At 38.8% G+C, this 144,179-nt stretch overlaps 1 protein-coding gene and 1 pseudogene across 3 annotated transcripts; one reads left to right on the forward strand and one right to left on the reverse strand.

The window, feature by feature from the left end:
- Positions 1-8,828: 8,828 nt before the first annotated feature.
- Positions 8,829-80,753, reverse strand: GPRIN3 (GPRIN family member 3). 3 transcript variants are annotated; one of them, XM_045820177.1, is made up of 3 exons: positions 80,441-80,753; positions 66,300-66,552; positions 8,829-19,662 (listed from the first exon to the last, which is right to left on the reverse strand). In XM_045820177.1, exon 3 carries the CDS (start codon positions 19,543-19,545, stop codon positions 17,197-17,199), a length of 2,349 nt encoding a protein of 782 aa, XP_045676133.1. In that variant the 5' UTR covers positions 19,546-19,662; positions 66,300-66,552; positions 80,441-80,753; the 3' UTR covers positions 8,829-17,196. The 3 variants fall into 3 exon arrangements, with proteins under 3 accessions (XP_045676133.1, XP_045676135.1, XP_045676134.1); XM_045820179.1 differs by lacking the exon at positions 66,300-66,552 and having other exon boundaries at positions 80,451-80,753; XM_045820178.1 differs by lacking the exon at positions 66,300-66,552.
- A 56,830-nt stretch (positions 80,754-137,583) lies between these two features.
- LOC123806899 lies at positions 137,584-138,861 on the forward strand (annotated as a pseudogene).
- Positions 138,862-144,179: the final 5,318 nt, after the last annotated feature.

A 144,179-nucleotide genomic window follows, 5' to 3' on the forward strand; every position in this document is an offset into this window, starting at 1 on the left:
ATATGTCTCATGACAAATAATTTGGGACATTATAATACAAGATAATACAAATACACAGGAGTGCAAATATACACCCTGGTAGTCTCTGAACTGTGTTTTCTGAATTCAATTATTTATCTTCTTGCTTGAATTCAAGATGCAGGGGTCAGTGCTTCATCCTTTGGGTTCCATTTTTAAAAATACATTTTATTGATTATGTTATTATAGGTGTCCTGTTTTTTTCTCCCCTTTATTCCCTTCCACCCTGCATCCCCTTCTCACCAGCATCCCTCCCCTTTAGTTCATGCTCATGGGTTGTACATACAAGTTCTTCGGCTTCTACATTTCCTATACTATTCTTAACCTCCCTCTGTCTATTTTCTACCTACCATTTGTGCTAGTTGTTCTCTGTACCTTTCCCCCAATACCCTCCCTCCACCTCCCCGCCTCCATATGATCTCCATTTCTGTGATTCTGTTTCTGTTCTCATTGTTTGCTTAATTTGTTTTTGTTTTTTTAGGTTCAGTTGTTAATAGTTGTGACTTTGCTGTCATTTTACTGTTCATAGTTTTGATTATCTTCTTTTTCTTAGATAAGTCCTTTTACCATTTCATATAATGAGGGCTTGGTGATGACGAATTCTTTTAACTTGACCTTATCTTGGAAGCACTTTATGTGCCTTTCCAGTCTAAATGATAGCTTTGCTGGATACAGTAATCTTGGATGAAGGTCCTTGCCTTTCATGACTTTGAATACTTCTTTCCAGCCCCTTCTTGCCTGTAAGGTTTCTTTTGAGAAATCTTACAGGCAAGAAGCTGATAGTCTAATGTGAACTCCTTTGTAGGTAACTGTCTCCTTTTCTCTTGCTGCTTTTAAGATTCTCTCCTTATGTTTAATCTTGGATAATGTAGCTATGATGTGCCTTTGTGTATGCTTCCCTGGGTCCAGTTTCTTTGGGACTTTCTGAGTTTCCTGGACTTCCTAGAAGTCTATTTCCTTTGCCAGATTGGGGAAGTTCTTCTTCATTATGTTTTCAAATAAGTTTTCAGTTTCTTGCTCTTCCTTTTCTCCTTCTGTCACCTCTGTGATTTGGATGTTGGAATGTTTCAATTGTCCCCGAGATTCCTAAGCCTCTCTTCATTTTTTTCAATTCTTGTTTCTTCATTTTGTTCTGGTTCAATGTTTATTTCTTCCCTCTGCTCCAGATCGATCATCGGTTTGAGTCCTAGTTTCCTTTTCCTTCACTGTTGGTTCCCTGTATATTTTTCTTTATTTCACTTTTCATAGCTTTTACTTTTCCCTCTATTTTGCAATCATACTCAACCAATACTGTCAGCATCCTGATTACCAGTGTTTTGAACTCTTCATCTGATAGGTTGGCTATCTCTTTATCACTTAGTTCTATTTTTGGAGTTTTGATCTGTTCTTTCATTTGGGCTACATATTTCTGATACAGCTATTATATTGTAAGGGGCAGGGCCTTAGGTATTTTCCAGGGTGGGGAAACCCACTTTCCTACATTGTGATGCTGTATGTGGGGTAGGGGTCAGAGAGGAAACAATGCTGCTTGTTTGGCTCTTGGTGGGCTTTCAGTCACTTCCCCTGCTACCCACAAGCAAACTGGGCCCTTCTGGTTCTGATTCCTGGGGAGGTAGATTTGTGTACATTCAGGACACTGTGAGTCTCTCTAGGTAACTCTCCTGTGAGGCTCGGAGTTTCTTCCACCACCACAACACCCAGAGGTTTTTAACAGCCAGAGGTTTTGAGGCTTTCTTTCCCTGTGCTGGAAACCTGGGTTGTGCCATCTGTCTCCCTAGTTATTCTCCCTGATTTATCCACATGTAAATGTGGGACTGCCCAGTCCTCCAGCTGCTGCCTTGCCATGTGTCCTCTCTACCCTGGCTGCCAGACTCTGTCCCTTCAACCATTTGAATGCATATTTCTTCTTTAACTCCTTGGTTGTTGGACTTCCATACAGTTAGTTTTTCTGGCAGTTCTGTTTTTTTTTTGTTTTTGTTTTTAATTTTGTTGTTGTCCTTTCTTTTGGTTGTGTGAGGAGACAAAGTGTTTCTATCCATCTATAACTCCATCTTCACTGGGAGGTTTGGGGTTCCTATTGTAACAGATAATTCCTCTATTATGGCTCTTTTGATATTTCTGTTTTGTGGTTTACATATCCTGAAACCTCTGAAGTATAAGCGCTATGGGTCCTTCATATGTTGAATACCTGTGTGTCATGCCTGTGCTTGGTACAGGTTTACTTTAGGATGGTTCTTTTAAAGAATGGTTCAATTACAATTAAAGAATGGTTCTTTTGATGTCATTTTGCTTAAGTCTATTTTGGGTTCTTAGAATAAGGTTGTGATTGACATTAGACCTAGTTTAGAAAAATTCTCCCAATTATAGGTGAAGCTAGTTATTACACACTGGAAAGTTCTTAGAAGGAGATGTGATCTACTTCTGCTTTTTCAAATTTGAGAATTTATCTGTCAAACCATCTGAGTCTATGCTTATTGCTTAAGTATTTTTAATATTTTTCTCAGACAAGAAGTATTAACACACAGTATTGATGTCTTTCTTTCCTTCTTTATCCACATCAAATTTGTTTGATGATTCCTGTTCTGTTGCAATATAACTCCTTGGAAATAAATAAAAAACCTTGTGAAATTGAAATGGTTATATCACTTATGAATTCATAGTGACTTCCTGGGCATTGGTTCATAATTTGGCCAATGTTGTTGAGGTTGGAATGTTCAGATGAGCATTTTACCTTCCAGGGAATAAACAAGTTGCATTGGGCCTTGGTTCTTTCATAATGAAGCTGCAATGAAAAACTGATACCTTTTAATAATCTTATTACTTATTTGAAAATATACTCAAGGCTTGTTCACATATTTTATGAGTTACATTCATAAAGTTTATAAAAATTTAATTTAATGAATTATTAAAACACTGTGGGAGTAGAAAACAATCGCAATAGTGATAGACAAAAAGTACTTTGAGTCAATTTGTGCAACTGTACTTCAGAACTGCACATAAAATAAAGCTTTCATACACCCAGATTGTTTTTTCCTTTTCCCTAGAAAAGGGCAAGTAATTTTATGTAGTTTCGGTAAGTTTTCCCCTACTTTTTGCAGTTTTTGCATAAAATTGATTGTTATCGTGAATATGAAATTTGCATAGAGTATGAGTGGATATTTCAATATTGTCATCTGTTTATTTTTTACTTCCATTATACACACTATTTAGATAAAATATATTTGAATGAACTTCATTTTCTTGTATAAGTATTTGTTCCCTTTTTTATATTCCATTCTTGATTTGTGAAGATTTGTTACTTTATTAGTGATGCATCAAATAATACTCTAGTAGCCTGAGTTAATAAAACTTTGTAAGGGCTCAGACAAGAATAAGATAGGTCATAAGGAGAATATCACTAGGTTTTAGTGAGGTAGTATCTGCCATCCTGATAACCCCCTTTTTTTTCTCATTAGCATTTCTTATGCAGTAAGGCAGCCCTATGAGCTAGTTAGGTAAGTAGGTGACACCAGGCTTGAGTGGGTTTGAGTGTTGGTGCCACCACTAACTAGCTGTATGCACTTAACCTCTCTGCATTTCAGTTTTCATGTGCAAAATGGGCAGGATAATAATAATATATGATAGGATTTCTGTGAAATGTAATAAAATAATGTATAAAGAAATTTAGAATAATAACTAGTATGTACTAAACATTCAAGTACCTTTGTTATTATTATTAATAGTAACAGTCTGGAAAAAATACTAATGTACTTAATTCATATATAAATTTAATTGTGAGCAAGGGACAAATAATACCAATTGCCTCATTTTGTAAAAGGGAGAAATAGAGGCATATAATTTCATTAGCTATTTATCCCAAGAACCATGAGATAAGCACTATACCTGAAGATACCCTTAACAACCTAGTGCCTTATTCACACCAGAAGGTTTTTCCTTCACTGAAAATGACATGATCATATAGTAAAGAAATTTTATGTGCATGTTATCTACATAATTCACACCAACAAATCATGTCTAAATTGTATGCAGCATGATCCCTAAAGGCAGGTGGGAATAATAAACTAATGACACTGGAAGGTAGAGTGGCATAGCTGGAAGAAGCCAGCCAGATGGGAGAAATCTACCTTAAGTCTCATGTTTTTCATTTTATGATGGTAAATTTGTCTTTGATGCATCTATCAGTCAGATTCTTGTAGGAAACCATTGGCATTTTCAAACTTGGTAGTTGAGAATTCTATAAAGAGATGACTTACAAGGGTGTAGGCAGGCTTTAAGACAATCACAAAGTAGCAGTACAACACCATGGTTCTAGTGACAGGTTGGGGCAAAGCAAATCACTCTGAGGGGTGGTTTCTGGCTTTGCTGAGCATGACACAGCCAGCACAAGCTACCCTGATGGGGGATCCAGAAATAAATGCCCCAGACTCACTTGCCTGCTGGCCACCGATCTCCACTAGCACCTCTGATTGTCTGGAAGCAATTGGTATTGGCCTGGCAAGGGGACCTGTGGACCTGTGTGTACAAGTCAGCCTCCAAGTGTACACAGGGCAGAATGAGGAAGAGTGGACAGACAAGAGCAAGTGGAATATGTCCAGCACGAATGCATAAATATATGTTTGCTTCAATATTAAAGGAACTTAAGTACCTTAAGTACATTAAAACTACCATCAGATATTTTGGGAGAATGAGTACTTCAGGATGGAAGGGTTCCTGTGTCCTCCTGGTTTGGGCAGCTTAGAAAAACAAGTCCTTGACAGAAGAATTGATCTTTGGTTATTCAAATCCCTTAATGAATATGGAATTAGTTTTCCATTGCTATGGTAGTTTTCTATTGCTATATAACAAATTACCAGAAACTTAGCAAATTAAAACAGAACAAATTTATTTTGCAATTTCTGTAGATCAGAAGTATGAGTCCAGTGTGTCTGGATTGTCTGCTCTGAGTGCTGAGTGGCTAAAATCAAGGTGTTGGTCAGGGCTTCATTTCTCACCTGACTTTGGGGCTCTTCCTCCAAGCTCACTGGTTGTTGGCAGGATTCATTTCCTTGAGGTTGCAGGGCTGAGTTGCTGTGTTTCTTTTAGTTATCAGTTGGAGAGTTCTCTCAGTTCCTACAGGGTGTGTGCAATTCCTTTTGCCCCCATTTACAGTTCACAACCTGGATGCTTGCTTTCTTCCAGCCTGGTTGGGGCATGTCTCTCAGACTTCTTCTGGGACCAGCTGGAGAAAACTAGCTTTTGAAGGGCTCACACGAATTGCATCTCGCTCATGCAGATAATCTCTCTGTTTTGAGGTTAACCGATTTGGGACCCGGATGACTACACCTGCAAAATCACCTCATACCAGTGGTTGGTAGAATAACTGGTAGAAGGTGTGTGCACATCAGGGATCTGGAATCTTGAGGGTCAGCTTAGAATTCTGCTCACTGTGGGCCAGAATGACTCCAAGTGGAATTGCCTGGGACTTTCCCTTCACAACTCCTGCAAGGTCTGGTGCTGCTGACCTCTAAAACCCAAAGTAACTTTGTGGCCTAGCAGGAGCTGCAAATGCAGAAGGCTTCAGGAGGCAGAGCAGATAGCACAGATCAGGCTCATGAGCTTCCAGTATTTTCTGTTGATATAAATCTTTATGTTAGGTGGCAAGGTCATCATTAGTGACATTGTCTAGCTCAGTCTGAGGACCTCCCCTGGATTCAGTAGGCACAGGTCATTCAAAATTGCAAACTCTGTCTCATTATGTCAAACGTAAAATGCCTAATTACATGTGATAATCATTATTCAATTAGTCATAATAGAAAGTTCCTTCCTTATCTGCCCCACAGATCCACATGGGTAGGGGGCTAGTATTTATGCAGATCTATAAAGAGTTTAGTAACTGGAAGTAAATGTCAAAATGCCATTTCCAGAGTCCAGAGGGACTCTGGCAGTTGTTTACATATAACCTGCTTCTTTGGGCTTTCTGTGGATTCTTTGGAGAACACTCTTCTTACAATTTTTCCTTCTCCCTTAGATATGAGTGTGTGCTGCTCATGGACATGTGTGCAGGTGTTCTCACACACACACACACACACACACACAAAGTGCCCCTCTCTTCCTCACATATGCCCCATGCCAGGGATCTCCAACCTGCATACCTCTTAATGCAAGTGAAATTCTCTCTTCCAGTTCTTGGACGTAAAGCTCCTAACTCAGCCCCCATGAATCTGGACAGTCTTCTCCAATCACGTCAGCTGTGGGGGACAGAGACTTGTGACTGAAATTGTGCATGTTTTTGTACATTTATGATGCTTGCTTACACAGTTTGACAAATCTCTGTTATATTGTTCATCTTTCTGTAACTGATTTGTAGGTGTTCTTTCTAGTTTTCTAGTTTATAATATTTTGGCAGTTATAAGACTTCCATCTGCATATTCAATCTTCTATTATTTCTAAATTTTAAATGTTAGTGTAAAGTTACCAATTGTTTCCTTTTGAATTGATAATTTTATTGGCTTTAACCATATATTGTAAAAATCATATTTCATGTGACAAAGAAAGCTTAATCAAAATTATTTAATTCTTGAAGATCTGACAACTGTAAATGCTTGAATGTGTTATCCTTATGCTTTAAACAAAAAGGGAAATATATTTAAAATAATAATTTATGTATATTTTTATATTTAAAACCTTTCTTGGTATTTACCTAGATTTACAAAAAGTTTACTAAATGGAAGAAAATGACAGAATGCCAGTCTGTTTACAATAGAGCAATAAAGTTCAAGTAAGTAAGAAAGCAAAACTCAGAGGAGTAGTGGAAGAAACTGACATTTGTTTTGCCTGTCATTCAGTCACACAATTTTGCAAAGTATGTATTGTTGTCCACAATTTACAGATGAATACACTGAACCTCAAAAATATTAAATGACTTGGCCAAGGAATTTAGCTTTAAAGTGGAAATCTGAACTTAGGGTTCTTTGGTTGTAAGACTGACTATTTACCAGTATATATCTTTGAATATCCAATTCATATGTCTCAAATGCCTACCACTAAAAAAGAACTGACCAAAAAACAATTTGCATTTATATACAATGCCTGCCAAGGTTGAGACATATGTGGAAGGGCTCAGCAGAATGCCTGGCACATAGCCATTATTCTTTGTACTGACCTTGGGTAAAAAGAACATAGATGACGAGCAAATACTTTCCAGTCCTTTAAGAAATCTTATCTTGCTTTTAAACACCCATAATATCTTTGACGATGACATTCTGCTTAGTTTTTCTTTTTTTTCTTTTTTTGAATAGCAGGCCAAAGTTCCTTTTCAGTTTGATTGAGAGTTGTCAAGTGGGAGTAAAAATAGATGGAAGGAAATATCATCCCTGAGATGCTGATACGCCCATCAGAAACCTCTTTGAGCACTTTTAGCTGCCTGACAATTTGAATTTTGACTGTTAGTCCTCTGTGATATATTTAGAAAAACTGGTTGCAGAACATTTAGCTCATTCTGAGGGTCTAAAGATTTTAGAACTCTCTAATTCAGCTCACTAACAGTCATGAATGATGTTGAGGGAAATTAAAGAATGTATTCTCGAGTTCATTATGGATGTGTGGCAGTCTAAGATCCTATATGGTTTACAAAAGGCAGACTCTTCATGAGAAACAAGAGGTACTTTGAGTTCACAGTAAGTCCAGTGAAGCCTGACCATGCCAAGAAGGCTTCCCTTGTGTTTACTACTTGACGTGAAAGACGTGGATGTGTGAGAACAATTAGCTGGAAGTGGCACCTGGTAGGAAAAACAGCTATTGGCGAGACATAAACATCCACTGGCATAAGAAAAATAATCTCAGCCCTACTGAGGACTCTTGTGTGATCTAACTTATCCATGAATGGCATTTATACCCTTGGAAATACATGAGGTTTGATTCTGCCAAGAATGAATGTCTAAGTATACAAGTTACATAATGGCAGCACTTAGGATACCATTTTAGTTCAAAACAGTGTACATTTGTACATATAGGGTAGCTGAGGGACAGTATGGCCCTTGGAAGTTTTGAAACCTCTTTGGGTGGGTGGGCTGGATTGGGAGTAAAAGGGAGAAAACTGTACTTGAACAATGATTAAAAGGAAAAAAAAGAAAAAAAGAAACCCCTTTGAAAGTTCATTAAATCATTTTTTGAGATTTAAGGTTCATAAATCTTGTACCCTTCCTACTCTATAATACCTTGATGAATTGAAGTCAGATTCAAGGAGGCAAAAAGAAATCCAGTTTATGGAATTAGTTTTACTAGTGGTTAAGCGGTATTAGAAGACGGGACTTTCTATCTCCTGGAATCTTGACTGCAGGATCCTGACTTCACCCAGGAGTAGGCAGACAGGCTGGAACTCCACTGCACACACCTAAATGTTCCTGGAAAAGAGGCAGCTAAGCCCAGACATGGGACAATGTAAGCTGGAATATAGGTGGTTCATGCCCCACAAGAGCTGATGGCCCCATCCCCTCATGCCTTCCTGTATTTTTCATGCACACCAAGCTCTCATCACTCTCACCAAGCAAGAGCAGAAGCATGTACACAAACACACATGCACACTGCTCTGCCATCAAGAGCAGGAAAAACCATTGTTTCTGATGACCTACAGGTACTGTTACTTCTTTGGAAGTTCTACTTTCATTGTAAAATACTATCAGCTCCACTGCAGATTCCTAGCAGAAATGTGCCACCCTGAAAATCAACTGATTCTAAACATCTAGAGCTAAAAGAACAATTACAACAATGGCAAAAGCAATAACAATAACAACAAAAAACAAAGACAAATTTTTAATCTATATTATGTTTATTATGAAAGTGAAATGCAAAAATCATGTTTAAAATTTTTTCAAGGGTAAAGCATAATTGAATTTTGTTCATTCATCCATATAATTCCAAAGTCTTGATCTATCCTTATATAAATCATAACATTTCATCTATTTTCTAGGAAATAGAATTTAATTGGTAGGTCAATTTCTGGAAGATTGGGGACTTTCTTGAATAAACCATTTTATGACCATTGTATGTAGACATTGTGAAGACATAATTTTACATTCTAATATTGATATATTCATAAATGGAACTTCATTGTGGTATTACTATTTCTTCAGTAATTTAAGTTCCACTACACTTTTTGTCTTTCTCTGCTGAGTATTTACAAAGATAAGTGACTCTCACATTGACAGCTATAACTTTCTGGGGGGGAGACTTAAGTTAACACACATTGTGCAAAATAATTATATAAATTTATTTTGTAAGCAACAGTAAATATTGACAAACATCAAGATTTCAGGTATGCTGCCTTATAAACAAGTATGTGTTTGTAGTTAAAAGACATGGTCAGCTATGATTGTTAACTGTAGTGTTCCTGTGGTTGGTTAACCTTTCATTTTTATCGAAGACATAAAGATGGCCCATTCATTCTCTAAAACATGAATATATATTAAATAGTATCATAAACTTTCTACTGAGAAGTGGTTATATTTGCACTTTACCATACAGAATTCCCTATTAATGGGAAATTCTGGTATTTCCATTCATATCTTCAACCTAATAACCAGCCAACATATGTTTGTGTCAAGGAATTGGGGTCAAATCATATTAGGTTAGGAACCAGATCAGACTTAATTCTAATAGTGCATTTCCTTTCAGAAGAAATGAGAAAAACTCAAACAATATCAATTCGCAGATTGAAATCATGATAAGTTGAAAAATGTTGTCCAGTGTCGATCTTTTGCTGGCTAATGACTCTGATCTTGTTATTGAGTCCACACGGTATCACCTGTTGTCAATAATAGTAGTTTATTTGAGTCCACCTAAGGTACTCATATTTGCTTATATTCCATTATCCTACCAACATCATCTGTAATTAAAGCAAGTTTTTTACTCTAGATTTCTCTTTGGTATGGCTAAACACTGTTTTGCTGATCTCAAGAGAAAAATGTCTACAATCATTTTTCATTTCATGTGATTAAATGTTCTTGAAATTTAGGGATATACCTCTAAAAAATATAGGGCTTTTATCAGCCTGTGCAAATAAACACACTAATAAATGTACAAATAGGATCTACAAAACCTAATTGGTTTCTTCAGTGTTTGTCATTTTTACATATAAAATTAGGTGCTTAAAGAAACATTAACCATTTGGGTACAGTATGTGCTCCAGTAAGATGCTAACTATGATCTTTGTGGACCAGCCAAGACTTCCTGATTTTTCAAATCAGCTACCAGGGAATAACACCATTTAATGGAGAGCCTCTGACCCAATACTAATATGTGTGAAGCAGAACAGTCATAGAAAAATGCAGTTTTTGATTGGTTGTCTTATGATTTACTTAAATATACCAGTATGAATAAAATGCATTTGTGTGCATGTATATGTGGATAAGCTATTTACAGTATGTTATGTGTACATTTTTATGTGTAGAAAATGAAAATACACATTGATTAGCCCTTTTGAGGCTTTTGAATAACTGTTTCTTCTTCCTGCTTTCCTATAGTTGCTTTGAGGATTGAGAAAATTCATACGAGGTATGTACACAATCACACCCATAGTATGTACATCCTAGTCACACACTTAATACAGAGAAGATGTGTGAGGAATGTAAATCATCCCAGTGGTCAAAGAACTGACCTTACCTGTGACTAATGGCATGGTTAATTAGCCCTGGCATATTTAGTAACATGCCAATGTACAGATTACTATATTCAGCCTTTGTGATAATTAAGTTATCTACTCTTGAAGAGGATTAAAAAAACCCAACAGCCCTTTCTGACCTTCAAAAAGAAAAGGACTGTTACTGAATACACATGCACACTTTTTCTGGCTTTATTCACTTTTGTACATGTGCCTTTATGACAGAACTTGGCCTTAAAATGGAATACAGCATGTTATTTTTCTACACATAAAAATAGAAAACCAACCACTCACAGACTGTACACACAGAATGTATTGACATACCACAACCAGCTACAGTATTATGCACAACATATTGTTCACAACATAGTACTACAGCAGAGATAAATACATTTAGAAATTTCGTAATTGTTAGAATATTTCTTTCTTGAGTTTTCAGGCCCCATTGACCTTTCTTAACCTCAGTAAAGATATTTCAAGATGCCCTTAAAACAAGAATTAGTCTCCCTTCTCCTCTAGGGATTCAGGAGCATGACTACAATACTGCAATCTCCTGGTTTACCAACATCATTTTAAGATATGATGGAAAACAATATAAAAAATAGTTTCCTCAAAGATGCAGTTAAAATGAATGTTAGGGAATCTAATCTAAAGTCGTTAAAAGATACTGATAAACCTGGGCAAGCTCTTCTACACATTCAATATAGTTTGCTCTGTACATAGCCTTTATATAATATTAAAAGCAGTGATATGAATCAGAAAAAAATTGTGTAACTGCTTATAAGTTTTTCTGAAGAATAGACAATTTAATTTTTAAAGTAACAAATAGTAATGCTAACAGCAATGTCAAAAAGCAAGCTACAATTTTCACCCCAGAAATAAGTGGATGACATTCCCACATCTTAAGAAATAAAAAAAGAAGTTGGCATTTCTCTCCCATTTAATTCTCTTTAACACACTTACATTACTTGGGTATCTCTCACCATAATAATTAGCATGCTGGATGATCATCAGTACCTTTTTCTGAAGTGCAGATTATGTGACTTTTATTCCTACTGTTTTGCAGCCAGTAGACTTTGAGTTTGAACCCGAAAAGATACTTGATGAAGAATTGGTGTTTAGGAATGCCCATCTAGAGCATCATTTTCTTTCTGTAAGGCATTTTATGAGGCCTCTTTTGCTACAAGTACTCATGTTTTAGTTATTTTACATTTGGGAATCCACTTTTTCATGGCTGAGGCTGGTAATCCTCCAGGCAGATTTCATTGCTTTTCTACATGCAAGCGTCCAGGAAGAGTAATGGCCATATGTTTAACTTCTCCAGTTCAACAAACTTTCTGGTTGGAGCTGTCTCGAGTGTTAAGCTAGTGAGATTTTGGACTCCTTTTCTGTCTTGGCTGTTAGCCACATCCCTAATAATGCTCACTAGTGCTGAGCATCTCTATGAAGCTTGTAAACAAGCTTTTCCAGCAAAGAAGGAGAAATGATGCCTTTACTTATTTTAACCTGTGGGTTCCAGTCAGTGTTCATGGAGCAGACCATAATTATGCAATGGTGTGCCCATAGTAGATGCACTTGCTGGTATAACTGCCTCTTTTGGCACATTATTGCTTGGCTTTGATTTCATATTCAACAGTCTTTATTCTGGTGATTACTATCTGAGATAGCTGGAACTTAAACAAAACAAAACAACCCCCCCACCCCAAAATTTGTAAATAACATCTTGTTGCACCATTCTGGCCTCCACAGTCATTTTACCAAGGCCCATGGTTACTTAAATGTCCTTTAAAATTATCATCACCGTGATTACCTAAGACCCAACAGTAATTTTTCAGGATAGTTTGTTATTCTATTGACATACATATACAGATGTATTGGATTTACTCAGAGAGGTTATCTGGTTGTGGCAAGTGAGTAGGTTAGCTGGTGAATGTTCACAGTTGAAAGTAGTTGTAATGACCTCTGACAGATGTCACTGATTACTTGTGAGACAGAATTTTTCCACCTTCATCCATTTCATTTATGTCCTTGGTCACTGCAAATCAAGTTTATTTGATTTCTGTAGCCAAGGAGAATTTTTTTCCAGGACTGGGATAAAGTTCATGGAAATCTGTTTCAATATTTACAAGACTATTTTTTACCCTTTTGCAAAAATGTCTAAAATTTTGTAGACATCCTTAAGTTTATGTGTCTGCACAGATGACATTTATAATTACTCAGCCAGTTTCAGAAGGAGGGACAGGAGATTCGGCGTATCACTTGTTACATGCCAAGTGGCAGCAGCTGACTGACAGTTGGAGAGATTCAACCAAAGTGGCCAAGCACAAGGAACATTGCTTACAAGAAACAAATGCTCATAAATGATTATAACATAGTAAAATCTTTTTCATAAATACTTCTGATTTACTGAATAGACAAAACAAGGGTGGGGCCAAGATGGTCAACTCATTTATCCGATATGTTGCTGAGTTCACTGTATTTTTATCACAAAGGGAAATTCACAGGCCTCATCTCTCAAATACCATTTAGGACAAAGCAGGAGAGAGTGGGCAGCATCTTCTCCATGGCAGCATTGTAGATGTTTAGTAAATCAGGCAGGTAGAGGCCTCCAGAAGACTGCAAGTGCCCAATTTTTGGTAAAAACATATTCATATATATTTGAACCTTATTCTAATGCACTGTTTTTCTTTATACTGATTCTTAAAAAGTAGACCAGAGATATAGTGAATTATATGGTACTAGAAATGGACAAATTTAAAAATACTTGCACAATATGTTGGAGGAAGTGAAGACAATTTCTTACATTTAGGCAGTAAAACAGTAACAGAGTGGATACAGCAAAGATCCAACAATTTACATTAATAGCATACTCACACATATTTTCTGTAAACAAATTTTAAAGTCACATCATAGTATATTCTTCACGTGGTATGTACAAGTATTCCCAGAATGATAGGGACTCCTCTTCTGCTTTCTATTTTAAGATGTCAAGCTTAACCCTATTAATGATTTGGTTCCAAAATTCAAGCTCTCAGGTATATGTTACACATGCATATTCAATCCAATTTATTTAAATTTCAATATTTAACCTATAGCATGGAGAACACTGGTATCTGAAATAATGAGTATTGGGTAATACTAAAGATTAAACACCATAAAAATCAAATAATATTCAATATGGCTGAATTTGTCAAAGTAGGAAATCATAGTCATATATTTTATTACTATTTCATTTTAGACACAAACGAAAAGGTTTCTAGTTAATTTTGACCTAACAAAATGTTCAACTTATGCCACTGGTCCAAAACACACAGAGGTTAACTAGGATCTTACTGTATGTATAGTAGCTGGTGTTTGCATTAAACCCAATAATCCAGAAAGACATACTTAGAAAAGCACTGAAGATAAACATGTGACAGCTGAAGGGATAACATTTTCTTGTCATCATAAAAATAGAAAAATCAATATTTAAATTAAAAATTCTAGTATTCACTGGGTAAGCTGGACAGTATCTTAACATTTTGAATGTTTTATTATCTTCCAGACACTATGTTCTAACTCATCTCCCTTTTATAGTTAATATTTAATATTTATTTAATTAACGAAACATTTCCTTCATTTATTTCAACAACTAAAATGCACTAAAAAGAACTAAAACATACCCAAAATAATTTAAGGACAAAAACAGACAACTTTCAACCCAATGTGTACCATGCAGGAGGATAGCCGAACAAGTTTGAAGAGCCCGTCACTGACACTGTTTTGCAGCCCCACCTGAGAGAGCCTAAGGCGTCCTGAATCGTGTCCTGAATGTCTGCACTGTGTCATGGAGCAAAGTGGGGGTGGATTTTCAAATCCAGGTGTTTTATGAGAGTACTTAGGGAATTGTGATGTAAAACCATGGTTGTCTTGAACAGGCTCCTATCTTATCCATTTTAGAATCTATTTCTGTAACTGTTTTTAAAAGCCTTTCTTCTATAAGATCCAATAAGAAACAAAATGAGAGAGCTTTTGTAATATTTTGTGACAATCTCTAGAGCATTGCAGAAGTAAAAATTAAAAAATTAAGAAGTAAAGGTTAGTTCCAGCACCCCCGCCAAAAAAAAACCCAACCAACCAAACAAACAAACCCCATTTAAATTTACCACCTCAAACATTAAATTTTACTATGAGAGGGAAAACTAAAACATGAAATTTAGTTTTAATTAATTTAATTTTAAATTCATTTAATGTGCAACAGATGCCTACGACTCTTTTAGGCCTTTGCCTCATTTAACTATTTATAAATCATGTGAGTACTACAAGTAACTCATGAAAATAAATATTACCAGATGCTAAATTCTTCCTTTTCTCTTATTTTAATGCAGGAACAGCCTGTTCTAGCTACTTCGCAGCAGAGGATCACCTGGGGCCCACCCAGCTTGAGTGGGTACTGTTGACAGCTGCCGCTGTGTACACAGGGTGTTCTCTGTGTGCACACAGCGCGTATGCCAACGCGTGAGGGAGCACAGCCAGCGAGTGAGATTACATCCTGGAAAAGGCGTTTCTGAAGGAAGTGAAATGAACATTACTATAAATGGATATTTAAGGCCAAAAGAGAGGTTTAGACCAAATCTCTAATCATTAATAGTAATTTGATTTCTAATTTGATGGTAATTTTTACTTTAGACAGCATTCTTAACAGAGGCCAATTGGTGAGAAACTGAAAGATGTATCACTGGAAAATTCATCATAAGCTCCAGTAGAACCACTGCTAAGCACCCTTCCCAGGCTCTGAGAATGCTGTGACCATGGCCAACTCAGGTAGCTCTAATGAACAGGCCAATCGCTTTGAAGGAAATCAATGGCTATTTCTAATTTATTTAGGTTTGCCCCGTGTAGCTTGTGGTGGTAAAGTTCAGGTATGATTTCCCCCCATGTGTTCAGCATCTGCAAAAGAGAATTAAAATAGAAAAAAAAAGCCGGAACAGAAATTTCCCATTTTCATGTAAAAATGGCATTTATGAGTCTCCGGGAGAGAGGCTACATGGCCATCTGTCTCATCTAGGGGAATGAGTTTAGAGAAGGCAATCTGATTTTCTGAGTGCAAGGTGGTGAGCAGTGTTCTCCCTACAACGAATCCAGGAGGGGAAGGCTTTCCTGGGCCCTAGCTCATTCCCCTCTTTCACACTACGCCAATTCTCAAGCCACTGCTGGTCATCCTACCCCAGTGCCCTTGCAAGACACTTGTGGGTCCTATGGACAGGGTCGATTTCTGCAGACATGTGAGGGCTGAGCTCAGACAGGTGCCTATGTTCTCAAGGACCAAAGCTCAAACTGTGTTTTAGTAAAGGCCTCTCTTTTACTGGGTTTGAAGGATGAGATATGGTGGTATTTCTCTTAAAGTCAGTAAGTTTGCAGAGGTTACCTTTTTGCTAAAGGTTAAAAACCTAAACATTTACATGGTACTAATCTAACTTACAAAAACTGTAAGGAAGCTTGTGTTCTATTTGCTGTTGACTACATTTTCTATTAGAAGCCACTGAACCAAATCAAAAGAAAAACACAAACTGCATCCTGTTTACAGGAGTCTAAATTAAACATATTGTTTTTGTTACTCAGGAAACTTTCCTTTCTTTAACACAGAAGGAAGAGCATCTGTCAGTTAATACTGCCAGTAGAATGTTTTGGAGAACACCTGTACAACATAAACTTTAGTATTACCAATAACTTGATGACTCTTTTCAAGAATTCGGTGACATGTGCTTCCTCTAGGGTCAGGAATTATGAATTTAATCTGGTCAGAATCACAGAGATGCCTCGTGCCTTCAGTGCGGGAAAATCTCTCTCTGTCAATTCATGTTTTATGTGGGCAGTGTTAATATTCAACAGCATAGCTAATTTCCCTAATATAACTTTCTTAAATTTATTTAGAGGAATAACAAGGTTTATAAAAATGATTTTCTGTAGATGCTTATAAATATAAATTCATATTTGGTATTTTATGGATTTAAATGCTTTTACTTAATGTCATCTGGCCTAGGAATGAGTCAAATTTGTTTCAATTGTTTACATCATAGTTCTTATCAGCTACTTAAATTTTGTGTGGTAACAGCATTCTTATTGCGGTAGGACTAGGAAGTACAGCCAGCAGTTTTGCTAATAGTGTTTTTGGTATTTTTAACACAAAGCAAGGGTTGTGATGGAAATACCATAGTGTGATAAATTGAGCCAGTACTGCAAAATGACACATGTATAACGATACTGCTGATTTTATAAGCAACAGCATATTAAAAAAAATCCAGTGAATCTATTTCCTCTTAATTAAGGTCATAAAATTTCAGTGAAGCTTGCTTTTCTCTTGTTCTTTCTGTCACATCAAAATGATATTTTAGTTTATGAATCTCTAATCAAAGGGCCCAACAATTCTTAACAGTAATTTCCTATAATTAATACTCGCTTTCTTTTCTGGGTCTTTTAGGAAAAAGCTAAGTAAGCCTTGACATAGACGGACACTTATGATGACCCTCAGCGCCTTGGAGGGTTCCCACACTCATTCCCTTTCAGTCTAACACCGCGGAAGGAGCAGGACGCACGCAGCAGTTGGGGCGTCGGAAGTTCTGCAGCATGGACTGGAGAACGCTGTGCTGCCTGCCTTTGAGCTTTTTATTTGAAGAAGTATCTGAGGAAATGGATCTCCGGGTCTGGCTGCTCTGCGCTTTGGCTGATTTCTCGTGTTCCCGGATTTGTCTCTGTAAATGGTTCTGGATGGCGACACCCAGGGACTCCGGGTCCAGGGAAGCGCCGTATACCTCCCAGGTCATGCCCTGCTCGTCCCACACCACGTCTCTGACGCGCTTGGACTGTTTCAAGTGCAGCTTGGAGTCAGCGCTAAGCTGCTTCTTCTTCTCTCCCGGAGTGAGGCCCACCTGCGCGGCAGCCGCTGTCACGTTTAACTTTTGCTCCTTGAGAAACTCGCTGACCCGGCTGCCCCGACGTGGGCTGGCTTTGACTGAGCGAGAAGGGGTCCTCTTGCCCGAGCTAGGACTCGAGTCACCCATGGAATCAGACGGCAGGCTCAGGCTGGTGGCTGTCTTGGTCTGTCTATTTTCTTCTAGGGTGCCCTCCTGGTTATTTCTAACTGGGGAGGGCGTGGGATGCGCAGCTGACTCTGCGCCTTCACTTTCTTGAGATTTAGGATTGAGCAGTAGGGTTTTGTTGTCTGCCTCTGCCTTCCCATCTAAAATACCCGAGCCCCTAGATTCTGGTTGTTTTGCTATCTGAAGAGATGCAGGCTTCTTCTCTCTTGCATCTCCTTTATTAGTGGGATCCGAGCTTCCTAACTGCTCAGTTTTGATGGCAGGGCCGCAGGAGTCAGAGAGTTTGCAATCTGGGGCTGTTTTGTGATCATTTGTGGTTTTCCTGACAAGCTCAGATGACTTAGTTTCAAATTTTCCAAATCCATGACTGGTTTCATCTTGATTTCCTGCATGGATAGAAATCTGGTCAATAAGGCTAGCTTTCAGGGAGCTAGAATTAGTACCTGAAAGCTGTTTAGAGGTGGGCTCTGCCCTCGCTGGGGTCATTCCTGTTGACCTCCCATCTTCTATGCAGGTATCCTGAGCATTACTGGATGCCACAGTGATTGCTGAGGTATTGAGGACCTCACCTGGTAGGCTCACCAATTTACTATCCTTTTGGAAAGCTGTGGAAACAGCTGTGGCTGCCTGGATGTGCACCTCTGGCATAATGCCAAAGTGCTGCCCCGACTCCTGGGGGCCTAGGATGTTGACTGACAGCTCCAATGTGTTGCTCCCGCTGCTGTGGCAAATGACCTGCAGCTGCTCTTGTTCCAAACACTCAGGAGCAGGTGTTTCCTTTAAGAATGCAGAGAGGATGCTGGGGCTGGTGGAGACGGATCTGCTCTCGACACTCACCACTGCCTGCACCTCAGCATCTTGCTGAGCCCTGTTGGGAACTTCTTTGATCTCATCTTCAGCTTGGTTGGTCATCGTACTTGCTTCTTTGAACCTTGACACCAGATGCTGTGCTGGTGGAGGCATCTTCTCTGAATCTAGAGGAAACGTTGAATCTTTGCTAGTGAGGTGGGTTGGTTGAGGTGCCACAGAAGTCAAGGCCTGGGTGTCTGAGGTGGTGGCAGAGGGTTGTTTGTTCCATGAACATCCATCTCCTCTTGGAGATTCCCAGGACCTTGTCTGGGAAGAGTCGTAAATGGCTCCCTGACTTTCCCCTTTAGGCCCGCCTATAGGAGAGGAAGCATGACTGAACACGCTGGCTGCTGGATTTGCAGTTTGTACCATTCTCTGGATTGGTTCTTGAGGGGGAAAATCACAGGGCTCTTGATCTTTGCTGCTGCTACAAGTGCCTCCCACAGGACACCTTGACTTCTCAGGCTGCTCCCCATCCAAGGTTCTCTGTGATTTCCCCAGTGTATCTTCAGATCCTGATGGGGCGCTGGCATTGGGCTGCTCACCTGGGATGACCTGGTGGGTGTGCTGACTGGCTGGCATTGTAAATGCTGCGTGTATAAGATCTTTAACTTCTGTAGAACATGGGGCTGTTGCTGTGGGCTTGCTGTTTCCTGGCAGCTGGGTATTGCCAGGGGAGTTGAGTGTGGAAGATGCTTTCTCTACCTCATTGAAGATGCCAGGAGAAGACATGTTTGGCTGGGTGGTCTCATGCTCACAGGCCTGCATCAGGGCCCCAGAAGCTGCTCTGGGACTGAGGTCGGGTTCCGTAGGCTTGCTGGGAAGGCCATTGGTGTTCTTACACAGGAGGGCTGGTTGCAGTTGAGGTGAGGCAGCCTGCACCTCTCCTAGACCCTCTTCTTTTCCAGAAGCTGTGATCAGGGAAGTTTTAGCTGATCTTAGAGGGTCAGGTACAGTCCCCATGGAATTTCTCGTCAGGAAACCTCAGAGCACTCCGCTGAGCAGTGCTACCACTGGGAAGCTGTCGGAGCTCAGAGCAAAGACACAGTCAGGGATGGGTGATTCCTCCGAAGGACCGATCTGCGAGTCAAGGAAACAGCAGCATTAATACGGTACAGCATTTAACAATGGAAAACACACCTGTCATTTGTAGATCTCACAAACGCATTAAATCTTTTCTCCCCAAATTTGTTCATTTAAAAATATAGAGATCTTGGAAAGTAAGTTTTGGAAAAATATTTTAAGTATACAGGTATTATTTTGATATATCAGCTTCTTTTTGCATCTCACTGCTGTCCGGCAAATAGGTTTTTAATTGTTTACCTAAGCATTCATAACTACCTTACAAGTCATTTGTGTAATCTGATTAACCAGATTCAGAAAATCCTGTAAAGCTACTGTGATCAAATCAATAAGCATTAAAATAGGCCTAAATAGACATGTGAAATAGAATATTGAGAAATAGATCCACATATAAATGAGTATTTGATATGTAACAGGAGAGGCATTTCAATTTAGTGGCAAAAGGATGGATTACTTAATGTAAAGGACTGGCAAACTGTTTATTCATTTGGAAGAAAATGAAATCTTTATCCTACACTAATTCCAAATATAAACCCTAGATGGATTTAGATGGATTAGAGGTTAAAATATAAATAAATAGAAAACAAAAAGATACATAAATAAATAAATAACATCTGTAAGAGAACCTAGGAACCATACATATAATATAGGGGCAGGGAGGGTAAGCTTCCTTTGGAAAGGTAGAAAATAGAGAAACTGTAAGAAAAACGTAACCATGTATGTCTAAATAAAATTTAAAATCTTACATGGCAAAAGATACTATACACAAAAACAATAGGTTTGGGAAAAAAGTTTGCAACTTTAGAAGAGAAGCAAAAATATAACACAGCAGAAGCTTTTAAAAATGTACAAGGAGACAAAATGTCTCATTGCAAAAATGGATAAAGAACATGAAAATGCAATCTGCAAGATAGGAATCAACATACTCTATAAACTTATAAAAGATGTTCAAATTCATTTGTAGTCAAAGAAATGCAAACATGTAACAATTAGATTTTACTTTATAACCAATTGCACTTGGAAAAACTTTTTAAAGTCCTAACATTATAGCCTGGGGAGACCTAGCTAAAGAAAGCATTTTTACAAATTGTAGGTATAAATATGTGTTGTTATAGCTTTCTCCCAGTGAAGCAGTTCAGTTTTTAAAACTAAAAATACACATATTCTTGACCCCGTGATCCCAAGTAGAAAAGACATACCAGAAAATATATATACACACACATCCTCATATATATATATATATATATATATATGTATATATCTATGTTTATTGAGATACTATTTGTAGAAGCACAAACCGAAAACAAACTGATCTCCATGAATAGGGAAATGGTAGAAAAAATCATGACATATCTCTATTGTAGAGCATTATGCAACCATTAAAGGAAACCATTCATTAGGGTGTAACTTTTCCCTTGAGAGAGATTTCCCCAAGGAGTGGTTAAATGAGAAAAGCAAGGTACAGAAAAGAGTATATATGTTTTTATTTTTTAAAGCAATGACTTAAAACATTACATATGTATATGTTGTGTGTGTGTACAGACATGTTTGTATATGATTATATAAATTCTAAAAATATTTGGAAGAAGACATATTAGGTATTAAATGGAGGGAGTGTGATGAGTTGGAGACAGGGAAAGAGGCATGGAGGGACCCAAAGTTGGGAAAATACTGAGTTTAAAAAAGCGTATCTAAAAATTTATTTCTGTGCCTTTATGTATAAACATTTTTAAGAGAAAAAATCAGTGAATGACTGTGTTTTGGTATTACCTCTATTTCTCATAGACACTGTGACCTCATGCTAATCATTTAATCTTTCTGGACCCTTAACTAACTTATTGGCAAAATGAAATATATAATTTCAAAGGACCCTTCTTTTTCCATGTAAGGATCTTACGTATTTGCATGGGATGGATAAGAAATCAAATAGCACAGTCTTAACTCAGGCAATAAAGGGTCAAAATAAGGTAAAGGCAAATTTGGTTGGGCCCAGATTTTGAAAATACATAGTTTTATCTTTTGGTTCAATGTTATTTGGCTGATCTACAGTCACATGAAATATCACAATGAATCCAACTTATTTTCTCCCCCAAGTCAGCTTTTCCCTCTAATTTCATTATTAATGATAATTGGTTTGAATAGTTTCCCATCTTTGGTTTTGATGACGTTCTGCTCATTCAGACCACTTCCCCAGGTATGCATTCCTTCTCTTCCTTACTGGAATTCTCTGTTGTATTCACATTCTCCTTCTTTTATAACTGTCTTTCTAATTCTTTTCCTCTCACTCTCTGCCCTCCTCATCCTGAAAAAGTTTATTCATTCTTCATGGTCCCACTTAAACTCCATTTACTTTCTGAAGGTCTCTGAAAATTTCAAGTCATAAAAAAAATGACTCTCTCTTAAAAATCCTGCAGCTATGGTCATCTGTGTCCTTTGTATTATGCTTTTTATGCAGTTTCTGTATTGTCGTACCTTGTATAAATAGCTCATTTATCCAAAACTACTTCAAGCCCTAGGAGGGAAGGAGGCAAGCTTTTGATTCTTTTCTGTTTACAGGACATAGTGAAGGATCTTGTGCATGAAAAGGTATTAATTGATCCCTTTTCCCTCCAAAATGGCCACTATTAATGCCCTACCAAACTTCAAAATAATAGGAAATTTAAACCTATGGCATGAAATATAAATGAAAACACAATAAAAAAGAGTGCTATGTTTGGAAGTAAAAAATTGTTGTATGTTAATTATCAAACTTTACGTTTCTGTAATTTGGGTTTAGACCAGGGGTGTCAAACTTATTTTCACCAGGGACCACATCAGCCTCGAGGTTGCCTTCAAAGGGCTGAATGTGATTTTAGGGCTGTGTAAATGTAACTACTCCTTCACTAGGAGCAAGGAGTTTGGCACTGTCGAGGGTAGAAACAAGGTGCCAGGCCAGATCAAACAAGGTGGAGGCCCTTGTGTTTGCCACCTGTGGTGTAGACAATTAAAAATAAGTATACTGGACACCTGCTACCAAAAGCTGGAAGGTCTCGTAAAGCCAGGAATACAGAATGCCTCCTATGTCATATGCCTGGAGCCAAGAAACCTGGTTTGCTAAAAGGGCTATAAGTTTTGAATAGTTCAAATGCCAACCAGAGGCCATTAATAAGATTTAGCCTCTAAGTTTTTCATGTTCAAAGTTCAGCAACTGGAAGTTGAAAGACTTAGAAGAAGATGAGGGGTTCTTAGTACCTGCATGCACTTCCCTTTCCCACAGAGAGCTAATTGTACTATTTATCTTTGAAATGGCATCTTCCTCTGTTTGCTTTGTTAAAAGAGGTTACATTACCCACCGATTGAAGAATCAAAAAGAAAAGCCCAGATTGCTTGGCTAATACCTGTAATTAAAAATCTCTTGACTTATGAATAGATAGGAAGTCCACACCACTGGGTAACATACTTGCTAATTTAATTGTCACAGCCTCTCCATGCGCCCAGGAGAGACTGCCTAAGTCCTGAGACAGTAGTGCCTCCACTTCCTTGCCCCCACCCTGAGACTTTTCCCCTCCTCTCACCAAGTGAATAACAGAAATCTTTAGCCTCCAATAGGTTAGACATATCAAATATTAAAAAGTATAATTACTTGGTGGTTTAGAGTGAGAATATGTCTTTAAAGTCAACCAGAGTAAAAAAATACCAACCAGAGGCCATTAATAAGATTTAACCTCTAAGTTTTTAGAGGCTGCAAACAGGTGGTCCACATCCAGATGAATCCCTCCTCCAGGTGGGGTGTGTGTGTATATGAATGTGTCCTGCATGGTTTCCCTTCCCTCTCTTCTCTTCCCCTTTCTTTTCTTTCTTTGCCTTTTTGAATAGAAGAGAATGTTCATAAAAATCAGATTTCTCTCGTTTCTCTTTAAAAACTTGGAACGTATGCATTTCCAGGAAGCAACACTAGATGGCGCAGGTAAGGACTGTTTCCCTTCATGGCAGGACCCTCCATCCAGGTGGCCCATGCCCCACCTTTGTTTCACTCCTTCACATGACTTATCTGGCCTCCTGTGGGCAGCTGAGTTTGAGAGCTTTGATCTAAAAATACTGATAGAGTAGAATTCCCAACCTAATTTTTTGTCCTCTGAAGGCAATTTGGCATTGTGTTTAATTAAGTACATGGAAGCAGGGGCCAGAATCCTGGATTAGAGTATCCTTGCTTTTCTGTACTTGGGCAGATAACCTCTCAGAGCCCCACCTGAAGCTATAAATTGAGGATAACAGTAACAGGATTGCCTCAGTGGGAGGCTGTAAGAAGCAGATTTAGCATTTAGAACAAACAGCATCTTAGCATATTTTAAGCACCTTGTGTTAGCTTTTTAAAAAACTTTAATATTTCAGCATTGATCTTTGTTAAAGAAAAATTATCGTGACATTTGTTAGAATGGTAAGAAAGACTATGTCAGGTGTCAAGATGGCCTCAGGAGGTGAATATGTTCAGTATTTCACTTTATGGCAGACTTTATTCTTTAATCTTCCATTTTGGCATTTAGGTTACTGTTAAATTTTCATGACTTTATATTCTCATAATAAACTGTTGTACTAAGGTATATTTATTTCTTTTTGACGAGAAATTTATCAGATATTTTAACCATTTTGAATAGTATGTCAAAGAGGTCTATAAACTCCCATGTTCAGTGCAGCACTATTCACAGTAGCCATGATATAGAGCCAACCTAAGTGCCCAGCGACAGATGAATGGATAAAAAATGTTATAAATACACACAATAGAATATTATTCAGCTATGGAAAGGAAGGAAATACTGCCATTTGTGACAGCTTGGTGGGCCCTGAGGACATTATACTAAGTGAAATAAGTCAAACAAATACTAATACTGTATAATATCACTTATATGTGGAATCTAAAAACCTCAAACTCATAAAAACAGTAAAATAGTAGCCACAGGGGGATGGATGCATGGGGAGATAGAACAGATGATGTTTACTTGCAACAAGAAGTCCTGGATATCTAATGCAGTATAATAAAATTAGACAATATTGTATTATAATCACCAAACTTGCTAAGAGACTAGAATTATTCCAACCACTAAAAAGAAGTGATAATTATGTGATGTTATAGAGGTGCTAATTATAGCTACAACAGAAATTATATTACAATATATCAAATTAATATGATATGTATCTTAAATTTATATGTTACATGTCAAGTATATTTCAATTAAAAATTGAAAAACAAAAGACTCTCACAGGAAGGGACAAAGATCAGGCTTCACTCCAAACACAGCAAGAACCAGTGGGGGTTTACAACTAAGGAGCAGGTTCCGGTGTGGGGGCAGGCGGGGTCAATGGGTGGAAAACCACTAAGAGGAGACATAGAGGGTAGGGAATTCTTGCTGAACCACTGTTGGGAACCGCCCTGACTGGTATCAGAAGCTGAAACCCCCGCCTAGCTAAGGCTAAGGGAACGCCCTTGGAACCGTAAGCCAGCAAGGAGACAAAAGCTTATCTCCCTGGCAGGAATGCTGCTTCTGCTGCTGAGCCCCAAAAAGCTTGGTCGGTTAGCCAAAGACGGGTAAGATTCCCCACGGGGGGAATGACCTAAGACAGGCACGATCACTTTGGGAGGCCCCACCAAAAGAAGGACTTGGGGGGCTGCAGCAAAAGCGGGTGATGGACCCTCGCTCCTCGGCTTTGACATAGCCTGAGTTCTCAGCGTCTGGGAGAAAATCTCCTTATCTCTTGGTTGCCTTAGTTCCCTTGCTCCACCTAAGCCTGAAACAATGACAGGGTGGTGCAGCTTGGTACTGAGAAGTGCGGATTCCCCGGGGGTGATCAGGCCTAAGAAAGAACATGTAAATTACTGTGAAACCTTCTTTGTTTAGAATGCTCTCAGTTGAATGAGAAGGGTCTTAGGAGGAAGTTAGTTTGTTCCTCAGTCTTACAGCTCTTTGACCCCCAACTCAATAGACCGGCAGAGTTCTTTGTTTTCTGTGGTTCCTTACTTCCCCTAATGAGTACTGTACTTTACCTAAATTATTATGCAGCATGAGCCCAATAAAAGCAGGTATGGACTGTAAATCGGCGCGCTCCCCACTAGGGGGGGTGGCCATTTCGTCCCTACTTCCCCACAGAAACTAGCTTGTCTCTGTGCATGTGGTGTTTTTTCTCGCATGTTTATCGTTGAGCCATCCACAGCATTCCGTGGTCACTGCTGGCCGGAGACCCACGCGCAACAGCTGGCGCCCAACGTGGGGCAGCGATTCGGGACCACAGAGGTGGGACCCCGTTCGAGACCACTTGGAACCAGCGCCTACGAGCCGTCGCTGTGGACAACGCATCAACTTCGGGTGGATTTGCGCACTAACAGCCCAGGTAAGGGCCGACGACCCCGTACTCTCTCTCGGGCATGTCGTAGGATGCGTTGAATTTTCAGGGAAGTAGGTCTTTCCTTTCTAGGTCGTTTCTCTCTTCGCGACCGCCTATAATTGGGTAAATAGTAATTTAATTCTCAAGTTTGGAAAAACAAATGATTTGCCTTGAAAAAAGTAATCAGGTGATTTATTTTGGCCAATTAAAAGTAAATAAAAGTAAGCTTTTTCTTTAAAAAAAAGGGGAAGGAAGGTAAACATGGGTTGTAACTTATCTAAAGGGCAGAAATCTTTTCTGCGTATATTACAACAAGTTCTTAAAGAAGCAAAATATAAGGTGAAAGAAAAGCATCTGGTTCAGCTTTTGCAATCTATAAGAAAATATTGTCCTTCATTTCCTGATAGAGGGACGTTAGACATTGATGTTTGGGAAAAAGTGGGTGAAAGGTTGAAATCTTTGCAAAACAGTGGTATATCTATTGGTGTACACACCTTTGTAACCTGGAGGCTTGTCAGGGATTCTCTCGAGTTCATTTGGGCAAAGAAAACAGAGCTAGATGATGAGGAATCTGATTCTGACAGTGAAACGGTGTGCAAATTGAGTGAGCAGATCACGGAGGCCCCCACCTTCACCCGCCCACAGAGAAGGATGGATTTTGCTCTGTATCTGCTCTGAAAAGGAAATTGAGGATTCCAGGGAAGGTTGAAACTTCACACTCTAGGAATGTAAATGGGAAACTGTAAAGATAAATGGAAAAGTAAATGTTTTAGGAAAGAAGTTATGTGATGTTAGTTAATAATTGAAGGTATAAGGCATGGAAATGCAATCTTGGTGAATATCAGAAGAGGTATGAAAGAAAGATTAGAAGGTTTGTGAATGTTGCAGAAAGTCTGTGGAAGTAAACGTTTTAAGAAAGAATTATGTGGTGTGTGTTAGTAATGGAAGGTATAAGGCATGAAGATGCAATCTTGGTGGATATCAGAAAGTGTATGAAAAAGAATAGAGAGTTTGTGAATGTTGCAGAAGGTCTGTGGAAGTGAAAGTTTTAAGGAGCCTGGTAGATATCAGAAGGAAAAGGATTTTCCTTCACACTTTATATTTTTCTCCCTACCTGATCCCTCCAGAATTTGGCATTCTAAAGGAGTGAATGATGACATAAGGTTTCTTTGCATAAATCTAACAAGACCAGTCGTTAATAGTGGTTATGATTTAATTGTGCCTTCCAACTCTTTCCAAATCTGTTATCTCCAGAATATGACCAGAAAATGAATGAATTCAAATGGCATTATAACATTTAATAATAAATTGTCCCTCCTTACGAGTCCGACAGTTTGTTAACACCTGGTTGCACTTATTGTTTAATCAATGCTACTTTAGAATTAGTCCAACAGGCCCAAATAGATCAGGAGATCCTGACCCGCCTTTCTGCAGTTGAATCAGCACTGGACTGGATTGGCGAACGCCAGGGACGCTCTCGTGACTCGTCAACACTTAACCTGTGACCCTGGTTTCTCCAGACTGTGTGTCACACCGCTACAGTGGAATTCCAGCCAACATACTTGGACTGATATACAACATCGCTTGAGGGGAGCTTTCTCCACTAACTTAAAAGGACAAATTGATAAATTGCAGTTGGAGTTACATCAGCAGCTGCAGGACATTCAATGTTTAACCAAACAGGACATTTTTCGAGCTCTTAATGAAAATATTAATTGGCTAAATCCTAAAACATGGTTTGATGGAATTAATTTGAGAATTTGGGTTTTTGGAGCTGCTGGTTGTTTAGTGATTGTAATATTGATTTGTGTACTTTGGTGTATTTGCAAATTGTTTTCCCAGGGTCGTATCAGAGACCAGCAGGTAGCCACCTTTATGGAACCCTTAGCAGTCCTAACTGAAAACAAGGGAGAAGGTATGAAAAACCACTCTGGCAGGCGTAAAATTAAAACTCAACACCCATGTAAGAAAGTAGGTGATGAGTCGGTGCATAGAACTGCACCTGTTAAGAAATCCTCTCGTAAAAAGTCAAGCTTGCATTATGCTCAAACTGCCATGTGATTTGCCTTTCCTGATATCTATGTAATTTCTCTCAAAGATTGAAATGTAATCAGACCTATTACTTTTGTTTTTCCCTTAATATGTTTTCTTGCACTGAATTTAGAAATTTAGGTATTCACAACCCATAGAATTTAGTTTCTGCTTTATATTTCTATTATTGCCTTATGATGTATGTAGATGTTGCTTTTCTCCTGATTTGCATTCGAAAACAGCAAAAGTAGGTTTCACAGGCTTAACAACCACAATTGATTTTAAAAACTAAAAAAGGGGGATATGTTGGGAACCGCCCTGACTGGTATCAGAAGCTGAAACCCCTGCCTAGCTAAGGCTAAGGGAACGCCCTTGGAACCGTAAGCCAGCAAGGAGACAAAAGCTTATCTCCCTGGCAGGAATGCTGCTTCTGCTGCTGAGCCCCAAAAAGCTTGGTTGGTTAGCCAAAGACGGGTAAGATTCCCCACGGGGGGAACGACCTAAGCCAGGCACGATCACTTTGGGAGGCCCCCCAAAAGAAGGACTTGGGGGGGGGGCTGCAGCAAAAGGGGGGTGATGGACCCTCGCTCCTCGGCTTTGACATAGCCTGAGTTCTCAGCGTCTGGGAGAAAATCTCCTTATCTCTTGGTTGCCTTAGTTCCCTTGCTCCACCTAAGCCTGAAACAATGACAGGGTGGTGCAGCTTGGTACTGAGAAGTGCGGATTCCCCAGGGGGTGATCAGGCCTAAGAAAGAACATGTAAATTACTGTGAAACCTTCTTTGTTTAGAATGCTCTCAGTTGAATGAGAAGGGTCTTAGGAGGAAGTTAGTTTGTTCCTCAGTCTTACAGCTCTTTGACCCCCAACTCAATAGACCGGCAGAGTTCTTTGTTTTCTGTGGTTTCTTACTTCCCCCTAATGAGTACTGTACTTTACCTGAATTATTATGCAGCATGAGCCCAATAAAAGCAGGTATGGACTGTAAATCGGCGCGCTCCCCACTAGGGGGGGTGGCCATTTCGTCCCTGCTTCCCCACAGAAACTAGCTTGTCTCTGTGCATGTGGTGTTTTTTCTCGCGTGTTTATCGTTGAGCCATCCACAGCGTTCCGTGGTCACTGCTGGCCGGAGACCCACGCGCAACAAACCACTTAACAGGTTTCTTCCTGAAGGCTGGCCAGGTGGTAACTGTTACCTGAGGTTTGGTGGGGGAATTTAATTGCCTATTGAGAATGATCAGATATCAAGGGTGAGAGGAGTCTCTCTCACTGGCTTAGCAGGATTCTTGCCAAAACTGGATGCTACAAGGACAGACATGGAAGCCCAAGATTATGGTCTAGTGCAGAGGACAGCTCAGAAGAGACTGACTAAATTTTTATCCAATGGGGGTCTGTCATCTGCACTAGTGAACAGGGATTTCCTTATAGGAATGGCTATAGCATTATGAATTCTTTCTGAACTGGTCACAAAGTGAGTTTGTCTTTAAGTCTGGTGGCAACTGGACTCTGGATAGCAGGTCCCTTTGGTGCATCTGCCCTTAAAATCATGAACAAAGATTTAAAGCCTTGTTCTGGCAATGCAGCAAACTTTCAAGGTAAACACACGCCCCTTTTACAAGGAAGGAAACTGAAGCCCAGATGTCAACTAACCTACTCAAGGCTGAATACCTATAATTCCCATTGAACAGAATTCTAATGAATGTAAACGCCCAGCTCTCTCTGTGATTATTTCTTTCATCTGGAAAGAAAATGGAAAGGAATAAACATTTTAAAAGTACAGGTGTTGACAAAGTAGGTTTACATCTGTGAGTATGCAACACAGTTTATATTATTTATTAATAATTGTGTTATTTCCCATTAGAACAACTGTAAACCTACTTTTGCCCATCCTGGAAATATACGTGTCACCAGAGGAGAGGGAGCTTTCTTTTGGCAGGAGGTTGAAACTTGGGGGCAGCATGGAAGGCATTAACACTGACTACAATGACATTCACAACTGGTCACTGTATGAAAAGGCCTGGCTTGCTGAAGGCTGACACCACCATGGCTCTTTCTGAAAACAGTGGGTTCTACTACTATGCCACACTGCCTACTTTCATAACAGACACCCACGCTATTTAATAAGAAAGGCAGCAGGGAATCTTATTCCTTTGTGACTTGTACCAAAGCTTCTTTAGTGGGAAGAGCATTAGATAGAAGGACCAGAGAGGCTTGGCATTCCTGGACACAAGGGGGCCTAAATCCTGCTGGTCATGGTGCCAATCCTCTGGGCAGCAATTACCTTTGCCCACTTCCGGACTGTGCCTTGCCAGAACAAGGGCTGCAGGGTGTCACTGTACCTCTTCAGTGACATTGCACGAGTGTTACAGGGACCTAGGTGAATAGCCCTGTCTCCAGCCATCCTGCAGCTGCTTTTAGCCCTCAGATGGATGGTGCAAAGACACTTAGAGAACAGGGAGGCAAGGGGTAACAGACTATGGAAAAATGTCATCTATTGCCCTGGCTGGTGTGGTTCAGTGGTTGGCCATCGTCTGCAAATCAAAAGGTTGCTGATTTGATTCCCCATCAGGGCATATGCCTGGTTGCAGGTTTGGCCTGGATGGGGTGCATAAGAGGCAACTGATGTTTCTCACTCACATTGATACTTCTCTCCCTCCCTGTCTCCCTCCCTTCCCCTCTCTCCAAAAATAAATAAAATGTTTTTAAAGGCGTCGTCTTCTGTACTATGCTATTGCATTTGATCTGCTCCCTTTAACTGGGAGCCTTTTTCTAGATCACTTGCATTCTGGGCCCGCCAGGCCCCACCAGTGCACAGTTTTAAGGAGAGGTGATTCAATCCCAGGAAACACCCAAAGGCTACGAACAGCCTTTCTTTGAAAAAGTCACACCCTCTCACTAATAGCTGCCTCAAATGCACTTTTTGAAGATGTTAGCAGAGAAATCAGTTCTTCCCTCCCACTGTGTCCAAAGCAAATCAGACTGGCTGAAGAGAAAAGAAGTCTGCTTTGCCTAATGCCACTAACAGCATCTTGTGGACTTTCACTTGTAATGGCTACTTTAAAAAAGGCTCATGAGAAATGAGAGGCATCCCTTCTTCCTATCCAGTTCTTCTTTGGTTCAACACTGTTCTAGAAACATGAATGTGGGCGGGGCTTGTTATCTCATTGAATTCCATTGTAAGCAGGACTGGAAAAAAAACAAAGAAGTAAAAGGGGGCTTTAACAAGCATGAAGACACCAAATAGATCCTCCCTCTTTTATCCAGTGCAATTGGAAAACATGGCTTCTAAATTCACAACAGACTGGCACCATGTGGTGCAGTAAGCACTTATTTATTGCTTCCTCTATTCCAGATACTGTTCACTGTGTGGACGTTATTTAGTCCTCAGATTAACTCTTTGAACATACACCTAATATGAGTTCCACTTTGCAGATCTGGAAACCAAGGAAAGGTCACACAGCATTAAGTGGTAGAGACCAGATTTAAGTCTAGTTACTCTGGCTCCAGAGTCCACTCAGTTAACCGGCTTTGCACAAGGAAGAGATAGGGGCATTTTGGGGGCGAGGCAAACGCAATGCCCTGAGCAATAAGCCTAATCAGACAATAGGAAAACAATAGAAAACTCAAAAAACATAACCTTGCCTTTACTAATTCAAACTAATAGAGGTAATCTAGGTAGACTTAAATGTACCTGCTTTAAAATATTATAAAGCTTAAATGAAATAAGTTTGATTGTTAGCATGGTGTTTGGAAGATAACAAATACACAATCATGAATTATTATTACTTTGACATGGCTACCTAAGAAGGCAGGACCTGTGTGTATGTTTTACAGACAGCCCACTTTAAATGGCCCAACACTTAAATAAGTTTGTGTTCTCTCACACCCACCTGGAGACTGTCACTTAGACCCAGGGGTGTCCAACCTACGCCTGAGGGCTGCATGTGGCCCAGGATGGCTGTGAATGTGGCCCAACACAAAATCATAAATTTACTTAAAACATTATGAGATTTTTTTGTGATTACCTGTCACAATGTATTTAATGTGTGGCCCAAGACAACTCTTCTTCTTCCAGTGTGGCCCAGAGTCACCAAAATTTGGACACCCCTGGTAGAAGGAGAATCTTGTAGCTAACTTGAAGATTAACACAATAATGAGCTCTATGTGTCTTAGATCATTTGGGAGACTGTTTTTTTTTTCTCAGCAAAATCAGGACATATGTTTTAATAATCATAAAAGTTAACCCTTCAGTAGCTCCAGTTGCCTGTCTGTGGAGATAATTCATAGCTAAATATCAAAGTTGCTGTTTAAATTTTCCTAAATAGGTTTTTTTTTAAAAAAATCGAACTCTTCTAAAGAGGAAATGATTAAAATACACAGTCGTTTTGTTATTTTCAACCTTCTCTAATCAAGCTGGCTCTTATCATTTACTTGGTTTGCCTGACATATTAGAATGTTTTGCTTCTTTTGCAACTCAGCTTTGAAGGACTTTGACTGCAAGCCTATTCTAATTGCAAAGAAATGCACAAGGACCTCAGGGCTAACTTGCGGTTAAACAAGCCATTAGAAATAAACCAAGCAATTCTGCATTTGCATATTTTTTGCATTTGCATTTTAAAATACTGTGTTAACTATGATGAAATTTGCCCTGTATCCCAATTTTCTGCAGGATATATTTAGCACCACTCAGCCTTACAAAAAGTATCCTTGCTTCATTCCTCCCTGACCTTGCTAATCTGCTGCCCATTTCCCTGGCTGTCCCACTTACCCCGACACCATGGGGTCCTCATTAAACCCAGGCCTCCACTCCACCTGCTTTCTTTCTGGCAAAGGTGGCTTTGAAGTGCAGAGGTTGGCACCTAAGCAGAGACCCTGCTACCTGGCTTCAGGCTGAAAGCTTGTTAGCGATTTCTGCTTTTAGCTCAGGTCAGACACCAGCCGAGAGTCTCTTCTGTTCCCACACTTGGGTCCTTAATCATGTTGAATGATGGGAGAGTGTCTGGTGGTAGCACTTGCAGTGATGGATATGGATGTGAACAGGGAGCTGTGCACAGAGCTGGTCAGTTGTGGCTGTTCTACTCTGAGAGGACTAGGGGAAATGGAGGGAAGGCGACCTCTGCAAGGTTGACCTATTGCTCTTTGTAAGGAGGACCTACGAGTCTGAGAGAAACAGTGGGGGTGGGGCACTCTGCTCTTGAGAATGAATGGTTTCCATGCTGAAGCCCAGCCCTTCTTTGGGTTTGGTCTCTGAGTTGTGATTTAAATAAAAAAAAAGAAGAGAGAGAACCAAACAACCTGTCACTCTCCTTGCTTTATAGCCTGTGAATCATTAACTTAGGCATCAGAAAGTACTTAAAAGTTTTGATTTTTGCCTTTTAGGAGATTTCAATCCATTTGAAGAGACTAGACAAATTCAGTCAAAAGTGATATGTGAGCAATATAGTATATAATTAAGTGGCTGCTGCTGTGTAATAAACTACATTTTATAGAAGTTCAAATACTTCCTATTCAATTGGGATTGCCTGGTACAATTCTTTTTTTAGCAAGAAAAAATTGCCTGTGCAAGTCTAAATAAAAATGGACATTTTAAATTAAGAGAAAAGAAAAGCAAGAAACATAAAAAGAATGGTCTTTGATTTTAAAAAATCCATTAAGTCACAGTAGGATAATTAGAAAAGACTGTTAACATCCATTCATTCAATGATTGAGTGCCTTCTTTGTGCCATACATTCAGGATACAAACAGAAATAAGATACATTCATGTTTTTGAGGAGCTCACAGCCCCTGCAAAACATGAATTTCAATACAATGTGAGTGTTGTAAAGGAAACAAAACACAAATGTCCTGTGGAAACACAGAGAGAGGACATGTTATTTTACTCGGCATAGATTTTAGGTTAATGAGGGTGGAGAATCTTAAGCTTTGTAATATGTTATTTAAGGTGATGAGAAGAGGCAGATGTTTATCTAGAAGAGATTTTCTCACCTCCACACTACTGACATTTTGGACCAGGTAATTCTTTTGGGGAGAGAGAAGCAGGGGTGTAGTGTCCTGTGAGTTGTAGGATGTTTCACAGCACTCATGCAGCTTCCCACCAGTGCCCACAGCACCTCCACACCCGGGCTCTGACAATGAAAAATGTCTGTGGACACTGCCGAGTATCTTCCGGGAGACAAAACCACCCCCAGTTGAGGGCCACTGAACTAGGAGATGAGTATATTCACCTCTGAAAGAAGGAAAAGCCCTGATAATGACAACCTGTGAGTTGATGTAAGAGAGTTTGAACTCACTCCACCTAGATAAGAATTAAGGATACAGTTTTCTCCTTTCAAGTCAGAGATAGTGCTCTGCCTACTCCACACGTGAGGATGCAGATTAGTATAGCTTCTAGCAGCGTTCCTCAACCTTTTTGGCACCAGGGACTGGTTTTGTGGAAGACTATTTTTCCATGGACAGGGGTGGAGAGGGCAGTTTCAGGATGATTCAAGCACATTACACTTAAGCTCACCCCTTGCCATGGGGTCTGGTTCCTAATAGGCCCAGACAGGCACCAGTCAGCAGCCCGGAGGATGGGGGCCCCTGCATAGAGAACAATTTGGCAACATCTGCCAAAGATACATAGTCACATACATTTTGACTCAGCAATTCTACTTTAGGTACAAACCTTATAGGTAAATAAAGGTGCTAATTGATATATGTACAAGGTATACATTGCATAAAATAACAAAAGATTAGAAGCAATCTTAATGTCTATTAATAGGTTTAGGGAAGGAGTTAGTTACAAAAATTAGGGTATTACTTGCATATCATGGTATACTAAGCAACCGTATTTAATAATGAGGCAACTCTTTATGTATTGATATGGAATAGTCTCTAAAATATATTAAGGAAAACAATTAATACAAAAGAAAAGCCCAATGATAATAATAAAAAACCCAAAGATACAAATTAGCATGTTTAATATGCTGCCATTTGCATTAAAAAGGGAAAAATGAATATCTTTTTCTTGTATATACATAAACTATCTCTGGGAGGGTAACTAAGAAATTGCTATCTGAGGAGGGGAACTGGGTGTGTGGAGGATAGGCCACATGGAAGTCTTTTTACTCTATATCTTTTAGTACTTTTTGAATTTTAAACAGTATGAATCTATCACCTACTCAAAAATAATAAAAAATTTAAAAGCTGGTGGTCGTCACTTAGGTGAAACCAAACATGTGTGCACCCTGAAGCTGTTCTGTCGGTGACGGTGGGTTTCATACTGGTCTCTCCTTCCACACTCTTTCCATCTGCTCTGAGCTCTGCAAGGCGGCTAGCCTGGTCATTCAACTAGTAAAAGGAAACCATAATTTCCTTATCCATCGGGGTTATCTACAAGCTAAAGGCTAGGCAATGCAATTATTTTTCAAAGTCAACAGCTGAGAAATTCTTTTTAAAGTGATGTCTGTTGGGCCACAAAATAAAGTTTACTTAAGTTTCTTTTCCCAGACTCTCTGACTCCTATTTCTCAGTTGATTTCTTCCCCTACCCCCTTTTCTATTCTTGGTAGCTCCAGCAAGCAGTTGTTCCTCAAATCATACATCCCTCAAGCAGTAAATCTAAGGAAAAGCCAAATACTATGAAATTGGGTCAAAACATCAATAAAAGTGATTAAGAGGAATTTATTTATTTTTGTCTATATTTTGAGAATTGACTAAATATGTAGATATAAAGTTTAGAAAACATTTTCAGTGCCAGTTATCAAATCCACGGTTTCCGTCCCTATCAGGCTTCACCGAATGGCTCGGATCCCCCAGCACTGCAGCATCGTGCCTCTCGGTCTCACGCTGCCAATTCTGAAGACTTGCAGCTAACGTTACTTTTCTAAAACATACAATTATGCCCCTTCTCCGTGCAAAATCATTCTAATAGCTCTGCATTACCTGCAAAATAAGGTACATTCTCCTTAGCATGACCTAAAAAAGGTCCTTCACTGTATCGGATCCATTTTTCTTTGAAGACTGATATCCTCTCTCATTATCATTTGCCAGCCCTTGTATGTTATTTATTTTTCTTACAACAAGCTTCAAAGATGAATCACTGTCTTGTTTTACAGATGAGAAGACTGTCTCAAAGAAATCCAGCTTGCCAAAGGTATACCTTTAGTAAGTGGTAGAGTTGAAATTCAAAACTAGGTGGGTCTGATTCCCAAACTCGACTGCCTCCAAGAGGACAAAATGGGAGGTAGAAATGAACCCATGGTATACGCAGGTAAAAGAGAACAACAGCAAGTGGAGTAAACTTGAAAAGCACTTTTAAAAGATAATTTCTCCCTAGGCCTTTTCTGATTCCATCAACCAAACGTAATTGTCCCATCTCTTATCTCCTGTAGCAGTTTGTTGTTTTACCAACCTTAGGGCACTTCTCACATTTTGCCTTATCCTCTGTTCTCCAGGCAGAGGGCACAGCTAGAGCAAAGGCAGGAACTTGTGAGCAAGAGCACAGAGTTCAGCCCTGGCTGGTGTGGCTCCAATGGTTGGGCATTGTCCCACGAACCGAAAGATTGTGGGTTCGATTCCAGGTCAGGATCTGTGCCTGGGTTGCAGGGTTGGTCCCCAGTTGGGGTACCTGCAGGAGGCAGTCTATCGAAGTTTCTCTCTCACATCAATGTTTCTTCTCTACCTTTCTTCCTCCTTCCTGTCTCCTCTCTCTGGAATCAATAAAAATGAAAGATCAATTTTTGGAAAAGAATGAAGTGTTCAGCATGGCAGCAGGAGCTGAACAATGGGGGAGGGCAGAGAAATAAGGCAGAGGGCTCACACAAGGCTTCTTCAGTTCTTTGCTCCTGTGTCACTCTCTCAATGAGGTCCCTCCAGGTTGGGCTAGTATTAAGTTGCAAGTCCTCTGACTTCACTCTCTATCACTCCTGAAGCCTTACTGTGCTCACTTACTATATATTTTTTTCCCATATCATGAATGACCTTCTAAAATACAAAAACCATTTACCCACTTACTGTGACTATTGCATACTGATGGTCATCCCCTACTGGAAATGCAGACTCCAAGAGGCAACATTTGTCTACTTTTGTTCATGTATGTACCCGAAGGGCCTAGATCAGTGAATAGCTCACAATAAGCTCTTGGCAGCAGCACGTGCTGAATATTGCCTCGTTCATTTTAGCCTGCCTTCATAGTATGCCATGGTTTCTAGGGTTTTATTTAGCTTTTACTGATTGCATTTAAGGACAGGATTTTGACTTGAGGACTTATCTAGGCTAGGTATCCATATGGATATTTTGAGGATAATTATAGTTCAAAATACTAAGTTATATTGCCATTAAGAATACCATAAGTATTTTTATATTTTCTTCAATTTAAGATATGGTCTTAAGAATATATATCTATATGTGATATATATACCTACACACACATATATATTCTTCAGTGTTCTTTTTATCACTGGGCTAATTTAGAAAATAAATGCTATGCCTCTAAAGACATCTGCTATGTACGGAGACAGACCATTTCTAATCCAATCTTAGGTGGGATATGTCTCATTTGGAGGCTTGTAAGTAACTGATTATAATGCCTTTTTTTTTTTGCTTAAAATACTTAGGAAAAATTTAATTATCTAAATAATTTTATTGAAAAAGACTAAAAATTAAACAATATCCTTCCAGATTTGTCTTTCCAACCTACGAAATACTTATATCTATATTTGATCCTAATATCTTTTTTGTAACATTTAAAAGTTTGTGGTGAATTACCAAAGGTAATATTGGCTGGGAACTTGTACGGAGACTATAGTTCCAGCATACTATGATTTTATATAAGGCAAAGCATTAAAATGTTTGATTTCCAATAATGCTTATTTTCTATACTATTGTTGGACATTCTTTGCTTTCTTCCTGTCCTCTTTTCCTTTTTTCCTTCTCCTCTCTCCCTTCTCACTTATTTTTGTTGGTATAGGCCTAATATAATTTATTTACTAATATTTATCAATGCTATTTTTATTACTTATATTGCAGTAATGTAATCTACTTTGTAGCTAAAATTATAAGATGCAAAAATTTTTAAGAATCTTCCCAGGTGAAGCTGACAAGCCTGCAGAATTGAGAACCACTATATTACATAATACCATATTCAGGTAAATTAACACAAGCCATCATATTTTGCTTATTTAATTGGCAAAAATTAAAAATAATGTTTAGTGGTTACATGGGTGGGTGAATATGGCATTCTCAGTCTTGCTTATGGGAGTATAAATTGATGAACTGTTCTAGAACATTACAAACATCTATAGTCTTTGAACCAATAATTCTACTTCTGGGAATTGAGCCTAAGGAAGTAAACAAATAACTGGTAGGTTTATGAACAATGAAATTCATTGTAGGGTTATATAGTAGAAGTTCTCTAAATAACCCAGCTAATGAGCTTTCCATTCCAGATAAAAGACTTACTGATGAAGCCCAGGACTTGGCAGCTCAGAGACCCCTCTCAGGTGGGCCTGCCCAGGTCTGCCCCTCTCACGCATGTTGTGCGGAGACCATGAGTCACTGGCTCTTCCTGGACTCGTCCATGCCAGTTGTCCTTATTCTTGTTACCATATAATTTGACAACTATATTACACAAAAAGGGTGAAATCAGGGAGAAGTGATTTTGTTTCTTGAAACTAAGTTGAATGCTTCAGTAAAACTTAACCAAGATGGGCTACTAAAAAATGTAGTTATTGAATTAAGAGTGAGACAGTGGTAGATGAGGAAAATAATTATAAACAATTGACAGTTTAATTCTTAACTAGGAATGCTTTGTTTCACTGGAATAAAATAAGTAGAAAAAATTGAGAGTCCATTATGAGTTTATGAAAGGAGGATATAAAACTTCAATGAGTGTTTTTTTTTTCTCAAGGAAACATCTTCCATGTATTAAAAGGCTAGTGAATAATGTGAATGCAAATATTTTAAGTTGAAAGAAGAATCTTAGGAATATATGTATTATTTTATAATTTCTCAGTTTTTCCTAATTTTTAATCAATTGTATCAATGAGTTTTGATGCCATGGGCTGAAGGAAATATATATTTTAAAAAATATGTAGAGAAAATACATATTTTAAAAAATTAGAAGTGAGTATACTAAACTATTAGTGGGTTAATATATGGTAGAATTATGAGTGATTCTTTATTCTTTTTTATTTTTAAAGCCCAGTAAACACAGTTTTATTTCAACTGTGTAAAATGCACCAAAAAATGTAAAGAAGAGTAAGAACAAAGAAACTATTCCTACAAAATTAAACCTCAGAGCCCTGAAGTTTCTCATTTTATAGTCCATGTTAAAACCATGGTGAGTGTTTCCCACTGCTAAGAATATACATGCTGCAAGAATGGGAAGGGTATTCCTCCCTAAAGTTGCACTTTTAGATCATGTTTCATCTAGATGCACATTCTGGGTTTTTGGATATTATATTAGCTTTTTACTTTGTCTAAACCAGTTCTGCACATGAGTCCCAAGCATATAATTAGACTTCACTAGATATCTGGGAAGAAATCTGGGCTTAATCCTGCCCAGCCAAGGTATTCTTATAAGTTGCTGCTCTGGAGTACTTAACTAGCTTTAGGAGGCTTATTACTACCTTGAGTTTGAGGCACTCAATAGCTCTGATTCAAGACCATTCACATAACTTTTCTAGGACTTACTTATCATTGCTTCTCATTGGTCCTGGAAATTTTTCCCTATAGTCAGTCTCTGGCTTCTGCTTTGAGCCATTTAAATGCCAGTCATTTCTTTTTTACTTCTAGTTTTAAGAAGCATTATATCCTCTTTCTGTTTTTTTTTCAATGTCTGTAAGTACTACATGCATTTGAGCCCAACTTTGAATATTAGGAATGATTTCAAATATACAGGAGGAGGAATTCAGTGGAATCCACACTGGGGGTGGTGGTGGGACACGGCATCTATTCAAGGAAGGTGGATTGTCCTAAAAATTTAAACATAGTATACTCATCAGCATTAAAAATATTTGAAAATTAAATCATTAGAAATAATTATCAGCTAGTACACATCTGGATGTGCCAGACTTTTCAGATTAGATGCTATTTGGACAATAATTGATACTGGCATGTAGTTACATAAAAGCAGCTCTTGGGAGCTAAAAGCTGAGATGTTAGACTGAGTGACACTGGAAAGCCTCAATGGCTTTGTTATAAATTTGGGCCATTTTGGTAGTCAGTAAGAAGCTACTAGAGGTTTGCCAATGGGCCAACAAAATAATTAGGAAGTTTATTGTACAAAAGAAGTAGATTTCCAGTATCACTGACTAGCAGGGAAGAATGCATAGGTGGGGAGATCAACTACAAGCTCATTGCCACGTAAGAGGCAGGGAGGAATTCTTCAATGTTGCTAGCGTAAAGAATATAAAGAGAGCCCTGGTTGGTGTGGCTCAGTGGATTGAGCACTGGCCTTTGGACCAAAGGGTCACTGGTTCGATTCCTAGTCAGGGCACATGCCTGGGTTGCAGTCCTGGTCCCTGGTTGGGGGTGCACAAGAGGCAACCAAAAATTGATGCTTCTCTTCTTCTCTTTCTCCCTCCCTCCCTTCCCCTTCCCCTTTCTCTAAAAATAAATAAGTAAAATCTTTAAAAATATATGAAGAGAAAAGAGATATGAAAACCATGGCAGTGGTGGCACTGGCAGTGTTTAATGACTAGTGGCATACTGGAACCAAGGCTAGGGAAGGAATCAAGGATGATTCTAAGATTTCAAATCAGAGTAATTAAAAGGATGTTGGGAAAATGGCCAAAATGATCCAAGAACAAGGAACAAGGTGGGACTAGAAGATTTCTAATGGGTGGCTATGCCAAGGGTGACTGACTGGCATGGATGGGGGAGCTTCAGCTACTCTTATCACTGCCATCTCTGTCCATGCCCCCTAATTGACTCCAAATAAACATAATCAAATCAAATAAAAGCAGTGCAGTTAATATGTAGCCTTCCTTTCCAGTTAGGTTGGTCCTGAAATTCCCTTTTATATAAAAATTCTGGAGCCACTATTAAGGAACATATGAGGTGAAAGACAGGGAATAGTATGCTTATAACCAGTAGTCTGCTGGAGCTGGCTCACACAGCTGATTATGTTCTTTCCATCTCTGTGATCAGTAACATCGGATAGACAACTTGCAACTGGCCAGGGTGGAAATATTTATACCACAGAAATTGGCACACTCAGATGTTGTTCTTCCAGAGCATCAGTTGTTAAACATTTATACCTCTTTTGAAAAATTGACTGTGAATGTAAGAAAAATAAAGAAGTTGTATAAGCCCTTAAATGATTAAGGTAAACTTTAAAACTGTCACTTGGAAGGAGCACATACAATTTTGAGGCAGCCTTGACGTATGCAGCCATCAAGGTTCCCTGAGAGTGTAACCACAGGGTTTATCCCCACCTCGAAGGGATGCCGAAACATTTCTAGGTTAGTCATTGGTTCCTTGAGGGAAACTTTTTTTCTGAGTTTTAAAACAACAGTGGATACTATGGTACAAGTTATGTTTTTCAAAGATGACGATTGTAGAAGGTTCCTGTTTCTCATTCCCTGGTTACGATAGTTCCACAGGATTTCCTCTACAAATCAGATGAATACTTCCACTGAACAACAGTGATTTTTTCAGCAGGCTAGCGTGACTTAGTGTGTGAGGCAGTTATTAGAGAGATGGAAAGCACCTCAATAGTACATCACTAGAAATGTGCCCTATTTCAGGGCACATTTCTAGAACTAGGTCTGTGTTAAAATGTCCACCCCACCCCACTACAACCCATCTGCCTGGTCTTTCTTCCTCCCCCAAAAGGCTAGTGTGATTTGTATTCATTCTTTTCATAGTGAATCATTTCTAGGGCTTAATCTCTCAACTGTGAAATATATTACAGAAATTGTTAACCAGAGCAGGAAGGATACAAGAGATGATTATGCTTAAATGACATTTTAGTTGCATTAAGGTTAATATACCCACTATTTAGAAGCATATTCTTCCATCAAGAACAAAATACAATTCTTCAAGCCTACTCAAGTATTGAAAACAAACAAAGAAACACTATGAGTTGTTTAACAGGGATTCTCATTTTTAAAAAAGATTTTATTTATTTATTTTTTAGAGAGGGGAAGGGAGGGAGAGAGGAAAACATCAATGTGTGGTTGCCTCTCATGCACCCCCCACTGGGGACCTGGCCCACAACCCAGGCATGTGGCCTGACTGGGAATAGAACCTGCAACCCTTTGATTCGCAAGCTGGCACTCAATCACTGAGCCACACCAGACAGGGCACAGGGATTCTCATTTTATTCTCAAGAAAATTATTGGGCATTACAGAGGAATCCAGTCTCTCACTATGTAGTTTGATACATAATTGGTACTCAAAAATATTTATAGAAAGACAGGAATATGTTTCTGTAGCAGTAGTTTCCAAATTGCACTCAGCTTTCAACCAAATATTTGAGGAATTAAGGGAATACATGTCCCTTTCACTTAAAATGTTGTTTTTAGAAATGTTGGATTAATTTAATCAATAGCATGTAAATCTTGAGTATCCATTCTCTTAGGCTGAATAACTTTAATTCTCTTTTATGTAGAAAATATTGCACAGCATGTGTAAAATGGAATACAGTGAGAAAAAGTAAACAGGAAGTGAGGAGAGAAATGGGGTCAATTTATTCACCTAAAACGGAGAAAAGGAGTGAGGAAAAAAATAAAGATAAATTTAGGCTCCTGTTTATCTGGTGGTAGTCGTATAGCTCCCCAGGCATGAAGAAGGTGGACTGATATTGATGACTCTGAGGTCTGCATAAGTCCAGTTACTAAGTGTCTCCCTGCAATTTGCTTTTATGCTAATTGTAAGCCAGTATACACATTTATTTCCAGCAGTTTATCTAGCCCACTAAAATAAAATGTTACTAAAAACAATACTTATCTTCTGATATTTTTATTCAATTTCATTCCATTTAAAAATGCTGACTAAAACACACCAAACTGATATCCATAGTGACCCACAGATTGAAAAACAGGGAGCTTATCTCGTAGCTCTGTATATGAGGTAATCATGTATTCACCTTGGGCTCTCTGGTGCCCAGAATCTAGCACATAGAGCTTGGGAAATGTTGAAAACAAGAAAGAGGGAGGAAATCACACCTTTTGGTAGATCATTTATTTTTCTTAATTGAAGACCAATTCAGTAAAATTATTATGTGGCAATCACACTGAGTTTTCACCATCTGCCAACGTAGTAAATTTGTTCCCAAGTCCCAAATTCAAGTTAATGGATAATCCAAATTATGGTATTAATCCAGTAATCACTATAAATTTGGCTTCAAATCTTCAGAAGGTCATGTTAATATCTAATCAGAATATTATGGTGTTTTAGAGAATTTTAACAAGCTATAAGAAAAATTAATTCAGAGTAAAATAGATGTACAGCAACAGAGCTGTAATTGCTAGAATATAAAGTAACTAAAAAATGTGCCTAGTGATTACGGAAGCACTTTTTCACAACCCCCATTCTTTTTGCATATTACACTGAAGCACGTTTATTTTTGCTGTTGATGCTATTCTTATTACGGTGTGGGATAGCAGCTAGGAAGCTGACTGAATATTTCAGAGGCTTTCCCAGGATAGTCTGTGGGAGTCTCTCTCTAAGGAGCTGTGAGGTCCGAACGCCATAACAGCACTAAGAAGTTACTTGCCTTTTTGGTTATGCTGATATTTGCACTTATGGCACAAAAGGATAATTATTTGATAGTAACCATGTTGAATTTCATAGTGTCCTTGAAGACATTTTCTAAAGGAAGTTTGGAGGAATGTGTCATGGGGCACTAGAAAGAACACTGTTATTTAGAAGATACGAGAATTGATTTTTTTTCTTTTAGAGCCTCAGTATTATCATATGGGAAATGAGAGGGTTGGCCTAGATTAGTGTATCCCAAATCTAACTGGGCATTAGAATGATCTGGAAAGCTTTAAAGAAATTACAGCTTGTTCTGCTCCCCTCAGCTCTACAGAATCAATCTATGTGTTAATTAGGAACAGCTCCATATAAAAGCCGCCCAAGATAGAGAGGGTGTTCACTTCCTATTATGAAGTATCAGAAGGCCTTGATGAGCCCTTTGCCTGGGTAGCAGACCATTTTATCCGCCAAAGGGACTTCCACTCATATGGTCCAAATTTTCTTGAGAGAACTATTATGGCTCTGCTCCATAATGTTCTAGACCACAAAGCTTGGCTATAAAAATTTTTAGGTGGGTATTATCAAACACCCACTGCAGATACAATCTCAGTAAAACACACATGGAAAATCTAGTCTCATGTAGCTCCTTGGTGAGCACAGCCCCAGTAACTCAGCGAGTTGGCTTCCTGTAGTAGAGGGACCTTGAAGGAACATATTTCCTGAGTGCTGCCTCCCTCTCCCACCTGCCAAACAGTCCAGACCAGAACTCCTCAATCCCTCCTCAATCCCTCATGCAACCACCGGCACAGTTTGTTGCATGGATGGAAATTGGAGAGTGGGCATGGGGCCAGGGAAGAGTAAGGAGCTTAGGTGGGCAGCAGCTCATAAGGAATCAAGGTGAGGCAAGGACCAGGACCTCCTCGGTTGATGCGATGGGTGGGGATGAGCAAAAAAAAAAAGAGGGGCTGCTCTGTGAGCAGCTTTTTTCTCTCAATTCCTTGTCTTTCCCATACTACCCTTCTTCCTGATAACCTTTAACGGCTATTTAGATCGGCATTGAGATGAGGGAGTGAATATCAGGTGGCTGACCTGGCAGCAGTCACCTACTGACTGATAAATGAGGTGGGTATGGATAGCTGGGGTTTGGCATAACATATGACCAGTGAAGCAAGATAGGCATAGGAGCTATAGGTGTGGCCAGAGGAGCTTCAGCCTTTTGGGCAAGCACCATGTCCTAGGGACTTCCACATTTGCCAGTAAGAGGCCAGGCAGACATGTGTGTGTGCAGTATTTGGTGTGTACATCCTCACATGGGGGTGGAGGCAGAAGGTAATGAACCTAGAAGTTAAGCATTGCCTTTGAGAAGAGAGATCAACTACAAGGCAGGTTTGGCTCTGTGATTTAAGTAACAGAACAAAAGCTGAATATCTAATTTTAAATTATTTTTACCAATATGTACACATTTTGCTATTCAAGATAGTCTAATCAATAATACAATATTAGCATCCTGCCTAGAGCCAGCAGCCACTCAGTGCTAGATGGAATCAACACATTTTTTGACTTAGGTTGTAGTCGAGTATTCTGGAGTCAATAGGAAAAAAAAGGAATCAGGACAGAGATAAAAGACAAAAGGATAGTTTCCCTCTTTCTTCTTCAGAACGACTCCCTGACAGCAGCTAAGATTTGCTCTGGCAGGTCTGGGCCCCAACTAACACAGTAATAAATTGAATCCATTCTTGGAGGAGGAGCAGAATGCCGCCCTCCTTCCTCCTCACTCATTTCCTACCAGCCCTGCAAAGAGCTGCAAGAAAAATGATTGCGCAACTCCTTTCTCAGTTGTTATTTATTCCTTCCTTAGTGAAACAGACCTTCATTTGCCTCTGTGGCCACGTCACCGGTAATGACGAACTGTAACATCGTCACTGTAATGCAATCTGGGATCCTAATCAGACTGGTTAATATTTGCTGACATTTCATAAAGAAAAAAGAAAAACAAAACCCCAATCTGCCTAACTGATCTTAACAGTGGGTCACTTTTATGTGGAATGCTCTGTTCCCTAATGAATAATACCTAGGCCAGGCAGACAATTTTAAAGGCAGATTCTGTGAGTCTAACCTGTCTGAAGAGAACTGAATTTCAGGAAATTCCTTCTTAAGTTAGTAGAAAAGGGGTAAACAGTATGACCTGTCTTGGAGCTCAGAGCTATTTTGCCTTTCTGCCTCATAGCAAATAATATAAGGCAGTTTTAAATACTGACAACAGTCTTGGAACACATCAATCATCCTTTCACAAGTATTTATTGCTTACCTTCTGTGCACCAGGTATGATCAAGAATAACTGTATTTTATACAACCTGTACTCCTCTTTTTATTTATTCTACCAATGGTCTACACACTAATCTTTAGAGTCCTTTCAGAATATTTATCTTAATTAGACTTGTATAGTTTTTGCCAATAATATTCACATTCATATTTTAATGCAATCTATTCTTAATTATAGACCCCTTTCATTATTATTGCATGAGTCACTTCTATTATTACCTAGAATTTTGATTTTTCTTTTCTTAATTGTTTATATATGCAGAAAGACAGGCTCAAAAAGAAAACCAGCAGTTGGTCTCTTTTAGAAATTTATACAATAGAAGTAGATATATTTGCTATGGTACCCTTTTTATAAGAAAATGTGAAAAAGGATGGATGGGCCACGGTGGCTTATGAGGAGGGACTGAAGTGAGGTAGAAGGATGAAGAGAAACTAATTATTATTGAATTAACTAAACAAGACAGGGTCTTTTACAGACCAGTGCTCATAAACTAAAATCAGTTGAGAAGTTTGATCAATTCAACCACTAATGATAAGTATAACTAAACTTTAGAATACTCAAAATTGAAAGAAAATTTAAAATCCCTAATCTCACCATCCAAAAACATTATTAACCTTTGTTTAAAAATTAAGAATTTTTTTAGACCAGTTTTAAGTTTCACAGCAAAATGGAGGGGAAGGCATAGAGTCCCCATACACACATCCCTCTCCTCACACATCCGTGGCCTCTCCCATCCACACCCCACCACCACAGTTTACAGCAGGCTTCACTCTCAGTGCTGTGCCTCTCTGGGTTTGGACAAAAGTATAATGGCTTGCAACCATCATTACACTGTCACACAAATGCCCTAGCAATCCTCTGTGCTTTTCCTATTCATCCTTCTCCCCATCCCACCTCTCAACTCCTGGGAAACACTGAGCTTTTCACTGTCTCCATAGTTTTGACTTTCCCAGAATGTCATATATTTGGAATCAAACAGTATGTAGCCTTTTCAGATTGGCTTCTTTCTCTTAGTAATAGGCATTTAAGGTTCCTCCATGCCATTTCATGGGTTTCCATTTCTTCTTAGCACTGAATAATACTTTACTGTCTGGGTTTGCCATAGTTTATTTAACCATTTACCTACTAAAGAGTATCTTGATTCCTTCCATGTTTTGGCAATTATGAATGAAGTTGCTATGTGCAGAATTTTGTGTGGATATAAGTTTTTAACTTCTTTGTGTAAACACAATTGTTCAATCATATGGTAAGAGTCTGCCAAATTGTCTTTCAAAGTGGCTGTATCACTTTGCATTACTACCAGCAATAAACTAGAGTTCCTGTTGCTCCACATTTGCCAGTGTTTGGTGTTGTGACTGCTTTGGATTTTAGCCATTCTCATTGGTATATACTGGTGCCTCATTGTTTTAACTTGCATTTCCCTTATGAGATATGATGTGAAACGTCTTCTCATAGGCTTAGTTTGGTGAAGTATCTGTTAAGATCTTTGGCCATTTTCAAGAAACTGGTTTGTTTGTTTTCAGTGTTGACTTTTAAGAGGGTTTTTTTTTTTTGTTTATTATGAATAACAGATGTGTCTTTTGCAAATAGTGTCTCCCAGTCTGTGGCTTGTCTTCAAATTCTCTTGATGGCATGTTTTGCAGAGCAGAAGTTTTTAATTTTAATGAAGTTGAGCTTATCAATTCTTTCTTTGATGGGTTATGCCTTCGGTGTTGTATCTAAAAGGTCCTTGTCATACCAAAGGGTCATCCAGGTTTTCTCCTATCATACCTTCTGGGAGTTTTATATTTTTATACTTAGGTCTATGCTCTATTTTGAATTAATTTTTGTAAAATGTGTAAGGTCCGTGCCTAGATTCATTTTTTGGTATGTGGATGTCTAGTTGTTTCAGCACCATTTTTTGAAAGGTCTACCTTTCCTCCATTGTATTGCCTTTGCTCTTTTGTCAAAGATGAGTTGACTATACATATGTGGGCCTATTACCAGACCCTGATGATATACACATTTTTCATTTGTCTGTTTGTCTATTCCTTTACTGACATCAGACTGCCTGGGGTACTATAGCTGTATAATAAGTCTTGCACTTGGGTGGCATCAGTCCTCCAACTTTGTTCTCCTTCAATATCGTGTTGACTATTCTAGGTATTTTGCTTCTCCACATAAACTTTAGAACCAGTTTGTTGATATCCACAAAATAACTTGCTGGGATTTTGATTGGGATTGCATTGCATCTATAGATAAAGTTGGGATGAACTGACGTCTTGACAATACTGAGTCTTCCTATCCATGAACATGGAATACCTCTCCATTTATTTGGTCTTTTTAATGTGGTCTGTCATTGACCAAAATTTTGTCATATGGCATACGACTGTATGTAGGCACTGTTATAAGTCCAACTTTGCAAATATGGAAACCAAGGAACACAGAAGTTAAGTAAGTTGGCTGAAGATCACACAGTTAGAATGTACCTGAACCTGAATGTGAACCCAAGCTTTGTGGTTCTAGAGTCTTAGACACCACAGCCTATCCGAGGATACAATTGTCATAGAATTGAGGGGTAGGCTACAGAAGAGAACTCTCACTGGGATAAATGAACTCTAATCACACCACCCCATCCCAAAACTCCAATATCAGTTAAAGACTCCAGATTCAAAATCTCGGGGGAGAGGCTCAGTTGGCCCTTGCCCAGGTGAGAGCACAGCATCTTGACTGATAGTTCTACTATGGCTGCCCACAGAGGGGAAGAACCAATTTCCCAAGAAGAAATAAAAGTGCTGCTGTAAAAGGAAAAAGAATTAAAATGGGAGGGGTGGGTAACAAAAATATGCCCATTACATCAAAGATGAAGAAAATATTTTTATTCATATTAACAAAATGTTCATGATGGCAACTGTGTGAGAAATTCCTCAACTACTTTAAGAAAATGTCTGTCAAGGAACATGTATAAAGGACCCATGGACAAAGACAATGGGGTGGGGGCAGGATTGAATGTGGGAGGTGGGGTGGGTGGGATGGGGGAGAGTGGAGTGGGGAAAATGGGGACAACTGTAATTGAACAACAGTAAAAAAAATAAAACCTCCATGTTCTGACTGAAGAAAGAAAGAATATGTCCTCAGTAGACTCTTATTTGGAAGAAGTGTCCCTATTCCTTTACCCCTCCTATCTGCTACCCCCAGGCCACTCTGTAGAGCCTATGTTTCCCCCTTGAGTTGGATCTCAGCATGCTCAAGTCTCTATCCTCAGGGAAGAACTCTTTCTTAACCCCAGGTAGCTATTGATTCCTATATCTCTGATTTCCTTCACAATACAACTTCTTAGAAAGACAGTCTACAATCCCTATGCCCTTTCCTTCCTGCATGGTCAATTCCAAATCTATTATCACCTTGTTTCTTCCTCTGTCCTTTCTGCCCTTCTACTAGAACTGTCCTGGCTAAAGTCACCAATGGCTGGATTTTGCCACAACAAATAAAGTAATGCATTGCATAATGACGTTTCAGTTAACAATGAACCACATATGTGACAGTAGTCCCCTGTAAGATTACAATGGAGTTGAGAAGTTCCTACTACCTATTGATGTAGCTGTCACTATGTCATAGCACAACACATTGCTCACATGTTTGTGCCTATGGTGTAAACAAACCTACTGTGCTGCCAATTGTATAAAAGGATAAAATCAATTATGTATAGTATATAATATTTGATAATGATAATAAATGACTATCTCAATGGTTTATGTATTTACTATACTATACTTTTAATAGTTACTTTTGAGTATACTCTTTATAAAAAAAGTTTGCTGTAAATCAGTATGCTTTGTTATGTTGGCAGTAGCCTCATACATCTCGAGTTTACTGTGTCTCTTAATTGCATTGTTTTCTCCTGTGCTTGATTTAAGCTCATGCTGTTTTGTTCACGCTGGCCCCCAACCACACTAAATCCACTCCTAATGTTGCCATTAAGAGGCCACATTGAGTGATTAACCTGGAAACAAATTTAACAGTGATTAAGGACTAGAAGGTGGAAAATCAGTGATGGTTATTGCTCGCCAGTCAGGTGCATCTTATTTCATCATAGCTATGATCTTGTAGAATGAGAATGAAGTGAGAGAAGCTGTTAAAGATCTACTCCATTGAGGGCGATGAGAATGACGACAAACGGGAAGGCCCTGGATCAGACATGGAGAAACTTCCAATGGCCTGGATTGAGGGTCAGACGCAGAAGTATATTCCACTTGTCACCACAATGATCACAAAAAGCAGAAAGTTTGTTTGAGATGTTAGAAGAAAAGGCTGTGCTAGACTACTGAATTTACTGCTAGCTCTGGGTGGTTTAAATAATTCAAGAATTGTCATTCATTACATAATGTGAAAGTGAGGGGTGAGTCTGCAAGTGCTGATGTGAAGGCAGCTGAAGAATTTCAGGAAACTCTAGATAAGCTGATTGTGGAGAAAAACTAGTTGCCAGAGCAAATTTTCAATATGGATGAAATCATCCTATTCTGGAAATGGATGCCTGTAAGGACTTTTACCCATAAGGAGGCTGTCAATGCTAGGTATCGAGGCTTTTAAGAGCAGAATGTTGTTGTAAGCTACAAATTGAAAACCTTGTGATCTGGCACAGTGAGAACCCCAGGGCCTTCAAGCATTTTAATAAGCACACAGTGCCAAGTTATGGATGACCCAGCTCCTCTTCCAAAATGCCCTCTGGAATCTCTATGCCAGCAAAATGTAGAAGTATTATTTACAGAATAACATATCTTTCAAGATTTGCTTATTGTTGATAATACTCCTGGACATACTTCTCTTAGTGGTGATCTTTATCCCAATATCAAAGTGGTATTTCCACCTCCAAACACCACCTCTTGGATCCAACCAATGGGTCAGGAGTTATATAGCAACTCTAAATGGCCTAGTACCTGAGGACCTTTATCAAGGCTATGGTTGCATCTGGGAAGACATCGGTGAAATTCGGAAAGGATTACAATATCTGTGACTGCGATAAGAATCTTGTTTTGGCCCTTCCTGGTGTGGCTTATTTGGTTGGGCATCATTCTGCAAACCAGAAGGTTGCAGGTTTGATTCCTAGTCAGGGCACATGCCTGGGTTGTGGGTTCAGTCCCCAGTCAGGGCATGTGCAGGAGGCCACTGATTGATGTTTATCTCCCTTTCTACCTTCCTTCCCCTCTCTCTGGAATCAATAAAAGAAAAAAAATTAAAAAAAAGAATCTTTCTTGGGCTTCGGGTGATGTCACCAAAGAGTATATAAATAGCAACTGAAAGAAGGCACTCAGGAAGTCTATCCATAAATTCAAAGGATTGGCTAAGAGTGAGGAAGTTGCAAAAATCAACTGTGTTTAAGTTGGCAAACAACTTTACCCTGGCTGTGGATGAGGATGATGATGAGCTCCAAGAGGTGGTTTCCCAGAAAATGACCGAGGAGAAGTTGTTGGAACTGGGATAAGAATGCATAACTGAAGAAGAGGCAAGAGAAAAGAAAACTGCTGGAGAAGATGAAGAACCCCCCAGGAAAACTCACAGTGAAGGGTTAGCAGAAGCTTTTGCAGACATTGGCCACTCCTTGAAAAGTTTGAAAACATAAATTCTGACACTAAAAGGTTCCCAATAGAAAATAGTGTTCATAGTTTATTATCTGCTTACAAACAAATCTATAATGAAAAGAAACAAGTCAAGCAAGTCGCTATGGACACATTTCTGAAGGGTGACCCCTCCTCAAGAGCCTCAGGCAGGTCCTGTAGGCGATGTTTCAGAAGGAGGCACTGGTTTGTAGAACACAGCTCCATGCATGTTACTGCCTCGCCAGACTTCCAGTGGGACAAGACGTGGAGGGGGAAGACGGTGATACTGCTCATTCTGACCCTGCGTGGGCTAACCTGTGTGTTTGCATCTTAGTTTTTAACAAAATTGTTTAAAAAATAAAAAAGAAATTATATAGAAAAAGTTTATAGAATAAGGATATAAAGAAGAAAAAGGTTTTGTATAGCTATAAAATATGCTTGTATTTTAAGTTTCTTACAAGAGTTAAAAAGTTAAAAATATTAAAAAGTTTATAAAGTAAAATGTTACAGTATGTTAAGGTTGATTTATCATTAACAAAGAAAAAATATATTTTTATAAATTTAGTGTACAATGTTAATAATGTCTACATTTGTGTGCAGTAACGTCCCAGGCCTTCACATTTACTCACCACTCATTCACTGACTCACCCAGAGCAACTTCCAGTGCTCTATTCATAGTAAGTGCACTATCTTTTATACTATCTGTTGTTACTATATGTTTTCTGTGTAGATATGCATAGGTAAACAAATACCACTGTGCTATAACTACCTGCAGTATTCAGTACACTAGCATGCTACAGCATTTTGCAGCCTAGGAACAATAGGCTGTACCACATAGCCAAGGTGTGCAGAAGGCTGTACCAGAGATTTGTGTAAGTGTGCTCTGTAATGTTCGTATAACAACAAAATCACCTAGTGATGCATTTCTCAGAACATGTCCCCATTGTTAAGTGATGCATGACTTCTGTGAACACTGTCCTTTCTTGCATCTGTTGACTTTTCTAACAGCATTTGACATTCTGAGCACTCTGTCCTTGCGGAAGTTACTTTATCTCTGATACGCTCCCACTTGGTTTTCCTCTTTTCTTGACAGAAGTCTCCTGCTCAACACGATACTTTGGTTCTTTCTCCCTCAGTTCATTTCCTAAATGTCGGTACTCCCCAGACCTTCTGCTCTTCTCACTTTATACGCTCATCTGGGGAACACAATTACTTCCATGTCATGAACTTCAAATCCATCTGCAGTCAGAGCTGTCTATCAATCTCCAAAAGAGTTCCTTCTACTTATGTGTTATTAATACCTCAAATTAAATATGTCCCAAAACTCATGCACTTTACCACTAAACATGTTCTTCCTTAGTTGTCTTAGTGAATGTCACCTCCATGTCCTCATATGACTCAGAAACTACAAAGCTAGTCCTTTCTCTCTTGTCTAATCCCTAATATCTAACTAACCACCAGGTGTTACTAATCTTTTCTTTTCAAAACCTTTTCTATCTACCACCTCCTCTCTAATTTCCCTATTGCTGATATAATACGGGCACTTGTTTCTTGCCAAAATTATTTCAAGAATTTCTATATAATCTCTTTGCTTCCAATCTGTACCATCTTCAATTCTCCACACTGCTTTTGGACAGTTTTCTAAAATGCAAATATGATCATGTAACTCCCAGAATTAAAATCCTTCAGTAACACCCACAGATTTCCTGAGGAAGCTCAAATTCCTGAGCTTGGCACACAGGCCCTTTGTGATGAGGCTCCTCTTACCCCTTAAGCCTCCTAACTTGTTTGGATCCCCAGAGCCTTTCAATGCAACTGTTGAGAAGGATCTATAGTTGATCAAACATGTCAAAACCTCTTTCCCTTCATCCATGATGTCTCCTGTTTCTTGAATGCCTCCTGGACAGGGTTACATACTGTTCCCTCAAATTCAGGCCCATCCAGAACCTGTGAGTGTGTGACCTTACCATAATCAAGTGAAGATGAGGTCACACTGGGTTAGGGTAGGCCCTAAATTCACTGTGACTGGTGTTATAAGCAGAGGGAAATTTGGACATAGACACAACATAGCGGAAAAGATCCTGTTTGGATAGAAGCAGAGACTGAAGCGGTACATCAACAAACCAAGCAACACTGGGTTGTTGACAACCATCCAAAGCTAGGAGAAGGACATGAACCAGATTCTCCCCAGAGCCACTGAAAGGAACCAGCCCTGCCAACTACTTGATCTTGGACTTCCAGCCTACAGAGCAATGAGAAAATAAATTACTGTTGTATTAATCCACCCAGTTTGTGGTATTTTCTTATGGCAGATCTAGGAAACTAAACTTCCTCTCTTTATTCCCTTGCTAACCTCAGTTTAGCTCAGCATCTCCTCTCCTGGGGACTTTCCATGTGCTTTCCCACCCCCACGCCTGCCCCAACCCCTGATTCAGATGCCGCTGTATGTACACATATCTCTATCACAACACATTGCTGTGCTGTCACCATTGGATTTTTTTCTGTTAGATGGTGAGCTCCAAGTGAGTAGATAGGCCACCTACCTGGCAGCCCCAATATCCTATGTAAGAACAGTAAGGAAAAAGAAAGAAGGCATATTTGGTAAATGTTAACAGGCCTCAAAAAATTGTGATTTTTATTTGCTTCAAATGAATATTGCAAATCATCAAGTAGAGTGGATATAAGTTAATAGGAAAAATAAGCTCTCACATTAGACCAATAATGTGCAATGCATTGCCAACAAAATTAGTTTAACATGAAAGAGGAGTGGTTTATATTACTGAAGTTCATTTATTCACTAGCAGTGATGAGAATTGTACTCATGCTCTTTTAAATCATGACTTGTTTGCTTTGCATTTTTTTACTGCTTTGGCTAGCATTTTATAACAAAAGTAAATATTATATGCAACCCTAAGTAATAAAATACACTTTGTAAACAACATCATAAATGGAAGTCAGAGAAGTGTACATCAGGTCTTGTTAGCCTGACCATTGAACTGTTGTGCCTTCTTGCTTGCTTTAGTGGTCTGCATCCTCTACTGGGGTACACCCACAGGTATATGAGAGTTTATTACAAAAGGATCAATCCTAAGTGTGTGGAATGGTAGCCTGAGAAGTCACTTGTCAGAAATATCAGCACTTCACTCATTAAAAATGATCTCCTCATGGCCTGAAGTGGCTTACTGGGCTATTGCCACGTTATTATCGTGGGAATTATGGATCAGTCTCAGAGTTTACATTGAAGACCTCACAAACCTTTGGCAATTCACCTGATAAAGATATAACAAGCGGGACTTGTCTACTTTTAAGAATTCATTAATCTGATTATTTGCCACAGACACAATTATATGACCCTCAGAAGATAATGGAGGATTTTTTTCCAATAATGATAAGAACATCATCTGCATATGTTCAGGCCTAAGAAGGCCACTTGTTACTAATCAACAAAACTAGCCAAGGACTTTAGTGTTTTGTTTATAAAACCCCGTGCTTAAATAAAGGCTATGAGATGAGATTAAAACAGGGCTTTCACAGTAATTATTTTTCTTATTCACTCAACTCTTAGGCAGCTAAACAAAGGACCTGACATACCAAACATGAAACATATTACTTATTTTTGGCTATCCCAAGTTGTTAAACATATACTAGTGCCAAGGTTATGGTAGTTTCTAGAGAGCCATAAAGGTAAGCACATCTCAATTCCTGCCGTCAGTCATTGGCATCTTTTGGGGAGAAAGACAATTTCAGTGCCACAGATTTCAACAGTAACACAGGAGAACGACTCATTCCAGTTTGTGTAGCCTGGGAAGCCTTCCTGCAGAACTAGTGGAGATCTGGTACAACACCAGGAAGGAAAATGCATCAGAAACAGTGTGTAAGTTATCACACAGGGTCATGGTACGTACATGGTGCGCTTTGGGAACAGCTCCAAGTTTAGTGAGGAGTGATGGAAAAGGAGAGATAGTAAAGCATTAGGCCTGAAAGGTAGAAATAATGTTATTTATATGTATCTATATGTGTGACATTCTAACTTGTATATTAACTCATTAATTCATTCATCAGACATTTACTGAATAGTTTCTATGTCTGACACACTGAAAATATCATGGTGAGTATATCAACCCCCAGCTTCAGGAAATTTCTATCTAGGGAGTGAAACAGAATCATAAAAGAATTATTAGAATACAAGGTAGTAAGTCCTCTGAGAGAGTGAGGTGCAAAGCATTATGAGAGCACATTCTTGGTGCGTCTAGGGGGTCCACCCAGGGCCTCTGAGTGGAAGTGACAGCAAAGCTGCCTTTGATAGATGTGTTCATAGGGTACCACCTAAGTAAGTCTGTGAGGTAAGAGACCCTGCCCCTTGAGGAGGGTTCTGGAAAGCTTTGTAGAGCAGGATGACTCCTGAGCTGAGACCTGAAGGATGAAGAGTTAGCCATGGAGGATGAGACCATTCAGGACAAGGGAAACAATGAGCAGAGGCAGGACACTGAAAACAACACATTCGAGAACTACTAGCCATTCAGAAGGACTATGTGCTTTACCTTCTGGACACATTTCTTTGTGTGATACACTGTATTAGCATGGTGGTAGGTGTGTGCATTCTGGGATCAGATTTGCACTCAGGTCAGCTTGTCACTTAGAGCTGTGTGGCCTTGGGTAAATTGCTTAATTTCTCAATACAACACTCATAACACAGGTGAACATGGTGTCTGCCTCCACTGGTTGCCATGAGCTCTTGGAAGACAGCTTGGCACACCGAGTGAGCAGCAGCAGCACTGTTAGTGATAGTGGTGGTAGAATTACTTGGGCTTTCTTACTAATACAAACTCCCCACTCGATGTACCTTCTACTCAAGTATACTGCCCCTTCCCTAGCTCCTTTTCCTCACCCATCCACTCCCTAATTACAGGATAAACAGAGGATCCTTGTCCATAACTTGACATTTTAATTCTGAAAATGTGTTGGAAATCTCAGGTTGTATTGCAAAAAAAATCTCAATTTTCTACTGTCATCTATCACTTCTTTTTACTTTTCACAGTTGTCCTTACTTATGTTTCTTACTATGTCTTTTCTTCATAATTATTCCTAAAAGAAATTGCTAACGATTCACCTGTAATGTAAACTGAAATTGACACTGATAGGGAAAAGGCATATAAAGTAAGTCAGTATAATTAGGCTAAGAGAAATAAATCAGACAGAGAAAGACAAATGCCATATGATTTCACTTATATATGGAATATAAAAAAATAAAAACAAAACTGAAACAAATTCATAGACACAGAGATCAAACTGATGGTTGCCAGAGGGAAGAGGCATGGGGAATCAGGTGAAAAACATGAAGGGATTAAGAAAAAGGTTAAGAGGTTAGTTACAGAATAGTCACAATATATAAAGTACAGCATAGGGAACTGAGTCAGTAATATTATAACTGTGTGTGGTGCCAGGTGGGTGCTAGACTTACAGGGGGGTCACTTCCTAAATTACAGAAATGTCTAAGCATTATGATGTACAGCTGAAACTAAAGCAATATTGAATGTCAACTGTAACTGAAAAATAAAAAAAAGTAAATTCGTGTATCCAAGAAGAATGGTGGATGAACTGGTGCTTGGGAGGGAATCGCCATAAACAAGCAGCTTGTTAGAATGTCCAGTTTTTGCCTAAATCTATAATCTGCTGCTCCCATTGTTTCTCCTCAGTGGAAAAAGAAGTAATACACTAATTTTTCACTTAATTGCTTTCTAGTGTGACTTCATTAATTGCTTAGAACCTCAGCTCTCTCCCTTTTTCTTTTCCAGAACACGTCTTTTTTCTTAAATTTTTGACATTTTCTTTTCTGTAGAGGTTGTTCAATCACACAAATTTTTTTCACTAGGAGTATGTTTTCCTTACGTATATATGAGATCTGTCCAGAAAAAATCCAGCCATTGTTAATATAACAAGAACAGTTTGCATGACATCCATGTAACCTGGCAGCCAAGGAGAGTGGACTGGAATGCACATGTGTGAACAATGATGACTTCACTGTACAAGTCAGTGGGGGTGGTAGACACTGTTGAATGAGCATGTGTACTGTGTGGCTGTTGCATTCAAAAGGACTGAGCAAGTTGAACAATGAAACTGCATCAAATTTTGTGTTAAGCTTGAACATTCCTCTGTGGAAACTATTCAGATGATTCAGAAGGCTGCAGCTATGGGCAACTGGTAATTGGCAGCTTCATCATGCAATGCACCTGCAGAGTTTTTAGTGAAATATCAAATCACTCAAATGACTCACCATCCCTACAGGCCAGACTTGGTGCTCTGTGACTTTTGGCCTTTCCCTAAACAAATCACCTTTGAAAGGGAAGAGATTTCAGGCTGTTGATGAGACCACCTGATGGCAATTGGGAGAATTGTGTGAGGTCATTAGGTGCCTACTTTGAAGGGGACTGAAGCATCATTGCCCTATGAACAATGTTTCTTATATCTTCTTCAATAAATACCTCTATTTTTCATATTACATGGCTGGATACATTCTGGACAGATTTTGTACATGTAGAAATTAAGAGGGCATGATACTTAAGTAGTTGCCATATTCTCTGAATGTTTTAACAAGAGCACTGAAAGGAAGTAGAAGTTGGAGGGAGCATTCATTTACAAACTATGAAAGTGTTCATTTCAAAAGCCCAGCTTTCTTCCACAGAACTATGGTTTTGCTGATCATCTCATTAAGGTTGTACAGATGGGAGAATCAGGTGGGTAACACTCATTGTAACCACTGTACAACAATGATCCCCCAAATCTCGAACTCAACTCTTTGATTTCCTTACTGCCTGAGCCTTGCATTAGAACAGCTCTGATGTTTCTTTCCCTTTCAGCCAAATTCCCCTTTCACAGGTGCTTTCCTATCTTCTGTCATCACCACATCAGATACACTTTCTTTTTATCCTAGGAACTACCCTATATTCAAAAAGCTGACTAACAAATACTATGGTTCTTTTCTTTTCCTTTTTCATGTTTTAAAAGTGAGACTCCATTTTCAATGTATTTCCATTTCCTATGTACATCTTGTTTTAAACATTAATTTCATATTTTTCTTTAATTCCTTGCCATTAGTTCCAGGAACTTCTCAACTTTTGGAATGATTAGAAAACAAAACTCTCAAAGAAGAAGAATCACCAAGTATGGGAGGGAAGATAATGTGGTTTCTCTCACATTAAATAAAATAAGTGCCTTAGACATAATACAGACACACGCATGCACAACTGTTCATCTCCCAAAGGTTTGGAAGGTAGTACCACAAAAATACTTACAAAACAAATTTTAAAAAATTTTTCTTTTCTTGTCTCAAATTTCTTTTTTTTTTTAAGATTTTATTTATTTATTTTTAGGGAGGGAAGGGGGGGAGAGAGAGACGGGGGTGGGGAGAGAGAGAGAGAGAGAGAGAAACGTCAATGTGCGGTTGCTGGGGGTTATGGCCTGCAACCCAGGAATGTACCCTAGCTGGGAATCGAACCTGGGACACTTTGGTTCCCAGCCCGCGCTCAATCCGCTGAGCTACGCCAGTCAGGGATTGTCTCAAATTTCTTAATGGAAAATTGAACTAAATTAAAAAAAACATTTATTAAGGATTTCTATGCATTGGGCATTGTGCTAAGTTTTGTAAGGGCTATACAAAGGCATAGACAGATAAATAAAAGCTGGTTGATGCGCTCCAAAACTGAACACTTTAGGGAAGATACACCCCTAAAAACAACTCTTGTGCAAGACATAAAAAGGAAGGTGCTATGGGAGCTCAAGAGGGCAAATATTCAATTAATACTAGAGTGACCTTAAATGGCTTTTTAGGGGTATTGGTAAAAGTTTTAAAATACATACATATCATTTTATGACCATAAGCCATTGATATTTTGGAGTTACAGGTTATTAGAGGTTAGTATACCGTGGTTAATACATCCAACGTGACCAAATTAGGCAGTGTACTATTTCCTAGCACAGGGTAAAGATTTGAGTTGGGTTTTAAAAGCTGAGCCTTTGGGGCAGAGGAGAGAGCCCAAGCAAAGACTCAAAGACAGGAAATTATTTCAAGAGAGCCCAGAGTGGGTGTGAATGGGGCATGGGTTGGGAAATTCATTGGGAAACACGGGCCCATATATTATGAATAAATTCCAATGCCAGATGGAGAAATTGGGTTTTATTGCAGAAATTATTTCAGTTTTATACCCTGAAGTGACAAAAGAATGACTCTATTAATTGAAATGTGGAATGAAAGAGAACAAATGTTTGTTTTGAAGTGACTTTGAATATTAAGAAACTCGTAACAAATTCTAAACTTAAGAAAGATTACTGGGTTGCTTCCATGATAATTTTGATTTTTATTGATTACTAAAAACATAGATAAAAATTCGCTCTGATTTCAGTGTTGTCAGTAAGCTTATATCAAATGAGGAGAAAACATTTTATCAAAAAAAAATTTATCAGTTTCTTTGGGAGTTCCCACAATTTTCGATTGACCATTTACACACACGGAATAACGCGCCATGAACTTGCAGAGCCGCAAGGATTCTGCAAGGCCACGGAAACCGCGTCTCGCTCCAGACGGTTTCGCCAGAGCGCCTGCAGGCGATGTGAGCCTCTTCCGCTTTCTCACTGTTTCCTTAATTGCAAACATTTTCAAGGTGGCCGATTGGAGAAGATACATGAGGTGTCATCCTGGAAGGGAGGGTTTTTTTTTTTCCCTCTCTCTTTGAAAAGCAAACTGACTGTTATACAAATCAAAGCAGAGATGCTCAGCCTCTTAGACAAAAAAAAATTTAAATAATCAACATGACAAATTGATTTGATGATTGTCCCATGCTGTCACTTAGTCATAAGATATTGAAAAAGTGTGCATAAAAGAAATTAAAATTCTTTTAATTTTTTTCTCTTAACTAATGATTTTCTGGGTCAACTAAGCTTTCATTGCCACCTTCAGGGCTGAAATTCCATGAGAATGACACATTCCACATTAGGGCAGAGGGAAGCAGATGACAAGTTCTTACCCTGCGAACCTCCCTACGGTCAACTTTGGCCTAGATGGGAGAAATTTGTTTTTCCATGCAGGGAACCCTCATGAGAGTTCCTGAAAAATAATAGCTCCTGTCAGAACAGTATGGAGATCTTTTAAAACTGGGGTGGAAATACATTTTACCCTTTAAAGGTCAGGAGACGTTATGCAGCAAATTTAGCCATGATTTATCTTTTAAAAAGGCAACATCACATGCATACAAAACTTACCAGGTCTGGCTTACATTTATAAAAATTCCTGCAGGATACTTAAAATAAGAATTAATTTCCAATAACAATATTAATAATGGCTCTCATTTTTAACCTCCTATGTACAAAATAGTGCACTAAGTGCTGTCTCTTATTTACTTTCCACAACAAGCCAGCGAGGACGTATAATTTTCTCAATTTTAAAACAAGTAAACTGAATTTTATTCCTTGCCCAGCTTGAATGCCTGGCATTGTTTTCTGCATTGATCCTCTCTCCTCTCCTGTTGATTTTTCTTTCTGCTTTTCAATGTTTTTTTGTAGCCTTAGATCAAGCTTATTTCTTTTCTGACCCCTACATATTGCTTTTGCCAGGAATTCTCCTCTTTGGTCCTCTCCTTTCGCATCCTTGCCATCTTTCTCACACTCCGTCTGTGGAATGCTGCTGATCTAACAGCTGCAATTACAGCCTCGCCTTCCCCCACGTGCCTGTCCTCCTCCATGTTGTAACTGCAGGCCATGCCAAACTCACTGTCCAACCCAGGATTCGACCTCATTCTGCCAAAAGGAACTCTGTCTACTGAAATCTCCATTTCTGTTGATGGCACCTACGTTCTTCCAGTCAGGTCTGACTGAAAATTCTGGACTCATTTTGACAGCTTTGGCTCCCTTGCCCTTATAATGGAACGGTCACCAGTTCCTGCCACATCTCTGCCAGAAATATTTACAACTTTCTTTCCAATAGCTGGAACTCAAATAATAATATCTCTTACATTTATATAGCTCTCCAAAACATGCAAAGCTCCCACATATATTAGCTGTTATAATTTCCACATTAACCTCGTAGATACAAAGATTGAAGCTTCAGAAACTTAGGTGATGTATCCCACAGTTTGGAAGCAGAATTAGGACTCAGTCCTAGGACTTCTGGCTCCTGTTTTCCAGGAGCAGAATTCCAACAACGCCTTCTCCAAGCCACGTGTAAACCGGCACAGTGCTTCAGGCGCGGTCTGTCTACTGTGCTCTAATACTACTTATAAAGTCACTAATAGTCACTTTCTCATAATCACTGTCAAGTTGACATGTTTTAAAACACAGATCTGATCACATCACTGTCAGCTCAAAATCCTTTAGTGGCTTCCTTCCTATAATGAAAATATTCAGATCACTTAACCTGGCACTGAAGACCCCTTTCAGTTGAATTTCAACAACTTTGGAACATTGCTTCCCACAACACACCCACACTCCAGCTAAAGTGCACTGTCCGCGGTTGTTTCTTGAACATTTGCTCAGGCCATGGGCCCTGGAATGTGTTTTCTGCCTTTGAAATGCCATCTGTCTTATCTTCCTTTCATTAATTCCAAAACATTAATGTATCAACAGTGTGATGGGAACTGTGCTACAGCTGGGGAAAATTAGTAAGATAGAAAAGACCCATTTCTCAAAGAGCTCAGAATCTACTGGACACTCTGAAAAATAAGCCTTTCCTGGTACTCCTTGTAGAAAGTGATGACTTCTGTCTCTCAACAGTCACAGCACAGTGAGAAAACTGCTATTGTAGGCTGTATCATAACCTGATTGGATTGCAGTTATTGAGTCATGTCTTATCTCTCACCCTAGGTTGTAAGCTTCATTTTTGATAGAGCCTCTATCTCAATATTTAGCCCTCATGGGGCATAGTACTTTACTTCTCATATAATGAAACCTCAGTAAATAATATTGAAATAAACAATTTCTCTTAGAGTCTGTGAATATGAGATTGGAGAGAGAGAGAGAGAGAGAGAAAGAAAGAGAGAGAGAGAGAGAGAAGCATGGCCCCTTCACACACAGACAGTGGAGGACACGAACTACTGTCACACACACCCGCCAGATGGTTAATGTAACATTATTTTAGGCAACAGAACTGTCAGCTGATGTCCAGGGTCCCCGATACTTGTCTTCACCCATTTAAGGAACGTTTTGAGTTTGAAACTAACCCGAGATCTCTGGACATCAGAGCACAAATCTGTTCAGTCTGCACATTTTTTTCTGTGTCAATAAACAGGGAATAGACTTAACATCTTCTCCACATACCCTGCTTTTCTGACCCCAGAACCAGGAGAACGCTGAACTCTGGACTGTGAGTCTAGGCTAGGCTGAATACTTTTTTTTAAATTAAGAAAATTTATGTACAGTTATATGTACTCTTTTTGATATGTAGTTGTATGAGTTTTGACAAACACACAGCTGTATAACTACAATCAAGATACAGAACAATCCCATCACCCCCTTAAACAAATTCCATTTGACCACTCTTTTGCAGTCACTCCCTCCCCCACTCTTAAGGAGTCATCCAGTTTTCATCCCTAGTTTTGCTTTTTCCAGAATGTCATATAAATATAAAAGTACACAGTTGTTTCAGTCTGGCTTCTTTATTTAGTATAATGTATTTGAGATTCATCTATGTTATATGTATCAATAGTTTATTCATTTTTATTGCTGGGTAGTATTCCATGCACAAATGTGCCATTGTTTATCCGTTCCCTTGTTGAGGAACATCTGGAGTATTTCCTGTTTTTGGCAATTATGAATAAAACTGCTATACACAAGTTTTGTGTTACCATGCCACTTCACATAGGTTTCTGTGTTTCCATAGGTTTCTATTTTACTTAGGCAAGTAGGAGTGGAATTACCAGGACGTATGGTAAGTGAATTTTTACTTTCATAAGATATGACCAAAATATTTTCCACAATGGCCATTCCAGTTTGTATCCCTACTAATAACATCGGAGAGCTCTAGTTGCATCACATCCTTGTCAACACTTGGTATTGTCAAGGATTTTAAAAACTTTTTCTTATTTACTTTGTCTTTGACATTCTAGATGTGTAGTGTGAGGCAGAATTTTGAAATTTCATCTTTTTAAACCATAATATTTCTGTTTCCTTATTAAGCCCACACTTGATGCTTCCTTCTCCCCTTTATTCACTTGGATTTCTGTATTATCTTCCCCAGTAGTTTGTGGAGTCATCCATGATAAGGAAAAAACCTTGGGCATCTTTGTGTCTGTGGTGCACTGCCCTCCCACACGAAGTGAAGAAATTTGCAACAGCAGGCAAATAGTACCTGCTATGTAAATAAATACATCTGCAAAATCACATTAGATCAATACACAGTGACACTAATGTACCCAAATGTAATACAGTATTACCTAATTTTATCAATTGTTGTACACCAAAGGAATTTTAATAAAATTATGTCCTTTCCTCCTTTTCAGGGACATTTCCATTTTTATATGCTTTTGTGGCTATATATCTGAATTGTAGATTTTGGTGTCTTGATTTACCAAGGAGTAAATTACAAAATATGGTTTGGATGCCGAAACATTTGAGTAACAGGTTTCTTGTGCTTATATGAAAAGTAAGATTTTTCTTATAAATACTTAAGAGATTATAACATATACTTATTTTATAAATTAAGTCACTAACATATTTTTATTAAGCCATAATTGACATATAAAATTATATTAGTTTCAGGTGTACAACATAATGACTTGGTAGTTATAATATACTGCAAAGTGGTCACAGCGGTAAGTCCAGTCGACATCTGTCACCACACATAGTTAGAAACTTTTCTGTGTATGATGAGAACTTTTAAGATGTACATTTCAGCAACTTTCAAATATGCAATAAAGTATTATTAACTATAGTCACCACGCTGCACATTGCATTTCCAGGACTTATTTGTTTTATATCTGGAAGTGTGCACCTTCCTTTAGATCCCCTTCACCCATTCTGCACCCTGACCCCTCTGGTAACCACCAATCTGGTTCTGTGTCTCTATGAGCTCTTTTTTGTTTTTTAAGATTTCACACATAAGTGAGGTTGTGAAATATTTGTCTTTCTTATTGACTTATTTCACTTGGCACAATGTCCTCACAGTCCACCCCTGTTTTTACAAATGACAAGACTTCCTTCTTTTTTGTGGCTGAACAATATTCCATATTTTCTTTATTCATTCAATACATTGATGGACAATTAGGATACTTGTAAATAATGCTGTAGTGAACATAGGAATGCACGTATCTTTTTGAGTGAGTATTTTTGTCTCCAGAAGTGGAATTACTCAATTATACAGTAGTTCAATTTGAAAGTTTTTGAGGAACGTCCATACTGTTTCCACAGTAGATGAGTGATTTATATTTCCACCAACAGTGCACCAGGGTTCCCTTTTCTTCCCATCTCTGCCAACACTTGTTCCTTCATTTTTTGATAATAGCCATTCTAACAGATATGAGGTAGGTAATATCTCATTGTGGTTTTGATTAGCGTTTGCCTTATGACTAGTGAAACTGAGCACTATTGGTCACCTGTATGTCCTTATTGTAAAAATGTAAAAATGTCTATTCAGTACTTCTGACCATTTTGTAATCAGTTTGTTTGTTTGCCCCTTACTGGCATTTCAATGTGTTTTTTTAGGTAAGAGAGGAAACAGTTGGAATTATGGAGGGGGAACCCTCCTGTAAACATCATTTACCAGGTGAGCTGGGTCAAAAAAGAGGTTGAGAGTCACTGATAAAGAGTCAAAGAATCTTGACAACAGAATGAGTCTTGGAAATTTTGTTGGTCAACCTCCCAGTCCCTGCAGGACTTCTGCTTATAAAAGCTGGAGGAATAGTTCCGCCAGTGGGAGCTCCCCAGTTCATACAGTACCACTGCATACATCCTTATATACAAAGGAGTCTCAAAACAAAAGAATACATGAATGAATAAATAAATAAATGAAACACTGGGAAGGCAGCTTCTTTCTAACAGAGCTTTTGCTTTTCTCTAACATTAGGTTATATGAATCTTCTGTAGCACCTACGGAAATCTAAAAATGGAATTTGGAATCTATTGTGGCAAAAAATATGTTCATCGTTACATCACCCAGCCATGTGCCTAGTTAATCTCATTAACTTTTATATTGCAAGATGATATATATTTTGAAGAGATGAACTTGGTGGTTAAATGACATGAATCTTGGAATGTTTTAAAATAGATGTTCCTTCTGAAACTTTAGTTTTTGAATTAAAGTAAACCAACGAGTTAAAGTTGTATACAGGAAAAAAATCTGTATAAATCCATAGAAGAAAATGTCTTAAACATGATCAATAGGCAGACTGGATTCTGAGTCCAGCAGCACAAGGGAATCTTGCGCATTCTGAAACAAGAGACTTTCTGACCTTAGACATTTCTCTTTCTATTGGTTAGTTTCTGTGGTGAGTTTGTACTCTGCCAAACTAGCTCAGGTGGAAATCCATTCCCAGAATTTCCTTCCCTAGACAGTTCTTTATTATAGTTGACTACAAGGGAACTTTATGTGAGGTTTGGAAGGCGGAAGGAGCAGCAGCGTTATTAGACTCAGAGGGGCAGTGCAGTGCAGCACAACAGGTGCTGTGTGCTGACCTCTCAGCTCACCTTGGTGACGTCAGATGGCAGTCAGGCTGTGGTCCTTCGTCTCCCACCAGATCCCCATCGCCAGCTTCTGGGCCAGTGCATGAATAGCTGTCCAGTGAGCAGTGCCAGTTCCTTCTACGGTTCTCCCAGGTCACTGGGGTTGGAGGAGGTAGGAATTCAACACAGGTTCTGGTCTGTCTTGCAGTTTCCGGTCTGACCCTGCTCAGCTCCACTTCACATCCAGCTTTTCTTCCCAATTCAAGGCTCTGCTAACCTACGATGATTTCAGGCCCAATGTCAGATGCAAAAGCTACTGTTTCCCACAGACTTCTTCATGAGCTCCCATAATTTTGTGAGGTTTAAAACTTGTAATGAGTCATCATAGTGGTTTTATTTTCCAAACTGATATGGCTTGCATTAACTTTTCTGTATTCAGAATATGTATTTGGTTACAAATACTGTTTTTGTGCCTGGCTTCCTTTTAAAAAACATATGATAGCATCAAATGCAATAGCAGTGATCTATTAAGCCTATGTCATTTTATTTTACCTTGTTGTTCAGAAAGGGACTTGGAATATGCTCCTTTGCCCAATTTTCCTCAAAACTACTGGGCTGTGGAATTGGGAGTTTGGTCTACAATAAAAGAACAGAGAAACACTAACAAACTAATTTGAACTTTGGTACAATTATTAGGGTTATAAACTACCTGAGCTAATGACCTGTTTCTTCAAAATATGTTTTAATGCGACACTTGGAAAGTGATATCTGCTCATGGAAAAACAGAGACATGAATAATTTGAAAACAATTTCAGTGAACCAACTTTTATCACAATGGCTGTGCATTACAAGTAGGTAAATACTGCCACAAGTGCTTACACTCTTCAATGTTTTTTAATATTAAGATTTTATGGTCTTTAAAGGGAAGGATGTATCTTTTCATCTCTGCACCCTCCCACAGTGGCACACGGCTAAGTCCTCCTTAAACATCAGTTGAACTAAGTAAAGAACAAATTTCTGCTTCCTGTTTTTTACAAAAAAGAAAAGAGCAGCAGTGTATGAGCAAACAACCACAACCAATCATATCCTCTGATGCTTTTCTCACTATTATATGGAAACTCCAGCAGGAAACCACAGCTATCTCCTTTTTATCAGTATAGAAAAATCTTATGAATTGCTGGCAAGCATAGAACACACTATTGACCTTATATAGATGCTTATGACAATTTATATTCACTGCAGTCAGGTGTTTTACAAAATTTTTAGCAATGTTCTTCAAGGACAAATTCCCAAGAAAAATTAGTCATAATAGTAGTTACACCTGAACCACTTGGAGATAAATTATACAGAAAAATAATAAATGCCACTGAAATGTAATTTCTCCCTCAATGTAATTTGTTTTAAAAACCTGTTAAGTGTCAAAAGTCTCCATTTGACTCAGACCTGTTCAAATTTGTAAATGACTACAGATGCATTGTCTTCCACTTAAAAATCATGAAAGTACTATTTTTTCCTTTTGTATTCAAAAAGGTCCAAGAAGGAGACCTTTCTAGCTATGAAACATAGAAACTCCTTTGTCCATTCTCATGTATAATCCTCATTCAGGGTTTGCACAACACATGTTTTAAATTTGTAATATGAGCCTTGAGTGTGTTCTTATCAATGAAGGGACTTTCCATTGAAGATCTCTTAGTCATTCAGGAAGCACAAAGAAAAGATTATGGCAGAAGTCCAGGGCTTTCAAAGGCTTGAACTTCAATGGGAATCAAAGACATGTATAGTCACTTAACACAGAAATCAGAGGTATAGAACTTCAAATCTTTCCTGCATGCCCACATGACCGAGTATATAAATTCACCGCAGGATGTTTATTTCATGAGTACATGTGTAAATGAATGTATGCAGAAATGCTTGGCAGTGTTGAAGAAGGGCAGATAAGAAGGGTATCTCTAAGTTCAAGAAAATGCTGAAGAGACCTACAATTCAGAAAACAAGTCTAAGACAGAAGAAAAAATGCAAGACTGTTAAAAAAAGTGAGCATTAGAGCTAGAATTGATCTCAGGGATTTTTGGACTAACCTTCTCATTTCTAGAGAACCTGAGGTGCTTGGGACAATGACATAATTTCATGTGCCACTTTCACAGACCGTGACATTTGTGTACCTCTTTCATGATTTTTGCCTTATGTACTTCTTATCTAAATGATTTTTACTGAATGTTTTTTATTCAATTGATTGTAACTGGTGCACTAGTTGAAACTATTAGCCTAGTCTTAAAAAGTGGTATTTGTAAAATCAGGGTTGATGTGCCAGTAATATATTTTTCATAAAGAATGTTTTAAAAATATATTTTAAAATTTATTTGTAATGTTATATTAAAATGAAGTCATAAGTATTAAAATAAAAAGTAAATCTTTATACTCAGATCATCTCACAGATCACTGAGGAAAATCCCCTGTAGTTCTGAAAAGCAGTGCATTCGACTGTGCCAACCCCGGCACATAGAATTCGCATCTTGAAAAAGACAAAGAGGTAGAGATGCTCCAGGCTGATGACAGGAGTCCAGTAATATGACTATAATGTCCATAGGTGACTTCTGTCAATTTTTTTGACTAGAATAAAATCCATTGCTTATAAAGGAACTGAAAAAGAAGTCAAGGCAGAAGTCATGGCTTTAAAAACAATTGGTGGATTTTCATTTGCAAAATGGACAGAGATATGTATATTCATCCTCCTGTCAAGTACTAAGTGTTATTAGAAATATAATTTTAAAAAGGAATGTGATTCAAATGGGCCTCCTGTTCACAGATTACCTTTTTTTAGCCTTCAATCTGTAACTAAGACACCGAGTTACAAGCTATAATAAGGAATTGCTCAACTTTCATAAGTAAATGAATGTCAATGATTAAAACATCAATCACAGAAACAGTAGTTCTATAAATAGTTTCTAAGTCCAAAGTCCATAGGGAGGGCTAACCACAGGCACATGCCTGGCTTTTCTTGTTGTGTGTGTGTACATGTGTGTGTATGTACACTTAACTTTGCGATATGCATTTGGTTTTTCTTTTGAGAAAGAAATATTTTTTTTTTGCTGAATATATGTGTCATCTGGGAATTTTGATAAAAACTTTTGTTTTTCTATTGTACTGCCTGTATAATGGTTTATACAGTTTTAACCTAAATTGTCCTTGAACTCAAGTTGCTTGTTTAAAAAATGACTTACCACTGAATTAGAAGGTTTCACATTTGGTTTTTAAGCAATACAATATAAAATCCAAGATAAGAGAAATCGGCTTGTAAAATGCTGCCTATTCCTCATATTTTGACAGTGTTCATACTATTAATATGCGTATTAATAACATTGTAGTACAGCACAACGGGGAAGCACGTGGTCTTTGAGGTTGGCCAATTGCAAATTACACACAGCTCGGACGATTACTGTCTTTGGGACCTGGGGCAAATTATTTAATATGTTTCCTGATCTCTAATACAGGAAATGTAATAGCACAAACTGCATTGATTTGTTTATAGGGACACGGTTTTAATAGGATGCCATTAATCGGGAAGTCTAAAGAATGAAGTCTTGAAAGAGGAGCTCATTAACTCTACAGATCCATATAGATCCATTACCCATTTCCTTACTGTGGAAAGGAGATGGGTGAAGAAAAATGCATTTGAGTTCTTTTATGCTCTAGAACCAAGATGGTGAAGTGCTCTGATTGGCTGCTTTAGTCCCTTTTTCCGCCTTTAATCCCCTTTACTTCCTCTTCCTCCTGTGTTTGGTTGGCCATTTGTTCTTTTCTACTCATCACCATCAGTTTTCTAACTTAGGTACCTTTGACTTCTCTCATTTCCCCTGTGCTACTACCTTCTGGGCAGCAAGGGAAGGAAGTTCACCTCTCAGCTGCAACAAATACACAGAGATGCAATCATTCACCAGGCATTCTAGAGACATGAACTATGACCTGAACTTTCAGGGTCCTAACCCTGGAGGCGAAGACCAGGAAAGAGTGATGAGAACCACCTTAGAAAAGATAGCATGAGGACATTGGGTATTTCACAGAGCAGTTATGAAAACAGCCGGGTATTTTTAGTACTTCCAAATGGGCACATTATTCAATAATGATCTGATCCAAGATTATCTCTCAAGGGTAGAGGTGATCCCTAAGAATCTAGGCAATAATCTAAAAGTAGCCTTTCAGCCATCTTAAAACACATTAGTGTATCACAAACCATTTATGAGCAATGATAAAGTGACAAATGATTTATTCAAAGACTAATTTAGAGCAGTTTTCTCTGTCAGTCATGCTAATCTTGATAATAAAGTAATTTTTATAATAATGTTACCCTCATTCATTTCACTTGCATTTGTAGGTGTTTTCTTGAATAAAAAAAGGGTGGGGGAGGTTAAGTTACACTGTGGTTGTGGTACATGCCTGGGGAGGAAATTTCCTAGGGTATATACAATAGCTACCAGCAGAAATTTAGAAGATTTCCTAATCTTAACTCTGCTTCATCTTGGTCACTTTTGCTACCCTCTGTTTTTTAGTTGTTTTAGGCAGAATAAAGTAGAAAACACATGTGTCCATGTTTTTCTTTTCTTTTTTTTTTAAGATTTTATTTATTTATTTTTAGAGAGGGAAGGGAAGGAGAAAGAGAGAGAGAGAGAGAAACATCAATGTGGGCTTGCTAGGGGTTATAGCCTGCAACCCAGGCATGTACCCTGGCTGGGAATTGAACCTGCGACACTTTGGTTCGCAGCCCGCGCTCAATCCACTGAGCTACGCCAGCCAGGGCCCATATTTTTATTTTCAATGACAGCAAGGAAGTATAGTGTGGGAAAGACTCCTCCAATTTTTAAGTTGACCTGGCTGGGAAGAAAGGAACTCAGGTGTGGTGAGCAGGTGGTTAAGCTGTAAAAAGAAACAGAAATTAAGTTCAATTGGTAGAGGCTACAGGAAGGAAGACAGAGGTACAGGGGGTGCCTGGTTGGGACAGAGAAAGGAGCCTCATTCATCAGGCAGCTAGGGGAATTTCCCAAAGATCCTGACCAGTTAAAGATCTCACTCTAACTTTGCTGAACCATTTTTATTAATACGTGTATCTAGTCCAGTATCTGGGGATTATGTGAGAGTTCAGACTCCCAAATAATTTTATGCAACTTTAAATCCCTGGCACATAACACAGTGTCTAACATATATAACAAATACTCAAGTACAAGTGTATTAAATGATCTAAGCACCCGTCTTCCCTAAATTAGGACCTTCTGCCAACCACCTTTCACATTCTATACTTCATCTCCCACATAAATTTCTATTTCTATTTTGAGAAATGCTCTTTCTTGATTTGCAAAGCAGAAGTACTCTCAATCCACCTCGGGTTATTAGCTGTTATTATCCCTTCCTGAGACTTAGACTCACCACTCAAAATCCACAAACCCCAGAGGGATGGTCTTTTAAAAACCCACAATTACAATTTTAAACATGAAAATAACCACCAGGGGAATAGGAAAACAGTTTCTCCATAAGAGAGCATTAAAGTTTTAGTGTAACTAAATTTATGTTATTTAAAACCACTAAAGCAAAACTTACTTTATCCCTAAATAATTTTTAAGCACCTATGGCGTTTTATATATTATCGATACATTTTAAGTGACAGGATATCTAATGACTTAAAGACTTGGATATCTTTCTACAAGGAAATGCTCTCTCTCTCCAGAAAGTACAGTGTGTGTGGAGCACTGTGTCCTCTGTCGGCCTCCGCTGACACTGTTCTCAGTGCTGACTTTCTGGAGTGAAGCTGCTGAAGCACCGACACCTTGGGATTAATCATTAGATGTGAGAATGTTTTTAGAAGTGCAGTAGGCGGTATGGTGTGGGGGTGGCATGCAGTGAAGGGTTTATGGAAAGGAAAGTGGCAGCAGAAGTTGAGAAAGAATGAGAGAGTTCAGAGAGCTATTAACTAAGACTTCTCTACTTTAGAGATATGCCTGAGTTTTTCATCATGTTATCTCAAAAGGGTGTTTGCCTTGATTTCTAACATGAATAAATCAGTCCTGACCCAATTACCTCATTTTTAGACATTTAAACACTTCCACACAACAAAGTGGCCAGACTGTGCTGTGCAGTGATCTGACTAGCTGCAGCGATGGGTTGAAAGCACAGCCCACTGCCATCATTAGACGTGAATTTCTCAGCTGTGCAGACACAGCCACAAGATGGAATATGAATCAATACTACTTCTGACAGTTTTGTCTCAACTGCCAGGCCTATCAAATAGAACGCATCATTACTCCGAAGGATGAGATATGCTTTGGGCTCTCAGGAGGCTACTGTAAGTTTGGTGTATGCCTAAACAGTTGTACATGAAATAAAGACCTGGTGCATTTAAAAATTCATAAAGGAATCCAATGTAAAATCATAGTTATTGGTCAAATTAAAGAATAAATAAATTATTGTGCAAATTGTTTTTCTTCTGTTGCTGCTGTGTGTATGTATATATGTATGTGTCTGTTTTGTACCACACATGGAACAGTAAAAACCAAGCATGCAAACAAACAAAAAATTCCACTGTTCTCTTACTAATAGACCAGGTCAATTCAGTTTGTATTCATTAACCTTTCACAGAATCTACTTATTTTGATGATGGAAATGTTTAGACTCTCACTATAGTTTATGGGAGTTAACTACGTTCAGTACAATGATCTCTCTACTTTACACAGTCACATAGATTTCATGAGCACAGGCAGAGCATTGTAGAGCTCAATGGAACTGAGAAAATATCTAGTCCAGACTTCAGAACTCAATACCTGTGGTTTCTTGGTAGCTAATGCAAGTACGTGAAGCTGTTGAGAGCAAATGACTTCTATGAAGCCTCAGTGTTGGAGAAACAGTAGAGAGTAGTGGAGACTGTAGTGTAATAAAGAGGTAGCACACACAGCTATTCAGCTCCAGCTACAGAATGTGGGTTGGGTTTTTTTTTTATAATACGTATTCTGATTTTTAACTATTAACTTAATTAAAAATAAATATCTGCAGGCCAAATAAAACACAATCTTCCTGCTGGGCTCACATACTGCCAGTTTCCAATTTCTGATCTTGTACCTACACCCTCAAACTTGAGGTGCTGGCAGGTTAGGTGAAGTGCACCAGGTCTCTGAGATGCTCATGGCAAAGCACTCTTCTGCTCTGAGAATCTATGTGTGTAGACAAGAAATCATCCCCAATGTGAAGGAGGTTGCACAGGCATTTTTCACTCACTTACTCAGAGCTTAGCCCCTGACCCGACACTGACGGGTTTCTGCTCTCTGACTGCTTTCAGAGCACATTCAATGCAAAAACAAGACCAATTTTCCACACCCATTTGGCATGTGTAATTTTTACTCATTCAAGGATGCAGGGAAAATGCACAGTCATTTATTAACCTCAGCTCTGATTAAAATTCTTATTAGCATCAAAATTCTAGTTGCTTCATTTTTACCTGCATTTTTTAAGGAGAAATAACTTAAAGGATTTGAAGAAAGGCATGGTTAGAGAACAATATAACTACATACAAATTAAAAATTCATGCTATGTATAAAATAGCAGTTAGAAACAGCTTGTAATCATGGAAGCTTTACTGAAATAATTGAGCTTTAAACCATGTCTGGAGGGGGCTTGAAAAGTAGGGGGAAGACATGAGCATTCCAACCTGACGTGATGGCAAAGGCAGTGACCAAAGTCAACAAAGTGGAACCCACAGTGAATCAAATATCTTGCATTTTTGAAAAGTATATTTCTTAAGAAGTGTATCATAAGAAAGCATATCCATATTAGAGTAAAAAATAAAAAAAATTCTTATATTCAGTAGGACAGTATATGTCCCACACAGTCATAATTCAGAATACAAACTCAGATGCAATAAAGAATTCTGAAGCCTGATGACAGGTGCCATATTATACTTAAGAAGGCAGACACCTGGGCACAAGATTACATTTTAGAAAAATTGTTGACTACAATTGAAACGAAAGAGATGTTCTGAGTACTCAGAAAAGATAGCAAACACAAACACGGGACTCCCTCAAGCATCTCATTTATGCAAAGTTGCACATTGTAAAGACAGAGAAGTGTGTCTCAGAGACACAATAATGGTTATTTTAACTTTAGGCTATTTAGAAATCAATATCCTGAAAAAATGATCAAGAATCTAGCCACATAAAATATCTTGATGATTTCCCCTAAACTAGATTTCCCAGTTTGCGGAATCATTCATAATTCAGCCTTATAAAACATTATCTGCAATTCCTTTTCCTCCAGAAATTAGTAGATGCAAATGTGATTTTTCAAGGAGCTCTGGAGCACTCTGTCCAGCTGTCCACTGAATTAGAATGCTCAGGGCCCTAGAGGCTCCTGTGACTGTAGATTTTTATTCTCTAACCTTGAGTTTTCTTCAGGGTCAGTTTGGTTCTGCAAGTGTTGCAGGCTGCGAGTCCTTACTAAAGCAAACTTCCCGGGGGGCGGCCTGGGTATACACTGGGTTTCAGATCCAAGAATCACCATTTTAAAATTGAATTTGGTGTGTGAGGCCAAGAAAGTGCCTTGCCTCTGATCACACAGCTGATCCCTGCGTTTTCTGCTGCACCCAAACCCTGGGGTCAGAGATCACTGCATTGTCCTTTAGAGAGTCTCACTGCATTTACTCTCAATGTCGTAAGGTCTGCAAGTGCGTTTTGATTTCCTCCCCCCACCCCCATCACTCAGGAGATGCTCTGACCTCTCTCTCCTCAGTCCTGCCCTCCCTCCCCTTAGCCAACAAGCATCTAAGAGATCTAGATTTTAGTCCCAACTCTAATAGTGATTTAGGACAAGTTAATTAACTAGTCTGGGACTCTTATGTTTTTATTTCCTTGTTCATAAAAGTAGGGCTAAATAGTGGTATGTATACTTGGCTATTAGGAACCCCACTTCACAGATTTGGACTCAGACTCAGTAGGTCATAGCATTTAACCTTCCAGTGAAGATCAGTTATGTTCGCTTGGGAATAATAATTCAGGCCCCAAATTATGTCGCTAGCTTCAAAATAAAGCTGACCATTTAATTACAGACATAAAAAATACTAGAGATCTGTTACTGTGTTGCCATCTCTGATGTGCCCAGCTAAAATGGTGAAAAATTTTCTTAGTGGCAAACAAGACAGTAGGTACTCTAAACTGTAAAGCATATACATATTCCCCATGAAATTTATTAAGTGTCTTTTCAATTAAAATGCAGCCTCTAGATGTTTTATTACTTCAGTCTTGACTCTTCTGTGAAAAGGTTGGATTATCACTGACTCAAATATTTGGATGTGGAGAAGGGGGACGAAAGAGGAGTCCAAGACACCTTCATAAAAAAGTCAATTTCCATCTTTGATGGCACTCCAGCTAAGTTAAGCTCATGAGTCTCTATTTTAACTGGCATTGTTCTTCTGATTAAAGGTATAACTTTATTCAAAAGGGTATCAGAATCATAACATTGTTTTATTTCATAGGAAAGACAGAAGAGCTGAAAAATCTCAAAAAAGTTTTTCAGAAATACAAGTAAAGCCTTTCTTCTCTGATTTTATCTCCTTAAAATAACTATTAGTGTATAGCAAAACACTGACGTTAATTTCCAAAAATGCATACTAGGTTCACATGTTGCTCGATTTAAGATGGGGATACATCCAGATAAACCCATAGTAACTTGAAAATATCACAAGTTGAAAATGTATTTAATACACCTAACCAACAAAACATCAGAGCTTAGCCTAGCCTGCCATAAGCCTGCTCAGAACACTTACATTAGCTTACATTTAGGCAAAATCCTCTAACACAATGAGTACACTGTAGACCGAAGAGTATCCATTGTTTACCCTCATGACTGTGTGGCTGACGGAGCTGAGCTCGCTGCCACTGCCCAGCATCATGAGAGAATATCACGCTGTGTATCAGGAGGCTAAGAAATGATCAAAATTTGAAGTATGGTTTCCATTGAATGTGTCTGGCTTTTGCACCATTGTAAAGTTGAAAAATGGTTAAGTTAAATCATTGTAAGTCAGGGGGTCCTTTGTATTTAACTAAAATGATAAGTCACAGAGAACCTGAGAAAGGAAATCCAACAGATTCTGCCCTTCCTTGGGGCAATGGGTTCCAAGTGGTCCATCTTCACAGGGCAGTCAGTGCCGAGCACCAGGCCTTGCACCTCTGAGGCACTAAAAAAAGGAGACTTGTTGAAGAGAATAGAAGGATTTGCTCAATGTATGATTTGATCACCCTTGCCCCCTGTGCTAAAGATTGTACTTGTGGTCTGAGAAATGAAATAATCGTGCTACAATGTGGTGTATCACGTAATTTTGATAGTTCAGTCATGAAATGCAGTTGAAACAAGGCCTAGCCTGGAAATTATTACAAAAGAAATAAAAAGATGGCAAGAAATGACAGATTTATGATGTTATGGCTATTCTCTCCAGATCTTCTTAAAGTTAGGGAAAGGAATCTTAGATATAAAATAAATAGCAACTCGACTAATATTTTAGCCTAAACAGAAATTCTGCTGCAATCCTCTCCCTACAACTTAATGCTCATTTTTTCTTTTCTGAATGATTCTTAATACACTTCACATTATGTCACCTCATTCATCACTTCCTTCTTGTATATATTGGCTCTTTTTCACTGCCCACACAGATCTGTCCGTCTTTCATAAACTAGCTCAAGTTCCACTTCCTCCTCGATGCTTTCTAGACTAGTTAGTCCCCAAGGATCTCTGTCTCCTCTAACTTTACTGCCATTAATTTACTGGTAAGTCATAATGTCTTACCTTTCTCCAGGCAGTACTGCTATTCAGAATTTTACATAAATGCTTACATACCCAATCTCCTAGTCGACCCCTGGGGTCTTGCAAACTGGAAGCATCTGTTTTTTGATTCACTTAAAGTGGTCACTTTCAGATTTTTTGGAACATGATGCATAATAAGATACATATTTTTACATCATAGCCTAGTGTGTACATACATATAAACATATATTTAATTTATAATTTAAATGAACAATACTTATTTATCTTTCTATTTTACTTTATGTTTTGAAAATAAAATGCTAGCATAACTAATAAACTAACTTCACAATGGGTTGTGCCTAGTTCTAGAAGGGCACTTGTTGATTACTGTGGGATTGTTGTATATGTTTCCCTCACTTAAAAACATAATTACAAATTGTATGTGTCTTTTGGGCTTTCTGTTCCTCAGTTATGCTTTTGTTCATTCAGTTTCTCTTTTGGAGTCGTCTGGGACAATGAGATGCTTGGAATATACAGTATGTTTCATCCTTTTCCCCTGAACACTGTTGTCATAAAAATAAGATTCCCTGCATTTCTATAAAACTAATTTCTATAAAAATAAAATCTCCATCCCCTCATTCTTTTTTGTTTTCACAATATGCAAAGTAGGTGGTAGACATTCTGTAGATGAAGAAATTGAGGCACCGAGAAGTATGATTTTCTCAAGGACACTTCTCCCTTTCTACCAGTCTATTATAAACAGAGGTAGCTACAGTGTCTAGTTATGTATCTGAAGCATACAGGCTTGGGTAACGTGAACAACATGGAAGCTCGATATGAATACATTTACCTAACGCCTTTGGATCAAATGGTTGACTAAGCAGATGAGTTAGTGGCTCTTCTGAACTTTAGCCTAAGGATGGATCAGCCTCCTTCTCTATCTCCATCTTCCCATCTTTACCTGCTCACAGATTTTCAACCACCTAGAGCTACTTGTTCTTCCCAAGGCCCTGAATATTTGGTCACTGTACCAGGACTGCCCTTCTTTCTCTTCTTTATCAGACTACTTCCTCCTCTTCTTCATGTGCCTGGGGACTGTCCTTGCTCCCTTGCCCTCTCCACCTCCACAGCTGGTGTCCATAGCACCCTATGCTAGCTCTGTCACAGCACTTAACCAGCTGTTACTCCCTCTCTCCCAAAGGCTTGCATGCTGAGACTGTGTCTTGTTCACTCTTCAATTCCACAATCTAGGACTACGTTTAGTTCAGGGTAAATATATTTTGAATGCATGAATGAACCAATGAATGAGTGTATGAAGGGTAGAAACAGTTGCCACTGACAGAGTTCAAGTGTAAGCTGGGACTGGAATTGTCTATCTTGACTCTCTGAAGCCAATTGTTTTTATGGTTTTGTGACTCCATAACCAATATTCCCTGTAAGATGCAGGTTTTGTGGCTGAAAAATTCTTACAGTGATGGATAGTTGTATCTAATGTATTCTTTTAAGTATCTTTGAGGCACAAAGAAATGTTGCAGAGACAAGTAATTAAGTAAAATGGGCAAGTGTATTGAGGCCATTTTAAAAATTCAAATTTCAAAAACAGCTTATTGGAACTCACCCCAACCTCTAATGAAGACTGACCCAAAGCTATGCACTTAAGATTTTTGCCCTTATCATTTTCAAGGAAATCTAGTTAGTGATTAGGTAAAGCCTCACCACATCACAACACACTCTGCATGGCTCTCTATGACTTCCTCGGCACTGTTTCCAAAATAAATTCCAATGATATAACACCTAGACTTGCAATGACAATTACTACTTATTTTTCTGTTTATGAATTAACAACCTATTTCCTCTACTAAACACATACAAAAACTTGAAAAATGGTGATTCTAGTTTAAAGGACCATTCTATAATCCAAACCCCTGCCATTTGCAGATAGAAAAGATTTTCTTGTCTTTATACTGTGACTCATGTATCTTTATTCCCACAGTTGTTACTCAGGGCAGGCCAATGATGAAAACAATGGAAAAGAAACAATAGTTTATAACTGGAAAATAAGCACACTTGGGAGAAGTACATTCAAATCATTATCAAAGTAAAATATGCAGCAGCACCAACAAGAGCAAACAAAAGCCCACGCGAGAGATGTGTAAATATTTCATGAGGCTAAGCCTTAATCAACTCTCTCTCCAAATCTTGCTGGTGTTGTAAACACTTCAGTCTCTTCCCATCCCACCATGACCCAGATTCCTTTTGAAAACAAAATGCGAACATGGACCACTAGATCTTTAACAAGTGTGTTGTGAAAAATTTTTAGATGGAGCATATCCAAAGTATCGATTTAACAAGAAGGAAAAGATACCTTAATGAGAGATGGTTGCTTCTTGGTGATTCTCAGGGTGTTGGTTCTGTCCTTCTCCTCCAAACCCTTGCCTTTTCTCCACTACCTCTCCTGCTTTCTGGACACTCACAACACCTTAACCTTGAACTGCCTATACTCCAAGCAGCGACTTCTCCCAATGCTCCTCTAGGCCTTTAACCCTGACAGGGACTTGCTGCTGACTTCCCAACAACCAAAATTCACTTTCCAGTACCTAAATACCCGCCTTTTCCCTCCCCTTCCACTGCCCATTGTTGCATGTGAAATGTTGCCTGTATCATTTAGATCTGCCTGGATAGCATGAAGATCTGTTGTGTATATTGGTTAATAATGTTCTTTAGCTCTTTCTAAAATTCATCTCCAAAGAGACATTTATAGCTTCTAGTCTCTACCCTGATTTAATCTGGTTCCAAAGTTCACCTCTAGATACTGAACAGGTCTCTACAGTGATTTCCTTTTATCAACCTCTGCCTGCCCTTCTTTTCTCTCAGGCTATCTCAAGAAAGACTATGTATGTGTACTTGGTTTTGTGTGTGTGTTACACACACACACACACACACACACACACACATTAACACATATTTTATATATAACTATAGTGTTTTGACCTTAAAGGGAATAAGCTTAGGAAAATAAGAAACATGCTGGTGTAGTATTGCCAAACACACACACGTACGCACACACACACACACACCCCCATTAAGATATTCACAGTGTGCCGACCCCATTGATTATAAATCCCCTCGCCCAAGAACAAGAACAACAGTGTCTTCTCCCATTTACCTTCAACGCCAGAGCCTAAGGGAGTAATGACCTTGCAGGGAAATTTATCACCTGCGAGAAAGATAGACCCTCCTGGAGCGCAGGATGGGATGGGGACAAGAGCAACAGGCAAAGGATCACCAGGCAAGATGTGGGACCCAATCCACCCTCCATCAAGCACCAAGCACACCTTTGCTCGGTCCCCCGGGGTTGGACACTAGGCTGAGGTGGTACAGGGAGCGTCTCCTACCTGAACTCACCAGGCTCTCCCCGGCGCGAGGGGGCCACTGCTTTCGCTGTGGCAGGGGCTTCCCGTCGCATATCCCAGCCAGCGACTCTCGGTGCCAAACGGATGGCTCCGGTGTGCTAGGGAGCGGCGGTTCTCTTCAGCCCTGTTCCGGGAGCAGCTGGGTGCTTGCAGGAACTGAAATTACCGTGCAAAGAACAGAGGCGGCGCGCAAAACCCGGGCGGAGACCGCTGGGGCCACCCCCACCACTGGGCTGCAGTCGCGGCCTCGGGGAACAGACCAAATTGGAGGTGGGCGCTCAGGTGCCGGCCTGCTCATCCGTTAGGCCCGGGGTGCACCCGTCTGTCCTTGTAGGGCAGCGCAGCGGGGCCGGAGCATCGGAGCCAGGGGTGGCAGCTTCGTCGGCGGTGGTAGCCACGGAGGCAGCAGCAGCAGCTGCAGGACACCGAGCTCCGCCCCCACTGCACCCCCGCCCAGCCTTCTGGGGGAAGGGGCTTGCTGCGGGTGGCGGCTGCTGCGTGCCAGCGGGTGGCTAGGCAGGGGCAGGCAGGTTATGGTTCTGCTGCAAGGAAACTAGAGGCAGGTGGGAGGTTAGGAAAGGAATTTAGCTGGAAAGCTGGAGCTGAGAGCGACTGAGCAGGAATTTTGGTCCTTGTTCGCTGCCACAGGTCACCAGACTCCATGGCTGTGTCTAGACTTTAGCAGGTTTCTTATAAAGCCATGTGCGGCAGAGATCTGAAAGCAAGGAGACCACATGACGTTTAATGCGTGTTGCAGAATGTACAGTATCCCGGGTATTTGGAGAGAGTATTGCTGACAGTGTTCCTGTCCCCCTCCTGGTACCTTTCCCCACACCTCTCCCACCTCCACGGGCGTGCATGGCTTGGGGAATTGCCCTGTTGAGAGGCTCCAGCAATATTGGATGAGTGTGTAGTCCGGTTAGCAGCTGTAGATGGTGCAAAATGATACAATGGAAAGAACTATTATTAACTGAGTGTTTGTTGGCAGGCATTGTGCAAAATGCCTTATATGTGCAGTCTCTCTAATTTTTGTAACAAACCAATGTGGTGGGTATTCTCCAATTTATTGATGAGACAACGGGCGTTGATGATTTAGACACTACCTGAGGTCACACAATAGTAGCTTGCACAGCTGGAATTCAAACTACTCCAAAATAGATTCTCTCAACTAGTACACAGGAAGCACCCAAGGATCTTGTAAAATGTAGATTCTAATTCAGTCGACCTGGAGTGGACCTGAGGGTCTGCATTCCAGTAAGCTCACAGATGATGCCCATGCTGCTGTCAAAGGAACAAAACTTTCTAAGTTTCTCCTTTCATGCCAGTTGTAGTTGATTGATAGCAACTTCCTGAAGGTAGGTTAAGAAGGATTCAAAGGCTGTGTCTTGGCTCTTGAACAAAGGATTCTGCATCAAATGATCCCCTTTCAATTTGGTTGATGAGGGAAAGGTTGTGACAAGTGTGCTGGATGGCCACCCCCGCAGTAGGCCGCTTCTAGAACAGCACATTTGATACAGGAGCGCTTAGAGTGTGATATTTCAGGTATTGGCACACTAAGGGTAGATGTCTCCATTCCAGTTCTCACCTTCATTAAGAAAACCTTAAGTCAAAGTTTTATACCTAACATTTGTATAGCATAAAACACTTTACAAAGTGCTCACATGAGTAATTGTGTCTGTCATCGAAACAACACTGCAAAGTAGATATAATTTCACTTTGTAGGAAAGGAAACTGAAGTAGAGAGATTTTCTTGAGGTTGCCAATTAGGATGTTTGTCGTGGAGGCCAGATTGTGACAGATCTCTAGTTGAGGGCTGTTTTCACTTTACCACTGTATTAGTTTCCCACTGATGCTGTAACAAATTACCACAAGTTTAGTGGCTTACTACAAGACAAATTTATTATCTTACAGTTCTGGAGGCTCAAGGCCTGAAAATAAGTTTTATAGGACTAAAATCTGAGATTCAGCAAGGCAATGCATTCCTTTCTGGAGGCTTTGTGGGGAGAATCTTTTCCTTCCTTGTTTTTTTCCTGCTTCTTTAGGCAGCCTGTATCTTTGGCTTGTGATCATATCACTATGAACTCTGTTTCTGTTGTCTCATCTCCTCTGACTCCTACCCTCCTGCATTCCTCTTATGAAGACTCTTGTGATTACCTTGGGTCACTCTGGATTAATCTAGAATATCTCCATATCAAGGTCCTTACCTTAATTACACCAGCTAAGGTCCTTCTGCCTTGTAAGTAAGGTGGCATATTCATAAGTCCCAGTGATCAGAATGTAGATATTTTTTAGGGTCATTATTATGCTTCCCCAAACCTCACTTAGTACTTATCCTGTAGTTCCTACTATGCCTTATTCATTCTTTTCTTGATTTCTCAGACTGCTGGGAAGTCATTTCAATTAAAAAAATTTACTTGAAAGTCATTCAAGAGATAATAATAAATGTACACACTGATAAGAAATACCCACAAGGTCATGAAAAAGCCATCAGGATGCACAGGAGTATGGTTATGAAAAGTGCATATAGTATTAGGAGCTGCTTGTTGGTCTGAATGACACTGAGGTCATCCTTATGGGAAGTCCTAACCACAGTTAAAGGCATTTGTTAGCAATACATAATTTTCAAAATTCTGCTTCTCAAAATTACACTGTTCCATGATAAATAAGATAATCCAACATTCTCACAAAATTGAGTATAACACCAAATTCTGAACAGAGTGAGAGTTTTCAAAGTGATAATGAAGCTAAACCAGTATGCCAAGGAAATCAATAAATATTATTAAACATTTTTTATGCTCAAGGCACTTATAGACTCTGACATATAGAAGTTTTTTTTTAAAAAAATTTCATTGGGGACACAGAATTTATGAAAAATGAAAACTGAAATGAAGAAACAATAAAAGGAGCAACATGGGATGGCGCATGATTAATTGCCAAGTGTATTATATAAAGCAAAAATTTTATTGGGAAGTCAGGTTTTTACAAGGGAATGGGGATAAAACGAGAAAGGTAGATTGGATGGTTGTGTTGTGAAGGAATTTAAATGTCAAGCTAAGAAATTTAGACTTAATCCTCAATAATAATAGTGACAATACCTTACATTCAATCAGTGCCGAGTAATTTAACAAGTGCTTTCTACATGTTTTCAGTCATTTGACTTCCTCCCTTCTGCCCTCAGAGAAGCAGGCAAGTGCAAACACACAGCACACACCACATGGGGAAGGAAGTGCAAGCCACCTCTCAATGAGATTTTCCTGACCAGTCTATGTAGAATAGCAGCTCTCCTTCCCACTTACCTGCTGTTCCTCTATCTTTCTTCCCCTGCTTTGCAATTTCCATTAGACTGACTACAACCTCTCGATAGAGTATGGTATATACTTATTATATGTCTACTGTCTATGGGAGCAGGGACTCTGTCTATTTTGTTCACTTTTATATCCCTATTGTCTAAAGCAGTGCCCAACACTTATTGAGTACTCAGTGCTTGTTGAATGAATCATTATCCCCAATTTACAAAGAAGGAACCAAAATGCCAGATGTTTAAATGACCACCACTATATCCCCCAGCTGTTAAATGCCTTTGCCAAGACTGAAGCCTAATGTCCAGTCCAATGCTTTTTGATACCATGTTTTCTTTCTGAGTGAAAGCTTGTTAGTGGTGTTTAAATAAGGGCAGGAATGTATTTTTAAAATGATAAGAATTTGAGAGTAGAATCTTCTCCAAATGTCACATCTTTTCTGAAAACTTCATCTATTTAGCTGGATTGGTAAGAAGCACTGGTGGGGTGGAGGAGATAGTAGATTTGGAGGGCTGACATCAGTTCTACTCTAGTTGGCACCGAGGTCTGCTGTATGTGTTTTGCAATCATTCTCCAGTTAATCTACGTCTGACTGTCTTGACACTCTGTATTATGGGACTTTTGGATGCAGAAACCATAACTAGCTTTTATATCCCTGCATTTTGCCCAATACTGGGCTCTAAATAGACTTACCATGGCATGGTTACAAGATGGAGGTCATCTCTCCAAAAATCATACCCTTACACAGTGCATTCAAGACAGTGTAGGGAATCTGAACATGCCACCACAAAATATGGCACCTTGGCATAAGGATTGAGTTGGAGGCAAATGGGAATTAACAGATACAAAAAGAAGCCTTCTTGGAGCTTCCCTTATCTGACTAAAAGCAGAAACTTCCGAGAAATGAGGACAGCCACAGATCCCCTCTTCAGGGGAAGTTTTATGGCCATGAAGAAGAGAGAAAGTAAGCACCAAAAGGGATCTGGAAATAAATCTTATTAAAAAAAGCCTATGTCTTCTGTTAGGTTCCTCTTCACACAATTTGCCACCCCTTAAAGTCTATACCTCATTTTCTTCATTTTATCACTTTCTCTACAAATTTATTTCTCTTTGTTAAGATGCTATATAAGCCCAAGTTCTGACCACCACTTTGAGTTACTCATCACTGAGTTTCTTCTGTACATGTTAATAAACTCTGTTTCTTTTTTTCTTGTTATTCTGTGTTTTGTCTCATTTGTTAGGCCCTGGCCAGTAACCTAGGAGGGTAGAAGAAAAAGGTTTTTGTTGGTTTGTTTCTCCTTTATAACAGGAAGAAAAAAATTCCAGTGGAAAGGGGAACCTCTATTACTTTTTTCATGAAAGAAAAAAAACATTTCTCAGAACCTACTCACTTACTTCCAAGTCATTGACCAGAATTTGGTCACCAAATCATTAAGGCAGGATGTGAAAGTGAACACCTAGCAAGAAGAATGGGCTTGCCTTGATTTTTGTAGGCCAGACATCTTGGTGCCCCAATAAAAATGAGGGTTCTATTAGTAAGAGAACCCCAGTTAGTATGAGAGAAGTAAGGTAGGCCCTAGGATCATCATTTTTCATGGAGAATCAGTATAGAAGCAGTGAAGACTCACATTAAAGTCCATTTTGATGTTATCTGACTGCATTTAGATTCCTGGAAGAACATGGCAAGCCATATAAATCAGGCTTCTAAGTATTTTCCTCCTCCCTTCCCCTTCTCACTTCCTTCCTTCCTCTTTCTTTCCTTTCCCTTCCTTCCCACCATTCCTCCCTTCCTTGCTCCTTCCTTCTTTCCTTCCTTCCTTCCTTCCTTCCTCTCTTTCCTCTCTTTCCTTCATTCTTTTGACTAATAGACTCATATTCATTGATGACCATATTAAGATTATGATATCCACTTGGCTTAGTTTTTCTATGGCTGGTATTCACTATGCTGTGGTAGCTGAGACATTATAGATTTTCATGTTGGAATCTGAATACAAATTGGCCAAATACATAATGTGGACTCACATCTTGTTTGTCTGCCATGTATTAAGCCTACTTTCTTGGCATGGGTGAAGGCAGAACCAACCATCAGTCCATAAAGTGCAAGGAACACAGTGGAACAGAACTTCTTAAAGACATGATTCCCTGCCCTAGGAGACAGAGCTTTAAGTGTTCTAAACATGAATATTTTACACAAACACACACATATGTGTATATATATATATATATAAGAAAAAAATTATATATGTATATACATTTAATTTATATATGATGTGTTACGCATTTATATATATCAAAGAAAGCATATATATGTACATAGGGGATCCCAAAAGTATAGATACATAGATAATATATTTTATTTTTTGTAGGTTGAAGGTGTCACTGACAAGATTATATTTGTCTAGATGTGTTAATTTTATGGAAACCTTTTATACTCATGAAGCATGAAAAGAAAAGACTTCTATAGTTAAAAAAATTATTTGATTTCCCTAATCAAGTTTGTGCTTTTATTTCCAGGAGTAACTTGTCTTCCAAACTACACATTTACAATAAGGAATCTTTGTAAGACATTCCTAGAAGTTACATAATGAAGCATATCAGTGTGAAGTGGGTCTTTTTTCCCTATGGCAATAATGTTACCATAGGCCTGGCTTCTCTGATCAGGAATTCAATAAAAAAATGATTCAGAATTCAAAACTATCAAATACCAAAATATCCGCAGTCCTTTAAAACACGATTTTGTTCTAAATTCCATACAATGAGTCAAGTCTACAAAGTGATGTCAATGTGTATATCAGTTACTCAAGGAATCTCAATGTAGCACAACGTACTTATGTAACACTGAACATTATAACTGTTCTGTTTCATAATGACTTATTTAAAACAAATAATCCAACTCTAATAACCATTGCATTAATTATACATGACTGAAGGAATAATTTTGTTTGCATTCTTATGACACAGGAGGAGTTGGGAGAAATAATGTTTTGCCAAATTCTTACTACAATTTCTTAGTAAGTTTGAATTATTATACTTTTTTTTCTTGGTAAATTTTCCTGCTGCAAGAAGTCATCTTCAAAATCATAAATAGCTTTGACTAATGGACTTTTGTTATGATATTACCATATGCCAGACACCATACCAGGCAATGAAGACACAAAATTGAATACACAAAGCCTTGCCCAGGAGGAGTTCATAGTTTTGTGGGGGAGAGAGATGCATAAACAGTAGATTTCCACATAGGCATGAGAAATGCATGAGGCACAATAGAGTACAGGGGAGCTGGAGTGCGGGAAAAACAAGAAACCTGGAAATGAATCTTAAATTGAAGATATATAGGAGTTAGTGGGATGAAGAAGTAAAAGGAACAGGAGACATTTTAGAGAGTCTAACTTGGGCCGTGCTCAAGATTGGGTCATTTGAAGACAGAGCTTTTGCAGTATTTACATACTGGAAGTCCTTATTAAGAAACATAGTTCATTCAATAAATGCTTACTGAGTGTTTTATTATGTATTGGGCAACGTCCTAGGTGCTACAAATACAATGATTAACAGACACAAAAGTCCCTGACCTTTACATTCTAATGGGGGAGATAGATAAAAATTGAATGAACAAAAAAAATATATGCTATGATGTCAGATATGATGAATGTCATAAAGGAAGAAAAAGGTAAGGGACTAGAGAGTGATAGGGTGCTATTTTAGATGTGGATGGGGCAGTAGTCAGGGAAATTCTCGAGAGGCGGTTTTGAACAGAAAAAAGTTAGGTTAAAGGCCATATGAATATGAAGTGGGGAACAGCATTTCAGATACAAGAACAGCTTGTACGAAGGCCCTGAGGCAGAACCTTGGCTTGGTATGTTTAAAGATCAGCAAGGAGGCCAAAATGGCAGGAGTACCCTAAAGTGAGAGGAAGATTAACAGGAAATGAGTTGGTAGAAGTGGGCAGAGGCTGGCTTACATAAAGCTTTTTATTTACAAAACCTGTTTCTTCTGTTCCTATTTCCATAGCTATAATGCATTTTTCAAAATTCCTTGCAGATAGGGACATGTGACTACATGAACGACTTCTGCCTGCTAGGGTGTGGTGAACATGCTGCACATGACTTCCAGGCTCACTCACATAAGTGTTCTGTAGGAGTCTTTTGCTTCTCTGCTTTTCTATCTCATGGAGACTCTAAAGCCTGTTCTCTCACCAACCAAGCACATGGAAGACTGATTATTGACTAGGAACATTTACTTTGGACATTGTATAAACACAAAATGCAGTTAACTACACTAAGCCATTAAGATTTTGGGGTGTGTTACAGCAGCCAGTGACTCTGATTAATAAAGCTTTGTAGTAGGTAAGGTTTGAAAAGAGCCATCTATTGAATATCATATTTAAATTCATCTTTTAAATTATTTATCCTATATCTGCCTTCCTATGTCCCCAAATTAGGAAAACCTTAAAGAAGGAAAGTGGCCATAGGTTATCCATCTGAAGGCTCTTATTTTAAAGAGAAGGGGCATAGTCATCCTGCTTTGTCTTAGTAACACTGAGTGGTGTGGACATGAACTTGAAGTAGAAAGTGGCTTGTAGAAATGATAAGCTTCAGCCTTTCCCCATGACAAGCCCGATTCCCTCTTTCCCTGCCCAGCTCCAAGAGGAATAGCAGGAGTGATATGAAGTATGGAAGGAACAAAATGCAGTTATTTATTAAGTAGAACTGAAGTGTTGACTACCTCAAAAGTAACAAAAGATCACATGAGAAAAAAACTTGATTATTGAAGAATTTAGTTGAATAATTAATAAATCACCTTAAAATGTATATAATGACTCTCTCACATCTGCATCTTTGAGTGTAAGCACACAGCTGAGATATAGTTATTTTCATAGTTCCCAACAGCATTTTTAAACACTATTTTCTCTTCACAGGAATGTTCCTCTAGCCTCATTTTTAATTCTCCTATCTTTCTCAACTACCATGGTACTAAAATGAATGTTCATTACTTTGTTGTTCATTATTATAATTTTTGTTCATATACTCTGTTTCTTGAACTGGTCTAGGTTCTAGGAATATAAAACTCCTGGCTCTCATGGAGCTCAGAAAAAAAAAGAATTTTTAAAATAGTATTACTTAGCTTGTTTTTACTTTTTGTATGGTTGCTGTTGCCCTGATAAAAAATTACCACAAATTTAGTGACTTAAAACCACACAAATTTATTCTCTTAGAGTTATCGAGGTCAGAAGTCTAGGGTGGTTCCTTCCGGAAGCTTTGGAGGAGAATCTGTCCCTTGTTTCTTCCAGCTTCTAGAGATTGCCTGCATTCCTTGGCTTATGGCCAAATCACTCTGATCACTCCTTTTATCATTGTAGTACCCTCTCCTCTATCTGACCTCCATTGTCCCTCTTTTAAAAATCGCTGTGATTTTATTGGGCCCACCAGTACAATCCAAGGTGATGTCACCGTCACAAGATTATTAGTTTAGTCACATCTGTAAAGTCCCTTTGACTATGTAAAGTAACATATTCATAGGTTCTGAGGAGTAGGCTGTAGATATCTTTGGGGAGAAAGGGCACATTTTTCAGCCTTCCACACTTTTTCAACATTTAAGACTAAAGAAATTAACACCTTTTGGGGAAAGCTTTAGGGTTTGGGGTTTTGGGGTTTGCCTTCATGTCACATTGGTTTTAATTGAGGAAGGGAGTGTACTTCTATGACACTCTATAGTTTATAAAAGAACAATTTCATTTTCTTTATCAAAATTTGCAGGTAAGCTGCTGTGGCAGGAAGGCACATGTGTGCTCCATCATACTAGTGAGCAGGGTGCCCAGGGACTCTCCTCTGCCACTTTCCAGCCTGTGCTCTGCAGCAAGTGCCTTAGCCTCTACCATCCTTAGTTTCTTCATTTCTATAAAATGGAAATAATAGGACCTTAGTCAACTGTTGTTTTTGGTTGTCTAAGGACTAACTGAGATAACTATGAAAAGAATTTGGCTTATTATAGGCAGGATTTCTCAACTTGTGGTACACAGTCTTCCAGGGAATCCATATATAGGAGACAGTGAATCATTGACCCTCTAATATTTACATACAAATCTTTGTAGTCTGTATAAATACACATTTTGGGAGGAATATTACCTCTATTTTTCATTATGTTTTCTAAAAGTTTATGAACTTGTTCAATACTAACAATTATTTAATAAGATAAATTACAATGATATTTCTCTTTCAACTTTATCGGGGATGGCATTGACACACTTCCTTCTTCAATTAAAACCAATGTGACATGAAGACAAACCCCAAGGTAACATCAGTGGTACATCTTTTTATTTTTCTATAATGGTGGTTTTGGGTACATGGAAAACATCCTGTTTAAAGTAAGTGATATGCTACCTAAAATGTCCATATCCTTATGATATTTCTGCATTTAAAGTTTCATGTCCCATTCCAACCCCCATTGTTCCTCTTAGAGGAATAAGCATGATTTCAGCTGCCAGTAACAATTCAGCCTTGATCTGTCTGGAGTTTTAAATTATATTTCCATCCACATGATTCAAAACTCATCATGCGCTGCTATCTTCACTTTGCCAACACTCACTGGCAATTCTTCAGCTTGCCATCTCAGACGAGCTCACTGAACCGTGAGTGTGTTTTATGGACTAAAGTGACTTGAATGGAGGCACTTTATGGAGCCCATGAGCATGGCTTGCTTATTCCAGGATATAACATTTCCCTAAAGCTGTGCCTCCACAGTGGGATAATATCACATTGTATGATAGACTGTGAGTTCCTTGAGAGCAGAGCTTGTATATTGTACATTTCCTTACCCCTTACACCTAATAACCACATAGTATGTGCTTAGAAAATATGTTATGTCAATTAAATACTTATTAATACCAAACTTATTTTTTCTAATAAAATCTACCTTTCCCCCCATTTTCTTCTCTATTAATGGTATCAGTTTGAAACCATAAAAATTTATATCAGGGGTCAGCAAACTTTGGCCCTTGAGCTAAATCTGCTGCCACCTGTTTCTATGCATTAAGTTTAATTGGAACATGGCAGAAGTGAATAGTTGTGACTGAGATTGTACAGACTGGAAAGCCTGAGCTATTTGCTGTGTTGCCCTTTTACAGAAAATGTTTGCCAACTGCTGACTTGTGTGATGATATCCAGCAAAGTTATCTTGTGGGATGGCAAAGACTTGTCCATATTGCTTTTATTTATTTATTTAATTTTAGAGAGAAGGAAAGGGAGGGAGGGAGAGAGAGAGAGAGAGAGAGAGAGAAAGAGAGAGAGAGAGAGAGACATCGATATGAGACAGAAACATTCATTTGTTGTGTCTCATATGCACCATGACCAGGGACCCCAACAGAGGACGTGAGTGGGCACTGAAACTGCAACCCAGGCATGTGCCCTGGCCAGTAATAGAACCAGAGACCCTTCGCTTTTTGAGACAGTGCCCAACCAACTGAGCCATGCCAGTCAGGGCCATATTGCTTCTTTAAACATGACTCTTCTCACTGATTCTTCCTCAATTCATTCTTAATCTCCACTTATACCAAGTCCTAACATGTTGTTGAACTCTTCATAAGTCAAGAAAAATAAACCTGACCCATGGAGGGCAGGAATTGTATCATATTTATCTTTCATCTTCAACTGAACTCAGTAACTTGCTTGTGTGACATATGTTCTTCTCCAAATATCCGATCAAATAGCTTACTGATTGTGATCCTCTGTGTAGGTATTTCATGTACAGCATGAAGTTATTTAGAAGTTACTTACCATATTTTGCTGTGTATAATGCACACCCACACTTTTGTGTGCATTATACACAGGGATTATTATGCCCATGGTTTGTAATCATCATACCCATGTGTAATGCACATCCTTATTTTCCCCTCAAAATTTTGAGAAAAAAGTGTGCATTATATATGACAAAATATATAGCTTCTTCACAAGCAGATAAATGTGTCAGGGCTCATTAAGGGAGAGTTTTCATAGGGGGCAAAAAACCCAGAAAAGTATTGTGTAAACCACAGAAAATTATGGAAGGGAAAACAATAAAACACTCATTGACTTTCTAAAGCACTTTCAATGATTTTAGAGTGTATGGTTTAGCAACAAAATAATAATAAGAAAAAAAGGAAAAATCTATGCAGCATGGAGTGATAATTTATGTTTCATGTTTTATTTAAAAAATAAAAATAGATATGAACTGCTAATATAAGAATGAGTACAGAACAACCGTACTTAATAATGATAAGAAAGACATGTCTTATTCTGGGCTGGTTGAGTAACATTACTAACCACAGAGGTTAACATAGATAAGATCAAATATTTTAAAACATTTCTCTTTTAGGACCTTCCCCAAATTCAAGTCATGGAAAGGGTTCAGTCTCTTCATCCTCTGTCTTGTCCTTAAAGCAAAACTTAAAACTTGTGAACTTATTTCCTCAAATATTCTACTGATCGATGCCGGAGAAATCTAAGCTTTCATAGGGCTTTTGGAAATATAAAGACACTTCTTTGATGGTAAATTTCTGAACTTCATGCACACACATAAGACTTGGGGCATGTGGCATACATTTCTATCATCCTATGGTTACAAAATAGCATCAAAAACTATTAGGTGCCTTAAGATTAAAAAAAAAAAAACAATAACTCATCCTAGACCTGAGTTGAATACCATACAAAGGAGAAAAGACAATGAAGGTTACCTCAGGGTAGGAATAGTCTGTGGGAATAAAGGGAGACAGGGCAAGGGTATTTGTTTTCTTCTCTCTTTCTCTCTCTCTCTCCCTCTCTCTCTGTATTTTTCTTCTGATTCTAGCAACATTGAATAATTTGTAATTTTAAGATAGTTTAATACCAAGAATCTCAAAGACTGTAAATAGTCATATATGAGCCTGGTAATGGGTATTTTAAAATTCTCAAGTCTAGCCCTGGCTGGTGTAGCTCAGTGGATTGAGCATTGGCCTGTGAACCAAAGGGTCACTGGTTCAATTCCTGGTCAGGGCACATGCTTGGGTTGCCGGCCAGGTCCCTGGTAGGGGATGCCTGAGAGGCAACCACACACTGATGTTTCTCTCCCTCTCTTTCTCCCTCCCTTCCCCTCTGTCTAAAAATAAATAAATAAAATCTTAAGAAATAAAAATAAAATTCTCAAGTCTAGAAATACTTTAATTAGCAAAAATTTGACCAAAATAATAAAGTATACAAGCATCACACAGTCATGGACATATGCATATGTTCACCTACTTATTTCTCTCTCTCTCTCTCTTTCTCTATCATCTATTGATCTATCCATCCATCCATCATCTATATGCATAGAGTGATAGGACCACTCTATGGCAAATGGGAATTTTCAGAGCAGTTGTTACTAACATAATTACAATAGTAATGAGGCCTATAAAGTTTAGGGTGAATAGTAACAAGATTTCCCTTTTTATATATTGCTTCACAGCCGAGTCCTAGGAAACATATAATACAATTTTTACTTATGACTTGCAATATCTGTATTCTTTATCTTTAGTCCATTCTAGTCCATTTTTGTCTTTGAGAAAAAATATACCACTCCTACTAGGATCAGGATGAGAGTCAATGATCAATTTATCATTAGAATAGGAGAAAGACACTGGATTCAGAAGCACTATTTTAACACATATTGAATATATAAACCAACTCAACCATTAATCTCACTAAGAACATAAAGCCTAAGTCTTCTTGGTTAATATCTCAGTGTTACAAGATTGTGGACTAACCCTGGACAAGATTTAACTTCCATGTTAATGTGAGGGGTAGGTCAATTTTTACTTCTGGGGGAGTCAACACAATTATGAAATTCTTTATAAGAAGAGACAGTAATGAATTTCTGATCCTACTGAGTCCCTGTATACACCTTGCTCTAACCTAGAAACTACTCCTCTGACAGCTCATGTTTAAATCTTATTAGATCTTATACACTTAAAATTATGCCAAAACTCCACCCCTGCCAACCACACTATCACCCTCATCACCTCCCACATTCCTTCTATCTTACTTAGTATTTCTAAAACCTTTTTAATCTTATTGTTTCCTTCTCCCACGCTATCCCATAGTTAGTACTTATTTGTGCTCCACTTTTTGGATTTGAGTATTATTCTGATTAAGAAGTGTCAAGCTTCCATCTCCAACTTTTCCTTTGCTCAAACATCTTTAACCCACTCAAATGCTTATCTCACCAGGGTCCCCAAATGCCCTGCACAATTTGAGAGTCTAGTAATATGAATTGTGTGTTCTTCCTACTGAAAATGTGGGCTTCTAATGTCTTAGTTTGTCTGGGCAGGTATAAGAGAAATACTATAGACTAGGTGGCTTAAACAATAAACATTTACTTCTCACAGTTCTCAAAGTTGGGGAGTCCAACCAAGACCAAGACTCCAGGAGATTCAATGTTTGGTGAAGGCCCACTTCCTTAGTCATAGACAGCTGCCTTCTTGCTGGAGCCTTACAAGGAGGAAAGAGGGCAAGGGAGCCCTCTGGGATCCCTTTTATGGAGGAACTAATCCCATTGTGAGGGATCCACCCTAATGGCCATTTCTTAATACCACCAATTGGTGGTTAGGATTTCAGTACATGAATTTTGGGAGAAAACAAATATTCAGTCCATCGCAGTAAGTTCAGTCAAAAGCACAACTGAAAGCAAGTCTTCTTTTGATCCATTAAGCATTACTTCTCCTCTAGGACTTGTTTTCTTTTTTAGCTGTAAAATGACACATTGGAGCATCAATGGCACCTGATAATCTCAATTGTTTATTGGAGTATCCAGGGTTTATCATAATTATAATGTTCAATCCCAAGTAAGGACAGAAGATGGTTCTGTCCTTGATGTATAACAGGGGGAAGAAGTGAGAGGCAGGTGAATGTGTTTCCTTTCCAAGGCCAATTGTCTGGCATCATTAACCCAAGGGATTAGGAATGTTTTGAGCAACTTCATTATTTGGGCCTTTGAACTAGTTTAACTCACTTCATTTGGAGAAAGTCACCCACAAAGAGCTCTTCCATGAGAGACAGAGATGAAAGAGCTAGTTAGGTCCCAGTATTTGGCTTCAGTTCTCCAGGGGCCACCACCAGTAGCACGTTGACTTCTGATTGTGGTGGGGGTGGGGGGTGGGGTGGGAGGAGCAGCAGCACCTCATCCAACTTTTCCTCCCACAATACAAATGACTTCACACAAATCAAAATCTACCTGGGTCTCATATTTTTCGTCTTGAAAATACTGGAGTTTGAACAGATGACTACATTCCTTCTAGTCCTAACATTGTATCAACATCATTATTTGGATTATTGTTTTAACCTTTCACATCCTCCAGGGATGTGGATGCAGGAAATAAGAATTGGACAGGAAGTTAGGGGCCCTAATGGAGTGATAATGGTCAGTGTTCTCTGAGCCTCAACTTTTTCTGTACAGGGTTCAGTGGAGAGGAAACCAGGCCTTTCCTTGGTGAGAGAGCAGGGCAGTGGGGTGTGGGGGAGAGAGCATGGAGCAAATATTGTCAAGGTTCTTTCCACCTCTCAGTTCTCTGAGTCACTTTAGATAGTTTGTCTACCATTACTCAAGCAAAGATAAAATGAGAGGATTTCATGGCATCTAAATTCCTCTTTTTTGTTCTGTGCTAGGTTTTCACTTTTTTAAATTTTTTATTTTGGGCAAGTAGAGAGAATGACTAACTAGTAAAGAGAAGAACACAGTTTTTAAAAATATTTTAAACATCCAGTCTCCTGATACTTAGAAGGACTTCTTCTAAACCCAGGAATCAAAACATTTCACAGAGAAACTGCACATAACCACATTTTTCTTTTTAGAGTGTGTCAAGTATATGAGTTTAACAAGCAACACTTGCTTACCATGTCTTTAAGCTCTTTCCCTTGTTTGTTAAGAAAAGTGAAGCGCAGAAATACCCACGTTGTGTTACCTATATTGTTAATCTCACAGATGACCGTTTCTGGGAATCACAAGAAACAATTGATCTTACTGACCAAAGGAAAGCACTCGCTGCTCTCCCCACTGGGTCATTGGAGTGCAGTGAACGTCCCTCCCAGCACAGAGAACCCTGGAGGTTAGAAAGGACATCTCATTGTTTTCTGTTTAGCAGATGTAGATGAGTAAAGCCAGAAATCATATTATTTTATGTTTACCTTTCAATTAAGCAGCAAGGAAGATAAACAAATAAAACTAAATATAGCTCTACAGAAAAAAAAAAACATTTCCAGTTGTCTTCTCTTAAATTTCCCAAGCTCAGGCTACTATAAGAAATGTGAACTAGAAGACTTTCTTCCAAGTAGTGAATATTGAGAGGCCACTATCCCCATTTTGTAGCTTATCTGGGATCGGCTCAACTAAGTCAAAAGACATTGTAGCTATGTATGAATAAATAGTAAAAGCATACATGGAAAAATTTAGAAGCTATATGACTTTTAAAAATATGGTATTTATCCCTTATAAATTCCTGTGATTCCTCAGCACACAGTAAGCATAGCACTTAATGAACTCTTGCTTTTATTGTTATTGTGATTTCTTTCTTGATCCACGTAATGTCAAAGTCCAAATAGCTAGAAGTGTCCTCAAATAGGGCCCTGCTGTTTTTAAAGAGTTAAATGAATAAGTCAAATATTCTTAGGATTTTTCAAATATAGGACCATCTTTCATTCTAAGAGTATAATCCTAACACATTCCAAAAAGGAGAAAAAGAAAATAGCAATTTATTTAAGAGAGAGAGGGGGCTTGGCTGTTTTAGTAATAAATGCCACTTTCCTTGAGTGAAGAAAATATTTCTTAAGATTTCTACTTTATAAGCTTCATTTCTTTCTCTCAAGTACTATCCTGAGAAATTTATGGCTAAATAACTCCCTGATTCATTCTTCTGAGAAGACATCTGAAGCCAGGTAAAGTGAGTATGGAAGGAACAACCTGAGACCAGCACTGAGACCTTCTCTTCCTTGTGCTAAATCAACACAAGTGAGTTGTAAGTTTGAAACCTTGGTGTCGAGCCATCTCAGCACAAAACAGTTATTAATACACTCAGCAGTCTTGAATAATGGATCTTGAGAAGGCCTCCAAGGTATTCTCTTGAAGGCAGCAACATTCTTGGAAAAATGGACATGAGCTCATTTAGAATGTCCTGAGGAGCGCCTATAAATGTAAAGCAGTGTGTGTGGTGACCTTTACATTGCCAGACTGAGGGCACGCAGGACCTGTACCTGACTGCAAGAGTATTGTTTTGATTCCTCTGCCCCATCCCTAGAATTCTTATGAAGACCCTGGTACTCGCCTGCCTCACTTGGAGGGTTCTGGGACTTCATGTTCTTTCTCAGTGGCTGCTGTAAGTCAGCTGCTACAGAAGCCTAGCTCAGTCCAGGCCTGTAAGTGCTGCTCTTGTTGTTACTCTCATTCAATACACTTGTTGCTCTCTTCATGTTGCTCTTTCCCTTGCTGTCAAAACCTCTGCCATTTATACAGTGAGGGAGAGAGTTTCTCCAGGGCTTAACCTTGCTACTTTTCCTTACTGATGCTATATTAGGAATTCTGAACATGATTGCCAAAACCCAAGGGTAACAAAGCAAATATATGCCTCATCAAGGATTGCTCAGTGACACAAAATGAGGCACATGTTTTATCAGCCTAAGATCTGAACTTTTCCTTCTGTTGTAGTGTGAGGCCTCTTTCTACCTGCCCTTTCTGTGTGGGTGTGTTAACGTCATGGACCTGCAGGTTAGACCCAACATCCTCCCACCCCAAACAGGGAGGTTGTTTCTTTGTCTCTAGGCTTGTGCCTTATCATGTTAGCAACTCCAGTGAAAGGAAGGTTTTCTTTCTCAAGAGTTCCAACAAAAGTATGGAGGGAGAAGTCTCATTTGCCCTGTTTGGACATATATTCAGCTTAGAACCAGTTACTCAGTAGTTAAGGTAATGCAGTTCTCTCATTGGCCAGGCATGACTCATAAGCCCAGCTCTGGAGCCAGAAGATGGAGTCAGGCCCACCTTAATCACATGCGCTGAGAGTGGATAGGGCTGGTATTACTCAATGTGGGTGTGAATGGTTGGCAGGCAAAAACAAAACATATCTACCATTGTTTCTCAGAACTTGGGGGAAGATACTATTTGGATATTTGATATCTAAAGATGGATAAATCACAGGAATAGGAGAAAACAAAGTAGGTGTTCTTTAAATAATACACGCTATAAAATATTCATGTAAATAAAACAAGGTGACTTTTTAAAATCGTCACTCAAAGACATGTTTATTGATTTTAGGAAGATAAGAAGGAAGGGAGAGGAAGAGAGAGAGAGGGAGAAAAGGAGGGAGGGAGGGAGAGACAGAGATATGAATAGATTGCCTCCCGTGTGCACCCTGACTGGGTCAAACCCACAACCTAGGTATGTGCACTGACCAAGAATCGAACCTGCAATATTTGGTGTACAGGAAGATGTTCCAACCAACTGAACCACCTGGCCAGGGCTAAAGCAAAGTGACTTTTATCTTTCATGTAAATATTGCACCTTTATATGCACCATTCCATATATTATCTGTGCAATTTTAATCTAATTACTCAAGTTTCTCCTATGTTAAATAAATAATCCTATTTTTCAGAGTTGTTGAAAGAACTAGAAATAATGCATGGGAAAAACATACCAGCATCTAGGATATAGTTTATGCTCAATGAATGGCAGACATCATTATCAACATCGTCATTTTAATAAATTCAGCATTTCTCACTGTTGGAAGAACAGTTTAAATTATAGCATTTCTATATCTAAGTTTTCCTTAAGGGCCAGTAAGCTACCTGTAACTTTCTGCTTTAAATGTCAGACTTGAAATGAAATTTTGATCAATTCATTGTGAATCCATTAGGTCTTTTCATCAATTTAGCTCTAAGGAAGACCTCAACAGCTTTAAATATATTGATGCCGGTTGAAATTAATTTTAATTTAACATAAACCAATGGCAAAGTGAGGTCAGACTAGCAATGTTGCCAACATGAAATCTGTGCCCTTCCAAGATGTTCTTTCACTTATGCTCTCTATTAAGTCCAGTTTTATTTTATTAGCTATGATCGATGTGATTCTGAACCTATATCTCCCTTCTAAATCCCTTTTTAGAGAGGGATGTCTTCTACTGATAAAGAAGCTTGCCTGTAAGCTTCTTAAGGTAGGGAATGTTTCTTACTGTTTTATATGTGCAGCAATCCTATGCTGAGCCTATAATTAGCTGCTCACTAAGAATTTTTTGGATTGATGCTTGTTTAGAGATAAAGATGCAGAATGTGTTTGTATGTGGTTTGGTTGTTAAAACTGGGGGTTAAGTGTGAATGAATTTGGGTGTAAGAAAAATAGAGGAAAAATTAGAGAATGATGATAAAAAGGAAAATGGTTTATAACTGACAATTAGGAATTAACTTGGGTTCCACAACAAGTTTCTGGGGTACTGTGAACTTTCTCAGGTTCTGGGCAAAATTTCAAGCACATGGGAAAGATTGTCATGAGCACCTAAGCTACCTGGGAAACTTTATTTTTCCAGTGTTACTGGGCAGAGTGCAAGGACCTTATGTCTCAGAATCATCTTAGCAAGCACACTTGAGATAATTTGTATTGTTATTCAGAATTATTTTAAGGCTGAAGAATAGGGAAAATTCTTCTGCATGTGAACAACTTTCCTCCCCCAAGGATTCCTAAACTCATAGGTAAACCCAGGTTCCCCTAGGCTTGTTGGGATGTCGTAGTACATGCTACAATTGTGAAATGTGAAGCAGTCAAAGGTTTGCACTTTGACTGTCAAATCCTTGGCTCAAAACTGGCCAGTGTGGTTTAGTTTGTTGGAGCATTGTCCCACAAAATGAAAGGCTGAGAGTTCAATTCCCGGTCAGAGCACATGCCTGGGTTGCAGGTTCTGTCCCTGGTCTGGGTGCATACGAGGTAACTGACGGTTGTTTCTCTCTCACATGGGTGTTTCTTCCCCTGTCTCTCTCCCTCCTTTGTGCCCTCCCTCTAAATCAATAAGCATGTCCTCTGGTGAAGCTAAAAAAAAGGTCCTTGGCTCAAGTTCCCCAAATCTGAGAATTCACACTGGGTCTGTTATCCATGACCAGCCTTAGTTAGTGAGGAGCCTGGGGAAGAATGCCCCCTAAATAAGATGTACGAGCAGCTGGTAGACAATGAACACAAGTGTTTGGAATAGAAGGGAACTGGGCCTGGCCAGGCTGAGCAAGAACCTGGGGCTGGGTAAGGGCGAGAAAATTAACCTGATCCTATATGCTGGTTGGAGGACATTGTTTGTAAAAGAAATTCCACATGTAAATGAGGGGTGGGCAGGGAAGAAGAAATGTTCCAAGGGGCAGGTAAAAATAATAGCTAATATTTAATGCAAGCTTATTATGATAAACACAGTTGTGAACATTTTACAGTACATGTATTTTCTCATTTAAGTCTTCCAAAGTGTTATCAGGTAGGTCATATTATTATCCCTATTTTGCGGTCAGGAAACTGAGGCCAGAGAGATTAAGTGACTTGCTCAAAGATTTACAACTACTGAGCATTGAGGTTGGATGGGAGCCCAGGCAGAAGGGCTCCATTGCTCATCCCCACCACCACGCTACCACATACCTCATTATCCACCTTGCGCTACTCCAGCCCTTGCCTGTAGCCAGTAAAAGTGGCCATACACCCAAAGCTGCAGCCCCTCGTGTGTCCTAAGTCAATGAAAACCAGCACTGAAAATATAGTGGGAATTCCTTCTTTGTTGCCAGTGAAGTCTGAAAAAGTTCGCGGCTCCTCCGTTCTCTCCAATGCACTCAGTTTACCTGGGTTATCTTGGCACTCAGATGGCGGCAGCTTCACTGTGCTCCAGGTCCTAATTTGGATGACCTTTCTGCTGTTTCCTCTTCTGCCTTCGTTCTTTACTTCTCTGGGGATGCGGACCTGCCCTGAGCTCCATCCCCATTATCTGAAGCCCTAGAAGTCTCACTTAGCTTCTTACTGCTTCCTTCACCTAGAAGGTGCTAAGGATTGACAGTATTATTGGGTAGTCTTAAAATACATCTGCTCATGACCCCAAGGCATGGCTGCCTAGAGGTCTCTACAGATGTTCGAGTTAGACAACCCAGGCTCCAATCCCAGCTGTGCAACATTAAGCAAACTAATTATCTTCCTGAATCTGCAGTTTCCTCATTTGTAAAACTGGGGGTAATAAAATACCCCCTCATTGGTATTGCCACGAGGATTAAAAAATAATGTATATACAGAGTAAACTTCCTGGCACAAGTTGGGCAATCAGAGAAATTAGCTATAATTTATGTCCTTCTGCTGGACTAGACCTTAAAAAGATGCTCTCAGCCTTGTGGGTTAGGATGTTGATTCTTCCCTTAAGGAGTTCAGCTTCACTGCTCTGCTTTGTGAAGACCCTGCAATATATCAGTAGGGGATCCTCCTTCCCAATGTGCTCTGTGGATGGATTTATATAAGTTATTTGGCCATGGTTCTGAAAGCCAGGGGCCTCAGTCAAGATAGGACAATGGGGGTCAAGATGTCCAGTCAGTGTCCAGAAGAGACCCACAGAGACAGGGGAAGGAGGAGTAGACGGGGAGTGCTATGAAATCAAGGGCTACAAAATCACCACATTCCTCTTCAGTGAGCTATTTATTGGATCAGACTGATGGCATCAAGTCATTCATGTTCTGATAGTGAATGGAACCGAGGGTCTCTCATGATGTTTTCAGGACCAGGAAAGGGCCTGGGTTTGCAGGAAGGCACTGCAGTCAACACTGAGTGTGTTTCCTGTAACGGATGCACCAAATCACCATGAATTTAGTAGCTAAAAACAACATATTTTTTTTCCTCTGCATTTCAGGAGGTCACAAGTCTAAAATGGGTTGGCAAGTCTGTGTTCCTTCTGGAAACGCTAGGGGAAAATCCATTCCCTTGCCTTTTGCAGCTGTGTTTTTGGCTTGTGGCCCCTTCTTTCATCTCCAGAGTGGAGCATTTTCAAGTCTCTCTAATTCTCTCTCTCTGTGACCTCTTCTCCCATGGTCAGGCCTACTCAGAATCTCCCACCTCCTCTTTTACTCACAAGAACCCTTGTGATCACATCACACCTCCTGATGATCCAGGATAATTTCCCCATTTCAGATCCTTAATCCCATCTGCAAGGTCTCTTTAGCATTTTGGCGACATATTCACAGGTTCTGGGGGTTAGGATGTGGACTTCTTCTGGAGGCTGTTCTTCAGCCATCACACCCTGCTGTGTGGAACAGAAGCTCAGGCAGGAGAAGCACAACAGGCCAGACACATAGGCCTTCTGTGTTTTCTGGGGGACAATCTTCCTCATTGCTAGGGCACTCGCAGACCCTCGACAAGGAGCCACAACGGCCTCTGTACCAGAAAAGGAGACCTCACTTTACACATAAGCTGGTAAAATAGAACATGAGTTAATACTGTTCCCATTATTTCATATGTAAAACAAGTGCCCATCCTCAAATGCTGACAGTCTTTTTGGCGCTGAAATGAAGTGTTGGTATGTTGTATGACAAACAAATAAAAATGCATGTGCATGTATATTTTACAAAAATGATAGGAGAAAAAACCCATCTCAAATATAGGTTCAACAATTTACCCCGAAGGTAAAAATATTAAATTGCCAGAGAAAGCAAGAGAAATCATAGAGAAAGAATGATTTTTACCTGGAAATTGTCACTAGTCCTGGGGATTTACACCATGTGCCTAGGACGCCCAACAGCAGGGGTGTAGGTTCTATTGCAACATTATTTTTTAGGCCATTTCCCCTTAAAATGGTCTAGCTGTGCCAAGAGTGAATTAGTAGATATGGGGGAGAAAATTGGTAAAGATGGTAGATAAAAGTGTGAAAGTAAATTTAATTTAATTTAATTTATTTTATTTTTTTCAGATGATCAAAATGAAGAAACTTTATTCAGTGGACCAGTAAGGAATTCCAGAGGAGAGCAGGGCTCAGGGAACCAAGCTTCTCCTGCATAAACACATCTACCTGGCGTTTACCTGTTGACCACTGTTGCCTAAGTTCTGCAGGAGGCCTGGACTGGGTCTTCAATTTTTTCCTTCTATGTCCTTCACAACTAATCTAACCCAAGGAGGGGAGGCAGGGGAGGACTTTCCTTCCAGAACCCTATGTCTCAGCAGCCTTCGTCAGCTTCTATAGGGCCTACTGCCATCCTGACATATGACATTTTCCCACCCCATGGTCTTTCTTTCTCTCCCTTTCCTCACTAATCCTCATTCATCAGGTTCTGGATAAAATCATGTCATCTGCAAATAATGACAGTTTTACTTCTTCCTTTCCTGTTTGGATACCTTTTATTTCTTCTTCTTTTCTGATTGCTGTGGCTAGGACTTCAGTACTGTGTTGAATAAGAATGGTGAAAGCAGACATCTTTGCCTTGTTCCTGATCTTAAGGAAACTGCTTTGAGTTTTTCCCAATTGAGTTAGCTGTGGGTTTGTCATATATGACATGGGTATGTTGAGATATATTCCCTCTATTTCCACTCTGCAGAGTTTTTATCATAAATGATACTGAATTTTGTCAAATGCTTTTTTCTGCATCTATTGATATGATTGTAAGATTTTTATTGACTTCGTTTATGTACTGTCTCACATTACTTAATTTATGGCTGTTGAACCAGCCTGGCATCCCAGGAATAAATCCCACTTGAACATGGTATATGATCCTTTAAATGTGTTGCTGAATTTGGTTTGCTAATATTTTGTTCAGGATTTTTTCATTTATGTTCATCAGGGATTTTGGGCCATAACTTTTTTTGTAATGTTCTTTGTTTATGGAACCAGGGTAAAGCTGGGCTCATAAAATGAGCTTGGGAGACTTAGGTGTGAAAATATTTAAAGAATTTTCATGAATATCATGAACATTTATGAACACAGAGGGAAACTTTCATTCTACCCAGACCCCAGTCAGGGACTGTATTAGTCTGACAGGGCTGCTGTAACAAAATACCATGGTCAGGTGGTTTAAAGAGCAGAAATTTATTTCCTCTCAGCTCTGGAGGCTAGATCAATTTCAAGATATTAGCAGGGTTGGTTTCTTCTGAGGATTCTCTTCTTGGCTCAAAGACAGCTGTCTTCTCACTGTGTCCTCCATGGTCTTCCCTCTGTCTATGTTGTCTGTATCTGAATTTCCTCTTTTAATAAGGACACTGGTCATTTTGGTTTAGGACCCACCCATATTCCTTCATTTTAACTTAGTTACTTCCTAAAAGGCCCTGTCTCTAAATAGTCACATTGTGTAGGACTGGTGGTTAGGACTTCAACGTACAAATTTAGGGGTGGGGGAGATACAAATCAGCCCAAAGCAGGACCAGTGAAATTAATTTTTTTACATTGTCTTTTGTTGGCCCAGTTTGTTACAGCTGTGTCCATCACTGTTTCTCGTGAGAGGAGGGAAAAATGGGGGTACGCGCCCCTGCCAGTCACCAGGTGGTACTCCCAAACACGGTACCATCAGTAGTTAGTGTCACGTCGAACCCAAGGCAAAATAAACCCATTCTGGGTCCAGGTCTCTGTCTAAATGATCTAGAACCCTGGGGATTTAGAGGATACCATAGAAAGTTATTTAAAGATAGATATCCAAGCTTTTATCTGTTCCTTTTTTTTTAGCATTTTATATTAACTCACAATCCTTTTGGGACAGAAGGTTAGATTTCTTGGCTTTTCTCTGTTTCCCTCATTTCTCTTTCCTATGTAGTGGGGTTTATATTTAAAGCCATTGCTTAGAAATGCAGAAATGTAATTCTATTTTCTGTAACTGAACTCAGCTTGCCCGTGAGCCCCCACGGTAAGGAATGGGAAAGAACTTGAAGCTGCTGATTCAAGTTTTCTTAGTCATTTTCAATTTATCTTCATTTTCTCCAAGGTAAGTCAGTGTTTCTGCTCCCTTTTCTGGCTCCAGGATGAGGAGTAGATGCCTAGGAAAAGGCCAGTGGCCTTGTCTGTCTTCCTCCCCTCTCAGCCTTCCTGAGGTGTCTCCTACCCAGAGCTGAATTTACAGTTAATCAAGCTCAAACCTCAGAGCTTCTCATTCGCCAGGCTTCTTCTGAGCCCTTGGAAGGGGCTGCAGTGATGGATTTATGTAATCAGATTTCATCATATTCCCAAGTAAAAGATTTTGACAGCAATCAGTTAAGAACACTGGGGCTTGCCGCTTGATTTTTACTCCATCAGAACTGTCCCTTGTGTGGTCGCTCTGGAGCAGCTATAGTGATTTTGGGACTCTGGTGAAGGGGAAATTGACATGAGGATACATTCAATTTGTATTTGTACAGTCACTTTTGTGAATAGTTATTTGCTGGTCAACCTTGAGTAGAAATAGCTTCTAGAAACATACCTGTCACCTGCTGTACCACCTCAGAAATGTGCAGGGCTAGGGTGGTGCTAGGACATGGTGCCGCAGTGCCTGGCCCCAGAGCGTGTGGCAGTATAGGAGAAAAAGTTTTGGGAAAGAGCCTTTTTTCCAAGGTGTGGAAGGTTCTGCTGGTTATCAGAGGGTAACATTAAGCAGAGGATTTAGTTCTCATGGACAACTTGATACAGAGACTTTTTGGGCCAGGAATACTCAGTAATGCAGCATATACAATTATAAATGTTACACATATTTTCTTCCTGATTATACAAAATAGAACTTGGAATTCTTGTGTTTGTAAGGCACAGACGGAAAAGCTGGCACATCTGTGTGAGGCCACACAATTTGTGCTTTCCAACTATCAGTTATAGAAAGTAAATGTCAATCAGCTGTCCTTGAGAAAATTATCTACCTTTTTATTTTATTTCTAGAGTATTCTACAAAATAATTACCCTAAGAGGTGATCAAAGAGCCTGCAGCCAAAAATGTAGGAAACATGTGTTATTGCTATATAAACAAATAATTAATTTATAAAACTGTAGGTATTAGCTAGATTTAGTGATACTTGTATTTATTAACCTTTGTATATTTGTTTTCTTTCCTCAATTTAAAGAACCATTTACTTGCATTCTGTTTTTTAAGTTTCTCTTTTTTAAAAGATTTTATTTATTTATCTTTAGAGGGGAAGGGAAGGGAAGGAGAAAGGGGAAGAAAAGGAGAAAGGGAGAGAAACATCAAAGTGTGGTTGCCTCTTGTGCGCCCCCTGCTGGGAAATGGCCTGCAACCCAGGCATGTGCCCTGACAGAATCAAACTGTGACCCTTTGGTTCGAAGGCCAGTGCTCAATCCACTGAGCCATACCAGCCGGGGCTACTTGCATTCTTTGCACTGTATTTATCATGTTGCATTCCTTTTCCTCAGCGGGCTCCCCCAATCCTACAAGCATCGAGCCATATGAACCTTATCCTACCCTCCTTATGCCATGTGACTGGTGAGCACTGTGGGCTGACGTGGTGGGGGTGTGGGCTCCAGCCCCAAGGCTGCACCTTAGCAATCTCCTTGTCCACCAGACCAGTGTTCCCTGAGCATGCACATTCCTGCATACTTCCCCTACTTCTGAATGCCAGGAGCACCTGTGACCCCAGTAACATCAGGGTCATGTGGGACACGGGAATCACAGAGCATGCTACTACAAGTCCTCTTTCTGAACAAATGCCTTGTGTCACCACATTTACTGCTTCTGTGTTGGCATGGGTGAGGTGGAGGTGTGGGAATGGGCCATCTTTACATAGCCTCCTCTGCTTTGGAATTTCTTTACATAACTGGAGATTTTTTTTTAAATCTACCCCCTCCAAGTATTTGGATTTTAGATTGTTCCTGCCAATACTCTCCATGCACCTCTTCCCAAGCCCAGGGCCAGCTTACATAGCACTGTGGTATAATAGTTAAGAGCACAGACTGAAGCCAGTTCACATAGGATCAAATACCAGAAACATCAATTACAAGCTGTGTACATTTGGGTAAGTTTCTTAATGTCTCTGAGCATCAGTTTCCTTATCTGTAAAATAGGTTGCTATGAAGTTGAATGAGTTAACGTGTCTAAAGTATTTGAAATACAAAATGCACATGTTCCAGCATCCACAATCTCTTGGCTGTAGGGCATGCATTTGTGCCACATCCCGCACTCTGTTGTATGGCTTGTAGTAAAACCACTATGTTCTGACCTCCAGGCTTTGTTCTCTGATGTTTAAACAGAAGCCTTTGGAATTCAGATCACTTTTTTTTTTTTTAAATCACAAGTGCTCAGAAGTTAAAATCAAAAGCCAAGATTTCAGGACTATTGCTTTAAACATGGACTTCAAATATCTATTTTGAAAGTCCAGAAATGAACATAAATTTTTTGTTTATGAGTGGTGACCCCCCCGAAAAAAAAACCCCTGAAATTATCTTCTGGAGGTTGGGCCTCTTGTAGTACAGGCTTCCCCCACTAGGTGATTGTTCTAGGAATCCATTTGTATCAGTGTACCAGCTGGCATTGTTGTAAGGGGCTGTGTTCAGCCTCGGTGAATTTGTATAAAGACTCTTTCAATGCATTTGCCATTTTGTGATGGATATGAGCACACCTGCCCACACCTTTGAGTGTTCAGAAGTTTTTGACAAAAAATGGCTTGATCTCCATGTCCCACCCTCCATATTCACCTGATCTCACCCTAAGCAACATTTTTTTGTTTGTTTCCCTGGGTGAAAAAAGTCCTCAAAGGGATACATTTTGCTGATGTGGAAGAGGTGAAAGAAAAAATGGCAAAAAGCACTAAAAGGCATCAATATTGATGAGTTCAAAAACTGGTTTGAACAGAGGAAAAAATGTTTCAATGGATGTATATTACATCAAATGGAGAATACTTTTAAGGTGACTGAAGTTTAAGCACGTAACAATAAATACACACTTTTTAATAAATAAATTCAATGTTTTTTGGGTCTCCCTTGTATGCTTGCATCCCAGCAATAAAGACACTAAATGTCTTTGAGGCAATGGACATTTCTGGCTGCTAAGGAGAAGATCTTGAGCAAAGATTTAAAAAGTACAAATATTTAAGTAATAACATATTTCAAAATGCTATATAAAAAACAATAAAGGAGAACCTACACTTTCAATTTACTTTAACTGTGTCAGGTATCATCAGGTCATAAAATTTATATATTTCGCTTATCTTTACACTATCCTATTGTGTGAACAGTTTTATGTCTACTTTACTGATAAATAAACTGAGCTTTACAGAGTTTCAAGTTACTTGCCCAAATGATCAATTAAGTGGGAAAAAAGCCGACTGTGATTCAAGCTGACATTGTGTTCCCAAAAGGCAAGTTCTCTCCACTCGTCGCTCTCGCTGCTCCAACCCTACTCCCTAAAATGAAATTTTCGGAAAGAAAAGCAACAGACTGGAAAAGAGCAATTTTCTATAAAGAAGAGGCTCACAATTGTTGATTGTAGGGAGCATCTTCCTGAATCTTTGGAGTTTTCCCTCTGTCAGAAGAATAACTTCAAGTTAAAAAATCTAGGGTTATAGGTTCTATCTGCAAGTTTGACATATGTTATAAAAGTATATCTCAGTGTGACTGTATAGTCGATTCTAATTACCTCTCCTCTTCCAGTAAATTCTGCCAATACACTGAATCCATTAAAAAAATTTGAACTGTCCTTGCGGAAAAACTTCATTCCATCTCTCTTGATTGTTTGTTCCTTTGACTCTAAACCTCATCTTTATTCTTATCACAAATTCCTCTGAAAAACTGTCCCTCCCATTCCCATAATGAATCAAATTGATCTTGCCTAAGATAGTGACAACAAAATCTTGCTTTTACTTCAAAATAGGAACACAGAGATCAAATATGTGAACTCATTACTCTAACATTGAAAATTAGCGCCATACAATACCTCATATGCATTTCCAAGATGGATCCCAAGTGAAATCATGAGGAATACAAAAATCATTTTTTATGATCCCCTCTCTCTTTTCTTTAAGCACCTGCCACCTTGCTTTTATATTTCACCTACAATACTATAGTTAAGATTCTTATCCATTCTTTGCTTCTCTCTCTCGAGATCTGGTTTCAGGGAAGGGTCTGTGCAATGGTCAAGAGCACAAACTGGAGCCAATAATTCACACAGGGATCGCACTTGGTCAGACCCCAGATTTTCCACTTGTGTGTTCCTTCTCAGTTTTCCATGTGCGGATTTACGCATGTGCTTGTCTCCTTCCCACCTCCCATCCTTCTCTGAGGGTGGTGTCTTCTCTGATTTTCAATTTAACTGTGAGTGAGCTAGGAAGCATTTAAATTATTTCCATTTTGTCACATGGAAGTGTTTAAAAATAGATATTTCTGCTGACAATGACAGCATTTGACAATATTCTTTAAGTTCTGGTTAATGTAATAAGACTAAAATAGAAATAAATTATGCACACATTTTGGAAAAGTGAAGGCAACATTATTTCTTGCAGATGGAAGATACACCTAGAAAATATACATCTAATAAATAAAATTCGGTAAAATGCCAATGTGAAAAACGTTTAACAGGAACTGAGTGCTGACCCCAGCAGCCCCATTTGGTGAACACAGTGACAGGAGGCTCGCTCGCCGCGCAGGCACCGGCTGCTTTCCCAAAGCTGGCGTCAGGTTGCCTCGCTTTCCCAAAAGACATTACTACATTATTACTGATAAAGGCTTTTGTTTTTATTTTTGTTTTGTGTAACAGTGAAAATGCTCATTGGATTTCATTTGTTTAGTGAAAACCGATACTAATGTAGGTCTTTTTAAAAGTGAAGTGGCCTCACTGAACTTTTGGAAAGCAGGGAAGACTCTTTGCTTTCCGCCACTCCGGCTCATGAAAGTTCTCGTGGGAAACCTCTGCTTGTCATTAGCGAGGGAAACCTGTGTCGGCAAAATACACAAGACAAGGTAGAAATGACTGATCAAAAAATAAATGGTAATGGAAAAAATATAATAAGGATTAAATTAAAAAATTGCAGGTATTATATAAATTTAAAAAATAAAAAAAACAATATTTGATTATGTAGCCCTGTTCTAATTATGAAAAGACTAAATATTGCTATAATATTTTCTTTTACACATATACATAGGCAAAAAACTCTAATTACAATTCAAATGGGATTAAAATAAATAATTTTACAAATGTTTCCAGGGTTTATCATCTGGAAAAAATAAGTAGGCAAAAATAACTGAATTTATTGCTAATAAAGCTTATTTAGTAGGATTATAAAAAAGTTAAAATAAAATATTGTATACAATGATTTGGGGATTGATTAAAATTTCAATAAATTGCAGTTTTATGCATAGTTAAAACTTATGTGGTCTAAAATTTCCCCATGTGTCACCAGCCTACTAAAATGAAGTCTCATTAACATTAATTTCCAAATTATAGTGACTTAACCTCTGTCTTTGATACTGAAGGACTTCTTTGGTTCCAAGTCAGCACCTCTTTTATTTATTTCTGGGGTGACAGGGTATGCCACTTGTACCCAGAAATAAGTTGGCTCCTATTCCTCATGAGTCACAGAACCACGACCCCTGCTGCCAGTGTTCTCTATGAGAATCACCCAGGGTGGCCCCTTGGAGCCCACGGGCTGGCTGCCGAAGCCCTGCAGTAGTTCGTGACAAAGTTGGGGGGAATGTTCACCTAGACCCTGAGTGGTAACATTTGTGTCCATAGCCTCCGTCCTTTATATACATCCTAAACCTTGAGATCTTCATCCCTCTTATCATCACAACTAAAACTTAGTGCCTCAAGCCAGAGAGAAACCTAAGCCATCCCTATCTTAGTCAACCCTGTCCTCTTCACCTATCTTCTTAGCCCAAGACAGATCCTGTGCATTGTCAAATTATACAAACAGACTAGGATCTCAGGTCACCAAACAGTTGGATTCTGAGTGCAAGTTCATGCTCAGCAAGGACACTCTGCTGAACTGTGTGAAAACCTTCCAAACTCTGTTACACATCACTTATTAACAGTGATGTGTATTTATGACATCACTCAGTTCTAGGCATAGTACATTGTAAAAAGTCATAGTACATTGTTAAAAAGTTCTCAAAGAAACATATTGTCTAGGACTTATAGCTCTTATTTACTAGGATATCATAAAAGGGCTTACTAAATGCATTTCTAAAATATATAAATAATATTTTCATACTGTATCAAGCTGAATATGCTACAGAAGAGCAATTAAATTTAGTTATGACTATTTCATAGTTAACTGATGTTCTGTCTTAGAACTAGCTCTTTTCTCCATTTTCTAATGTCCTTCAAATCCATTTGATAGTATTTCTGACAATCCACATCCAAACTCATTGGAATGCAGTGCAAAAATAGAAACAACATTAGCTTTTCGCCTGTGTTTAGCAGTTCTCTTGTTATCTGCAGGTCTGCCATAGTTATTCACTGCCCCCCCCACATTCTATGAAAGCCTTTCCATATAATATACTAAGAGAGGATGTCTGACCTCTGAACATAATCCTGTGACTTCAAACAGTATCTCTACTCATATTACAAAACAACATGGCATAATTATTAAATAAACATTTATTGAACATAAACTCTTAACTGACAGCTGCGTTACATATAGAAAAAAGTCAATAAAATACAATCTTGTTTCGAGATGCTACTGGGTTAGTGGAGAAGACAGGTATATAAACAAATGATGATGATGGTGGTGATGATGGTAATGATAGTGACTATGGTATGGTAGTGACTATGTTATAATAATGATAGAAGAATAGTGGAGGGGAAACTTTTTAAAATTCAAAAATGGTGCCAGGTTAATTAGCTATCTAATTGACTTCTATCTCACACCATATTAAAACATAATTTCCAGGTGGCTTATAGATTTAAATGCAAAAATTAAAGCAATAACTTTTAGAAAATAACATAGAAAATATATTCTTTACATTGTGTAGGAAAATTTTTCATAGACAAAAAAGCACTAACCTAAAAGAAAAAAATTGAAAATTATACTCTTCTAAAAGAAAGAACTTTTATTCACTAAAAGATACTAGTAAGGGAGCAAACCACTGAGTAGAAGAAAATATGTGTAATATGTATATCTAGTAAAGAACTATATTCTAGTTACACATATTTAAGAAAATACTCTAGGAAATATATTTAGAAGTGGGCAAAACATGTAGATAAGCACTTGCATTAGAAGAAATCCAAAAGAACAATGAACATTTGCATAAGTGATTAACATTACTGGCCATTACGGAAATGCAAATTAAAATAACCATAAGATACCAATACAAAGAAAGTAAAAACAAAAACACAGTACCAAGTGTTGGTGAATATATAATACCACCATTTTGGAAAACTGAAAGTACTAAAGCTGAAAACACAATACTCAGACTGCAGTTCTGCTCCTAGAGAAGAAAAACGTGTACATTTACCAAAAAGACTTGTGCAGGTATGTTAATAGAAACACTCTTTATAATAGCACAAGCCAACAATAACAAAAACAAAAAGAAACCCAAAACAACTGGAAATGAGCCAATTGTCTATCAACAACACAGTAAGAATACACCAAGGGGAAAGAGTAGTCTCTTTTTTTAAAATTATACTTTATTGATTATGCTATTACAGTTGTCCCAATTTTGCCCCCATTGCCCCCCCTACACCCAGCACCCCCACACTCCCTCAGGCAATCCCCACACCATTGATCATGTCCATGCATTTAAGTTCCTTCATTACTCCATTTCCTATACTGTAATTTACATCCCCATGGCTATTCTATAACTACCTATTTGTACTTCTTAATCCCTTCACCTTTTCACCCATTCCTCCATAGCCCCCTCCCATCTGGAAATCATTAAAATGCTCTCCATACCCATGATTTTGTCTCTGTTCTTCTTGTTTGCTTAGTTTGTTCTTTTTTAGATTCAATTGTTGATAGGTGTGTACTTACTGCCATTTCATTATTCATAGTTTTTATCTTCTTTTCCTTAAATAAGTTCATTTAACATTCCATATAATAATGATTTGGTGATAATGAACTCCTTTAGTTTTTTCTTATCTGGGAAGGTCTTCATCTTCCCTTTGATTTTAAATGGTATCTTTGCCGGGTAGAGCCATCTTGGATGTAGGTCCCTTCTTTTTATGACTGAATATTTCTTGCCAATCCTTTCTAGCCTTAAAATTTTCTTTTGAGAAATAGCTGATAGTCTTATGGGAACTCCCCTGTACATAACTGCTTTTCTCTTACCATTTTAAGAGTCTCTATCTTTAACCTTTGTCATTTTAACTATGATATGCCTTACAGTGGAACTCTTTGGGTTCACCTTGTTTGGGACTCTCTGTGCTTCCTGGACTTGCATGTCTGTTTCTTTCACCAAATTAGGATGTTTTCTTTCATTATATTTTCAAATAGATTTATGATTTCTTGCTCTTTCTCTTCTTCTGGCACCCATATGTTGCAAATGTCGAACCTGTTGAAGTTGTCCCAGAGGTTGCTTACCCTATCTGATTTTTTGTCTTCTTTTTTCTTCTTGTTTTTCTGATGGGTTGTGTTTTGGTTTCTTATGTTCCAAATCATTGATTTGATTCTCAGCTTCATCAACTCTACTATTGATTCCCTGTAAATTATTCTTTATTTCTATTAGCATATCCTTCATTTCTGACTGGATCTTTTATATGCTGTTGAGGTCCTCACTAAGTTCCCTGAGCATCCTTATAGCCAGTGTTCTGAACTCTGCACCTGATAGATTGCTTATCTCCATTTTGTTTAGTTCTTTTTCTGAAGTTTTGATCTGTTCTTTTATTTTGATCATATTTCTTTATCACCTTGTTTTAGATGCCTCCCTGTATTTGTTTCTTTGCCTTATGTAGAGCTGCTAAGACTCCCTGTTGTGGTATCAATGCCTAATGTAGTAGGTGTCTTGTAGGTTCCAGTGACACAGCCTCCCCTTTCACCCAAGCTGAGTATTCAATGTATGCCCTTCTTGTGGGCTGAGTACACCCTCTTATAGTTGAACTTTGATTTCTGTTGGTAGGTCAATGGGAGGGATTACCTAGGCCAGTCAGCTGCAAGGACTGGCTGTGATCACTGAACACTTCTGCCCTCCGTGGAGAATCAGCTGTGCAAGAACAAGGTGGTGGTACTCCAATGTAGTCTGTAGGTATCTACTGGGTGTGCAGGCTCTGGGGTTCCCTGGTTGGTGCACCAAGTTTAGCCCCAGGGCCATGCTACATGAGGTACACAGCAATCTAAGATGGCTGCTGTTTGCGCTGTGCTAGTAGATTCCCAGGCAAAAATAAGCTGTGAATCCAGCTTGGCTGCTATAGTGATGAGCCTGGGGCCACTTAGCAAGAGGAGCAGGATTTTGGAGCTCACTGAGGCTGTCTGTTGCCCGTTTGAGAGGATTTAAGAAGTTGTGATGCATGAGTCCAGACCTGCCATTCACATGGAAAAGTCTCTGTTAACAGCTTGGGTGGGCCCATAATTTGGGTGGGATGGAGTATTAGGTGGCCTCTAGTTTGGGGTCAAGCTAACCCCCAGCTCTTGTCTTGATGCCAAACACTTCAGTTCCCCCTTTATGCCACTGGTGTCTTTCAAGCTGCTGCCCTGGTGTTCGGGCTCAGAGGAAGTGAGTCTGAGTAAGCATGTGTGTGGGTTCTTTAAGAGGAACTACTTGGGACTCCAGAAATTTCTTCCACCAACTCAATATCCACTGAATTTTGCAGCCAGAAGTTATGTGGACTTATTTCCTGGCACTGGCACCCTGGGCTGGGGGGCTTGGTGTGGAGCTGCAATGCCTCACTCCTAAGATATCCCTCCCAAATTTTTATCCACTGCTTGTGGATTTCAGATAAGCCTGTTCCATGTCTTGGCCCTTCCTACCTTCTGGATAGATGTGGTTTCTTTCATTCCATAGTTGTCAGACTTCTACTGAACTCAAGTTCTGATGATTCTGAGTGATGGTTGTTCTGTTGTTTCCTTGCAATTTTGATGTGGTTGTGTGAAGAGGTGAGCTGTTTACTTATATCACCATCTTGACCTGTAGTCCAAGAAGTCTCTTGAATAAATACTTCTGGGAAAACTAGACATGTACATGCAGAAGTATGAAACTGGATCCTTATCTTATGCCATCACAAAAATCAACTCAAAATAAATTAGACTTAAATGTAAGACCTGAAACTGGGCAACTACTGGAAGAAAACATAAAGGTGAATCTTCAAAACATTGGTTTTAACAATGATTTTTTGTACGTGACTTTAAAAGCACAGGCAAGAAAACAAAAATAGATAATTGGGGCTATATCAAACTAAAAATCTTCTGTACAACAAAGAAAACAAGCAACAAAATAAAAAGGCAACTCACAGAAGTAGAGAAAATATTTGCAAACTCCATATATGATATGGGACTAATATCTATAATACATAGGGACTACTATTACTCAATAGCAAAGAACAAATACCCCAATTAAAAAGAAAAATAGACATTTTCCACAGAGGACATACAAATGGCCAATGGGCATATAAAAAGGTGCTCAAAATCGCTAATATCAGGAAATGTAACTCAAAACCACCATATCATCTCACACCTGTTATATGACCATCATCCAAATCAATCAAATGAGCAAAGAATTACAAATGTGGGAGAGGATGTGGAGAAAGGGGAACTTTTATGTACAGTTTGTGAGAAGGTAAAATGGTGCAGCTGCCATGGAAAATAGTATGGAGGTTTTCAAAAAATTAAAAATAGAGCTACCATATGATCCAGCAGTCCCACTTCTATGTCTTTATAGAAAGGAATTGAAGTCAGGATCTTGAAGAGATATTTATACTCCCATGTTTATTGCAGTATTATTTGCAGTAGCTAAGATGAGAAAGCAAAGTAAACGTTCATTACTGGATGAATGGATAAAGAAAATGTCGTGTATATATAAAACAGAATAATGTTCAGCCATATAAAAGAAGGAAATCCTGTCATATGCAACCTCACATGATAAGAATGGGGTTCATTCATATCGTGAATGAATCTTGAGGACATTATGCTAAGTCGGTCACAGAAGGACAAATTCTGCATTATTCTACTTGAATACGTTATCTAAAGTAGTCAAACTCATAGAAACAGAAAGTAAATTGTTGCCAGGGACCAGGGTTGGGAGGAAGTGGGGAGTTTCTTTACATGTGTGAAACTTCAGTTGTGCAAGATGAAAAATTTCTAGAGATCTGCTGTATAGCATTGTGCTTCCAGTGAGAGGTAGATCTCATGTTATGTGTGTTTTTAACCACAATAACACCCCCAGTAGAATGAATAATCAAATTGGGTGAGTTCAGATAACAGAATATTATACTTTGCTCTACAGTAATAGAAAAAATACATTATTGTTACATGGTATGCTTCAAGATGAATGGATTACACAAGCATAGTGTTGAGTGGATGAAACCAAACACAAAATTACATTTTGTCTTACACTATTTGTATGGAGTTAAAATTGAGCAAAACCAACCTATGCTGATAGAAGTCTGAATTGTGGTTACTTTGGGGGGATGGGTAATGGGAAGGACCTCAAGGAGGTTTACAGAGTGCTGGTGAGTGCTCTGTTTCTTACTTTTGATCTCGGTGGATATGCAGGTTTACTTCACCAAGCTGTACAGTTATGAATTACATAGCTTATGTATGTTATGTTTCAATATAAATTTTACTTAGTAATAATAATAGCCATTATGTGCTGAACGTGTTAGTTATCAGATACTTTACATGTATTGGTTTATTTCACCTCCCCAAACTATTTTCTATAGCAGGCATTGTGTTATCACTATAAGTGAGGAAATTGGGACAGTGAGGTTACAAATGGTGCTAGGAATTCCACTGCAGGCAGTTTGGCTTCTGAACTGGTTTCCAAATTACTATGCACAGTGTAATACATCAAAAGAGTGAATCAAGGACCATGCTTTCAGTGGATAAATTTTTCTGGGTGGAAAAATTCATATACAGCTTCTGGGGACAGATGATGCCTGAGCAGCCTTAAAGGAAGAGTAGATGTTGTCCAAGCATGAGAGAAGAGGTATCCCAGGTAAGAGGCATTGAACTTGAAAATGGCTGTAGGTTGGTGTGGCTAGAAAACAGTGTCAGTGAAGGATCCCAAGAACCTGTGCATAGACAGAGGAATTTGAACCTTATTCTGGATAAGGATGAAACTATTTTAAGCAGCATAAGTGTATGAAAAAATTTACACTTTAGAAATAACATCCTGTTGACTGTCTGGAGCATGGACTAGAGGAAAAAAACCAGAGTCTAAGTTAGGAGCGGTGCTCATCACGGTGAGGGTGGAAGAAGCTGAGACAATGTGTATTCTTGGATATTTTCCTAAATGCCTGTTCAGAATGAAAATATTTCTCTCCAAAATTATAAAGAAATGTTTTTTCTTCAAATTTATTTAATAACTCCTCTGTGTGAGGCATTGTGTTGAACACTCATACAGGTGGGTGAACACTCATGCAGGTAGTTTCAGCCAAAATTTCCATAACTTTGGTCAATAAATGCTGCAACTGGCTTAGGTGCATGTTTTTTAAAAAGAGAAACCGTTTTCAGATGGTAAATATGCAGATAATTCTGTTAAAATCCCTATTAAAACATATGTGACTTTTGTAATAGTAACAAAAAAATTAAGTCATTTAAATAGTTATGGATGACCCAGCTCTATGTCATTTCTCCTTTGTCTTCTTAGGGCAAAGAGCTTAGGTGACCCATGAACAAAAAGGAAACTTTCTATTTGTACCTAGAAGAGTGGAAACAGTCAGGTTTGAAAGTGTGTGTAGATCTGTGTTTCAGCACTACTGCTAAACTAGTAGCCTGAGCTTATTCTTCAAGGACAGGATTTCCAGACTGCCATTCAGCTCCAATTCTTGGATGACAGAATCAAGTTCAAGGGTGAAGAAGCAAAGTGATGGTGTGAACAGTTCCTTCCTTCGAGGCAGGCAGGATGCCTCCTGGCATATGTCCAGGCCCCCAGTAGAAACAGGGGGATGATAGCTTCTCTTGCCCTATCCCACCCTGCTTCTCAGGCCATACTTCCTTGCCTGTGGGCGACAGATTGTCTCTGTTTGCATTGGCTCCATTTTAAATTTGATGGTGGGCAGCTTGGACCCTTGACCCTACAGGCCAGGCTATTAAGATATACTGTTGCCCAGGCTGTCCTACAGGTGAAGACAATATGCCACAGTTTGGCTTGGCTGTGCCTGTGGCATCCAGGTCTAGTTGTCACACAGGAAACTTGCCAACCCCTCTCGAAGCCGTCTGTTTAAGGCAACGTGTTTTTAGACCACATCTCATGAAAGTGTGTGCAATTCTGCAGTGAGCCCGTACTCAGTTCTCTCTGTTTTCTCAGGGACACAAAACTGGGTTTGAATTTCTGCCACCACTGTTGCAGAATAAAATGGGTCTAAGTTATAAAGGAAAGTGGCCCTTAATTTCATGTGCAAAATGGCTTTTTTGGTGTGTAACCCCTCAACTATAAAAAAGATCAGACAGGTCAGCTTGTGTATTTCCTGGGAAGGAATAACTAAGGAGAGTCCTAAAGCTTTTTATCCACAGTAGCTTTTTGTGTGTGTTGCTGAGAGATGCAAAAGCCAGAATCAAAGAACTATAACCCTGAGAGATGAGACCCACAGTGACTCAAGGAAAAGAAGCCAGAGTTTAACCAGCCATGATGACTGCACTCACAGTTGTGGAGAGAACATGGGCAAAGATGGGGTATGAAAGTCATGGGGCAGGTTAGGAAACTGAGTCATTGAATAAATGCGTTGCTGTAATGTGATGCCCTGCTTGAAGCATCAGGGCAGCTGAACCCAATTACTGTTGAGTGTATTACATACTCTGTCTCTCTGTTTCTGTCTCTTTCTTTTAAAGCAGTGATTTTCAACCCTTTCCATCTCATGGCACACATAAACCAATTACTAAAGTTCTGCAGCACAAAAATATATTATATTTTTTGCTGATCTGACAAAAATAGGTATAATTTTGATTCATTCACACCAGACAGCTATTATTGTGTTGGCTGTTGTCATTTTTTTTATTTGACAATCTAAGGGAAAAGAGGTCATGTCCTTGACTAAACAGTCAACTATTGCATGTTATAAAAATTATTGTGGCACACTGGTTGGAAATTGCTGTTTTAAAGGATGATCTGAAAACTTCCATCAGGGATCCAGTTCTCATCGAGCTGTTCTCTGGGCAGAGTACGTGACCAAATCCTGCTATGTTCCTATAATGGTGAACTGGGTTGGCCAACCTAAAAAAAACTTTGAACCCTTTTCTCTTTAACTTGAAATGATCACTACACCAAAGTAATTTGTAGGCTACTTAGATCTGAATCATCTGAGGTAATTGTTTAAATTTCAAACTCCTAGTTCCACTCAAGAACCCTTGAATCAGAATCTCCTAAAAGTAGGTTACAGGGACCTGTGTTTTAAACAAGTGTTCTTGGTAATCTTCTAAACTTGTAAGGAACTCGCCTAAGTGTCCTTTCTTAGTTCTTTTTTTCCTGGGCCTGGCTTCATCTCTTTATGTCTCTAGAGCTAAAGATACTTTCTAGGCAAACGATAAGGTCCCAACAAGGAAAAACGATACAAAGCAGTTAATATGATCTTAGAAATGTCGGTCTGCATTATTTTCCTGCTTTACAATGTTCAATGGCTTCACGACAAACTTGGAAAACAACATTTCCATGCCTGCGTGCCCTTCCTCTCTGATCTCATCCCCCACTACTTCATTCCTCCTGGCTTGCTCCCCTCTGCTTTTACTGGCATAAGATCTAATCTGCAAACCTGCCAAGATTATTTCTGTCTGGGAGACTTTGCAGTTACTTTCTCTCTCTGCATGGGAAACATTTTCCACATCTTCCCACTCCTGCCTGCACCTCATCATTCAGATCTCAGTTCTTGCTGTACCAAGAAGCTCTCCTGGACTTCCCCTTCTAGTAAGTGCGCACACCCCACCTGCCACAACAGGCTATTCCATTTAAAAGTTATTTTCTGACATTTATCACCACTTGAAATCACCAATCAATTAATCAGTCTTTATATTCTGCTTTAGTTTTACTTATCTGTCTCTGTCCCTTCCACCCTAAATAAAGAAGAAGAATCTTCATACTTGTTAATCATTGCTCTATTTTCAGTGACTAAAACTGTGCTTGGTACACAGTATTCAATAATTATTTAGTGAATATTGAATAAATATCATAAAAAGTACATGACAGAAAGGATTTTAAAGCCCCCAAATCAACCCTTCAAACCCACAATACCCCCAATTCTTCTAATTTTATAATTGCTTTTTCTTCTTCTCAAGGAACTACCTCTAGAATTGTGATATCTGTCTCCAATTGTGTATGAGGGCAGAGGAAGGCCAGGGGACTGGATAACATAATTGAATTCTTCTGAATATGGAAACTTACTCCTTAGTATGGCAGCTAAGGAGTAAATAATTTCAGTTTTATTCTCTACATATGAGTGAAAAATATTGACCTTTAATTAATCAATGAAATCATTCAACAAGTATTTATTGTTAACTAACACAGCCCAGTCTTATACACTTGGAATACATCAGCGAGTAAAAGACTGATTCCTGCCCTTGTGGAGCTTACTCACGTACTTACTTGCTAACTAAGTCATTTGGTTCCATCAGGAGAATCTTCAAATTGTGGAGAACTTCTCCTCCATCCTGTATTATCTTATTCTTTATTTGTAAAATAGTAGTGACATTCTTAGAAATCTCAACTCTCTTAAAAATGCAAGTAAGTTTTTCTGGAATACACATTTCTAATTATCTCCTAAACTATTATGCTTTATAAATTGAATAATTATCAATACCATTTCCAAGGAAATCTGTGTAATAATAAAACTAAGAGAGCGATGAATCAGAAGGAAGAGTGGATGATAGATTATTCAATTAGAAAGCTGCAAACATCTTTTTCTCTAGAAAGAGCTGCAGTTCAGTTGTAAGGTCATTATTGTATTTTTCTTTGACAATATCAACTTGTTCAACATTAATGTAAGAAAACACATTGCTTGAGCAAGACTCATAAATTAACTTACACTCCATAGAGAGATATTTGTGTATATAAAATCGTGTTTTGAAAATTTATCTTAATTCTATACTGTTTGTAAATCTGAGGAATTAATTTTAAAAACCTTGAGGTCATTCCAGATTTAAAAATTATTAATATTTTTTATTGTTCTATTACAGGTGTTCCAGTTCTCCCCCATCGCTCTCCCCTGACCCTCCCTGCCCCATGTTCCCACACTCAAACCCCACCCTGTTGTCCATGCCCATGGGTCATTCATACTTGTTCTTTAACTCGATCCTTCCTCCTCTCTCCTCCCTTTTTCCTTCCCACCTCCCCTCTGGTCCCTGTCAGTTTGTTCCTTGTTTCCATCCCTCCTATTTTTCCATGGTTCTATTTTGCTCATTGGTTTGTTTTTTTCATTAGGTTCCTGTTATAGGTGAAATGATATGGTATTTATCTTTTGCCACCTGGCTTATTTCACTTAACATAATACTCTCTAGTTCAATCTATGCTGTCACAAAGGGTAGGAGCTCCTTCTTTCTTTCTTCTGCGTAGTACTCCATTGTGTAAATGTACCACATTTTTGTACCCCCTCACTTACTGGTGGGCACTTAGGCTGTTTCTAGTACTTGGTTATTGTAAATTGTGGTGCTATGAACATTGGGGTGCATAGGTTCTTTTGAATTGATGTTTCAGGATTATTAGGGTAAAACCCCAGCAGTGGAATTGCTGGATTAAAAAGCAGTTCCATTTTTAGTTTTCTGAGGAAATTTCATACTGTTTTCTATAGTGGCTGCCTCACTCTGTATTCCCACCAACAGTGCACTGGGGTTCCCTTTTCTCCACAACATTGCCATCACTTGTTTATTGATTTGTTAATGATGGCCATTCTGACCAGTGTGAGGTGGTATCTCCTAGTGGTTTCAGTTTGCATATCTCTGATGGCTAGTGATGTTGAACATCCTTTCATATGCCTATGGATCCTCTGTATGTCCTCTTTGGAAAAATGTTTGTTCAGGTCCTTTGCCCATTTTTACATTGGATTGTTTGTCTTCCTGGCATTGAGTCGTTTGAGTTCTTTATATATTTTGGAGATCAAACCTTTGTCTGAAGTATCATTGGCAAACATGTTTTCCCATATGGTTGGTTCTCTTTTCATTTTGCTGATGTTTTCTTTAGCTGTGCAGAAGCTTTTTAATTTGATGTAGTCCCATTTGTCTATTCTTTCCTTTATATCCCTTGCTCTAGGTAGGGACGTCCAAACTGCAGCTGCATTCCAGGATGGCTGTGAATACAGCCCAACAGAAAATAGCAAGTTTACTTAAAATGTTATGAGATTTATTTTTATTTTTATTTTTTATTGTTGTTAAAGTACAGTTGTCTCCATTTTCCCCTCACCACTCCTCCCGTCCCCACCCATCCCACCCTCCCACCCTTGATCCAACCCCACTTTGGCTTTGTCCACATATCCTTTATAGATGTTCCTTGACTACCCCTCCCCTCCTCACAACACCATAAAAGTCCTAGAGGAGAACACAGGCAGGAAAATCTCAGCTATCCCACACAGCAATATTTTCACCGATATGTCCCCTAGAGCCAGGGACATAAAGAAAAGAATAAACAAATGGGAATTCATCAAAATAAAAAGCTTCTGCATGGCTAAAGAAAACATCAGCAAAATGAAAAGGAAACCAACCATATGGGAAAATATATTTGCAAATGATACTTTGGACCAGGTTTTGATCTCCAAAATATATAAAGAACTCACAGGACTCCACTCCAAGAAGATAAAAAACCCAATTAAAAAATGGGCAAAGGACCTGAACAGACACTTCTCCAAGAAGGACATCCAGATGGCCCAGGGACATATGAAAGGATGCTTAGCATCACTATCGATCAAAGAGGTGCAAATTAAAACCACAATGAGATATCACTTCACATTATGAGATTTTTTTTGTGATTATGTGTTGCAATGTATTTAATGTGTGGCCCAAGAAAATTGGCCTTCTTTCAGTGTGGCCCAGAGATGCCAAAAGTTTGGTCACACCTGCTAGAGGATTATTAGTGAAAATATTGTTGTGTGGGAATATCTGAAATTTTGCTATGTTTTCCTCTTGGACTTTTATGATGTTGTGGCTTATGTTTAAGTCATTTTTAGCATCTTGAGTTTATTTGGGTGTATGGTGTAAGTTGGTGGTCAAGTCCCATTTTTTGCATGTACCATTCCAGATCTCCCAGCACATTTGTTGAAGAAGCTACTTTTACTCCATTTTATGCTTCTGCTCCCCCCTTTGTCAAATATTGACCATAGATCAATTATTTCTGGGATCTCCATTCTTTTCCTTTGATATATGTGTCTGTTTTTATGGCAGTACTAGCTATTTTGATTACAGTGGCTTTGTAATACAGTTTGATATCAGGTAATCTGTTCAACTTTGTTCTTAGAATTGCTGAGGCTATGTGGGGTCATTTTTGGTTCCATATAAATTTTTAAAATAATTGTTCTAAATCTATGAAATATGCTATTAGTATTTGAATAGGGGTTGCACTGAACCTATAGATTGCTTTGGGTAATATGGACATTAAATGGTGTTGATTCTTTCAATCCATGAATATGGTATATACTTCCATTTGTTTGTATCTTCCTTAATTTGTTTCTTTAGTGTTCTGTAGTTTTCTGTGTACAGGTTTTTTACCTCCTTGGTTAAGTTTATTCCTAGGTACTTTATTTTTCTTGTTGCTGTAGTAAATGGGATATTTTCCTAACTACTCTTTCTGATAGTTCATTGTTGGTGTACAAAAATGCCTTCAATTTCTGAATATTGACTTTGTACCTCACTATTTTGCCTAATTCACTTATCTTGCCTAATTCAAGTAGTTTTCTGGTGGAGTCTGTAGTGTTTTTATGTACACTATCATGTTGTCTGCAAATAATGACAGTTTTCCTTCATCTTTTCCAATTTATATGCTTTTTTTTTTCTTGTCTGATAGTTGAGGCTAGAACTTTCAATACTATGTTGAAAAGAAGTGATGAAAGTGGACATCCTTGTCTGTTCCTGATCTTAGGGGAAAAGCTTTTAGTTTTTGCCCATTGAGTATGATGTTGGTTGTAAGTTTTTGTATATGGCTTTTATTGTGTTGAGGTATGCTCCCTCTAGTCTCACTTTGCTGAGCATTTTTTTTATCATAAATGGGTGCTGTACCTTATCGAATGCTTTTTCCACATCTATTGATATGATCCTGTTATTTTTGTCTTTTTTTTGTTTATGTGGTGTATCACATTTATTGATTTGTGAATATTATACAATATCCGCATCTCTGGGATGAATCCTACTTGATCATGGTGTATGGTCTTTTAATGTACTGCTGGATCCAGTTTGCCAATATTTTGTTGAGGATTTTAGCATCAATGTTCATCAGCGATATTGGCCTGAAGTTTTCTTTCTTTCTTTTGTCTTTACCTGGTTTTGGGATTAGTGTTGCGGTCACTGACCGGCAGTGACTGAGGAATGATGCAGATGGCTTGTCAAAACACGAGAAAAACATACACAGAAATATCCGAGTCCTGTGGAGAAATAGGGACAAAACAGCCACTCTCTCTAGTGGGGAGCACCTTGTTCCCCAGCCCAAGCAGGCTTTTATTGGGTTCATTTGCATAAGAATTCAGGTAAAGCTCATTACTCATTTTTAGGAAGTAAGGATCAAATAACAAGGAACTCTGAGAGCCTATTTTGAGTCAGAGTCAAAGAGCTGTAAAATTTTAAGGAAAAAACTTACTTCTTCCCTGGACCCTTATCATTCAATTGAGAGCATTCTAAACAAAGTAGGTTTCACAGGATCTTACATATTCTTTCTTAGGCCTGATCACCCGGGGAACCCACCCTTTCCAGCATAGGGTGGCACCACCCTGTCATTGTTTCAGGCTTAGGTGGAGCAAGGGAACTAAGGCGACTAAGAGATAAGGAGATTTTCTCACAGACAATGAGTACTCAGGCTATGTCAAAGCCTAGGGGCGAGGGTCCATCACCCCCTTTTGCTGTAGCACCCAAGACCTTCCTTGGGGGTCTCCCATGTGATCATGCCTGTCTTATATCATTCCCCCTTTAGAGAATCTTACCCATCATTGGCTAACCGACCAAGCACTGGGGGCCAGTTATAGATGAAGTAAAAGGAGCAGAAGTGGTGCTCCTTCCAGGGAGATAAACCTGTCTCTTTGGTGGCTGATGGTTCCAAGGTCATTCCCTCAGCCTTAGTCTTGTCGGGGGCTACAGCTTCTGATAACAGGCAGGGCAGTTCCCAGCAGGGTTAGTATGATACTGGTCTCATTAAAAGACTTTAGAAGTATGCCCTGGTTGCTGTGGCTCAGTGGATTGAGCACTGCCCTAAGGACTACAGGACTGCTGGTTCAATTCCCAGTCAGGGCACATGCCTGTGTAGCGGGCCAGGTTATTGGTGTGGGGCATGTGAGAGATAGCCACACATTGATGTTTCTCTCCCTCTCTTTATCCCTCCCTTCCCCTCTGGCTAAAAATAAAATAAAATCTTAAAAAATAGTTTGGAGATATTCCTTCTTTTTCAATTTTTTGGAATAGTTTGAGAAGGATAGGAGTTAGCTCTTCCCTAAATGCTTGGTAAAATTCAACTGTGAAGCCATTAGTCCAGGGCTTTTGTGTACCAGGAGTTTTCTGATTACTGCTTCAATTTCACTATTTGTTATTGGTCTATTCAGGCTGTTTGTTTTTTCTTGATTCAGTTATGGAAGATTACATGTTTCTAGAAATTTGTCCATTTTCCCCAGGTTTTCAAATTTCTTGGCATATAGTTGTTCAAGGTAATTTCTTACAATCCTTTGAATTTCTATGATATTGGTTGTAATTGCTCCTCTTTTGTTCCTGATTTTATTTATTTGGTCCTCTCTCTTTTTTTCTTGATGAGTCTGTTTAAAGGTTTGTCAATTTTGTTTATCTTTTGAAAGAACCAGCTCCTGGATTTATTGATCCTTAGAATTGTTCTTTTAGTCTCTATGCCATTTATTTCTGCTCTGATCTTGATAATTTCATTCCTTCTACTCACTCTGGGCTGTCTTTGTTGTTGTTTCTCTAGTTCTTGTAGATGTAGGGTTAGGTTGTTTATTTGAAAATTTTCTATCTTTTTTAGGTAGGCCTGTATTGCTATGAGGTTCCCTCTCGGGACTGCCTTCACTGTGTCTCATAAGTTTTGGGATGTTGTGTGTTCATTTCCATTTTTTACCAGAAACTTTTTGATTTCTTCCTAGACCTCATTGTTAACCCACTCATTATTTAATATCATGTTATTCAGCCTCCATGAACTTGAATGTTTTTGATGTATTCCTTGTGGTTGGTTTCTAGAGTCAAGCCATTGTGATCTGAGCAGATGCTTGATATGGTTTCAACTTTCTTGAGTTTGTTGAGGCTTCATTTGTGGTCTTCATTTGAGGCTACCATGTGGTCTATGAAAATGTTCCATGTACATTTAAAAAGAATGTGTATTTTTCTTCTTAGGGGTGAAAGTTCCTGTATATATCAATTAAGTGCATTTGGCCTAGAGTGTTGATCAATGCCATAATATCCTTGTTGATTCTTTGCTTGGAAGATCTATCCATTATAGACAATGAGTGTTAAAATCCCCTATTATGAGTGTGCTGCTGTTGATACCTTTCTTAAGGTCTTCCAGGATATTCTTTAGATATTTTGATGCTACAATGTTGGATGCATATATGCTTACAAGGGCTATATCTTCTTGATGGATTACTCCCTTACATATTATATAGTAAGTGTCCCTCTTTGTCCCTTTTTATGGCCTTTGTTTTGAAAGCTACTTTGATATAAATACTGTTACCCCAGCTTTTTTTCATGTCCATATGCTTGGAATATATTTTTCCATCCCCTCACTTTCAGCCTGTGTAGATCTTTGGTCTGACGTGGGTCTCTTGTAGACAACATATATGTGGGTTACACTTATCCATTCAGCTACCCTATGTCCTTAAATCGGAGCATTTAATCTGTTTACATTTAAAGTTATTATTTATAGGTACTTATTCATTGCCATTTTTTCCTTCTGTACTTATGGTCCTCTCTCTTGCTCTTTTTCTTCATCTACTTAAAGCAGTCCCTTTAGCATCTCTTGCAATGCTGGCTTCATGGAGATGTGTTCTTTTAATTTTTTTTTGGTCTGGGAAGTTCCTTATTTTGCCTTCCAGTTTAAATGAGAATCTTGCTGGGTAGAGTAGTCTTGGTTATGGGCCTTTTCTTTTCATTACTTGTAATATTTCTTGCCATTCTCTTCTGATCAGTAGTGTTTCTGTTCAGCAATCAGCTGATTGCCCTTTCAGTACTCCCTTTTATGTTGCTAGCTGTTTCTCCCTTGCTGCCTTTAATATTCTTTCTTTGTATTCAAATTTTACCATTTTTATTTTGATGTGTCTTGGAGTGGGACTCTTTTGATTCATCATGATCGGTACCTTCCGTGCTTTCTGGACTTGCATGAGTTTTTCTCTCATCAAGTTAAGGAAGTTTTCTGTCAGTACCTTTTAAAACAGGTTTTCTATGGCTTGCTCCTCCTTTTCCCCTTCTTCCCCTTCTTCCCCTTCTTCCTCTTCTTCCTCTTCTTCTTCTTCTTCTTCTTCTTCTTCTTCTTCTTCTTCTTCTTCTTCTTCTTCTTCTTCTTCCTCTTCCTCTTCTTCTTCTTCTTCTTCCTCTTCTTCTTCTTGTATTCCTATGATATGGATATTATTACATTTCATGTTGACCTGCAGCTGTCTTAAACCCTCTTCATTTTCCCATTTCTGGGAATTTTTTTATCTTGTCCTCCAGCTTGCTGATTCAATCCTCTGCTTCATCTAGCCTACTTGTAATTCCTTCCACTGTGTTCTTCAATTCAGAAGTTGTAGTCTTCATTTCCTCCTGGCTCTCACTGATAGTTTCTATGTCCTTTTTCATGCTGATGCAGTTCACAGTAAGTTACTTGTATCTTCCCTGTAGTTCTTGGTAGCTCTCACTGAGCTCATTGAGCTTCCTTATAACCATTATTTTGAACTCAGTGTCTGATAGTTTACTTGCCTCTGTTTCAGTTAACACTCTTTCTGGGGAATCCTCCTTTTCTTTCAATTGGGGGTTGTTTCTTTGTCTCCCCATTTAGGTACTCTTCTTGTTTGTTTCTGCTCTTTAGACTGTTCTGCTTAGACTCCCTGTCTTCATGGTGTGACCTTCTATGGTAGGAGAGCCGTGCAATTCAGTGATTCAATCTCCTTGATCTCTTGAACTTGGTGCTCTTGGGATGCTCTTTATGCCATTTATGTTGGCTCTCTGGTTGTAACTGAGTTTTGATTGTTGTTGGGTCATTCTTTGTTGGGTCCTTCCCTCCAGCTGGCTGACTGAGAATCATTCTGCCCACCATGTTTTGAATGCTGTTGTGCAGGTGGTACCAGCACAAAACCACCCAACCCAGGAAACAAACCCACACCTGAAAAATTAATCCTTATTCTCAATCACACTACCAAGAGCAAATGAGCCAGTATCATTAAGACTGTAATAAGAAAGGAGAAACAAATATGAGATGATTAACTGAAAGAAGAATGATTTTGAGAGGATAGATGGAGGAGCAATAAAAACAGTAAGGGATCAGGGCAAGGCAAAGAGAGAAAGAAAGTACATCATAAATAAAAAAGGGAAGGAAGAAAGTGAAATGGAGCAGGAAGAAAAAAGTGTAAAGTATTAGATTTAAAAAGAAATTTAAAAAAGATACAGCGAGTGAGAGAGAGAGAAAGAAACAAAAAAAGGAACCAAATTGGAGAAAGTGATCTACCGCAGCACTATTGACAACAAATGAGCTAAGATTTATATAGGTGGGGACAGAATAAGAGGGGAAAAAAGAAAGTAAAGCTTAAGAAATGGTTAGAGGAAAGGGAAGTGATTTTGAGATGACAGAGGGAGAAGGAATACTAAGAGAGAGGAACAAAAACAAGACTAAGACAGGAAAAATTAAAATTTGAAATAAAAAAAGAAAGGGGAGGAGAAAGGCAGAATAGAGTAGGAGAGGGGAACAGTAAAATTAGAGATTTAAAATACCAAAATAGTGAAGATCTAAAGATAAAATTGAAGAAATGCAACAAGAACCATCCCATCCACAGTCAACAAGCAGAGACTGATAAAGGTGGAGAGATAACAAAGGAATTTTAAGAGTAGGAAAAAGAATGTGAGATGATCAATGACAAGAAAAATGGTTTTGAGAGGCTGGTGGAGTGAGAAATAATAAGAGTGAAGAATGAAAACAAATCATAGCATGAGAGAAAACAAAATTTAAAATGAAAAGAAGAGGAAAGAAGAAGGTAAAAGGGTAAAAGAAGGGAGGAGTGAAATATGAGATTTGAAATAAACTATAATATAAAATCTAGTGATTTAATATGTACAAATTTGAAGGACAAGAAATGAATCTTAAAAAGCTATGCAGGTGGGAAAATATCACAAATATGGAGAAGACCATGGTAGAATTCATCTTGGTAGCATCTAGTATTTACCCCTGTTTTTTCTTTCTGGAACCACCCCTGGTCCCATCAGATGGTGCTCCAGTCTGACCTTAGGCAGCCTGTTCAAGATTTCCAGAGATCTACAGTCTGTGGTTGTCTCCCTCAGTTGTTAATGTAGTCACTTTGTAATCAACAGTCCAGTAAGCACCACAGGGTGGGGCAGAGTAATTTCTGTATGTGGGGCTATTGTTTCCCCTCAGGCTGCTGCCACTTGGAGAGGGGAGTGTTCTGTCTGAGCAAGATGGCTCCTGCAGTATGGGGGATGACCCAGCACCAGGATCTTGGAAGCTGCTCCCTCAGTTCTCTCCCCAAAGCCACCATCACCAGAGTCTCCTCAAGCATCTCTAGTCCACACTATACCCCCACTCTTTGCTGGAGCTGTGGGTCCCTGGCTGCAAATGAAATTTTATGGGTTGGCACTTTAAAAAGCTCTTTGTGACTCCAGCCATCTGTCTCTGGCAGAAAGAAACCTTTCCACTTTCCACAGCTGGATGTTACCTGTATTTTTTTCAGGCTCTGGTGCTGTAGGCTGGGGAGCCCAGCTTGGGGTTTAGACCCCACACTTCTCAGGGAGAACTCTCTGGCCACTGAAATATTTCTCTGGAACTTCAGCTGCCACCTATGGGAGCCCAGGAAGTCCTCTCACATCTCTTCTGCATTCAGTACCAGTCACATTGTGGTGAAGCAGTTTCTTCTGTCTCTCTGTGTTTATAAGGCTTTTCTCACACTATTGTTTACTTGTTTATTCCAGCCAATTTCTCTACAGTTTAGTTGTGATTCCAGATTGGTTCTGGGAGGAGATTAGTGTAGCTTCTACTTACTCCTCTGCCATCTTGGATTTCAAGATTTAAAAATTATTAAATGATTTTATCAATATATCCAAGAACAGATAAAAAACAGTCTTTAAAACAAACAAACAAAAAAACACATGTCTTTTACACACCAGCAAAACACAATACACCATCTTTATTTCTCTATTTAGAAGAAAGGGCCACATGCCTTATTCCATCCTGGGTGTTCTCAGGGGACATAAATCTTTAATTCTTATTTTGTTACAGAGAGTAGCAAATCAATATGAGAAGGCCTAAGGTATAGAAATGTGGAAAGTGCTATTGCTTCTTTTTCCAGGGACCAATGACTGGATGATTTAGAGCTGTGCTCTCTTTATAAACAATCCAAAAGCTGGGAAGAAAGGGTGGACAGGACTGACATTTTTTTCAATAGCATAAAGCCAGGCTTCTGTTGTGTGTGGAGTCTTGCAAATTATGTTGTATTTGGCAAATTGCTTTTCTTCCTAAACATGGATCTAGATTCTACTCTATTTAAGAATGAATGCTTATCTTTGGAAGAGTTTTGTGTATCTGATTAAACTAATGCTTCCAAAAGACAAGGACAATCTTTGATTACTCACTTTTCATAAAGTACACCAAAGCCCTCTAGATAGTCTAGAACCATCTCTGCCCATCCTAGAGGTTAAACTGAACTGAAAATCATGGTGCTAGGAAATGTGTTGTTGGGGAATATCCATTTTCCATAAATTTTCAGATAGGGACATGTGTTAAAACAACCAACCTTGGAGTAGGGTGCGAGTTTCCTCACAATGGTTTGGAGACTTGGATGTTACTGACATTCTTTCTAATGCTGTGAACCTGTGGCTAGGGGAGCATGACTAAGTAATATAAAGACCACATGTAAAAGGCCTACTTTTTTTGCCACTTATTTCTTGGACTATTAAAAAATAAAATCACATGTATAGAGTAGTTAATTTTTTTCTTTATTCAAGTTCAGTATATTTATCGTAATCCTTCAGTAAATTCTGACATACCATTTAATTCTGATGAAGAGATGGACAATAAAGGGATATATCAGTAATTGAACATGAGGCACATCTCATATTTACCCTTCCACTGATGTCCATGCAGAAGATCCTATTATAGTCCAGGTTTTGATGTGAGCCCATCAATGAACTGTTGCCCCAAAGAACTAAAAGAAGTGACCAGAGCATGTGATATATATAAATAGTTAGGTGGCCTAAAAATAGTTCAGGAACAATCGCTAGATAAACCTCTTCTTTCCACAATTAAAGTAGAAGAGAATAACAATGGAAGAGAGAGGGAACTGATGCTTGGATCATAGTTCAAAGGAGGAAAAAAAACCCCTCAAAATACTATCTTTTAAATTTAATAAATGTTTTGTCTTTTCCAAAATTTGTGGCTTTCTGGAATTTTATATCTTATGATTTATTATGCTTTCAGTCAAAGCTAGCCATAAGCATCCAAGCACATTAACAGTGTTGAGCTAGGAAATGGAACAATATTGGTGCGCTGTAACAAAAGAGATAAGTAAGGCAGTACTTACTGTCATTCTGAATGACGTATGGCTAAAGGAGTAGTCAATAAAAGAAAAGATTGCGAAAATAACAATTATCAGGGTGCCTTAACTCAATAACATGTAGTCTATTTGAAGGAACAATTATTACGGGTACAGTGAGTAAATTAGTAATATCGTGCATAGCCAGTTCATTTTGAACTTTGTTAGAGTCTATTAAACTTGAGGGTTTAAGTGATTTGATAACACACTGATTTAATTTTGAATATATCCCACTGTTCCAGAGGCAGCAGACACAATAGAGAAGAAATGAAAAGAAATAGATGTTACTTTGGAGTCTGGGAACTGCAGTGGACAGTGGTTACAAGATCAAGCCGTAGAGCCAGGCTGTCTGGGTTTGAATCCCAACTGTATTTTTTTTTTACATCATCTGTATATTGCATTGTATGTTTACCATTCCAAGTCAAGTCTCCTTCCATTTATCCCCCCTTTATCTTTTTCTACTCTCCTCACCCCACTTTCCCTCTGGTAATCATTGTACTGTTTGTGTCCATGAGTCTTTTGTTTTTCTTTTCTTAATCTCTTTACCCCTCTCACTCAGTTGCAACTCCCCTCCCCTCTGGCAGCTGTCAGTCTGTTCAATGTCATGTATCTCCCTAAGCTTTGTATTTGTGTCTATAAAATGGGAATAAAATTTGCATCTATTATAAAAGGTTATTGTGAGAAAGAAATGAGGTAATTCAAGTGTTTAATAATGTTTAGAGATTATCAATATTGACATGGAAGGCATTGATTTGCCTACATAACTATATACAAGGAAAGAAGAATAAAAACTGAATTATATAAGTCACAGAGCCAACCCAAATACTATCCTCCCACCAAATCTTCTGCTAAGCTCATGTGTGCATAGGGAAAGCCAAATGCAGTCCTAAGCATGTGTATTAGTACACTAGGACACAATAAAATTCCACAGACAGGGTGTTTTAAATAACAGAAAGTTATTGTCTCCTAGTTCTGGAGGTTAGAAGCTTAAGGTCAAGGGGTCAGCAGGTTTAATATCTTCTAAGGCTTCTCTCCTTGGGTTGTAGATGGCTGCCTTGTTGTTGTGGCCTCATGTGGTTTTTCATCTGGGCTCTCTTATCCCTGCTCTCCCTTGTCTTATAAGAACACTAGTCATATTGGATTAAGGCCTCAGTTTAACTTGATCACCTCTTTAAACACCTTATCTCTGAATACAGTTACATTCTAAGATACTGAGGGCTGGGACTTCAAAATATGAATTTTGAAGAATAAAATACAGCCCATAACAGTATGCATTTGTGTATTACAAATGATCAGAAATAAAGTTTATATTTTGAATATTTCATAATTTTATATTATAAAGTAATTCAAAGTCATTCATTCACATTGTAAAAAAATAGAAGGACACATAGTAAAAAGTTAAAGTTCCTCTTACTATTTGCCCTTTCACCCCTCTAAATCAGGACATCTCTGGTAATAGTTTGGTATGTTTCCCCAGAAAACTTTTATGGATATCCACATGGATATGTAATATGTTGTCATTATGCATTACATATGTAATATATACACAAATAATATATAAGTGCTGTCCAAAAAGTATCCGGCCATGCAGCATGAAAAATAGAGACACTTACTGAAGAAGATACAAGATACAAGAAACATTGTACAGCCCTAGCTGGTGTGGCTTAGTGGACTGAGTGCCAGTCAGAGAACTGAAGGGTAGCTGGTTCGATTCCTAGTCAGGGCACATGCCTGGGTTGTGGGCCAGGTCCACAGTAGGAGGTATACGAGAAGCAAGTACACATTGATGTTTCTTTCCTTCTCTTTCTTCCTCCCTTCCCATCTCTAAAACTAAATAAATAAAATCTTAAAAGTTAAAAAAAGAAACATTGTATATAAGACAATGATGCCTCAGACCCCTTCAAAGTAGGCACCTTGGGATCTCACACAGTTCTCCCAATCACCATCAGCTGCCCCATCATATTTCCCTCAATCTCATTGACAATCTGAAATTTCTTCCATTTCAAAGGTGATTTTAGTTTTGGGAAAAAGCCAGAAGTTGCAGGGTGACAAATCTGGGCTGTGGCGGCGGGGGGGGGGCTAAGTCACCTGGGTGATTTGATGTTTCACCAAAAACTCTGCACTAGATGTGATATGTGAGCGAGTCTGTTGTCCTGACAAAGCTGTCAATCACCAGTTGCCTGTAGCTACGGCCTAATGAATCATGTGCATAGTTTTTGTGGAGGAATGTTTAAGCTTAATACAAAATTTGATGCAAATTTGTTATTCTACTCGCTCAGTCATTTGAATGGGACAGCCACAGTACATTTTCACTCAAAGGTGTCTATTCCCACTGACTAGCACAGTGAAGTCCTTGCATGCTCATTCTAGTTCACCTTCCTTGGCTGCCCGGTTACATCGATGTCATGCAAACTATTTTTATTATATTAACTATAGCTGGACTTTTTCTGGACAAACCTCATATATGATATATAAAATATGCATATACATATATAATATAATTAAAGTTTGTTATTTTTCTTTTAAAAGCTAATAAAATTAGCCTGAAGAAATTGATTTTGCTGTGCATTTTTTTACTTTATTTGCTTTTTCCTTGATGACCTTTTCATTTTAGTATGCAAGTATATAACTCATTATTTTTACATACTACATCATATTTATATATAATTATATCCACAATATATAATGTATTTGCACTATATTATATAGTATAGACACTCTGTCTCATCATTTCCCTATTTTGGATACTTCCAATTTTCATTATTTCAAACAACAATGTAGACACAACTTTGCATTTATAAGGGAAAACTGTTCTTGAACTATTTAGAATATGTACAGTTGTAGCTGTGAAAGACCCTACCAAATTGCAACTCAGTTTTCAATCCCAACAATGATGTAGGAAAGTGTTATTCCAGATTCTGGCCAGCAGCGCATGAGGTGAGTGGTTTAAATTCTTCTTATCCAATGTTTTATCTTAGAGTATTTTCTCATATATTTTTTGGCTCTCTGTATATATTTTTTCATGCATTGCCTCTCTTAATATGCTTTATTTTTTATTATTCCATCTTCTTTCAGAGTTGAAGCTCCTTATATTCTGAATATTAATTATTTTTAGAAAAGATATGTTGCAAATCTTTTCTGCTAGTACTTATTTGTATTTTGGTTGTATTTGTCATATTGTTCACCTTTATTACTTTTTGATGTTATAACTTATTTAAGAAGGCCTACCCACCCTAATATTTAAAATTAGCTCCTATATTTTGTTCTCATATTTTAAGCAGAGGAATGAGGAACTCAGTGAAGGGCTCAGTTTAAATGTTGGCTCTGCCATTTGTTAGCTGTGAGACTTTGGGAAAGGCACTTGACTTCTTCAGATTATTAATAATTTTACAATATCTCGCATTAATCCTTATTTAGACTTAATTACAAATTTTGCTGATTTTACTGATTTAGCAGCCTCACTGTTCATTGTTTATTTTTAAAATATGCTTAATATTTGTTGAATTAACTATAAAATGCTTAACTATTGTGAAACATTTTAAACATACAGAAAAATATGGAGGAAAATAAAAAACAAACTTGGTTAATCATATACCAGTTTTATCAAATCTTAACATTTTGCCTTATTTTCTACATGTATAAAAGAAAATTGCAGACACAGTTGATGCCTTCGGTGTGCCCCATCCTGGCCTTAATGCCTCCCCTCCCTTATGATCACCACAACCACAGAGGGCCACATGGTACTCCCATGAAATTTTTCATATTTTGAATATACACACAGGTAAGTGTTCTGTATCTTTTTATACTTTAAGCAGATAGTATTATATTATATTATATATACAATTTTGCAAGTTGCTTTTTTGAGATTTGTTTATGTTGATACAAGTAGCTCTGGTTTGTTTTTATACTTACTAAATAATTGTTTCATTTATTATTCCATAATTTATGAATACATCACAACTTATGCTATTGATTAATGTTTAAGTTGTTAAATTCCATTTTTAATTTTTTCCTATTTTTTTGCTATTTGAATAACTCTGTGATGTCTTTTTGAGAATATGTGTTGGTTTTTCTAAGGTAAATATCTAGACATAGAATTGCTGGCATTTAGGATATGCACACCTTCAACATAAATTGTAATTAATACATCTTAGATAGATATGGCCAGATTGCTCTCCAAATTGGTGGAACCAATTCCACTCTAACCATGACCTTCCATTTTTCATATTCTCATTAGCAGATGCTTTGAATTTACTTGTAAAAGTTTAAAGTTTTGGTGTTCACAGTTAAGTTTTTCATTCCCATGGGAATGATTTTATCTTTTTAGGAAATGAGATAGGGATCCTATTCCCACATGGCTAATCAGTAGTCCCAGCACCATTTGTTGAGCAGTCCATTCCTTCTTCACTGATTGTTACCGCTTTAGTTATGTACCAAGTTTTCCCAAAGGCATCCCTCTGTTTCTGGGCTCTCTGCTAGGTTCCACTGCATGATTGTTCTTCCTCTGTCCTACACCACACTGCCTTAATTACTCCAGCTCATTATATCTTGCTATCTGAGATGGCAAGCCCTCTTATTTTGTTTATCTGTCAAACTGTCTTAGTCTTTTACTCTTTTATAACAATTTTGGGATAAATTTGATTTGCTTTATTGACCAGAATTGTTGAGGCTATAAACTGAAGTATTTTTGGAACAATAGGGCATTTTAGTGCAATTTTTTTCTGTTTATTTCTCTCTATTCTCCCCCATCCCCCTGCTTCCGTGCTTCTGCACTGAAGCACTTGGTCAATGGCTGTTGGAATTCTTAGATCTATAACTATGCCTGTCTCTTAACTCTTCTCTCATACTTTTGATCATTTAGCTTTTATTTCTTTACTTAATTATATTGCTTTTGAAGGTAATATATATGATTGTTTTGCAGCTGCATTTTATTTTTTGTTTATCCCATTTATTGATTCTTTTAGTAATTTTTCTCTTAGCAGCTTCATTGTTAATGGATGAGTTGTTATTTTGTGTCTTCTAGAAGTTTCTACTTATGCTTATTTTCAAATGCTCCTTGGTCACTTGGGGCATTGGTTCTTTTATTTATAGATTTTATTAGCTTTCCTTCATGTTGTTTACTTTCCTCAGATGTTTGCTGAATATTCATTGTCTATTATAGCTGTGGTTGATATTTTATATTGCCATAGGCAAGAGGAAAATATTTTAGTGTTCATATGAGAATTTATGTTGTCTTGGAAGAGAGTACAGATTCAGACATTGAGACCTGACTGTGTGTGTGCACACATGCAGCAAAGACATGGCCAGGTTGGCTTTCTTTTAGGGAGTGCTTGCTCCATATCTTCAGTGTTCAGGAGCTGTGCATCCTTTTGGGCTGTGTTAGGTCACCTGGAGCACAGTCCTGTTCCTCCAGTCCCAGACAGCCATTTGTAAAGGGCTCTACTTGTGAAAAGCAGTTGCTCAGAGTCAGCTTCTGGAAGAAGGAGACTGGCATAGCCAATAAGGAGAACCATAAGTCACTAGGACTCATTTTTTGAACTTACTGTTATTTCGTGATTCCGCTCTTCTATCTTTTCTTTTTTTTATCAGTTCATTCTCATCAGAAACACCTTTCTGTTCTATTGTGGTGATGACATAGTCCCTAGATTGACAGAATTGCTGAGGATTTTTTAAAAATGTCATTTCAATATAATTTTTTTGAAGGAGGAAAGATAAAGACAGACATCCTGAAGCAGAAATGTTGAGGCAACAGTTTAGAGCTGAGTGATCCATCATTTATATTGCCTTGTATGCTACGATTAGAAGCAAATGAGGCAAATTCTGTGCACTGAAAATCCATGTCATGTGTTTGACTACATTTTTCATAGGACTTTCAGAACAATAAGTGGCACCTGTAGACTGCCCCCGACCCTGCTGCATGGCTCGCCTGCCATCCATGTCCGACAAGGAGGCAGCCTTTGATGATGCAGTAGAGGAACATGTGATCAATGAAGAGTACAAAATATGGAAAAAGAACACCTTTTTTCTTTATGGTTTGGTGATGACCCATGCTGTGGAGTGGCCTAGCTTAACTGCATAGGGGCTTCCAGATGTAACCAGACCAGAAGGGAAAGATTTCAGCATTCATCGATTTGTCCTGGGGACACACACATCAGATGAACAAAACCACCATGTGAGGGCCAGTGTGCAGCTCCCTGATGATGATGCTCAGTTTGATGCTTCACACTATGACAGTGAGAAAGGAGAATTTGAAGATTTTGGCTCTGTTAGTGGAAAAATTGAAATAGAAATCAAGACGAACCATGAAGGAAAAGTAAACAGGGCACATTATATGCCGCAGAACCCTTGCATTATTGCAACAAAGACTCCATCCAGCAATGTTCTTGTTTTTGACTATACAAAACATCCTTCTAAACCAGATCCTTATGAAGAGTGCAACCCAGACTTGCATCTCTGTGGACATCAGGAGGAAGGCTATGGGCTTTCTTGGAACCCAAATATCAGTGGGCACTTAGTGCTTCAGATGACCATACCATCTGCTTATGGGACATCAGTGCTGTTCCAAAGGAAGGAAAAGTTGTGGACGTGAAGACCATTTTTACTGGGCATACAGCAGTAGTGGAAGATATTTCCTGGCATCTACTTCATGAGTCTCTGTTTGGATCAGTTACTGATGATCAGAAACTCATGATTTGGGATATTCGTTCAAACAATGCTTCCAAAACAAGCCACTCATTTGATGCTCACACTGCTGAAGTGAACTGCCTCTCTTTCAATCAGTCCTTATAGTGAGTTCATTCTTGCCACAGGATGAGCTGATAAGACTGTTGCCTTGTGGGATCTGAGAAATCTGAAACTTAAATTGCATTCCTTTGAATCACATAAGGATGAAATATTCCAGGTTCAATGGTCACCGCACAATGAGACTATTTTGGTTTCCAGTGGTACTGATCGCAGAATGAATGTCTGGGATTTAAGTAAAATTGGAGAGGAACAATCTCTAGAAGATGCAGAAGATGGGCCACTGGAGTCGTTGTTTATTCATGGTGGTCACACTGCCAAGATATCTGATTTCTTCTGAAATCCCAATGAACCTTGGAGGATCGGTTCTGTGTCAGAAGACAATATCATGCAAGTGTAGCAAATGGCAGAGAACCTTTATAATGATGAAGACCCTGAAGGAAGCATGGATCCAGAAGGACAGAGGTCTTAAATGCATCTGCACTTCTTGTGATTTTAGACTCCCCCTTTTCCCTTTCAACCCTGATGATACTGATTTAACATGAGTTTTGAGACCGAGACTTTTTTCAGCTATCCTTCTGTATTAGGTACCATCAACAATGCTATTAGCCCAAACTGAGGGTGTTTTCTAAATATTAACTGAGGGACTTGATTCAGCAAAGCCACAAACTTATATTTAAATTTTCTTCAAGAATTTTCTAGTAACAAAAATCTAAAGTAACCACTGAAAGAGGATTATTGTGTGTGGTTATTTTACTTTTCTTCTAATGCTATATTCCCAAGTTATTTGGACTCATTTAAGTAAAGGGCAGAAGGAAGAAAGGAATAGAGCCAAGTGAGACAGGTGTCTGAGCCATGAAGCACAAGTACTGCAAGATGTCGTTTTAATTCAGGAATTAGGGGAGATTCAAGTCATATAAATTGCTGCTCTAAAATCTTCACACCTGTCTTTCCAGGATGCACATTTTCCTCTGTAGGCCAGTCTTCTCTAAGTTTCTTGAGTTAAGTCCAAACTACATGTTCATCTTTCCCCATATATTTCTGTTTGTTAGTGTATTTCTTGAGCAGTTTTCATATTATTTCTTTCCTTTCTGTGAAATAGTTTTTTTTAAAAAACTTGGGACAACCAGTTGTAAAGATGTATGTTTTTATCTGACTGTTTTACTACAGGTAGACTGTCAAGTTGAGAAGAATGAATCAATAGTTTGTATTTGTTTTTAAAATTAAATTAATCCTGGATAAGAGTTGCCTTTTTTTTAAGAGTTACTCCTTGACCACTAGTTTGATACCATCTGTTTTGCGTGACCTGTTTCACCAGCAGGCCAGCTATTCTTCTTGACTAACTGTGTAAGTGCTTATAATGGAATAAATTGCTTTTCTGCATAAAAAAAGAACAATAAGTATTTTATTGTTGAATGATTAACAATAATTTTTGAATGATTAAGTTCAAAGTTTAAGTTCAATGATTAAGTTAAAGTTATTTTGAATGATTAATTATTGAATGACTAAGTCCACTTTTTCTCAAAATCAGATTCATCCCTCCAAAGTATCTGGGTAAATCTTCCAAAAATTTCTACTTATTCTTTTAAATTTACTGATATAATGCCCCCCCCCCCCCCACAAAATTCTTCAGCTATCATATCTCTATTTCCCAAAAGCTGAAAAAATATTTTCAGCTGTTGGGAACCGCCCTGACTGGTATTAGAAGCTGAGACCCCCGCCTAGGCTAAGGCTAAGGGAATGCCCTTGGAACCGTGAGCCGGCAAGGAGACAAAAGCTTATCTCCCTGGCAGTAATGCTGTTTCTGCTGCCGAACCCCAAAAAGCTTGGTCGGTTAGCCAAAGACGGGTAAGATTCCCCACGGGGGGGAACAACCCAAGCCAGGCACGATCACTTTGGGAGGCCCCCCAAAAGAAGGACTTGGGGGGGGGGCTGCAGCAAAAGGGGGTGATGGACCCTCACTCCTCGGCTTTGACAAAGTCTGAGTTCTCAGCGTCCGGAAGAAAATCTCCTTATCTCTCGGTGGCTTTAGTTCCCGCGCTCCACCTAAGCCTGAAACAATGACGGGGAAGTACAGCTCGGTACTGGGAAGTGCGGATTTCCCGGGGTGATCAGGCCTAAGAAAGAACATGTAAATTACTGTGAAACCTTCTTTGTCCAAGAATGCTCTTAGTTGAATGAGGAGGGTCTTAGGAGGAAGCTAGTTTGTTCCTCAGCCTTACAGCTCTTTGACCCCCAACTCAATAGACCGGCAGAGTTCTTTGTTTTATATATTCCTTACTTCCCCTAATGAGTATTGTACGTTACCTGAGTTATTATGTAGCATGAGCCCAATAAAAGCAGGTATGGACTGTAAATCGGCGCGCTCCCCACTAGGGGGGGTGGCCATTCTGTCCCTACTTCCCCCACAGAAACTGGTTTGTCTCTGTGCATGTGTTGTTATTTCTCGCGTGTTTATTGTCGAGCCATCCACAGCGTGCCGTGGTCACTGCTGGCCGGTGACCCACGCGCAACAGCTGGCGCCCAAAGCGTGGGGGCAGCGATTCGGGACCACAGAGGTGGGACCCCGTTCGAGACCACTTGGAACCAGCGGCTACGAGCCGTCGCTGTGGACAACGCATCAACTTCGGGTGGATTTGCGCGCTAACAGCCCAGGTAAGGGCCGACGACCCCGAACTCTTTCTCGGGCATGTCGTGGGATGCGTTGAATTTTCAGGGAAGTAGGTCTTTCTTTTCTAGGTCGTTTCTCTCTTGCGACCGCCTATAATTGGGTAAATAGTAATCTAATTCTCAAGTTTGAAAAAACAAACGATTTGCCTTGAAAAAAGTAATCAGGTGATTTATTTTGGCCAATTAAAAATAAATAAAAGTAAGCTTTTTCTTTAAAAAAAAAAGAAGGGAGGTAAACATAGGTTGTAACTTATCTAAAGGGCAGAAATCTTTTCTGTGTATATTACAAGAAGTTCTTAAAGAAGCAAAGTATAAGAAAGAAAAGCATTTGGTTCAGCTTTTGCAATCTATAAGAAAATATTGTCCTTCATTTCCTGGTAGAGGGACGTTAGACATTGATGTTTGAAAAAAAGTCGGTGAAATGTTGAAATCTTTGCAAAACAGTGATATATCTATTGGTGTGCACACCTTTGTAACCTGGAGGCTTGTCAGGGATTCTCTCGAGTTCATTTGGACAAAGAAAACAGAGCTAGATGATGATGAATATGATTCTGACAGTGAAACGGTGTGCAAATTGAGTGAGCAGATCACGGAGGCCCCACCTTCACCCCCACAGAGAAGGATGGATTTTGCTCTGTATCTGCTCTGAAAAGGAAATTGAGGATTCCAGGGAAGGTTGAAACTTCACACTGTAGGAATGTAAATGGGAAACTGTAAAGATAAATGGAAAAGTAAAAGTTTTAGGAAAGAAGTTATGTGATGTTAGTTAATAATTGAAGGTATAAGGCATGGAAATGCAATCTTGGTGAATATCAGAAGGAGTATGAAAGAAAGATTAGAAGGTTTGTGAATGTTGCAGAAAATCTGTGGAAGTAAACGTTTTAAGAAAGAATTATGTGGTGTGTGTTAGTAATGGAAGGTATAAGGCATGGAGATACAATCTTGGTGGATATCAGAAAGTGAATGAAAAAGAATAGAGAGTTTGTGAATGTTGCAGAAGGTCTGTGGAAGTGAAAGTTTTAAGAAGCCTGGTAGATAGCAGAAGGAAAAGGATTTTCCTTCACACTTTATATTTTTCTCCCTACCTGATCCCTCCAGAATTTGGCATTCTAAAGGAGTGAATGATGACATAAGGTCTCTTTGCATAAATCTAACAAGATCAGTCGTTAATAGTGGTTATGATTTAATTGTGCCTTCCAACTCTTTCCAAATCTGTTATCTCCAGAATATGACCAAAAAATGAATGAATCCAAATGGCATTATAGCATTTAACAATGCACTGCTCTCCTTATGAGTCCGACAGTTTGTTAACACCTGGTTGCACTTATTGTTTAATCAATGCTACTTTAGAATTAGTCCAACAGGCTCAAATAGATCAGGAGATCCTGATCCGCCTTTCTGCAGTTGAATCAGCACTGGACTGGATTGGCGAACGCCAGGGACGCTCTCGTGACTCGTCAATACCTAACCTGTGACCCTAGTTTCTCCAGACTGTGCGTCACACCGCTACAATGGAATTCCAGCCAACATACTTGGACTGATATACAACATCGCTTGAGGGGAGCTTTCTCCACTAACTTAAAAGGACAAATTGATAAATTGCAGTTGGAGTTACATCATCAGCTGCAGGACATTCAACGTTTAACCAAACAGGACATTTTTTGAGCCCTTAATGAAAATATTAATTGGCTGAATCCTAAAACATGGTTTGATGGAATTAATTTGAGAATTTGGGTTTTTGGAGCTGCTGGTTGTTTACTGATTGTGATATTGATTTGTGTACTTGGTGTATTTGCAAATTGTTTTCCCAGGGTGGTATCAGAGACCAGCAAGTAGCCACCTTTATGGAACCCTTAGCAGTCCTAACTGAAAACAAGGGAGAAGGTATGAGAAACCACTCTGGCAGGCGTAAAATTAAAACTCAACACCCACGTAAGAAAGTAGGTGATGAGTCGGTGCGCAGAACTGCACCTGTTAAGAAATCCTCTCGTAAGAAGTCAGGCTTGCATTATGCTCAAACTGCCTTGTAATTTGCCTTTCCTGATATCTATGTAATTTCTCACAAAGATTGAAATGTAATCAGACCTATTACTTTTGTTTTTCCCTTAATATGTTTTCTTGCACTGAATTTAGAAATTTAGGTATTCACCACCCATAGAATTTAGTTTCTGCTTTATATTTCTATTATTGCCTTATGATGTATGTAGATGTTGCTTTTCTTCTGATTTGCATTCGAAAACAGCAAAAGTAGGTTTCACAGGCTTAACGACCACAATTGATTTTAAAAAAACTAAAAAAGGGGGGATATGTTGGGAACCGCCCTGACTGGTATTAGAAGCTGAGACCCCCCGCCTAGGCTAAGGCTAAGGGAATGCCCTTGGAACCGTGAGCCGGCAAGGAGACAAAAAGCTTATCTCCCTGGCAGTAATGCTGTTTCTGCTGCCGAACCCCAAAAAAGCTTGGTCGGTTAGCCAAAGACGCGTAAGATTCCCCACGGGGGAACAACCCAAGCCAGGCACGATCACTTTGGGAGGCCCCCCAAAAGAAGGACTTGGGGGGGCTGCAGCAAAAGGGGGTGATGGACCCTCACTCCTCGGCTTTGACAAAGTCTGAGTTCTCAGCGTCCGGAAGAAAATCTCCTTATCTCTCGGTGGCTTTAGTTCCCGCGCTCCACCTAAGCCTGAAACAATGACGGGGAAGTACAGCTCGGTACTGGGAAGTGCGGATTTCCCGGGGTGATCAGGCCTAAGAAAGAACATGTAAATTACTGTGAAACCTTCTTTGTCCAAGAATGCTCTTAGTTGAATGAGGAGGGTCTTAGGAGGAAGCTAGTTTGTTCCTCAGCCTTACAGCTCTTTGACCCCCAACTCAATAGACCGGCAGAGTTCTTTGTTTTATATATTCCTTACTTCCCCTAATGAGTATTGTACGTTACCTGAGTTATTATGTAGCATGAGCCCAATAAAAGCAGGTATGGACTGTAAATCAGCGCGCTCCCCACTAGGGGGGGTGGCCATTCTGTCCCTACTTCCCCACAGAAACTGGTTTGTCTCTGTGCATGTGTTGTTATTTCTCGCGTGTTTATTGTCGAGCCATCCACAGCGTTCCGTGGTCACTGCT

The sequence above is a fragment of the Phyllostomus hastatus genome, unplaced genomic scaffold (assembly GCF_019186645.2).
Source record: "Phyllostomus hastatus isolate PE091 unplaced genomic scaffold, TTU_PhHast_1.1 phas_scaffold_39, whole genome shotgun sequence".
Lineage (NCBI taxonomy): Eukaryota > Metazoa > Chordata > Mammalia > Chiroptera > Phyllostomidae > Phyllostomus > Phyllostomus hastatus.

Bases quoted from the DNA above. Each gene is read 5' to 3' on its own strand.
- GPRIN3 (XM_045820179.1), bottom strand. From the start codon at position 19,545: ATGGGGACTGTACCTGACCCTCTAAGATCAGCTAAAACTTCCCTGATC.